We start from the raw sequence: 142183 nt of genomic DNA, 5'->3' as shown, positions 1-142183 counted from the left end.
TCGTTGGTAAGTTGCGCCGGCGTTTTTGAGGCCGAAGGGCATTACCTTGTAGCAATAAGTTCCGCGATCGGTAATGAAGGCAGTTTTCTCGCGATCGTCGGGGTTCATCATAATTTGATTGTAACCTGAGAAGGCATCCATTAAGGATAAAAGTTCGTTTCTTGCTGTTGCTTCGACCAGCCGATCGATGTGCGGCAAGGGGAAACTATCCTTTGGACAGGCTTTGTTAAAGTCAGTAAAGTCCATGCAGACTCCCCACTTCCCATTTTTCTTTTTGACTACTACGGGGTTGGCGAGCCAGTCTGGGTATCTTACTTCTGTTATCGATCCGAATTTAAGCAGTTTTTCGACCTCGTCGTTTACTGCAGAAGCGCATTCGGGTCCTAACTTACGTCTTTTTTGTTTAACCGGTTTGAAAGTTGGATCGATATTCAGTTCGTGACATGTTATGTTAATGTCGATTCCTGGCATATCCTCTACGGCCCACGCGAAAGTATTAAGGTTTTTTTTCAGACAGGTTATGAGTTCTGTCCACAAAGGCTCGCGGAGATTGGCTCCGACCTCGACGCACCCTTCTAGGAATGCTTCGTTGAGACATACCGTCACCACGGGTTCGCAGGTTGGTTCACGTTTTTCTTCCAGGGCCACAATTTTTCGGGATTGCCAGAAGAGTTCCGCTGAATCTTGATTTTGGGTGTTTTCGTCGGAGGCCGTCTTCGTTTTAGTTCTGCGGCGAAACACACCCGCTATACTCTCGGATTTCCCCATATTACCTCGATTCCGTTAGGAGTTGGGAATTTAAGGCAAAGGTGGTATGTTGACGGGATCGCGCGCATGGAATTCAACCACGGCGTACCCATGATAACATTGTAAGACGCTGCGCGGTTTACGACTAAAAACTCTGTGACTTTCGTCACGGTCCCAGCTTTGACCGTGAGATTAATTGATCCGAAAGCTATGGTGGCTTCTCCCGAGAGTCCCACTAGCGGGCTAGGATTTTCCACGATTTCAGAGGGATCGATTTTCATCTTCTCGAGAGTATCTTTGAAGATGATATCAACCGAACTTCCGATATCGATTAATACCCTAGCGATATCGATGTCACGAATTATCAATTCAATAACAAGGAGATCGTTACGAGGTTTGACCTGCTCGACTGTTGCTCCCCCCTTGAATGAGATGACGTTCACGCATATCGAGTGTTGCATATCGTTTCTGATCGTTGAGTGGCTTTTGCGAGTTAGATTGATATGTACCCCCCCCCTCCTTCTAGCGCCAAACTGTGGGAACCGAAATTCACACTGTCGATTTCCGTTTAAATAAGGAAAGTAGGAGAACCCTAATTTCCCAGAGGTCCCGGATATCAGCTAATGCCACACGCCAAGCAATTAGAACACGAAATAAAGACGATAAAAGATAAGAAATCGAAAAGAGAGCAAAGTTGATCTTATTCCGAATTCGCGTTTGAGCGTTACAACAAGGTAAGAGCCTGGGCTACGAGATCTGTCGGCGAGATTCCTAGTTCTAAAACCCTAAGGCTGCTAAACCTAATTGAGTCGCAGCTCGAATAACAAAAATGGAAAATTGCCTAAATTGCTCTAAGTGCTAAGTTTACTGTGTATTGCCTCCTTTTGCCTCTCGCCTAGGACTCCTTATATACTTGCTCCTAGGTCGGTTTGCGCCTTTCCCCTTCTGCCCTTAAGCCGTCATAGCTCAATAATGGAGATACTCCAATTTTCCCGATCTTCGTGATTATCTTTGGAAACTTTACATTTATCCGCGGAAACTTGACATTTTTCTTGCCTTACGAACCAAGCATAAACCATCATAAGGCTTATGGGTCTTTGGTTAAGGAATCGTAAGTGGGCTTCGAGCTACGTTTTATGTCTCTTTGGGCCGTCTTTGACTCGAAACGTTTATTACGGGTTTTTCGATAAAAACAAACTTCCCACGGTTTTTATCGTAAAGTTTGACTGATGACTTCAAGTGATGAGAAACAAAGAATGATTTAGCCATGGCTCACAGGAGATAGCATTTAAAGAGTAGACGAGAATGCATGGATTCGTGTCGTATCGACGTTCTGGGAGAGTTTGGTCGTTACGTAACGACCGAGCCGTGTGCGCGCTCGGTCGCTACGCAGCGACCGAGCATAGTGACCGAGCCGTGTGCATGCTCGGTCGCTACGTAGCGACCGACCCGTGTGCATTTTGAGTTCGAGCTCGGTCGTTTTGAGTTCGGGCCAAGCTCGGTCACTACATAGCGACCGAGCACGCACACGGCTCTAGCGACCGAGTTCGACCAAGCTCGGTCGCTATGTAGCGACCGAGCACGCGCACGGCTCGGTTGTTTCGTAGCGACCGGACTCTCCCAAAACGTCGATACGACACGAATCCATGCGTTCTCGTCTACTCTTTAATGCTATCTCCCGTGAGCCATGGCTAAACCATTCTTTGTTTCTCATCATTCGAAGTCATCAGTCAAACTTTACGATAAAAACCGCAGGAAGTTCATTTTTACGAAAGAAACCGTAATATACGTTTTGAGTCAAAGAGCGGCCCAAAGAGACTTAAAACGCAGCTCGAAGCCCACCTACAATTTCTTAACCGAAAACCCATAAGTCTTATGACGGTTTATGCTTGGTTCATAAGGCAAGATAAATATCAAGTTTCCGGGGATAAATGTAAAGTTTCCGAAGATAATCACGAAGATCGGAAAAAACAGAATATCTCCATTTTTGAGCTATGACGGCTTAAGAGTAGAAAGGGAAAGGCGCAAACCGACCTAAGAGCAAGTATATAAGGAGTCCTAGGCGAGAGGCAGAAGGAGACGCAATACAAATCAAACTTAGCACTTAGAGCAATTTAGACAATTTTCCGTTTTTGTTATTTGAGCTGCGACTCAATTAGGTTTAGCAGCCTTAGGGTTTTAGAACTAGGAATCTCGCCGACAGCTCTCGTAGCCCAGGCTCTTACCTTGTTGTAACGCTCAAACGCGAATTCGGAATAAGATCAACTTTGCTCTCTTTTCGATTTCTTATCTTTTATCGTCTTTATTTCGTGTTCTGGTTGCTTGGCGTGTGGCATTAGCAGATATTCGGGACCTTTGGGAAATTAGGATTCTCCTACTTTCCTTACTTAAACGGGAATCGACAGTGTGAATTTCGGTTCCCACAGTTTGGCGCTAGAAGAAGGGGGATACGGATCAATCTAACTTTCAGCCACAACACGCTCAACCAGACATGTCGACTGACGACGTGGATAACATGCAAACTCCTCTCAACGGAGGAAGCTACACCAATCTCCACACTCCAGCAGCGGATGTCTCCGCGGCCAACGCCGCAACGCTCGAGGAGTTTTAAAACATGTTCGCCACCTATGAAAAAAGGTCGGAGGAACAGGATAAGCTCGTGAACACCTTGACCAAACAGGTCGAAACCTTAACGGCAAGGACTCGAGCAATCCGTCCCCGCGAAAACATGAAGGTTCGTGGGAAAAGACTCGACTTCACAATTCCACACGACAGGCCCGAAACATCGCGGGAACTTCCTTCGGGACAGAACCCCAGCGAAACATCCCCTGCCGAAAAACAGAAGTCAGAGAGTCCTCCACCTCCTGCTAAGGACACGGAGGCCAATGAAGTCGAGCATGTCGACTTGGATCCCAGCGACGTCTCCAATGATACTGAGGAGGACGCTGACAAAAATCCAAGAAGAATCAAAAGCCGATCGGCTCGGGAAAGCTCCTCGTTCGATAAACCAATGACAGAAGAGGAGGAAAACCTCTACTGGATCGAACAAGAGGAGCTGGCCGAAAAACAGGCCGATATTACTCGCAGCAAACGCCGACAAGCTCGGAACTCTGCTAGAGAGAAATCAGACATACGCGACCTGCGCAATTAAATAACCAAAACTGCTGCGGAAGTAAGGGCCGTGAAATCCCAGATCCATCACGCTACCAGTGCTGCCCCAGAGATCGATAGACTACTCGAGGGAGCTCGGAAAACGCCTTACACCGCTCGCATCTCTGATACGAGGGTATCTGACCCGGGAATTGTACAACCGATCCTAAAGCTCATCTTCAGGCTTTCCACATCACGATGGGAAGGGCCAGACTGAAGGATAGCAAAAAAGACGTCGGCTACTGCCGTCTGTTCGTCAAAAACCTGGAAGGAGCAGCTCTCGAATGGTTCGCACGCCTCTGGAGAAACTCCATCGGAAGTTTCCGCCAGCTCGCATCGGAATTTCTCCAACAATACTTTGGAGCATGTCCCAGGGGGAAGACGAACCCCTCCGTGAGTTTATAAGCATTTTCAAGCTGGTTATGTCAAGGGTTAGCTGGATAAGCGACAAGGTGGCCATAGACGCGCTCAGAAAAACGCTCTGGTACAAGTCAAAATTCAGAAAGTGGATAGCCCTCGACAAACCGTGAACGATCCAAGACGCCCTCCACAAGGCAACAGACTACATCTTAATCGAAGGGGAAACAAAAGTTTTGTCGTAAAAGCATAAACCGACAAAGCCGCCCTTGAAGGATGTAGACCAAAAGACAAAAAAAAAGCTCTCGTAACGGCAAGTACGTCCATCACGAGGGGGAAGAATTCCAGGGGGGAGCATAACTACGCGATCAATTCGGATCAAAGCCGAACCACGGGCAATACATGGACTCGCAATCAAGGATATAACGAAAACACGTTCTGCGAGTTCCACCAGACCCGAGGACACTCCACGACTAACTGTAAAGTCCTGGGAGCGAGATTGGCCGCGAAGCTACTAGCTGGAGAGCTTCTGAAGTAACCAGCGTAAAAGATCTCATCCTCGAAACCGATCGCCCTCCAAAGACGGACAGGAATCCGCCCGCGGAGAATTCCCCTCAAAGAAACCAATCAGGGGATAAACGCGGAGGAAGACTGGACGACAAAGGAAACGATAACAATCGTCGCAGAGTCAACATGATCATCGGAGGATCGCAGTATTGCAACGACACGGTCTCGGCCATCAAGGCTTACCAGCGAAAGACCGAATCAAGTACAAACTGGCCTATGTGGTCTCCTCACGAGAGACGAAGCCGGTGGAATCGATCAACCTCACTGCGATCCACTCGTCATAGATCTTGTCATATGAGATCTGGAAGTTGCGAGAGTCCTCATCGACACGGGAAGCACGGTTAACGTTATCTTCTGTGACACTCTCAAACGGATGAACATCAAACTCGGGGAAGTTACCCCAACGCCAAAACCGCTGACGGGTTTTTCAGACGAAGTATCGATGACTCTCTGATCGATCCAGCTACCAGTCATGGCCAAAGAAATCATAAAAATCGTCGATTTCGCGGTGGTTGATCATCCTGCCATCTACAACGTGATCATGGGAACCCATGGCTAAACGCCATGAAAGCCGTTCCATCTACATATCACCTCGGCGTCAAATTCCCGACCCAGAGCGGGATCGTAGCCATCTGGGGTTGTCAGAAACAGTCGTGACTTTTCTTTCTCGCAGAGCATAAGTTAAGACAAATCACGACCACCGCGATGGCAACACGCAAACGCGCGAAGTTAACTCAGCCTTCGGCCGAAAACACTTCAAAGAGAGACGATTCGACATCGTCTACCGAAGCGAACGCTTCTGACATCGAAACTCAGCACGATTCTGAAATCAACGCTATGACTCAACCGGAAAACCCGAACAAAAATGACGACCCTGCCACAGTCTCCACGATTAAGGCGGTCAGCACGACAACAACCGCCGAGTAAGAACACTCGCGGCATAAAACATAACTACGAGATGGCTTGATCCTCGAAAGAGGTACGTAGGCAGCTCGTCGAAAGACAAGTTCAGCTATCCCCCTCTCTAAAATTGGGGGGGGGGGGGGGGGGAGGGTGTACGTATACTCGTATACTCCCACGTTTACTCCCACGTTTTAAAAGATGCATCATTGTAATCGAGCTTTTTTAAAAAATTTACTACAATACGCATTTTTTTCGAATTCTTACGCTTCACCTATGCAAAAAGTCTCAGGACACGCTTAAAAATAAAAATCCTAGACTCTCGTCAAACGGCCTTATCTGGCCCAAATCGCAAAGCCTTCCTCCTTCAAAACATATGTACAGTCTTCGAAATAACAGCGAGACGTCGCCAAGTTAAAATTCGAAACTCTGCAAACAAATGTCCGAACGCGACCATAAAATCCCAACAAATATTTACACTATGTTCGTCGATTGGCCCCGACGAACACACCAGCCGTCTTAAACAAACGCAACCTGATCATTCTTCTGATCCTCAAACATCCAACACAAGGATAATAGCGCACTATATAAAAAAAAAATCTGAAATTTTGGTCCAGCACTTCCAGTTGCCTTAAAAAATTTCTCTGGAGAGATGTTCGATTCGTGCCATACAAGTCATATAAACCGAGAACCTATTGCGGGCTTTAAACCGGTACGAGTCAGGTTAAAATCGCAAACAGGAAAATCGATAGCCGGCTAGTCACCGCATTAAACCTTAAAACCGAAAGTAAACCTAGGTCTTGCCCTAAACCCAGCACACTGGTCTCTAACATCTCGAGACATGATATCTAAAAATGATACGAGATCCTAAATCATGTCTCTCCGTCCATATCTTAACGTTCGCGAAAACTTCGTGAAAGTAAACAAGCATCTTTTACGAAAATTCATCTCAAGTGAACCATCAGATTGAACGTCTCGTTAGAAGTAAATATGAGACGACAACTCATATTTACCTCACATACTCAGAACAAGGTACTTCGATAAATATTCATCATATAAAACTGCATAACGGTAGGGATTCAAAGCCACCAACGGCCAGTCCCGATAAAGATAAAAGCGGCCAAACAGGCCCACACAAACTCTCGAAATAAAGGCCACACTCGGCCAGACATAGATAAACAAAAGCCACACTCGGCCACAAATACAACATAAGGGAAAAACCTCTTATGCTCACTTCACCTCTCACAGATCAAAAGTTAAAATTCCCGAACAAGGAAGCTCCGAATGCATCCGCGGGGTATTTCACCTCCTCATCATCACCAGCAACCTCAGTCGCGACCTCCTCTGTATCGGGAGAAACCGGGATGGGATCCCAGAATCCCTGGATCCTTCTGTTGATCGGGGGAATGAGCGCCTCAGCATGGGCATGGTCTTTCATGCCATCTTTCATGTCCCTCATCTCCTCCTCGAAAACGAAGTCGTCCGCCTGCGTCTTCCAAAGGGTGCCAACCGAGCCGCGGCACTCGCGAAAATCGCCCACCAAAGAATAAGCGTCCTTGAGATTTTCGTACTCAATCTCGAACTGGGAAGCACGACTTCTCATTACTTCGACGATCTCTCTCCTACCCTTCCTTTCCGCTCGACGAACAGCCTTCTCATGGTCCCAACACGCACAAGGCGCAAAGTCTCTTATTTTTAAAGACCCCAAAATTTCTGATAGGTCCAAAATTTAAATGATAAGATTAGAGATTAAATATAACAAGACTTTCTAAGAATATGTCAATTAGATCCATTTTAAAAAAAAAAATCACACATGAATCAAAGTTGTAAATCAAAGATATATTAACAGAACCGAAATTAGTTAACTAAATTTTTAAAAACCTACCAGAACCGTTTAAGAAAGCCAATAGAGAAAAGATCACTAACTAAATCATCAACCAAAGTAGAAACTATATCTCCTTCTATATCAATGCCTTCCTCAAACACCTCTCTCTCATAACCAACCCATCTCCCTTCAAAACAGCTCATGTCATGATCCACAAGCTCGTCTATCATCATCTCTCTCATCTTCTTCAACCCTTTGACTTCCCTGTTCACTTCTTCAGCCAACAAATCTCTATGTTCCAACAACAACAACATCATCCCTTTGCAGGTTCCAACTAACATCCTTTCAAACTTCACTGCTAACCATTGGTTCACACAGTCGAAAAGCGCCTTTCTGTCCATCTTCATTGACGTTACAGCTCCCCGAGAGCGTTCCATTTCATCAAAGAGGCCTGAGGGTAATAATACTTCACTAGTAGTTGTCCCTGAGGCCAAGTCTTGAAACATGAGCTGGCTAGAGTTGAGAATCTCGGTTATGTACTCAAACTCCCAATTCACTGTTGATGAAACCCAAGTGACTTCTTGATCTGGTGAACTCTCTCTCATGCCTGAAAAAAATACAACAACACTTAGCTTAAGCCATTGAAAAGGGAAAAAATCAAGACATAAACTGACAAAGACATACCATTTTCACTGTCTTGTCTGCAGTCTGAGAAACTCTTATTGCAGGAGAGTGTGACATCATTAGCTTCTGTAAGAGTGCTGATGCTGCTAACGTCATGTTCATCTTCTTCTTTAAGGAACAAAAAACAAGATTTTGTCAGAGATTGGTAAGATTAAAAACCATTAGAAATATAATTGAATATTGAAGCAACATTTTATGGACACTAACCTGACATATCTGGTTGTTATAGAATGAAGTGCAGTCAGAAACAGATTCACTCTCTTCTTGGATCAAGCTAGAGCTAGAAATGGATTTTAAAGACTCTTCTTGGATTAGGCTAGATGATTCAATCTTCGAGGTCAGTCCCCTGAGCTTTTGCTCCAGAAGCGCATTTAATGAATCACCACCTATTACATTGAACTTAACAGCAGAGTCTGCATCTTGTTCGGTTCCTTGTGACTGAGATGATAAACCTTTCATTGAAGAAGAGAAAGTGAAAGAAATCCCATCCTTTTCGCTTTTCTGATCATCAATGGAAACGTTGCATTTCATCAACTTCTCACCCCTTTTGATTCCAGCTTCTTGCACCCCATTTCGCGGTTTCTTGCTTCGAGGAAGACTCTTGTTTGCAACTTTGTTCATTGCTTTCTTACTTTGCTGATGATTGTCTTTGCAGTTTTGCTTCTGGTGATTCTGCTTAAGCACATTCTTCTTCCCTGCGCTTAAGGAAGATCCTTTGAGACCATTCTGGCTTTTCACTGCACGGCTCTTAGCTTCTCCTTTCTCCTTTTGGCTCCTTTTGTTTCCACTTGAGGATGTTGTTAAACTGTTTTTCCCCAAAGCTTTAGTTTTCTTATTATCATTAAAAATTTGAGGGCCTGAAGCTGAAGCTTTCTGTGCAGCAGCTTCTAGTTTCTCCTTCAAGTCTCTGATCCTTAAAGGAACTGGAGAAGAAGAATCAGATGACGGAACCACACGTGTCCTTGCCATCATCCGGGGACTTGGCTCTATCATCCTTGAAGCAGCTTCCATTACACATGCAGGGTTCCTAGATGGAACAAACCCAGGGTTCCTTATAGGAGACAAGAGCTTACTGTGAGTGACAGAGATCGGTTTAGCGGTTCTTGGAGGTATGGTTTCAGTTTGAAACCTCTCAATCATCCTCTTACGTGGCCCTTTACTGGTTCTTGAATCCAAATGGTCCAACGAAACGTCACTCTGATGATCAGAAGTGTTTGTTTGCCGTGAGGATCTGAGAAAGTATGGATCAGTACCAGGACGTTCCATAACGTTTGGTAGTGGTAAACACTCTAAACCCATGAGCCGTGCTACCACACTCGGTGCTCTAGCTACATTTCCATCATCACTAGTTACAGAAGATGCACAACAGCTGGAGTCGCTTCTTGGATTGAAAGTTGAGTTCTTTACTGTCTGATCAACCTCAAACTGTTGAAACAGATCACACAATCAGTTCATGTCATTCACTAAAAACATGGAGAGTAGTATTGAGAGCAAAAGGCTTACAACTGTTGTCACACAATCTGTTCATGTCATTCACTAGACTAATACACCACACACACAAAACATTGCATAAAACAAGGAAAATAGTATTGAGAGCAAAAGGCTTGCAACTATTGAAACAGAAAACAGAATTAGTTCATGTCATTGACTAAACTTACACAACCACAAAAACATTGCAGAGAACAAGGAAGATAGTATAGAGATTTGAGAGCAAAAGGCTTACAAGAGAATGTTGTGTAATTGATTGGTTTGGAACATTCTCCTTTGCTTGCTTTGAATCTTCTGTTTTAAAACAAGAAACTTTAGATTACAAAATGAGTTCTGTATACAGAAAACAAAAGGGTGAAGTGTCATACCAGAGATTTGAGATGTGTTGGATGAGAAAAGCTTCTTCCTTGATTTGCCAGGCCAATCAAACAGATTTAGAAACGCTCCTCTTGGTCGTTTCCTCTCAACAATGTCCATTTTGTTTTTCACCTATAAAGGTAACAACAACTGAATCTTAGAGGAATTCATGCAATTACAAAAAGCTGGATCCCGTAACAAACACGAAAAAGGACCAGACTTTGTGAAGCAATAATGTAATGAAACCACCCATTGAATTAGCTGAATGATAGTGATAAAAGAATCAACTGAAATCTGTTTACCTCTCAGTTACTCACGAAGCTAAAGTCCTCGCCTTTTACTTATGAATCCCCATTAAGTGTAAAGTTCAAATCAGAGAAGATCTGAGATTTTTGCGAAGTGGATCAGATCATGAGATAAGATCATACAGATTTGAGATTAAGGGTTTTGGGCATTTGAGTTTGGTAGAGAGCTAAAACAAGTATAGAGAAGCAGCAAAAGAAGTACACAGGAGTATGAATTGAACTGACGAGAGAGAGTGATAGCCGTTGCAAAGATATATAGACAGAGATAGTTTTGAAAAGTTTAGCTTTTTTTCTCTACACACAAAAGGCAAATCTTTTCTCTATTTTAACGACTTGGCTTCTGTGTTTATAGAGAGTGGCATCATCTATGGAGCTATAACGACTTGGCTTTCGTGTTTTAATAATGTTCGTAGCATCCAATGAAGTCAACATTGTTATATGACTCCAATAAGTCAATGTGTATACGTTGTTGCAATTTGAACTTTCTAGTTTCAAACATAAATGCATTTTGAACACACAAATTTTTTAAAAAGGTCATAACGTTTGATTTTTCTGTGAAGAACATGAAATAAAGGCAAACAGCTTTATAGTAAACAGTGCAGTGTCTACCAAATACTATAATGTCGTTTTATAGTATTTTATTTTATTGATTTTGAATCCCTTTTGAATGTTTGTTATATGCTCATTTGGTTACCTTATATATCTATCCTTCTATACTTGTAAATTTTTAATTACTTGAAAGTTAAAACTTTACAAACTAATACGAAAATCAAATCAAAATACTAAGAATTTTAACCTTTTAATCATATCATTATAATAATCCCATCTCAAACTGTTAATTATCATTACATATAATCTCATATCAAATCGAATTATCAATCTGCCAGACATATCTCTACCATCAATGTTCCAAAACGAAATGTTTTAATAATTCAAATGATTAAAATACTGATCATTTTCAAAAAGAGAGAGAGAAAAGAGATTTTGACCACTAATAAAAGAGAAAAAGACAAAAATAGCACTAAATCAAAATTTTGTTCACAAACTAGCACTCAAGGTCAAAAGTCACAAAAATATGTTTTATCAAAAATCACAAACTTATGGTTTAAAGTTAAAGAGTGGGGTTTAGGATTCAGGGTTTAGAGTTTAGGGTTTAGAGTTTAGGGTTTAGGGTTTATAGTTTAGGGTTTAGGGTTTAGGGTTTAGAGTTGAGAAATGAGGTTTTGGGGATAAGATTTCAAATTTTGAAAAATAAAAAAATTAAAATTTTCAAATGATAAAATGTTATTTTGGTCATTTTAGTTTTTGAGTGCTATTTTTGTGATATAAATTTAGAAATGCGCTATTTTGGAGATTTGTCCACTGATAAAAGAGACAAATCACAAAAATACAACCGTGGTTGAATTTGAGCCCATAAGTTCAAAGAAAATTAAATACGGGCCGAAAAAGTCAGGCCCATTAACTACCAGGGCACAGAATCACCAACGTATAAATCTTTAAATCACACCCTTCTTCCCTCTCTCCCTCTTCCTTAAACCCTAATCTAAATGACAACCACCGCCGCATCCCCGCCGCACCCAGATGAGCAACTCGCTCCACCTTCACAAACCTCAAGAGTGAGCCCCAAGACGGTAAACGGCGCCGTCTCCGCTCTACTGAAATGGAGAAGCGAGAAATCAAAAACAGAGAAGCCACAGCTCCTCGAGCAAGACGAGTTCATCTACCTAATCGTAACCCTAAAGAAGATCCCCCAAACGAACCGCACGAAGCCTCACCGCATCCCCCTCCCTCACCCTCTCATCAACACCGACGAAGACTCCTCCTCCCCCGAGCTCTGCCTCATCATCGACGACAGACCTAAAAGCGGTTTAACGAAAGAAGACGCGAAGAAGAAGATCGAATCCGATAACGTCCCGATCACGAAGATCCTCAAGCTCTCGAAGCTCAGGACCGATTACAAGGCCTTCGAGTCGAAGCGCAAGCTCTGCGACTCGTACGACATGTTCTTCGCGGACCGGAGGGTGATCCCCCTCCTCCCGAGGCTGATCGGGAAGAAGTTTTTCACTTCCAAGAAGTTACCAGCAGCTGTTGATTTGAAGCATAGGAACTGGAAGGAGCAGGTGGAGAGGGCTTGCGGATCTGCGATGTTCTTTGTGAGGACCGGGACTTGTAGCGTTGTGAAGGTTGGGAAGTTGTCTATGGAAGGGGGTGAGATTGTTGAGAATGTGATGGAGACGTTGAGTGGGGTTGTTGAGGTGTTGCCGGGTCAGTGGAAGTATGTTAGGTCTTTGCATTTGAAGCTGTCTGAGAGCGTGGCGTTGCCTGTGTATCAGAGTGTTCCTGATTTGAAGCTGAAGATTGATGCTTTTGGTGCTGGGAATGGGAAGAGTCTTGTTGTTAAGGAAGAGGATGAGAGTGGTGAGAAGAGTGATGTGGTGAAGGGGAAGAAGAAGAAGAAGGGGAGGATTCATGAGGTTAGGTATATGGATAGTAATGTGTCTGAGGTGCTTGATGATGATGAGATTGGTGATGTTGAAGTGAGTAATGAGGTTGTTGAGTCTGCTAGTGATAAGAAGAAAAAGAAGAGAAAGAAGGTAAGTGAGGTTGCAGAGGCTGAGAAACCGAAGAAGAAAGTGGCCAAGGGGAAGCTTAAAGAGAAGAGTATGGATGATAAGGAGGTGAGTGAGGTTGTAGAGGCTGAGAAACCGAAGAAGATAGTGTCTGGAGGTGGTTTGACACCTAAGAGGAAGAAAACTGTCGTTAGAAAGTGAGGCAATGGAAGATCAGAGGATTAGATCTTCATGGTTTTTGCTTTTTTTTTTATTGAATCGTAGTGCTGATTACATTTTGTTGTCTTTCATTTCTTGTACTGATGCATGTGGAGGAAACATACGTCTGTTATCAGTTTTGAACCTTTCTTATTTAACTTTCATTATAAACAAGTGTTTATCTACTACTATCAGGTTTCTCATGGCTAATTTCATCTACAAGAGGAAATATCAACTTTCTATGTTTTTGATATATAAAGATGAAATAGTGAAAGGCAAAAGGTTAGGTGAAACTAAAAATTTATGAAACTAAAACATTGTTTGTGAGCAATTGTTCTGACAAAAAATCTTATCATATTGAACTAGTAAAGTGATAGTAAAGATGTATGTAGTAGTAAAACATTATCATATAATGAAACAGGCTGAAACTCAATGTGGTCACTGAGAACTTCTTGACCACAAACCAGTAGCCCTTCTGATGGTAACCAGTTTTATTCTCCTGATGATAAAGCTTCTTCTTCTTTCTGCTCATTCTTCTATGCTTAAAACCTTGTCATGCTCTCATTTTCTAATCACAGGACCTCTGTAAGGAACTTTCCATATCACAAAGTTATCTGGAGGCTGATACTCTTCAAGCCATGTCACATTTGATATCACTTCTCCATTCATCACTTCAATCTCACCTGTGGTTTCACAGACCATCATCAGAATCAACAACATTTTCCATAGTTCCAAATGATAACCCTAAACCAGTTATGTTAAGTTATAACTCTAATCAAGAACCTATATAAACCATGATTTCTTGGTTAAGTTTGTGTTTTTTACCAGGCAAGTCACGTAATGGGGATTTCCGGAAGTAGTTGCAGTGCCTTCCATGAGTAGGAGAGTACGGAGGAGATAAAATATCAAAGATTGCACAATGAGTAATGGCTTTGAAACAATGGATGTTGCCACCGGTTGTTGGATAAAGCGTGGTTGCTGGGCAAGGGGCCGTCATGTCAGTATCCTTGACCAGCTTTGCGGGTCTTGCTATGAATAAAATGGAGAAAATATCTTAATCAGAGAAGGTTTATTGAAAAAAATAATTTGGAAAGTTACATTGGACGGCTATCATGTTTTACCTTGTAATGGATCGTCTAGCTCTGATGGATCAGGCTCAACCCAATCATATGACTTCACGTGCATTGAACCGTAGACGAGCTTGCTTACCACTGTCATGCCTGGATGGTTATGGAGAGGTATGATAGACGAAGGTGGCATGCAGAAAATTCCAATCTGAAAGAAGAATAATGAGCAAGTCATAAGCAGACAAGAAAATCAAGAAACCATACCAAATGGCAGCGTTTGGCATGAATCATGCACTTCTTTGAACACACTGATTAAGGCATACTCAAAGGTGAAAAAGTAGCAGCAATCTCAAAGGGAAGTTTGCTTACCGAGAAGCTGTCACACTCATGTAACTGAAGGTATTTAATGGCTGGGAGAGAATTATGGTTTCCGTTACGATCGTTCCCAGGACCAGACCAGTTACGCACCAGTTGAGCTTCCTGTTCGAGACCAACATCAGACGGCTTGATTTTCTCTGAAATAAAAAAAATTACAAAGTGTCACGTACGTCTGCTATTAATAGACACCTGGTAAACAACAGTAGTCTAACGGAACAAGAAACTGAGATACTCAGTATAGCACTGCAATTCAGACACAATGCTCAACAAAAGTTTCCTAAAGAAAACGATGGAGGAATCGAGATGGAAGAAACTTGAGGGAAAACTTGCGAGAGGGATACAAGAGTAGTCTAACGAGATAAGAGAGTGCAAAGACCCTAAAAAATAGCAGTGCAATTCAGACATAAGGAACAAAACAGAGTGCCTAAAGAACATGATGGAGCAAGCTAAGATTGAAGACAAGATGGAAGTAACTTCTATAATGATTTGATTTTTGATTGAAGGAAATGTGCATACAAGTCTAGGAATAGAAGAAACTAAGGAGAAAACTTGCAAGACAGCTACAAGAGTAGTCTAACGAGATAAGAGACTGCAAAGACCCAAAAATAGCAGTGCAGTTCAGACGTCACAAGCAAAACAGAGTGCCTAAAGAACAATAGAAACTAAGATAGAAGTATAAAAAAAAAATAGAAACTTCAAAAAAGAGTAGTCATACCCAACATGTTGCGAACCTTGTCTAAGGCCTCCTCAGACACAGGTCCATTAGTAGACAGAGAGGCCTTGCAAGTATTGAAAAGTCTCTGAATATAATACGGCATGTTACAGTACTCCCAAGTTCTTGAGCGTCTCAAATAAAAGGTTTGGACTTTGATAAAAATGGGCAGCGTCTATTCCCAGTTCCAGATATATTGTTATTACAAAAGGGCAACAGAGACCAATCACCTTCTTCAAATGATTCTCAAGCACTGCCCTGATTAAAAGACAAAAAGACAACAACTTTTAACAGATATCACAAATCCAGAGCCCTCAGGGTCTCTCTCACAAATAATTAAAGTTATATTGCTTTCACTGAATCTCAAATCGAAATGAATGGTGCAAAGCAAAGAGGAACAGCTTAAAATAGAAGCAGGAGGAGAAGACAAGTGGATTTCAATTTCAAATGATTAAAGAGATAGATAGAGACAGAGACAGAGAGACCTTTCGAGCAGATGAGTGAAAATCAGAAGAAGGGCGAACGAAGAAGACGAATTGAATCGGAGGAGGAGGAAGAAGAATCAGAATTTGATCCTTTTTGTCTCTTTTGCTTTCTAGGTCATTAAACAATCTGGAGATTCACTTTCTTCGCCCTTACTTTTCGAAACAGTCAATTTAAACCCTTGCTTTTATCAGCTCGAATCAATTCCCACCGGCGTTCTCTTCTCTCATGACTCTGTCTTTTGTAGTAAGGGGAAGTCAAGAAAGAAGAAGACACAAACAATTACAGCTGTATTTTTTCTAACAGTTACACACACGTTAAGTTACATATACAAATTGATGATGATACATTCCCCCCCCGCCCCTTACTGAGTTATGTAAAGAAGATGTGACAACTTTTTAATGGCATTGATTGTATTTGCTATATATGCAAACCAAAATTGAGAAAAGAATCAAACAAAATCTCGTACTAATCAATAATCCAAGTTGCTGTAAAAAAAAGGTAACCATTTGTGGATCTTACTTTGCAAAGCCCACAGTTTTGTTTTGAGTATTTCTAATCAATCTCTATATTTGTTTCTATAATTAACATTTAAAAATAAAACTACTCCAATTTATTTCTATTTATTCACCTAAAACAGAAATCACTATATTTTTATTTGTATAGGGAAGAAATTTTCTCTAATTTTAGATAAATATATTAAAGTAAATTTCATATTTAATATAAAATTTCTCTATTTTTAAAAATAAAATAAAATACATTACATATGATCTTATAATTGAGTTGATTATGATAAGAAAGTTAACAGTCCGTTTTACTTTTCGGCATCTCTACTACCAGGTCTAAACGGGCTTTAAGAAAGCCTCAGTGTCTCGGCAAATATATTTTGCTGATAATTCGCAGGGACCCATCAATGTTAGCTATTTACTAAACTACCCCCAGAAAATATCATAGGTATAAATGGCAAAACGATAAGGTGTGGCCTGTTTTATCCAGAATCTTTCTCTCTCTATCATTATCGACGAAGAAGAAACCCTAGAAAGGCGGTTGAAGAAGAAGGATTAGAAGGCATGGCAGGAGTAGGACCGATGACTCAGGATTGGGAGCCCGTGGTGATCCGTAAGAAGACTCCCAACGCTGCCGCCAAGCGCGAAGAGAAGACTGTCAACGCTGCTCGGAGAAGCGGCGCCGAAATCGAATCCGTCAGAAAACGTTTGTCTTCTTCTCGATCTTTGTGTTTTCTTTTAGATCTGGTTTAGGTTTGCGATTTCGTGGATGTGATTTGTGTTAGGGGTTTTCGTTTGTTGTGAGCAGAGAGATGTATCTGTTTTGGAATCTAACGTGGATTTGTTTTATGTTGTTGCGATATAGACAATGTTGGAACGAACAAGGCGGCTTCAAGCGGCACCTCCTTGAACACCAAGAGGCTTGATGATGACACTGAGAACTTAGCTCGTCAGTTTCTAAACCTCCTCATTCTCAATTAATATCATTAACTTCATTTCTGTATTGACAATGAAATGCTACTAATATTATGTGAATCAGAGTAGTAATAGTGGCTCAACTAGTTTCTTATTCTAGTAATGGCAATTCTTTTATAGTAAGAGAGGGTCTTTGTTCGTTGATGGGTAATAGTGAAAAGAGCCAAAAGCTTTAGTATGTATATTAGTCAAAGGGTCTCTCGTTCACAATTAATATTAGTAACTTCATTTCTTTATCATTTCTTTATTATTACTAGTGTGTGAACTAGTATCTCATTCCAATAAGGGCTATTCTTTGTTCATGTTTTCTTCTGTCTGGATTTATTGCGAAAGGAAGTCTTTGTTCGTTGATTGGTTATGGTGAAACGAGCCAATAACTTTATGTATTGTTTTCCTATTACAATGTTAGATCAAATAGTATGTTGGTTGTGTTTAACAGCGTGTTTATGGTTTTTGTTTAAAATTCAGATGAACGTGTGCCAACTGAGTTGAAGAAAGCAATCATGCAAACCCGAGGGGAGAAGAAGCTCACCCAGTCCCAACTCGCTCAAGTACACTACTTTCTCTCTTCTTCCTATGTATTGTAATTGGATTCATGATGGTAATATGAATATGGTTTTGGTTGGTGTAGCTGATCAATGAGAAGCCACAAGTGATCCAGGAATACGAGTCTGGGAAAGCAATTCCGAACCAGCAGATCCTTATTAAGCTGGAGAGGGCACTTGGAACTAAACTCCGTGGAAAGAAGTAATAACCAGAGCTCCTCAAAGGTAACAACAAGAAGAGATGTTTCTCTCCAGTTCATATGCGTGGTTTAGTAGAGTTCTGCGAGAAATCTTTTATGGTGTGTAAGAAAACAAAGAAACAAAAGCTGTTTGGAACCTTTTTTCTTTATAAATAATCCGCTCGTTCTCGTTGCATATCATCTTATCACAAATGTAATTCAGAATTCAACAATCTTGATTCAACTCGTACTTAACGATCAAACAAATCAGGAGTAGTAATCTACTACGTAGGCTGATAAATTGTAGTAAACAACTAAACATAATGTATCCGACACTGGTAGGACAATTCTCGACGAAAGAGGTTGTTCAGGTTGTCGCAATAGCAGCAATGTGTGCAAGCAGAAGCTGACTACAGACCTTAAGTGGCAGACGTGGTGCAGTCACCGATTCTATCAGTGAGAAGCTGTAGGTCAGGTTCAAAGCTTAGTGGCTGCTCTGGTACGTTTAGCTTGGTTCAGACTACTACTTCATTCGGTAAAGCACGTGTAGGTTGCAATAATCCAGAGAAATAACAAATCCTAGGCTTTTTGATTAGTTAAACCAATGTTACACGTTTTGAGTAGTCAGAATTGGAACTTGTCATCAAAATCATTTTGGATAATACGGAGAACTGGTTGCTCCAAAAAAAGCAACCGAGCAAATCTCTATAGATTTTGGGGGGTGTATTAAATTGATGATTTTAAAGTGTTTTGGTTTTTCTTTAAAATCTCATGTTATTCAACTAATGATTTCTATTTTTTTCTTCAAATCATGTGTTATTGAATATGACATTTATCTAAAGTCTCTCAAAATCACCTGTAATCCACTGTTATTCAATTAATAATTTACAAAAAGTAAATCAAATCAACTGGTATTCAATGTTAAACAATTTTGAAAGGAAAATTTTATGAAATGGTTTTGAAAGCAACCTTTTTATTATTTTCAGTCAAAACTATCGTTACACAAATCCCACCATTGTACCTGTTATTTGGAAAAACCCAAAATCAAATTAAAAATTGGCCACTTTGAAAAAGATGACAGATAAGAACATAGAGAGAACAAGGAAGAGAGAGATCAGAGACGAAGCTTCCCAAAAAAGTACTAAACTTTCGATTCCCTCTTGTTCCTGAATCAATTCCCAAGTCGACAATTTTGGAAGCCAAAGATTCGATTTTGGAATCTCTCAAACCTGAAGGAAGCCCCTTGATTGTTCGATTCGATTTTTGTCTCGAGCTTTTCATTGGATCCGAGAAAAAGGTTTTGTGCTCTGAAGAATCTTGGGTTGAGTTAAGGCACACGTCCATTGATTTGTTCCTCTGGTGTTCTATTACAAGTCTCTTCTAGTTGAATAATAGTATTTTGGTTCTGTTTTTAAAATTTCATGTTATACACAAGACAAAGAAGATTTTGACAACAGACCTTTTGATCCTGAAGAGTAAGCAAGTCTAGTAAAGTTAGTTGTTCTTTTCATGTTCTACTTAATGGTCAACTAATGTTTGTGAGCTTGAAAACTATGTAAGGTTTTTGATCGTGACTCTCTTTGCTTCTCTATTTTTTTCTACAGCTTTGGTTCACCCAAATAAGCTTTGCTTCAACTCTCAAAACTCAAAAGCTTGAGGAAGTATTCTTCTATGAGACTACTTTCCAAGTATGCAAGCTAAGGTAGTAGATTAGAGCTTTGGTTCTGTCATTCCACCATAAAAGAGAGGAGAGCTCTGAATATAAGGTACGGAATGCTGATTTTTTAATTTTTGTTTTGTGATGCTCAAGAAATAGGTGAAGATGAGAACATGGATGATGATGTTCAGAATTGTACTCAAGAACAACAAAGAGTGAATGCTAATAATTGGAGAGCAGCAAACATATGGACAGATGCTATGCATATGGGGTCTTGTTGCAGCAACAGTTTACTTTGTTTTTAGAAGTTCTCTTTTCTGTTACGTTTTTAAATTTATCTTTCATGTTGTCATTTATGAATTTGATTTTTGATAAACAATTTTGATCTATTATATTTGCTTTTAGTAAGCTCTTGAGCTTTTTTGAATATCGTCAATAGTCCGCTGTTCAAACCGTTGCAACGAGTGAATAAGAAGAAGTAGAAGACAGACTGGAACAAGACAGATAAATAAGTGATCGAATGGTTTGAACTTTCTTGGGAAACACACTCCGTTTTTCTCAAACGAAGGAAGGGAGACAAAATAATGAAACTGCATTAACGTTTTTACTCTATTGGAAAAAGTCACGTTCTTAAATAATTGGACTTTGCAGAGTAAAATCTCTCCGACCAATATTTTTCAAATCAACTCAGAGTTTCAAATCAACCAGTTCATATGCGTGGTTTAGTAGAGTTCTGCGAGAAATCTTTTATGGTGTGTAAGAAAACAAAGAAACAAAAGCTGTTTGGAACCTTTTTTCTTTATAAATAATCCGCTCGTTCTCGTTGCATATCATCTTATCACAAATGTAATTCAGAATTCAACAATCTTGATTCAACTCGTACTTAACGATCAAACAAATCAGGAGTAGTAATCTACTACGTAGGCTGATAAATTGTAGTAAACAACTAAACATAATGTATCCGACACTGGTAGGACAATTCTCGACGAAAGAGGTTGTTCAGGTTGTCGCAATAGCAGCAATGTGTGCAAGCAGAAGCTGACTACAGACCTTAAGTGGCAGACGTGGTGCAGTCACCGATTCTATCAGTGAGAAGCTGTAGGTCAGGTTCAAAGCTTAGTGGCTGCTCTGGTACGTTTAGCTTGGTTCAGACTACTACTTCATTCGGTAAAGCACGTGTAGGTTGCAATAATCCAGAGAAATAACAAATCCTAGGCTTTTTGATTAGTTAAACCAATGTTACACGTTTTGAGTAGTCAGAATTGGAACTTGTCATCAAAATCATTTTGGATAATACGGAGAACTGGTTGCTCCAAAAAAAAGCAACCGAGCAAATCTCTATAGATTTTGGGGGGTGTATTAAATTGATGATTTTAAAGTGTTTTGGTTTTTCTTTAAAATCTCATGTTATTCAACTAATGATTTCTATTTTTTTCTTCAAATCATGTGTTATTGAATATGACATTTATCTAAAGTCTCTCAAAATCACCTGTAATCCACTGTTATTCAATTAATAATTTACAAAAAGTAAATCAAATCAACTGGTATTCAATGTTAAACAATTTTGAAAGGAAAATTTTATGAAATGGTTTTGAAAGCAACCTTTTTATTATTTTCAGTCAAAACTATCGTTACACAAATCCCACCATTGTACCTGTTATTTGGAAAGACCCAAAATCAAATTAAAAATTGGCCACTTTGAAAAAGATGACAGATAAGAACATAGAGAGAACAAGGAAGAGAGAGATCAGAGACGAAGCTTCCCAAAAAAGTACTAAACTTTCGATTCCCTCTTGTTCCTGAATCAATTCCCAAGTCGACAATTTTGGAAGCCAAAGATTCGATTTTGGAATCTCTCAAACCTGAAGGAAGCCCCTTGATTGTTCGATTCGATTTTTGTCTCGAGCTTTTCATTGGATCCGAGAAAAAGGTTTTGTGCTCTGAAGAATCTTGGGTTGAGTTAAGGCACACGTCCATTGATTTGTTCCTCTGGTGTTCTATTACAAGTCTCTTCTAGTTGAATAATAGTATTTTGGTTCTGTTTTTAAAATTTCATGTTATACAAAAGACAAAGAAGATTTTGACAACAGACCTTTTGATCCTGAAGAGTAAGCAAGTCTAGTAAAGTTAGTTGTTCTTTTCATGTTCTACTTAATGGTCAACTAATGTTTGTGAGCTTGAAAACTATGTAAGGTTTTTGATCGTGACTCTCTTTGCTTCTCTATTTTTTTCTACAGCTTTGGTTCACCCAAATAAGCTTTGCTTCAACTCTCAAAACTCAAAAGCTTGAGGAAGTATTCTTCTATGAGACTACTTTCCAAGTATGCAAGCTAAGGTAGTAGATTAGAGCTTTGGTTATGTCATTCCACCATAAAAGAGAGGAGAGCTCTGAATATAAGGTACGGAATGCTGATTTTTTAATTTTTGTTTTGTGATGCTCAAGAAATAGGTGAAGATGAGAACATGGATGATGATGTTCAGAATTGTACTCAAGAACAACAAAGAGTGAATGCTAATAATTGGAGAGCAGCAAACATATGGACAGATGCTATGCATATGGGGTCTTGTTGCAGCAACAGTTTACTTTGTTTTTAGAAGTTCTCTTTTCTGTTACGTTTTTAAATTTATCTTTCATGTTGTCATTTATGAATTTGATTTTTGATAAACAATTTTGATCTATTATATTTGCTTTTAGTAAGCTCTTGAGCTTTTTTGAATATCGTCAATAGTCCGCTGTTCAAACCGTTGCAACGAGTGAATAAGAAGAAGTAGAAGACAGACTGGAACAAGACAGATAAATAAGTGATCGAATGGTTTGAACTTTCTTGGGAAACACACTCCGTTTTTCTCAAACGAAGGAAGGAAGACAAAATAATGAAACTGCATTAACGTTTTTACTCTATTGGAAAAAGTCACGTTCTTAAATAATTGGACTTTGCAGAGTAAAATCTCTCCAACCAATATTTTTCAAATCAACTCAGAGTTTTAAAACCCACAATTCCCCCCCCCCCCCCCCCTACTATCTATGGGACAATCCTCGCCTATTTTGGATGCAAACCGCGAAATAAAATGTTTAAGAACCGCTAGGTCACGTGGGCTTGTTGGAGGGATGAGGGTAAAGTCGTCATTTCCGTAGTCAGATGAGATCTAGGGTTTATATATTTTGCTGCCGCTTCTCCGCTCTCTCTTTCGCTTCCAACTTTAAGCGTCCACCGGAGTTTTATCGCAACCGGAATCCCAAATGGTCCGTCGCAGTCACCTTCTTGTGTTTTAGATGTTTCTAGGTAATACTGTTGTACTGATTCTTCTTTTCGAAATCAGGCGTCGGAGAAGAAGTTATCGAACCCAATGAGGGACATAAAAGTGCAGAAGCTGGTGCTCAACATCTCCGTCGGTGAGAGTGGAGATCGTCTCACCAGAGCCTCCAAGGTCTTGGAACAGTTGAGTGGCCAGACTCCTGTTTTCTCCAAAGGTGAGAGTCTTTATTACTACTAGAATCAGTCTTGGGCAACTTAGTGATGTAGAAGAGAACATTTGCAATAAGTACATGTTGAGCTACTTAGAGTTCTGATTTTGGTTGCAATCTCTTTTGCAGCAAGATACACTGTTCGTTCCTTTGGTATCAGACGTAACGAGAAGATTGCTTGCTACGTTACCGTCAGGGGAGATAAAGCAATGCAGCTCCTTGAAAGTGGACTCAAGGTTAAAGAGTATGAGCTCTTGAGGAGGAACTTTAGCGACACTGGTTGCTTCGGTTTCGGTATTCAGGAGCACATTGATTTGGGTATCAAGTAAGTGTCTCACTCTTTCCAACACTGATGATATAGAAATAGCCTAAAGATGGCTATTTGTGTAATCTGTCATTTGAATGCATTTTTAGGTATGACCCGTCGACTGGAATCTACGGTATGGACTTCTATGTTGTTCTTGAGCGTCCTGGTTACCGTGTGGCACGTCGCAGAAGATGCAAGGCTCGTGTTGGGATCCAGCATAGAGTCACCAAAGATGATGCCATGAAGTGGTTCCAAGTTAAATACGAAGGTGTCATTCTCAATAAGTCTCAGAACATTACTGGTTAGACAACAAAAGAAAAGATGTCTCAAACAGAGATCTTTAATCTGTGTGTTTTGTCCACCTGGTTCGAATCGTATTTCATCAGTTTTGTTTTTGCTTCTTTGTTCTTCAGACATTTGAGTTTTATTTATAGACCTTTCTTATCTTCAGTGATTGCCATCAAAACAGGTATAGAGCTAAAACACATTCCACGATCTAATCATTTATTTTGAAACTAGTTAGATGGATGTTAATTTCTTGACTGAAAGTAGGTAATGAACGTTCTTTAGATGTAGGTTTTTTGGACAACCTTTAGATGTAATTAAGTTAACTCTAAACCATTTTTATAAAACAAGATTCCATAGCTCAACAACTATGAAAGATGATTCTTAAGGGAATGTTTCTTTTAGAAAATCTGCATTAACATTTTTGACGTAATTGTTCACAATGATTTCTGAATTTGTTTTGGCTCTACTCTGATTCAGTTTTTTTTTTAAGAAATAAATATAATGTAGATATACTTCAGCTATTTCACAAGTCCTTTTAATCAAAAACAGTAAACTATTTTTCAAAACATATTATTTATATATTTAGTGTAAAAATCAAATATAATTCAACTAATGATGAAAATAACCTAATTAATTGGTTATACTATATTCAATAAATATTAAAATTAGAGAAATATAAAATAATTTATATCTTAAAACAACAATGTTTATAAAATAATTTATATTAAAACATAGAAAATATGTTATTATGGATCTATATATTTAATATTTTATTTTAGTTTGAATAAAGTTTCTAGTCAAACATACACAGTTTGAATTTTAAACGAAAAAAACAATTCATTTGTTTAAAACAACTCCAGTAGAATTTTCTCGCAAATGTTCTCAAAATGTTATAAAAATATTAATAAATGAGATACTTTGTGATAAAGTTCTCATGATTTTAATATACTTATAATGAAATAAAAATAAATTTATATACATACACTTGATCAGAACCTTAATTTGAGAACCTCTCAATTGTTGTTTTTTTTTTTTGAACACATCAATTGTTGCTTGACGTTCCCCTTTTTCAATTTGGTTATGACACATTCCGGTTATTTCTGTAAGATTAAAGACAAAACTCATCTTAACTGGATTAGAGCTCGGTTTAACTTTCTTACCGGATTTTAAGATTTTGCTTAGCCTCCTGATCCAATTGGGGATATACTGATTACTGAACGCATAAAACAACGTGAAAGTATCGAACAAATGCGAGAAAATACATTTTTACTTTTTTTTTCTGTAAGAATCTTTGACTATGTGATTATATGCATATATATAACAAGACGTGTCGATTACAAATTACCTTGTACTTTGTACACCGTTATAATATAACACAAGAGCAACAACATTATCCAATCATGTTTCCATTGTCAATTCTCAACTGCATCAGATTCGAGCGAATTATTGATTGGTTCCACACTAACTATCATGAAGAGAAATATGACCAAATCAAAACATATACATATATAAATTAATGAATAACTTATACAACCAGAAAATAGAAACTTTGGCTGCATTACGACAGACGTTGGAGACAATAATGGAGTAATTAAACTAATAATTGTGACACAAGCAATTATAACTTTTTATCTATTTATTATTTACAATTTAATAATGACTGGATGGATCTTGACTTGCTCCAACATATTATACTAGAGAGTCATTGACAGCCAACTTTCTGCACACATTTATAAAAATATATAAAGTCATGTTTTTCGTTATATATACATTTTCTCTTTATCACAAATAAGTTGCAGCTTTTATCTGTTGGATCCAGCTTGAAAGTAGCTTGAAGAAGAAGCTACCTAATCCTATCTAGTTATGGATATCTATTAGGATTAGGAAAATATGAATTTGTGTTAATCCTATTAAGATTAGGAGTTAGATAGTCATATATATATTGAGGCATATTGAGATGCATATGTGTGACTTTTGATATTGTGATTTGTGAGTTGTGAGTTTGATTAATAAGAGAAGGACTTCTTATTGAAAGCTTTGATTGTGTGCTTCTATATTTTGGTATCAGAGCCTTATATAAAACCATCCGATTAAATCATCCGACTGTGATACTACGACAGCAACCATGGCAGAAAGCAAAGAAGACGTACCCGGAGTGATCAACAAAGAGAACGGCCCTGCCTCCATTAAATTTCCTATGCTAACTTCTTCAAATTACACTGTATGGGCCATGAGAATGAAGATAGCTCTTAAGGTTAGTGAGGTCTGGGAAACAATAGATCCTGGAGCTAAAGATGAGAAGAAAAATAATATGGCAATCGCGTTTCTGTTCCAATCCATACCAGAAGCTCTAATTTTACAAGTTGGGGAGATTGATACAGCAAAAGGAGTATGGGATGCAATAAAATCAAGACATGTTGGGGCTGAAAGAGTAAGAGAAGCTAGACTACAAACTCTAATGGCTGAATTTGATAGAATTAAGATGAAAGATGATGACACTATCGATATGTTTGCTGGAAAATTATCTGAGATATCATCAAAATCAGCATCATTGGGAGAGATCCTAGAAGAACCAAAACTTGTAAAGAAATTTCTTAAAAGTTTGCCAAGGAATAAATATATCCAGATTGTTGCTTCCCTCGAGCAAGTCCTTGACCTGAACACTACAAGTTTCGAAGACATAGTAGGCAGGTTAAAGGCCTATGAAGAAAGAGTATGCGCGGAGGAAGAAGAAAAACTTGATGATCAAGAAAAATTAATGTATGCGGCTAACTCAGGATCAAACTATGAAGGTTACAACAACAATTATGGAAACAATCGTGGTAGAGGACGTGGTGGACGGTCATCATGGAGAGGACGAGGTCGCGGTCGTTCCAGTAACTTTGAGAGACAGAGAGAGGCGTACAAACAAGGACAGGGACAGAACAGAGACATCTCTCATATTACATGTTTCAAGTGCGATAAACTTGGTCATTACGCATCAGAATGTCCAGACAAGGAGTTGAAACTCCAAGAAGCCATTGAGAAGAAGGAAGATGATACACATGAGGCTGATGAATTGATGATGAATGAAGTAGTATATCTAAATGAAAGGAAAGTAAATCCAAAGAGTTTTGAGACTAACCTGGAGAACACGTGGTATCTCGACAATGGCGCAAGCAATCACATGAGTGGGAACCGACTATTCTTTCAAGACCTTGATGAAAGCATTACTGGCCAAGTAAGATTTGGAGATGACTCGCGGATCAATATAGTAGGAAGAGGCTCCATACGTTTTACATTCCGAGGTGGAGAGAAGAAAATCCTTCACAACGTATATTACATACCAAACTTAAAGAGTAATATCGTTAGTTTAGGACAAGCGACTGAGGCTGGCTGTGAAGTTTGTATGCGAGACAATACTCTCTCGTTGTTTGATCGATCAGGAGAGTTGATGTTGAAGACTACAAGATCAAGCAACCGTCTCTACAAAGTGACCTTACACGCTGAACAGGTCCGTTGTCTGCAAGTAATAACCAGTGTCTCGTCTACGTGGCACGCACGTCTCGGACATGTCAACATAGAGTCGATGAAGCTAATGATCAACAAGGAACTGGTCCTAGGTATTCCCAAGCTGAGCATCGACAAAGAGACCTGTACGACGTGCCTACGCGGGAAACAAGCTCGATCTTCATTCCCAAAATCAACGACATATCGAGCTTCAAAACCTCTAGAACTCGTCCATGGTGATCTATGCGGACCGATCACACCGTCTACACCGGCCAAGAAGCGTTATGTGTTTGTTCTTATCGACGACTACTCACGCTATATGTGGACAGTGCTGCTAAAGGAGAAAAGTGAATCATTTGAGAAATTCAAAAATTTCAGGAAGATTGTTACGCAAGAAACTCAGACAGAAATCAAAACTTTCAGAACGGATAGAGGGGGAGAGTTCACATCACATGAGTTTCAACATTACTGTGATAAACATGGCATCAACAGACATTTAACGGCACCCTATTCACCTCAACAGAATGGAGTGGTTGAAAGGCGAAACCGAACTCTCTTGGAGATGACAAGAAGTATCTTGAAACACATGAATCTACCAAACTATCTATGGGGAGAAGCTGTAAGACATGCTACCTACCTGATCAACAGGGTAGCAACGAGGTCTTTGGACGGAAAAACACCATACGAAGTGCTTAAATCACGGAAGCCAAACCTCAGCCATCTTAGAGTATTCGGATGCGTCTGCTATGCGAGGACTGATACGATAGGAAGAAAGAAACTTGATGACAGGTCGAGAGCACTAGTACACCTCGGAACTGAACCTGGAACCAAGGCTTACCGGCTTCTTGATACCACAAGCAAGCGTATAGTGGTCAGTCGTGACGTTTGTTTCTTGGAAGAGAAAGAATGGAACTGGGATAAGACGGTAAACGATGAAACAGAGGAGTTCTCTGTGATGATAAAGGGATCGAACGATGAGCCGAGTGAAGCTGGTGAAGCTACGAACGAGATCCCAGCTACCGGAGAAGCTTATTCTGATAAAAGTAATGAAGAAGAAGATGGTGAAGACGTGCAGCCACAGTTGCGAAGATCAACGAGATCAACTACAACACCAACCTATCTTAATGACTATATACTACTTGCGGAAACAGAGTGTGAGCAGTTACTAATGATGATCAATGAAGAGCCATGGGATTTTACAGAAGCTAAGGAATTGGAAGTCTGGATCGATGCGTGCAAAGATGAAATAGCTTCTATTGAAGCAAACCACACATGGGACCTGGTTGAAGTGCCGTCTGGAGTAAAACCTATAGGCCTTAAGTGGGTTTTCAAGATAAAACGTAACGCTGATGGAAGTGTCATCAAATACAAGGCACGGTTGGTGGCTAAAGGGTATGTTCAGAAGCATGGTATAGACTATGACGAAGTCTTTGCGCCAGTAGCACGAATTGAAACCATACGTTTGATCATTGCACTTGCAGCTGCAAGGAATTGGGAGGTTCATCATCTTGATGTGAAAACAGCCTTTCTTCATGGAGATTTAAAAGAAGAAGTGTTTGTTACACAACCCGAAGGATTTGTTATTGCAGGAAGGGAGAAGATGGTTTATAAGTTAAAGAAGGCACTTTATGGCCTAAAACAAGCACCAAGGGCATGGAATGCAAAACTCAATACTATCCTGCGCGGTTTGAATTTTCTTAAGTGTTCAAAGGAGCCCTCTCTATACAGGAAGGAAGAAAAGCGAGGATTATTGATTATTGTGGTCTATGTTGATGATTTATTAGTAACAGGGTCATCACTTGCGATGATATTAGAATTTAAAAAGGAGATGTCAAAGAACTTTGAGATGAGTGACCTTGGAAGATTGACATACTATTTGGGAATAGAGGTGAAGCAATGTGAAGGATACATAGTTTTGAGTCAAGAGAAGTATGCAATGAAAATACTTGAGGAAACCAGTATGAGTTCGTGTAACTTGACTCACATACCGATGGATATAAATGTGAGTTTGTCCAAGTCCTCTAAGGAGAAGAATGTCGATGAAAAGAAATACAGAAGGAACATTGGATGCTTGAGATATTTGTTGCATACACGTCCCGATCTTTCTTATTCAGTGGGAGTTCTCAGCAGGTACATGGCAGAGCCCAAGGAGTCTCATGCTGCAGCTCTGAAACAAGTTTTGAGGTACTTGCGTGGAACCTGTTCTCTAGGGCTTCGTTTTAAAGCCAGCAAGAACGTAAAGCTAATAGGCTATAGTGATGCCTCGCATAACCTCGACGCTGATGATGGAAAGAGCACCACTGGTCATGTGTTCTATCTTGGTGAGAGCCCTATAACCTGGTGCTCACAGAAACAAGAGATTGTCGCGTTATCATCGTGTGAAGCTGAGTTTATGGCTGCTACGGAAGCTGCAAAACAAGCAATTTGGCTTCAAGAATTGTTTAGTGAAGTTATGGGTGAAGACTGCAAACGGGTGACAATAAAAGTGGATAATAAATCTGCAATTGCGTTGACAAAAAATCCGGTGTTTCATGGGCGAAGCAAACATATACACAGGAGATTCCACTTCATAAGAGAATGCGTTGAAAATGATCAAGTAGAAGTTGAACATGTTCCAGGAACTGAGCAACGAGCTGACATACTTACCAAGTCGCTTGGTAGAACAAAGTTTGTCGAGATGAGGACTCTAGTTGGCGTTCATGACGTGTGCGAGAGTGAGTTCAAGCTTAGGCGGGAGAATGTTGGATCCAGCTTGAAAGTAGCTTGAAGAAGAAGCTACCTAATCCTATCTAGTTATGGATATCTATTAGGATTAGGAAAATATGAATTTGTGTTAATCCTATTAAGATTAGGAGTTAGATAGTCATATATATATTGAGGCATATTGAGATGCATATGTGTGACTTTTGATATTGTGATTTGTGAGTTGTGAGTTTGATTAATAAGAGAAGGACTTCTTATTGAAAGCTTTGATTGTGTGCTTCTATATTATCTAAAGCCAAATCTCTGCACAAACACAATCAGATGTGTCAATCTTAAACTACATCTATTTGTCATAGAAAGGGTCCATCGCTCTCTGCGAACTTTTTGGTTAAGATCTCATAACCTCTTTCTGTTGGATGGTACGAGCCAAAACACAAAAGCAAACAAATCATTGCATACAACTGATGTAAATTAGTTGTTTGTGGAAGGTTCTTCAGTTTATTATTCCAAGTTTTCAAATGTTAGTATTGGTTTCTTTCATTTTATGATATGAACTTTGATAGTTCTTTGACTCATTTATTCGGACCACATCTCAATGTTTTTTGTAACCGGTATATTCATTTGATATAGTATTATATATTTTCAATTTAAAACTAACTAATAACGAATTTATTTGTTATATAATATTTTGTTTTGTTTTGAGCAATATCGGTAAGAAAAATATTATACACAAAGTTTTGAACTATTATAATTTTTGGATGAAAATTACTTTTTTATAGAATTAACCCAGATAGATTAATTTCTGAGATAAGAGACAAGTGTACATAGATAAATCATATATATATATATATATATATATATATATATATATACATCTCCCAAATTAGTTACTAATTACAAACTAATAAATATGCATTAATGTATACAAAAATATCATGGCAAGTTCTCAACATGATTCATCCCGCGAGATTGAAATAGACCAAATCAATTCATTATTTAAGGGGTCACAAACAGACTAATCGGATTCACTAGACAGCTTAAGATCCCACTTAAAAGTTGATAGTTTCAACTTAACAACATCATGCGTTTATATCATCTTTGATTTGTGAGTTTTTTAAATTAACTAGAGTTAGTTTAATTGTACTTAGCTTCATTTTGGATAGTACAAAAATGAGCATATGTGTGTGTGTGCATATATAATTTTCTTTTCTATTACATGGACAGCAAAAAATTAAAAATCACAGTCTACACTAGATCAGATGCGGATAAATTAAAATAAAGATTTGCATAGACTTAATCAAAATGTCCAGCTAATTTAACAAATCATTTGATCAGCAATAAGCAAGCCTTATAGTATAATACTCTCTATAAGCGTGGTTTTAGGTTTCGGCACACGAATTAAGGAAACAATTAATTTTGTACATTTCCTACAAAAAAACACTATTATCTATATACCTAGCCATATTTCAACCAATAGAAAAATAAATTTTGCATTAAATTAATAAATTTTGCATTGAAAATTGAAAAAAACATTTATTTTGTAACGAAAAAAATTCTCTAAAACGACACTTAATATGAAAAGGACAGAATAAATAATAATTCCCACGAGAGAACCTTTCAAAAGAAATAAACAAATGACTAGAATACAACTGGTCATATTCTATTCAAATAAAATACAAATACCGAATATAATAATAGTATAACACCTTTGATATTTGCCTGCACGTCCCAAAAAACAAGTCGAGAATAATAACCACATCTCATTGATTAAAACCCTCTCACTAATCACCTTCCTAATCATCTCCATCAACTGAAAACAAAAACATTATTCGTTCTCTTGAATCGTACGGTCGAGAGATCAACCATGCACCGTAGAGGAATTCAAGAATCTGACGACGAAGAAGATGAGACTTACAACGACGTCGTTCCTGAATCTCCTTCTTCTTGTGAAGACTCCAAGATCTCAAAACCAACTCCCAAGAAGAGGTTTTGCTCCATGTTATTACGAATTGTTAATGTTTCTTTCTCAAAACAATGGTCTGAAAATGTGATGGCTGTGTATAGTAGGAGGAACATGGAGAAGAGAGTTGTCTCGGTTCCGATTGCTGACGTGGAAGGATCTAAGAGTAGAGGTGAGGTATATCCACCGTCTGATTCCTGGGCTTGGAGAAAGTACGGACAAAAGCCGATCAAAGGTTCGCCTTATCCCAGGTAAATTTACCGTTTTATCCTCAGTGGCGGCTGCGTATGTCAAGTCTAGACGGTGGTTGGACTAACATACGCACATCGTTGAGTTCTTAAAAATAACGGATCGCGTCTGATATTGCGTGGTCTCACGCGCCATCTCCTTCGTTCTTGGTCTGTTTTTTTAATGTTAAAAATTTTAAATTACGAAACAATTTGATGAGTCATTAGCTAAAAGTTATCTAGAGGTTTTCCTTTACTTTGATGATGATAATAACCTTGGGGGAGATGAAATATTAAAGTAGGTCTAGATCTTGATTCTAATCAGACAAAGCTACAGAGGGTAATGCGCACAAAAAGGAAAAGCATTTTACATTTATGTACGTGTTTAACGTGCCAATATTTTATATATTTTTTACTTATTTATTTTGCTATGAGTTTTACTACAAATATTTTCAAATGGTTTTTATTTTACTGCATTTTGTTATTAAAAAAATATCATCAAGTTAACAGTTATGTTTTTTAGTCAACAATTATGTTGTATGTTGTAACAATTTTAAAACGATAACCGTAAATTTTAATTATTTTTAATATTATCATTATTAACTTTATTAATCTTAGTATTATTCAGTTCATTAATTTGATTTTGTTGAAAAGTTAAAGTTAATAAAGAAATCGTTAAAATTAATCACTTTTTTCGTATCTCTCAGGGGTTATTACAGATGCAGCAGCTCAAAAGGCTGTCCGGCGAGGAAGCAGGTGGAGAGAAGTCGTGTGGACCCCTCAAAGCTCATGATAACTTACGCCTGTGAACACAACCACCCTTTCCCCTCCGCCGCTAACAACAAATCCCACCACCACCACAGAACAAGCTCCGTCGTCCTAAAAGCCGCCAAGAAAGAAGAAAACATGGAAGAAGAAGACGACGAAGAAGAGGAGGAAGTAACGGCCGCCGCAGAGGAACCGGTGGGACTAGACCTGAGCCACGTGGATTCTCCGCTACTCTTAGGTGGCTGCTACGGCGAACTCAACGAGTTCGGGTGGTTCTACGACGCGTCCATCTCATCATCCTCTGGTTCATCTTCTTACGGTGGGAGTTTCCTCGACGTGACACTAGAGAGTGGTTTTTCAGTAGGCGGAGAGGAAGATGAATCACTGTACGGTGATCTCGGTGATTTGCCTGATTGTGCCTCCGTGTTCCGCCGTGGAACGGTGGCTACGGAGGAGCAACGACAGAGATGTGACTTTGGCGCCGTTCCTTTCTGTGACAGTTCTAGATGAGTTGTGAGTAGCCAAAGCTATAAAAGGAAACTTTTTTTTGTCCCACTGTAAAGGTGTATCAATGGTGGATTCATATGATTCATTAATAATAATAATTAATAAAATAATATCATGTTTTTGATATAACAAAGATAGATATGTAACGTTTATAGAATTATAGTTGTTAAATTTTTTTTTTGTAACGTATTGATTTTACAATCGACGAGGATAACCAAAAAGGAAAGTTTCCTCATTGCCCGAACCACCGAGATTAGGTCTAAACTCTAAAATGAAGAGATTGTTCATTGTCATGTCTCCGGCAAGATCTGAGCTAACACCCGGTGAATCTATATTGCTCACTGTCATAGTCATGTCTTGTCGGCTTGAGAATGATGAATCTCAAAGTGACTGTCCTTTGAACTATACATTCCTCATGAAACATATGTTTGCATGGGGTGACCGAGCATCACTGTTTCCTTGGGCTCAAAGACTCAAAAGTCTTCTAAACACCCTCTGCATCTCTTCTGGTCTTCTTCACCGGAATAACCTTCAGAGTTTTTCTTGAGTTTTCGCTTCTTGAGTTCTTGTTTCTGTAGTATAAGAATCAAGACATTAATATATATGAGTAAGAAAGAAAGTCTACTGACTAAATCACTCCCGGACCTGATGATGATTTTGTATCCGAGTCATATCTATCGGATTGATTTGGAACATCAGAGTAGTTATTTCTGGTGTTGTTCATAGCGGAATAAATGGCCTATTTTGTTAGAAATAAAGGGATGGGAAGCTTTTGTAATTGTAATGCAAGTTCATATCACTTTTCTTGCTTTGAGTTATTCTTTCTCCACATAAATTAACTCCGTAAAAGCTGATAAGTTAAGCAAGGAAGACGCCCTAGTGTGTTATGATAATGCCATGTCTTCTCTCGTGAACAAGTACCATGCACACATCATGACCTAAATTTAAAGTGGTTGCGATGTTGAGGAAGAATCATACTAGAAAAGTCAACGCATGTACCGTGTACATTTGTGTGTTATATATAGTTGCCATAATGAACTTAAACCTTCATTCAACTAATGCCAAACCGGAAAGGATACATCAAGCTACTACTGTCATCATCAGTGTAACATCTACTAACTGCAGTGTTTTGGTAGATTAGGTTTTATATTAGATTTGAAAAAAAAGACTTGCTATTGTGTGTCCTAGCTAGTGTGCCAAGATAGCTGTTTCTTTATGAAAATGAAGGTATACTAAACCTTAAAGCTTCACAAGTACTTTTTCACATCATGATGTCATTTGTAATAAATCTTCCAACCCACCAATAGTGGATCCCAGTAACAATCACAAATCTTCATAGCAAAGCACAATCCAAATTCCAAAATCCCTTATATATTAAAAGAGAAGCATTGGCTTTAATACGTTCACACAACATTGTCCACGTGTCAGCTTCACAGTCATTTGAAATTAATTATGGTGACGTGTCGACTTGGTAACACTTCTCACGAGAATTCACTTTTGTTTAAGAAAATTAGTTTCCTAATCTGGTTTAAGTACACATAACCACGTCGTATCATTGTAAAACTTACATAAACAAAACGTGAACGTAAGACAATTTCGTCAGTAAAAGCCAACTATTTATAAGCAAATTTGGTGATAACTATCAAGTTTGAATCTTGATATACTTGAAGATAAAACGATAACAGTTTTCACACAAACGATCTATGTACACAAACTATAATAGCTTTTACAACAGTTTCACATTGTCAAGCATTCTATACACGTCACTCTCACGTTGTAGCGTGGGCAATTCTCTACAAGACACTCAGTCATAGCGTACACAATGTTTGGGTCACGGCGAGAACATGTGTCCAGTCCGAGAGTATCATTGCTTTTCTGATGCGGGATAATAGGGAGATCGTTGAAGCCAGTGTAACTCTTTTGCCGAGTGACGAGAGATGATCAATCATCCCTCTCAGTTTCCTACTTTGGATGTTACAATGGCTTAATAACATAAGATATAGAGATCTAACTGAGCTAAAATGTAATCGATCAGCAGTTAGAGAGTGTGAGCCTTGATGATATGCTTACTTTGCAGCGTACTTGGCTGAGACGTTTATTAGGAAAAAAACAGAGCGGAGAAGAGAAGCAGAGGAGAACATTCGAGCATCAACGGTCTATAAGGAAGAAGCAAACTATTGCATTGTTAATAGTAGAAAGATAAGGCAAACCCAAATTTTTTTACACAAACAATGAGAATTATTACTGCAAGCATCATCTATTGTAGTAGCCATGGCATTGTCTATAAGGAAGAATGAAACAATGGCCTGGTTTTTACTATCGCAAAGCTTCATCTACCTTTTTATGCAGTTTTTACATCAGTCTCACACTGTCAACCATTCTCTACAAGACACTCTTCCTTTGTATCGTGGACAGTCTCAAATCAGAATGACATTGTAGCATTTTTTTCACAAACGATAACAGTTTTGACACAAATGAAAACAAGTTGTATACAAACTATAAGAGTTTTTACTACAGTCTCCCATTGTCAAGCATGCTCTACGAGTCACTGTCACGTAGTACACGTGAATTTTAAAGCGAATGAAATACTACAATTTTATTACACGTGAATTTTAATAATATGGTTAAGAATTTTTAACCGATATCAATGAATTGTACCCATCCCGAATTAAACCGGCTAGCATTAAGGTTTGGATACTATTTATATTTTTTGAGTGATTGGCAAGGTAAATTAATGATATTAAATGACATATTTTTCATATTTTTTTGTTATGGCAATTTATATATCTAAGAGTGATTGGCAAGGTAAAAATATTTGCCATTTAATACGATATTATACCGATATATCACGTTTATTGAATCCCTTTTATATTAAAAGAGGAACATTTTTAAGACTAACCTTATACTCATGTGTTATTAACCAAAATGTCATTTCCTATGTGGCAACACTATATTCACTCTCACACTCTCTAATTAAAAATCCTCTCTTTACTAGATTTATTACATTCTTTGCCACTATTTATTAATTATAGCTTAGCATAATGTTTTAATAGTATATCTTGGTAACGTACAATCTCAATGTAGACGAAGGAAGTAACCGGTTATTTGGTAATGTGTTTTATATCATTTTAAAACCGGTTGACATATATTATATTACATATGACTACTATACTCGAATGTTGTTTAAATGTATACTCGAGATCACACTATATCAAATGAGATTATAACTTGAAATCGGTTTAATGTATTTTTCTTAATGAAGATTATAATTTATAATTTGAAATCGGTTTAATGTATCTTTACATGTGATCTTAATGAAGATGATATCAAAACCGAGTGTTGCTTTTGTTGTGTTACTTTTCGATTTTATGTTAATGTGTTTTATATCATTTTAAAACCGGTTACCATATATTATATTACATAAAAATACTAAGGAATCTCATTTTCATGTATCGAATATATCACACTATATATTATATCACATATGAAAATAATCAATGATAATTCAATGTATACTCGAGATCTTTGGCAATGTTGATAACCATCTATCAATGCAATAAATCAGGAAATATGGAAATTATGGTATTGATTGCCATAATATAATTTTCAAAGATCATAAAGACATTGTCAACCACACAATATTTGCGTGACAATGCATGATTGCCGTATGAATATTTCAAATTAGGAAATATGAAGCTAAATATAACACTAATTCCGGTTATATATGTACTCATTAATATTGGCCGAATTTGGTAATGGAAATTCATCGTCGAAACCGAATCATATAATCATATTTTTGATCTTCACTGACTAATTTTGAATTTAATTTAGTTGACTAGAATCTCAGTTTGTTTCCTATACTATTCCAATAAATTCGCATAGCAACGATCAAGGCAAGTTTTCAAAATTCAGTATTTTGAATATAAAGGGGATGTGAATATTTTGCCTTGGACATAATTTTAATTGATTTTACGGAAATAATTATGGCAAATAGCTATAATTGCCCTCGGCCCGCGTCTTGCATATATAAATACAAGGCCGTATGATTACATCTCCTCATCCGTAAAATAGTATCCTATATTATATTTTGTTTCTTTCATATTTTAGTATTATTTTGCTTATGTTTCGTTTTATTTTATATTTATAATTTAATTTATGAAAACAATAATTTTATTGCTTTTGTTTTGTTTTTATCTTTACTTCATAATTTATTTTATATAATTTTTTTGCTTACTCTTATGGATTCATTTCCACGAAATATACTTCAATTAAACAAAACAAATACACAAGTTTTTTTTTTAAAATCCAAGCTTAATTTATATAGACATACCCAATTTCGTTGAATCCCCCTTATTATATGTAATATTTCTTTCTAAGACTATTAACTTTCTAATACTTATTGATTCAAAAATCTCTTTAAATCTTCTCATCCCGCGCAGGGCGCGGGTTATCATCTAGTGTTACAATATTTCATCTCCATGCCATGATGATGGCCAAAAAAAGGAAAGTTTCATCCATTAAATTGTGCCAAAGCGAGTAGCTCTAATGCATAGAGATCAGAGCTAGTAGCTGGAGAAGAATCTCTTTTGCCGGCTTGAGTATGATGGATCTAAAAAGAGGACAATTTTCTTTCCTCTAAAACCATGGAACTGTACATTCTTCATGAAACATATATGTTTGCAAGGAATAAGCATCACTGTTTCCTTGTTACATACAAACAAGGGTTATGACAAGCTTTTTGTATTGTAATGAAATTTATATCCCTTCTTGGTTTGAGTTATTGTTTCTCTACTTATATTGATACCGTTGAAGCTGATACATTAAGCCAAGAACTTGCCATAGTGTGTGATGCCATTTCTTCTCTCCTGAGTAAATTTCATGTACACACATCATGGACCTACATCTTAAACCGGCAATGAACTCAGATACATTCACAACTAGAGGACACATCAGAGTAATACTTCAAACTTATTGAAATAATTCATAAAGTTCATCCATTACAATAATAATCACAAATCTCACGAGGAATATTATGGCAAAAGCACAATCCAAAGATGAGATACAATATCTCATCTACATCAAAATCCATATTATTTCAAGAAACATCAATCTGATAAAAAAAAAAAAATAGAAACCAAGCAATCAGCTCAGAAAATAATGTCTGCATCCTTCTCTCCACCACCAACAAGCAAGCTCCTAGCAGCGTTTATCGATATCCCTCTCTGCATAGAGATCCCTTCAAGAACCATCTCCTCAGCAAACGCCTTCGTATTAGCCGCTTGTCTTTCAACTTCCCTCCTCTTGTACCCCTGAATCTTCTTCAACCTGAAGAAATCTTCCCTCTCAAGCTCATCAAGCTCTCCCTTGATGTAACTAATCGTATTCTCAATCTTCGGTTTCACCACATTCTCCAGAGCGTTCACCCTCCGATTAGTCGTCTTGATAGCTTCATCAAGCGTCAAGAACGAAGTCTGGAGAGAAGCAAGCTCGACAAGCACTTCGATCGCTTTAACGTAAGCCACACGGCACGCTTGTACTTGCTGTCCACCTCTAGCTAAACCGGTTAAGTCGTTCTTGGTCTCGCCTTCTGAGAAGTGATCGAACTTGGGGAGCTTCACGCCGGCGATGTTCTCTTGTCTGGACCGGACTTTGAGCGTGGCTTCTTTGACGTTCTCGAGGACGACGTGTTTGACGTTTTCGCCGGCGACGTACTTGACTTCGGTTAGAGCGAAAGAGGATGTCTTCATCATGTCTCCCATTGATTCTTTGGCTGTTACGATTTTCTTGAGAAGGGCTCTGAACTGAACGGTTAAAGCGTCGCTCTTCTTCTTGAGGAGAGCGTGGCCTCTCGTGGCGCCAACGAGACGAGCTTTCATTACGCCGAGCATTGTAACGGTGGGAACCACATTCAACCGCGCGTTTTGGCCAGCCATGACTCAGAAACTACTGCAAATGAAATCATTATTAGGAGCAGAGAACAAAAACATAAGATCTTTAACAGTAGATCAATCTTTACATCTAGTAAACTCTGTTTCATCAGAAACAGATCAACTCTGTTTCATCAGAAACAGAGCAAAATTGCAAACAGAGCATCTCGAAGTAACGATCCAAAACAGAGATCCATTAACGGTTACCATAATGAATCAAAGTCTAAGACTTTAGATAAATTTTCTAGGATATATCGCTGCCCAGGACAGATCCTCTAAAGATGAAATCTTGATCACAATTGAGAGGAAGAGTAAGATTCAAGATGACATACATACCTGGCTTTCTGAAGGAGACTTCTTTGCGAGTAGATCACTGAGATTATAGACAGAAAATAAGGGAGAGAAAGAGAGGGGCCCTTGGAGAAAATTGATTTTAAGAAGTGTCGACAGGCGTGTCGTCGCTGAACGTGGAGGAAAGAAAGGAAGGAGGAGTAGAGCTGGAAATTTTAATCATTGTCCGCGGGCCCTGCCCTGTTTGATCCGCCGCGGGGCGGGTGCGGATCGAACCATTTGAAATTTTTAAATCGCGGGTACGGGTGCGGGTCGAGATTATTTTGAGCAGGGTGGGTGCGGGTCAGCCGAATTTGAATCGCGGGTACCCGCCAACCCGCAAATTAAAAAAAAAAAAAAATTTGGAAAAAAGAACATTTTTCGTAAAATATATAAAAAACAATAAATATTTGTATAATTTTAATTATAAATATATATTTTTAATAGTATTTTTTAAAAATAACTATTATATAAATAAAAAATAATTATTTTTAAATAAAATAATTATTATATAATTAAAAAATAATCATTTTTAATTAAAATAATTATTTTTAATATAATTAATATTACCCGCGGGTTTGGCGGGTTACCCGCGGGGTTTTGGCGGGGCGGGTGCGGATATAAAAGTTTTTGTTTGCGGGTTATGCGGGTCGAGTTTTTGAATCGAAAAAATGATTCGATCCGCGGCGGGGCGCGGCGGATCGGGGCGGGTTGACCCGCGAACCCAGCACTAAGGAGGAGGGGGGGGTTTGTTATGTAACTAACTATAAATATTAAGGGCTTGTTTTGCTAAATATAATAAATTTAATATACAGCTCATCCCGTATGGTGGGACCCGATCCCGTGTCGGAATCCATTTGGACCCCATCTTCTTATAGACGGTGCACTTGTACCACGTTCTTAAGTGCTACTCTGCTACGGACAAAAACTCAGGCAAACATTAAATAACATTTTATCATCTGTTAAAATTATAAGGGAAAATTGTTCTTTTAGCCTAAAATTGTCCTAATAGGATAATCCTAATCTACAATTGTCTCTTTAGGTTAATAATTTACAAAATGCCAATAGTGTCCTTCAGAAATACAATTAATAAACTAATTATAAATACTAGGGGTATAGCCCCCGCGCAAGCGCGGAGCCGGATAAATTATTGATCGTTGTATAGTTTTGTGTACGGAATTTTGTCGTTTATTTTTTCCCATTTTTGTTTTTCCGTGTTGTATATAATGGTGATGAACATAACATTTGGAAGTCACACAGTTTGATTAAGTTGATATAAGAATGACCGGCGAATTCATATGCATTATTTTCGTAATGATTTGATCGACCATTAGCGTTATTAGCGCTTTCATGTTCAAAAGATAAAGTTTATGAAATTGTTTAGTATTTACTTAGCTAGTTGTTAGTATATAAAACAAATAGTATAAGGAACAAAATATAAAATTTGAATTAAAAAATTAAACAATTTATCGAACAATAAATTAAATTATTTTCTTATTTTACCTAAATTAATTTCAAAAATATAGAATTGTAATAAACTATTTTTTTTAAAAAATTAATAACTATAGAAAAATTTATAAAATTATACGGTTGCAAAATTATTTATTTTTAGAGTTTTACTCGACTTTATTAAAAATAGTTTATGGTGGACAAAAAAATGTCAGAAATAGGTAAACCAAAAAAATACACCACTGACAAATCTTGTATGAGTTAGAACTCGTCGACGTTTCATTAATAATCCAAAATAGAAATAAAATCTCCGAACAGAAAAAACATGCAAGGGAAAAAATATCCAAAGTTTATGATGGAAAACAAAGATAATAGCAGTTTTTAAAAATGCATAGAAAAGACGTTGACGGGCTGATAAGAATATAATAGATATTTCCAATCACTCACGGCAGCGCTTGCGGTTGTTCTGAGCGTCTTAAATATCTGGAGGATCTGCTGCAACACATTCCTCATCGACCTTGTCTCCCAAAACAAACGGGTCCGATGATGCTGCCAATCCTACGTCACCTTCACTGTTTGGAAGAATGTTCTCACTGTGCTCATGAAATACATGAACGTGATGACAAGTAAAATTAGACAACCTTGCCATGGTTCTCTATGATGGTATCTTCAGTGATGGTGGAGATAGTGAAGGTACGGTGATTGCTATTAATGGCTTCCATCAATTTGAGAGCTCTCCATGTTTTGGGCTGGATCTTGGCAAGTAGCTATGAATACATCAAACACTATGTTGCTGGCATGTGATTTGAATCGACCTAGAGAGCCTGCGACAACATAGACGGTGAGGTTCTTGAGTATATTGAGCTCCACCAAGCCAGACACACTCGTTTTCAACACCTTGTTCCCTATCTCTCTTCTAATTACTGTCATGTCCCTCGATGCAGTTCACCACAGCAGGTTTGTTAATGTCGGAGAAGAAGTTATCTGACCAATAAATTTCAAGTTTTTACGTCTCAAGATGACACTAAGCTAAAAGACATTGTTTTAAAATCAAACCAATAACATACAAAAGGAACTCACCAAAGATTCCGATCACATCCATGTCAGGGGAATCATCGATGAGGAACTCAATAACATTATGCACACCTTTGGTTACCATGTCCATCCCCATTGCACCACACCGGTGTTACAACTGAACCATACATAGCCATTTTTTCTCTGCCAATGTACAGTGAACAGTTTGTAGCCTCGTAAATCTAATTGACATGCATCCACAAAATCATTATTTCATCAGCAAAAGTTTCAATCTTGAGTCGAACCACACCACAAACATAAAAAAAATTTACATCGTGGTGGTACCTGTTGAAAATGACAGCCGACGTTTCGAAGTGATTTGGATTCTCCTAGGAAGGCTTAAGTTCCATAGCACGTTGGCACGACAAAAACCGGACAATAGGCGCTCTAGTTGTACCGTCCTTCATCTCCGCCTGAGACGTACCTAGCCTTGCAGCCTCTGTTAGTCCTAGCAACCAAATAACTTTCCGTTATAGCCCATCAGAACAGAGTTTACATCATATTAGTTAATCGGACAACTTCAAAGCGATCAATCAACTTTCACGATCGACCCCCTATCGTAGCGATGGATGGTAGTGATTCACACAAATTGGGATAGAACCGTGGATCTCAGAATTCTGCCCAGAGAAACATACGCTTAAAGTATTAAAACTGATAGCTTGAATATTGATTAAACAAATATGGTATATAGTATTTCATAGAAAGTCAAATTGTCAATACCTTTTCTTGGGTACTATGTTCTAGGCGGAGAAAGGTGGCAGGGACAACGACCGATTAAGCAACAACAACACTGGAGGCCGACATCTTCGAAGGTTGGCTAAAAGCTGCGACAGTTCAATTTAAGAGTAATTTAATAAGAGATATGGGTTTCAAGGTTTGTTTAAGGAATTATATATACTGAGACGGATCGTTTCAGAGGTGAAACGGTATCATAACTGATCGTTGGAGATATAGAGAGGTGAAGATGAAAAGTTTCAGAATTTTTTTTTTATAAGCTAAAAGGGTAACACTTCGGTTTATCGGTGGAGACAGAGTACTAAGTATCATTTAGTTTACTGGTATAAAAGTTGGTGTTTATATTACTAACTCATTATAATGTAGATTAAATTATATATAAATAGTTAAACTAATTAAAATTAAATGAAAACATTAGAATAATTCCCAAATCAGATATTCTAGCCCTAATAAAGACTCGTTGTCTCCGCCTCAGCGATCTCTGTCTCTCGGCGAAGGCGACGGCTATTTACAATCGAAGGTCTTTGGTTTCGTTTCGTGGTGCTCTTGTAATAATTCACACAAGAGAACCAACCCTAACTTTACTTTCTTTCTATTCCCTCCCACCGCATCTCACGATGGAATTCTCTGCCGCCGACTTTGAAAAGCTTGTGATGTTCGAGCACGCTCGCAAAGCTTGTGAGGCTCATTACGTTAAGGGTCATCTTGATTCTTATACCACTTGTCTCCTCCTTATTTATAGTTTAGTTGTATGGAGATCGTTTACTTGATTGTTTGTTGACTCTCTCTATTTTTTTCTATGTGTGATGTGTGTTCTGTATCGATACTAAATCACTATGTTGAATACGATCCTGCAGTAGTTTGGCTACTTGATTGATTAATTATAGGTTTCTTTGATTCTTTTGTTGTGCAGAATTTGCTGCAGTGGGGTGGAGCATTGCTTGAACTTGCCCAGTTCCAGCCTATTCCTGAGGCGAAGCTGATGTTAGATGGTATCAGCTTCTTCTTACAGATTATTGTCCACATCCTTTCTCTTTTTGCTTACATAAAAATATATAATGAATTGATCTTGTTGTAGATGTTGATGCAGCAATCACTAGGTGGAGGTGGTGGAGGAGGTCCCGCAGCTTCCTCAAATGCTACCGTAAGTCATCTCCTTTGTTCTTGGGTGTGCTTGTTTCATACAAATTATTTCTAGTAGCGAATTGCTGAAGAGGTAAGCAGAATCTCTCATACTTTGGTGGGTTGGTCTTTTGGTTTTGCAGGGCGGTAAGAAGAAGAATAAAAGAAGAAGAACAATGGCTTCACATACGATGTATGTGGTTGGATCATTATCGCTTGTGGGATTGTCGCTTGGGTTGGCATAGCTAAATCCCTTGGCCCTTCACCTCCTGCCAGATAAAGCACTAGTAGCAACGGACATTCCATAAGGAAATACTGTTTTTTTAACTTAATTTAGGATGTTTTTTGCCTCCATATTTTCCTCTATCTACGTGGTCAGTTAATTTTTGGTCTTGTGGCACGAACTCAAGGTGTAAACGATTTTTATATGAGAGTATAGACAAGTTATGCTCCAAAGAGTTAAGGATCATCTTCCCATTTGCAATTATGTTTTTCTTAAGACCCACAATTCATGCAATATTGTGTGGATTGTTCTATTTTTGTGTCTTTTGTATTGATCATGGAAGATATGCATCATGTAGAAAACTTGGTGAATTTTTTATGCAATAAAAATGATTTTTCATTTAACTATATAATTAAAAAAAGAGAAAAAATGCTACACTTGGTGTTCAAACTCGTATTGGGGCGTTATCTGCACATAAAATGACCCCTAGACTACCGAATCTTTCAATTAACTTTTGGTAAATGAATCATTATTAAACGTATGTTGTCTAAAAAACAAATTCGAATTTTTCAAAAATAGAAACAAAATATTTCCAAATATTTTTTCTCATATTTTTTGGAACTGATTATGTTTATCCGTAGAATACAGTAAATCTGTAGAACTCGGTTTCTACTAATTTCTTAGATTTATAGTAATGTGTAGATTTTGATTTCTACAGATTTTAAAGGGATATGTTTAGCGCGGAATGTGTATTCTAAAATTTTTTAGAATGCTATTATTTTCGGAGATCACGTATTCTAAACATATTAGATTCAATAAAAAAGTGGAATTCATGTTCTACTTCGTAGAATATGAATTCTACTTTTTGTAGAATATAATCTGAAATTATAATTAAAACATTTTCACAAATGGAAAAAAATACAAGTTAGTTCATTTAGGTATTTTACAAGTAGTTTGTATTTTTAAAATTTTTTTTACTTTATAAAACTATTTATTTAATTTATTTTCCAAAAAAATAAAAGGCATTAGAGGCAAAAATGATACAAAATAGAAATTAGACTAATGGGACATAATTACCATTTTTTTTGCCTAAAAAAACAATTTCCCCTTATAATTAGCTTTCCAACAAATCTTTTTTTTTAAAAAAAAAAATCTTAAAAAGAAGATTATCTTAGGATTCACGAAATAAGTCTATGCTAATTTTTGTGGTCAAATTTTCCAAATGATTGAGGAGGTTCAAGTTTCATATGATCTTAAGATTGGTTTTCTATTACTTAAGAGTTATAAGTATATCACGACATTTTAATTTTAATTTTAATTTTAAACCTAAGCCTCCAAGCTTGTAAACATTTTAATTTTCTTCTGTTTATTATGAAAGCCAAAGTTACAAAAAAAGTATATCACAACATCATTATTTTATTTCGCATATTACAGAAATAAAAAAAAGTTTATATATCACACAAATACAACACTTTATTTTCATAACATATATATTACTTATAATTATATCCGCACCACCATATATTTTTCACATATTATAGGTTGAAGTTTATAAGTTTATATCACACACATACAAATATAGATTGAAGTTCTTTGTCTCACTGGCTGGTAGTCCCCATTTCAATAACCATAACATTCGAATCCAGATCACTTGATAGTTCATTCTCTCACTGGCTCGTAATGCCTTAGCCACACTCCATTATAGGCCTGTGCAGCCACAGGATACAATGAGCCATTAGCCAATAAAAAAGCATCTTGATCGTATAAAAAAGTGCATGTATCTATGCATAATATGTATATATTACCAATGAGCCAAACAACCTTTTTAAGTTATTGATCTATCTGAGAGCATCATTATCCACGGTTTCTTAGGGTGGAGTTCTTAGGAAATATAAAAAACTAAAAAGTTAAGAAACAGTTTCTTAAAGTAACAATTTCTTATATTTTCCTAAGAACCCCGCCCTAAGAAACCGTGATGCTCTCGAAGAATGTATTACCTGCTGGGGCCTCATGATCTTAGTGTCAGGATCATCTAATGACTCACGCCAGTGTGACAAGTATCCAGCAATACGCGAGACTATGATGAAATGTGATGGGACTCCCATTACCCTGTGTTTTTTGCCCATTTCAATTGACAAAAAGAAGTTTCAGGTGGAGAACTTAATGGTTAGCAAGATTTTTAGTCAGATGACTCATCCATGTCTCTTACCTACAGACTAATCCAGAGTAGAAATCAACATTTGGGTAAAGCTTTCTCTTGACAAAATATTCATCAGTGAGCGCCGTCTTCTCAAGAGCAGCTGCTACCTAATTACATCATAAATCAAATCTTTCGTAAACCGTACATTTTCAACAAACCACCAAGCAAGATAGATACAAGAATCTAAAGTACCTCAAAGAGAGGATCCTTTCCAAAGATGGAGAATACTTCATCCGCCAGTTTCTTAAGGACTTTTGCTCTTGGGTCGTAGTTTCTGTAAACGCGGTGCCCAAAACCTGACAGCTTCCTCTTCCTGAGAAAAAAAATTAACATTAATGTAATGCTTCAACACAGTCCAGATACTATCGAGTCTTGAGTATATTTGTATTACTTGTTCTTCACACATTCGATGAACTCTGGAATATTTTCAACACTCCCAATCTCTGATAACATCTTAGGCACAGCCTCAACTGCACCACCATGAAGCGGACCATTAATGGCTCCAGTAGCTCCCCCAATAGCAGTGTACACATCAACACCACTACTCAAATACAGATATACTAATTTTAACTTATATCTCATAGCATACTTAAATGAAAAATCTCTGACCAGTAATATTATTAGAGAAATTCCATCCATGATATGAGGATGGGGTTCTCAAAAAGTGACTAAATCCTAATTATTAGTAAAGTAATAGATAGGGTTCTCAAAAATATCATTTGAGAAACTATTAAATTGGCATCTAAGGTTTTGAGAACTCATTTATTACTTTACTAATAATTAGCATTTGATCACACTCTTTGAGAACCCCATCTTCAAACCATGGATGAAAGTGCTCTTAATACCTAGAGGAAAGATGCCGAGCAGCAGCAGTGGAGCAATTCATTTCATGTTCACAATGCAGTATGAAGATGGTGTCCATCACTCGAGCTAGCCGAGGATTAGGCTTGTAAAACCTATTTCCCCTGTAACCAATGGAAGATGAGAGGAATATATATCATGCTAGGGACACGTTTGAAGCAAGAAAAATATCAACACTGACTGAAGCAGTAAGTTTACTTCCTTCAGATACAAGCGTTTATAACCAATCAAAGATGGGGATATAGAGAGTGGCTTACATTGAGTTCAGCATATAGAGTAAGTTCTCTGTATAAGAAAGGTTGCTCAAAGGAAGAACATGAGGCTTCCCTGCTGTCCTCAAAAAAGCAGCTGCTGCAATTGTAGATGCCTGTATATGAAATACATTATGTTATATATACATTTATGAGGGCACCAAATCAATAGACACAGCAATACCTGTCCAAGAATACGAAATATCTGTTTATCACGAACTTGTGCTGACTTGTAAACATCCTGGCCCTGTATCCAATATGAATTTTCATGAAATCAAGAACATAACCAAATGAAGAACGCTTTCAGAAAAAAAAAGGATAACCATATGAGCAGGGTTTGCATCAGGATGAAAGAGAGAAAGTGCACTCATCGCACTGACAAAGGCACCCGTTGGATATGCATCTTGAGGCATGGACTGAATCATATCCTAAAGAAAACATTCAGAAATGCAATTATTAGAATCGACAGCAAGAATCTTTTACTAAATCATCAGAAATACAAATGCCTCAATATTAAAAAAATGCCCCAATATTTCCAATCATCATTGCTGTCTCTGCTTGTCCATATTAAGTGTTAGGTGGTAAAATGGTTAGACGTCGCCTACACGTGATCATATTCACAATCACCACCAATTCTAGGAACCGTCATATAAGACATTCGCCTTAACTCTCACAAATTTAAAGAGCTATTACATGTTGGATAATTCCAAACTTGTGGAAACTTAACATATTATTAGATGTTTGATATGTTAAGATAAACACAATAAGGAAACCTAGAAATAGGAAAAGGAAGTTTCTATTTAGGTTAGATTTGTGTTTTCCATATCCCACATGTTAAAGGGAATTGTCTTTCATATAAATATAGGTCTAATGGAGAGGTGTTCCATATAATCTAAGTGAAACATATTGAGAGCTTTAGTTTTGAGTAGTTTCTAAAGCTAATAAGAAAAGTTGTTCTTATAACTCCTTGTGTTTCTAAGAGATCTGAATTGGTATCAGAGCCTCAGGTTGGAGACTCGATCTAAGCTTAAGTTGTAGCTTAAGATCCCGGTGCTTGTGAACAAGAGATCGCGACAGCAAGATGGCTGACGTGACTAGGGCTCCACGCACGAATGACTTTGGATCTACATCTATCCAATGTCCGATGTTGTCACCGACAAACTACACAGTTTGGTCGATGAGGATGAAGGTTCTACTACGTGTTCATGAAGTGTGGGACACAATCGAACCCGGTTCAGATGATCAAAAGAAAAACGATGTTGCGATAGCTCTTTTGTTTCAATCTGTTCCAGAGACTTTGATTCTCCAGGTGGGAGAACAAACCGCATCAAAAGAGATCTGGAATGCCATCAAGTCGCGACACCTAGGAGCTGATCGTGTAAGGGAAGCGAGACTTCAGACGTTAATGACGGAGTTTGATAGGTTGAAGATGGATGATGCAGATACGGTCGATGACTTCGCGGGGAAGATATCGGGCCTATCATCCAAAGCAACCTCGTTGGGAGAAAACATAGAAGAATCCAAGATGGTCAAGAATTTCTTGAAGGGTCTTCCAAGACACAAGTATATCCAGATCGTAGCATCACTTGAGCAAGTCCTAGATCTCAACTCGACGGGGTTTGAAGACATAGTTGGAAGGCTTAAGGCGTACGAGGAGCGTGTAGGAGAAGAAACTCAGAAAGAAGACCAAGGGAAACTGATGTTTTCGAACAATGAAGAGCATAGTCAGAGGGGCTATGAGAATTCCCGTGGTAGAGGAAGAGGACGGAACGGTAGAGGCAGAGGTCGAGGTAGGTCACACAACCAAAACCGTGCGTCACACACCGAAGATAACAACTCAAAGAAGAATCGTTCAAAGCTGATATGTTGGAGATGTGACAAGCCTGGTCACTACGCAACTGTCTGTCCCGAAAAGACAGAGAAGAATCAAGAAACCAACCTAAACGAGACAGAAGAGGCTGATGCACTCTATGTACACGAGGTGGTGTTTTTGAACGAAGATAAGGTGATTCCGAAGAATCTTGATATCGACAAAGGCAGTGCAAGTGTCTGGTATTTGGATAATGGAGCGAGCAATCACATGACAGGGAACAAGGAGTTCTTTTCGAGTTTGAATCTCAACACCAAAGGGAAGGTGAAGTTTGGTGATGGATCGTGTGTTGACATTGTAGGAAAGGGTGTGGTTACCTTTGTGTGCAAGACTGGAGAGAAGAAGGCACTCAAGGACATATACTACATACCCGATCTGAAGCACAATATATTGAGTCTTGGGCAAGCAACAGAAAACGGATGTGAGGTTAACATGAAAGATGTCTACTTAACGCTCACAGATTCGCATGGAAGGTTGCTAGTTCGTGTGACAAGATCTCCAAACCGTCTCTACAAAACCCCTATGGAGATAAGCTACCCGAAATGTTTACATGTCAGGGACGTAGATGCTACATGGAGGTGGCATGCTAGGCTAGGACATATAAGCTATGGAGTGATGAACAACATGGTAAGGAAGGAGATGGTCGTAGGAATGCAGAGTGTAACACACGAAGAAGGCGTGTGTGACACATGTCTCGCAGGGAAGCAAATGAGACACTCATTCCCGAGTGTAACACACGAAGAAGGCGTGTGTGACACATGTCTCGCAGGGAAGCAAACCAGAGACTCACTCCTGACTAAGGCCATGGTTCGTACATCAAAGCCATTAAGATTATTGCTTGGAGATTTGAGTGGACAAACCGCACCACCAACGACAGCAGATAATCATGAGGCATTCTATCGGTTCAAAAGATCTCACACCGATAGAGGAGGAGAGCTTGCCTCAGCTATGTTCAATTTAGGTTGCATCGATAGAGGAGGAGAGGTTGCCTCAGATGTGTTCAATCTAGGATGCACCGATAGAGGAGGAGAGATTGCCTCAGATGAGTTCAACTTATCTTGTGAAGAAGATTGGGTTGAAGCTATGGAAGACGAGTTGGAGTCTATCACAAGAAACAAGATATGGGAGCTTGTAGATAGACCAACTGGTTCTGAGAAGAAAGGAGAAGAGGATCGAGTTTGTGTGTTACACAAGACGTTGCATGTGTTACACCAGGCACCCAGAGCATTGAGTGTGAAACTTGATCAGGTTCTCAAGGAGATGAGATTTGAGAAGTGCACGAAGGAACCATCAGTGTACTGCAAGACTGAAGGAGGAGACGTCTTCATCATTGCCATCTACGTTGATGATCTATTTGTGACAGGAACTTCACTTAAGGTGATTAGGCAATTCAAGGAGGAGATGTCTAAGAAGTTCGAGATGTTAGATCTAGGTAAGCTAATGTACTACCTTGGCATAGAGGTGATTCAAGGAGCAGACGGAATCAGAATAAAACAAGAGAGGTATGCTCAAGGAATCCTGCGTGACACAAAGATGGAAGCGTGTAACGCAACTCAAATTCCAATGGAGGCGAATTTGAAGATCTCAAAAGCTGAAGATGAGCGAGAGATAGATGCTACCGAGTTCAGAAGAATCATAGGATGTTTGAGGTATCTGCTTCACACAAGACCCGACCTGTGTTACGCAGTAGGTGTTCTTAGCCGATACATGCACAATCCGAGAGACTCTCACGGACAAGCCATCAAACACATATTACGATATGTGAAAGGAACAACAAACTACGGTCCGTTCTTCAAGAAAAATGGGTCAAGGAGTGTCGTTGGTTATAGTGACAGCAGTCACAACATTGATCTCGATGACGGGAGGAGCACGTCAGGACATGCATTCTACTACGGTTCATCACTGATTACTTGGACGTCGCAGAAGCAGCAGACAGTTGTATTGTCATCATGCGAAGCAGAATTCATGGCAGCAACAAGAAGCAGCGAAGCAAGCTATATGGATCAAGGAATTGTTGAGTGAGATGCTAAGCAAAGAAGGCGAGAGAGTCAAGCTTAGGATCGACAACAAATCAGCCATTGCTCTAACCAAGAATCCAGTTTTCCATGGAAGGAGTAAGCATGTACTCAAGAAGTATCACTTCATTCGTGAGTGTGTGGAGAACGGGCATATCGAAGTGGAGCATGTGCCGGGTGTTGAGCAGAAGGCTGACATCCTTACCAAGCCATTAGCAAGGATTATGTTCAAGCAAATGAGGAGCTTAATCGGAGTTCAAGAAATTGATCTCCCTAATTCAAGTTGGAATTAAGGGGGTAAATGTTGGATAATTCCAAGCTTGTGGAAACTTAACATATTATTAGATGTTTGATATGTTAAGATAAACACAATAAGGAAACCTAGAAATAGGAAAAGGAAGTTTCTATTTAGGTTAGATTTGTGTTTTCCATATCCTACATGTTAAAGGGAATTGTCTTTCATATAAATATAGGTCTAATGGAGAGGTGTTCCATATGATCTAAGTGAAACATATTGAGAGCTTTAGTTTTGAGTAGTTTCTAAAGCTAATAAGAAAAGTTGTTCTTATAACTCTTTGTGTTTCTAAGAGATCTGATTACATATAGATTGCATGTTCCTAAATTGTCAAAAAATTATTTGTTAAGTTTATCTAAAAATATTTATAATCTCTTAAATCACAGATCTGATTTTTTTTCTATATATTAAGATTAACCGAAAAATATTTATAACCTCTTAAATCTCAGATGCAACCCTAAGAGAGGCATGATGCAGCAATCTTTGATGGCCATGACAATTGACAAGCATTATGGTTTACAAGCAAGACTAACCAACTTATATGAGGAAAGAGTAGAAGAAACTCACCAATAATCCTTGTGGGACAGCTGAATGCTGAGAGATCGCTAATTCCCAATCAGCTAGCTGTCTTTGAGAAGGCAGGTTTCCATAAACTGCAAGATAAAAAACAAGAAATACCATGATCAAATGTTTCTTTTGTCCCACAAGCAACATGCAAAGAGAAGCTACTTGATGATGATGATGTTGATGATGATGCAGGACTTACTGAGGAGATAAGCAACCTCGAGAAAAGTACTACTCTCAGCCAACTCTTCAATTGGGTATCCCCTATAACGTAGGATTCCTTCATCTCCATCAGTGTAAGAAATTGAAGATCGAACAGGAGCTGTGTTTAAGTAACCAGGATCGTATAACTTAAGCCCCTTGTCATCCGCCCCCGTCGTTATCTGCACCATCGAACAGGTAAGTCCATCTCTAATCAATATTATACACACACAACATACATTCTTAAATATTCAGACAACCTTTTTAATATTCGTCTTGACCTCCCATTTTTTTAAAAAAACTATTACATACTCCCTCTGTTCGTTGTAGGTTTCGGCACACGAATTAAAGAAAAAATTAATTTTGTACATTTACTATAAAAAAAATACTATTACCTATACACCTAACCATATTTCAACCAATAGAAAAATAAATTTTGCATAAAATTAATAAATTTTGCATTGAAAATCGAAAACGACACTTATTTTCTACGAAAAAAAATCTCTAAAACGACACTTAATATGAAACGGAGGGAGTATAAGTTACATGACTTCTAAATTATCGATTATTTACATTAAGATTATCCTTAAAATGTTTATTATCAAATAAATCTCAGATCCGGTTCTGAATATAATATATACACAACATGCATATCTAATCAACTGCATGCTTGTCAATAACAACTTTTTAAATATATATACCTTCTTAAGATCGATGGATTTAACGGTACCATCCTCTGCGACTGGGACCTGGTACTTCTTTCCCGTGCGCTCATCGACGATGGTCAAGCTTCCTTTAAGGGATCCATGCGGTGCACTAGCACCCGATGTGCACCATGGCTCGATCGGTGGCGGTAACACCTGATCAGACACCTCCAAGTGCGCAGAGAGAACGGCCAAGCGAGCAATCCCCCTCTCCATTTTCACCTCAAAGGAAGAAAGGAAATGAGTGAGTACTAATTGAAACTCACTACGCTTATTCTTATAGTGTCTACTCACACTTGTTATCACTATACTTCTGGCTTTTTAGGCATGGTTGGCGTGAATCTACTCTCACTACACGTTTATGGATTCTCTGACCGTTACCCTTATACATTTCTTCTCACACGAAACATTATTATTAGAAATGAAAAAATGATAGGATAATCATGCAATTTTGTAAAATAGAGTGCTTTATCTGCTCATAAGGGAAAAGCACTAGGGGGTTGAAAACGTTAATCGATTTCTACATGATTCTCGGGCCCGTTATATCATATACGTAACACATTTTATCTGTGACCATCATATGTTCTCAAATGCAAATTATAGTTTGGAAAATATAAAATTATGTTCACTTTACGTACTATTTCAGCAATTATATCCCCACCCAAACTTTTAACGTTTATTCCAAAAAAAAAAACATCTTCCTTTTTTATAACACGATTTATGATAATTAAACGCCTAAGAGACATATATAACATACAAAAACAATGCGTTTGCTTTCTCAAAAAATTATATTTTTATTGGTAAAATATACTTGATCATTTAAAGTGCTTAAGAAATTAATTTCATATAGATCTCTTTTCACATTTTGTATCAATCCTTTTGTTCTATTTGTTATGCATTAATCATATGTTTTGTTTTATTTGTCTTGTTTTCATTATTTTTTCGTTATATTATGAATTTATTACAGAAAAGTAATTAATGTGAATAAAGATGGTGAGGAGATAAATAAACAAATAATCAAATCAATTTAAGTATATAAAACCTAGAGTACAAAACGAGTATAATACTTGACCCGCATTAAGAGGCAAACGTTACTCCAATTGGGATATGCTTTTTCCTTATTTATTCAATTTATTTGGTTGCTGCCGTTACAGTTCCATCTACAGCTCATCTTGCTCTCTCACAACCCCCCCCCCCCCCTCTGCCGAACATGAAGACGATTAAGCCGAAATCTCCGGCGAGATTCAAACTCGGGAGACAATCTTCGCTAGCGCCGGACTCGAGAACCCCGACGGACACCTTTACCGAAGATGAGGACGAGGAGTTCGCCGCGGCGGCGGCTGCTGGGATCGTGGATCCGACGATTCGTCTAATGTATCTAGCCAACGAAGGCGATATCGAAGGGATCAATAAGATGCTGGATTCGGGAACTAACGTTGATTACCGCGATATCGACGGACGTACTGCTCTCCACGTCGCCGCGTGCCAGGGACGCACCGACGTCGTTGAGCTGCTGCTTAGCCGTGGCGCCAAGGTGAATTCGATGGATCGTTGGGGGAGTACGGTATGGATTCGAACTCTGATTTGGTTTGATTTGACTCTGCCTAGACTCATAGTTCAGTATGTGTTCGACGAATTGCCTCACAGTAGCAATCCTTTTGAATTATAGTGTAACGGCTCAGATCTAGTTGATAACTATGTGATTTAAGATTGTGAATGCGATGTAAATGATTGTTGACGATTCGTGATTGATCTTAACAGCCTCTTGCAGATGCAGTGTATTACAAAAATCACGATGTGATTCAGCTTCTGGAGAAGCATGGTGCAAAGCCTACGGTACCTGTTCTACGCTGTTGCTTTGATGGATGTTAAAGGAATGTGATGAATGATTAATTGTTGTTATAATCGTTTTTTGTGGTTTTAGATTCCTCCGATGCATGTTCTAACTGATAGAGAAGTTCCTGAGTATGAGATTCATCCTTCAGAGCTTGATTTTTCTAACTCTGTCAAAATTTCGAAGGTAAGTAGTTCCATTGCCTAATGCTTTCATTTTCATATGTGTTTTAGTAAGAGTGTTAGCTGGTAAAACGAGTATTACGTTCCTAGTTAGCTATAGATATGGCTAATTTACACTCGTTGTTATTGTTTTTGCTCGATAGGGTACCTTTCACAAGGCTTCATGGCGAGGAATTGATGTGGCTGTGAAAACCTTTGGAGAGGAAATGTTCAGTGACGAAGACAAAGTGTGGGTTTACTACACCTATTTCTTTTCTTTTTTTTTTAATTGAACTGATTATCCTTTCAAAGGTTTTAATATATTTTTGGTATCCAGGAATGCATTCAGGGATGAACTTGCACTGCTTCAAAAGATACGCCATCCAAATGTTGTCCAGTTTTTAGGGGCAGTTACTCAAAGTAACCCCATGATGATCGTCACAGAGTATTTACCTAAGGTATTCTTCCTCAACCAAGATGAACACGTAGATCTCTGAATCTACAAGTGAACATTTATGATTTCAAGATCACTAATAAACATCAGTAATTGGAATATACCACAAAATCCTGGCAATATTTTGTTGAGAAGATCTCAAGAAACTTGCAAAATAAAATGTCAAGTCCTTCTTGAGACTAACAACAATTTTCTTTACCAATTCTGATGCTACTTCGACAGTTGGCTTATGACATGAAGGAGATATCTTGATATTTATTCTGAAAATGTTTCACATTCGCAAAATGCTCAGTTATAATATAGGCCGCAATAACTTCCTCTTCTGCATGTCTTATTTGAAGAGAATTTTGCACTACATGAATTTATGCTGTACAATTTTGAGTTATTTTGTGTTTGTTTGTAGGGAGATCTTCGACAATATCTTGACAGGAAAGGGTCTCTAATGCCAGCGCAAGCAGTGAAGTTTGCACTTGAAATTGCTAGGTTAGGTTACTATTGTCTGTGTATTTTTACTCGTAGTTATGCAGGCTCATCTCAATGAATGATCGGTTGCATTAAACATTAAGTTCGATTATGTGGCTTCTGATTATCTGTGTGGTATTCCCTCTTTTTTTGGCAGGGGAATGAATTATTTGCACGAGCACAAACCTGAAGCTATAATCCATTGTGACCTAGAGCCTCCGTAAGTCTTCCTTTGGTTGTATCAGTATAAATAATATCGTTACAAAATGTTTTCATTTGTTCCTATATTGCTTATCCAAAAAGTCGGAAGGGTTCTAATTTGCTCAAGTGAGAGAACAGAAACATACTGCGGGATGATTCGGGACATCTAAAAGTTGCAGACTTTGGAATCAGCAAGCTACTGGTAGTTAAGAAGACAGATAAAAAAGACAGGCCTATTACATCATTGGACAGTTCTTGTAAGTTTTCCTTTCTGATAATTTACATTGTATATGTGTATGACATGTCTTGAGCTGGCTTAGAAATGCTAGGGAACCTTGGTTTAGCTTTAGTATTTTGTTTTCTAAAATTGAAACTCGACAAAATATAATATGGATTAGATCATCGTTGTGTGTTTTGGTATGATGGGTTTATGGTATTGAACTCTTGGTGTCCTTGTGGTACGCAGGGCGATACATGGCTCCAGAAGTGTATAGGAATGAAGAGTATGATACAAAAGTAGATGTATTTTCTTTTGCTTTGATCTTACAAGAGGTAAAGTAACCAAGAGAGAGATTCAGATATATTCACAGAGCATAAAGTTTTGAGGCTAATACAATGTTGTTGGTGGGGTTAACAAACTAAACAGATGATAGAAGGCTTTGTACCATTCCATCTGAAAGAAGAAACTGAAGTTCCTAAAGCATATATCGAAGATGAACGTCCACCATTCAATGCTCCAGCAAAATCATATCCTTTCGGATTAAGAGAGTAAGTTTCCGTTAATAGTATCCCTTTTTTCTTTTAGACAAAACATTCATGAGCCTGTTTTTGAAACATGGATGAATCTATCTACGTTGAGAGATGCTTACGGATGTCTCTGTGTTGCCAGGTTAATCCAGGAATGTTGGGACAGTGAGGCATCAAAAAGACCAACATTTAGAGAAATCATCAGTACTTTGGAGTTGATAAGTGATCGAATTGCAAGGAAAATGAGCTGGAAGGTTTGTCTCGCTCTCTGTCTCTCTCCCTCTTATTCAATGTATAGATATACATCTCTAGTATTAAAGTTTGTGTGATTATGAACAGGTGAGGCTAGGAAAGTGCCTTCCAAGAATCAGATTGTTCACGAAGCGAGATTATGTGAATCCCAGTAGTAGCCGTTCATCCATAACCAGATGACCACTCCAAGAGCTTTGTGTTTTCTTTTTCTTTATTTGACGAAAGAGGATTGGTTTTGCCTTCAAATGGAGGAAAACAATGTTAAATTATATATTATTAGTCCTTTTTGTATTTATGACATGAGTCACTGTTTTATTCTTAACCTAAACGAACATTTGATGTGTATTATTTTTATTATGTTGGTGCTTTTCAGTGTGAGAGGCATGTCAGATTCTCTGATGAAAGTGGACATACTTTCTCAACTGGAGACAAAGATCGTCTCTTTACAACTCTGATGCTTGCAAAGGAAAGTCTATGTTTTGCCGGGAATCAGTCACTTGAGTGGAAAGAAACATTCAAGTAAGACGGCACTTGCCAAACTATGTGCTTAATGAGAAACGCCATAAGTACTTTCCAGCTAGGCTAGGCCTTGATAAGACCTTGACCTAGAAAACGTTTTTCATTTCCACTAATGGTGGAGAGTGCCGCCAAACTGTTCATTCCCCTGTTTCTAAACAATTTGAGGAGCCACACAATCAATCTCTCTGAGTTATAGGACCGAAGTAGTAAAAATATGGCTGCCAACTGTGATGGTTGTGTTTGCATAACACTCAACAGTGCGTCTGATGGGTAAAGATGTTTCTGTTGGCACAAGGCATTCAGATTTGGTTAGAAGGGGCGAGAGGATCATAGCACCAGATGCTTTTTCTGGAAGTGTATATGCACTTAAATAGTCTTCTTCTCGAAGATCCGTATGAAGTAACTATTTACTTTTTGTAAATTTCTTCAAGCTTTGCAAAAGCTTCTACTTAATCATGCTTTATCATGTTACTTCTGGAATTTCTGCAGTTACATTATGATTCTCACCGGATCACAAACCAGCATCAACTCATATTCTCACTGAAGTTTATTATTTCATAATAAGAGTAAATGCAATTAGTAATCAAAAGGAAAATGATGGAGGTGTGGAGCAAAAAGAGTTTCTAATTGTAAACAAATAGTTGATGTGAACAGTGAAAAGGTTTTGTGTGGATGATTATGACAATACGTATGATTAGTCACCATTTGCTGGATTCCTTAATTTCTTGTTCCCTCGTAACATTGTCGTCTCTTTCTTTCTTTCTTTTTTTTGTCTTTCTTATCATTTTTATATGGGAAATTGGACTATATAACCTTTAAACAAATTAAATTCATCAACTATCTAAAATCCCTCATTTATCTATATACCCTGTACATAAGGAATTTTAGATAGTGGATGAATTATAATTTGTTTAAAGGTTATACAGCCCAATTTCCCATATAAAAATGATAAGAAAGACAAAGAGATAACCGGGATAGCGTATGGAAACGCATTGACTCCCGGTATGCTCCTAGAGATGACCACCGTGACAACAATCGACATGCTCCTCGAGACCGTGAGACTCTTCCTCCTAGTAAAGAGACCTACAACAAAAGAAGGTATGATGAATCCTTTGCTGTAAACAGACATCGTGAGGAAGCTAGGAGAGCTGAGAGGAAACATGTACCTTCATCTCAGAGCTCTAAGGGTGAGAGATCATCTGAAGGCTTTCTTGAACATAACTCCCCTCAACCTGCTCACCCCTCTGATCCTCCCAGACCTATTTGGGATATATATCTAAACAATCCCTTAAAAATGTAATCATCTTCATATTTATAAATTTGATAGTTTTCTTCTATATCATTTTGTATAATTGATTGTAATATGAAATTCATACTATATTGGTTTAAGTGTATTAAAACCAATTTTGGATAGGTGACAAATAAACTCTTATATTAGCGTAGTATACTACATTTCTCAACTATAAATAATATTTATATACTATAAATTAATATTACATAATATTATGTATTATTTTAGATTTTGATATTTGGATTTAGAGTTTATATTTGAGTTTAGGGTTTAGTAATTAGTGATTAGGGTTTAGTATTTAGAGTAATAGGGATGAGTTTGAGGCCAGTATTAGATTTTGAGATTTAGGTTTAGAGTTTAGGGTTTATGGTTTATATTTGGGTTTAGGGTTTATACTTGGGTTTAGGGTTTAGGGTTTAGTGATTAGGATTTAGGGTTTAGTATTTAGAAGGGCGGAGTTGGGATTTGGGTTTAGTGAACATGTATTGTTTCATTTGACGATTAATAAAGAGTGTTCTATTTTGTTCACCAATATGTACTATACTATTTATTTTATTCTATTATATTTGAGTTTAGGAGCTATACTTGGGTTTAGGATTTAGTGATTAGAGTTTAAAGTTTAGTATTTGGAAGGTGTGTGGTTAAGGTTTGAGTTTAGTGATAGCAGTTTAGGGTTTAATATTCAAAATGTGCCTTCAAATGTCCAATATTGGAAATTTTTTTTATAGATTGTATTTGGGTTTATAGGTTCCTGACTAGAGTTTAGATTTACTAAGTAGAAGTTTGGGTATAGTAAATCATATTATATATATACTATTTGGGTTTATGCTTCTTTAATTGGGATTTAGCTTTAATAATTAATGGTGTGTCTTGTATTGTTGTATTTTTGCGAGTGAAGAAGATTTACTATTTGCATTTCATACTATTGATACACAATTGAATTTTTTTGATTATTTTAAATATTCGTGTACTATACTACTTAGACTATATGGAATAGAAGATATGTAACATGCTAACTAAGTAAATGTGTCTTCAAGTGTTCAATATTGAAAAATAGTTTATAAATTGTATTTGGGTTTATAGGTTTATGCGTAGGGTTTAGATTTAGTAAGTAGAGGTTTGGGTTTAGGGTCTATACTTGGGTTTAGGGTTTAGTGATTAGGATTTAGGGTTTAGTGATTAGCGTTTAGGGTTTAGTATTTGGAAGGTGGGGATTGAGGTTTGGGTTTAGTGATAACAGTTTAGGGTTTAGTATTCAAAAGTTAGGTATGTTTTAACATTTAAGAGTTGTGTGTCGGGTTAGAGTCATATACTATTTCTCATATGAAATGGAACCATCCTTTTATTTTTCATTATGCACTAAATTCATTTCAGTTTCTACACCATTAATTCATTTATTTATTTCATGGAACTACATCATTAATCTAATTTAAAATTGTATGTGGTAATAAATACAAGTTACGTGGATGTCTTCCATATCTCTCATTTTGAACAGTTAGCTATTAAGGTGTCAACACCTTACGAATCTGACGTTATCTCTTTTTTTTTTCACCGGTCACTTGTAATTAAAGAGGATATAACCTAATAAATTATAGTATAAATGATAGTTTCTTCGTTATGTCAACATCATCTACCTAATTTCTATTATGAATTTGGTTATTGGGCAAATGAACCCTTTTTATATCCCTTCCCCCAAAATATATTAAAAACATGTTCGGATATACGTTTTTCTGTCACAGTCCAGCAGTGTTGTGCCAACAATTTAAACTGCTATAAGCAATTAAAATAAAAATGCTTACACTTAGTTATATATGTTATCGTAATTTTAGGTCATATAGTAGAAACAAATAAAAGCTATATTACTAAGCAAACTAGTTTTTATTTTTCAAAAAAAAATTGAATAAAATAATAAATTTAAAACTTTTAACCAGCTCTATTAAAATAGACAAAACAAGTAGAACACTAATCTTTTATGTGATATGCATCAACAAGTATAAAATAGACAAATCAAACAATTTTATATATAAAACACAGCTGATATTTATTTATTTGATTGTATTTTGATGATTTAAAATGATTATATACTATTTTGGTTGCTTAAGTATGAAAGACGTAAGTTTATAACTAGAAATTGACCCGAGCATCCGCGCATGTATTGGTTTTTACATTTTTCATACACTGATATTTATTTTTCATAAATAGTGTTATATATTTTAGATGAGTCGTAATATAACTAATTGTATTCAAAATACCTGGACCAAATCGGGTAATATGGTTATTTTTGGTACAAATATCTGAATCCGTTTCAGATACATTTTTTAGATATTTTTAGGTTCCTATACATCAGAACCGAACTCATCCACGCCTAGAAGGATCTAACTCAAAAACCACACATAAATATAATATTCAAGCAAGACAATATTTTTTTTAAAATGATGCCCGGAAAAAATAATCCATACCTAAATGGATAGCCAATATTCATTCCTAACTGATTTTATAAATTAATAAAAATGCATCTTTCTATGTGTTTGGCTAAATTAAGTGAAATAAAAAGAGTTTTTTTATTTAGTAAAATAATTATACGGAGTGATAATTAAATGATAATAAATGTAATATATTTTTATTATTTTGATTTAAGTTATTATTTTATTCACAAAAACATGTCTTTGAATTATTTTTTTGTCTACGTAATTTTTCACCGATTAAAACTAAAATAAATAAAAGTTTTACTAAAACAAACTAAACCGAACGTTTAACCATATGCAAAACCCAGTTATTTTACATTTTTGATTTTATAATTGGTACAAAGTTAATGTTGCTTAAAACTAATAAATAAAAATTTACACTATTATTATTATGGTAGTATAATTAATGATGTGATGTATTGTTAAGGTAATATAATTAATGAAATGGTTAAACCGAATGAAATATGAAAAGACAATTAATGTAATTATATTAATAAAATTAGTAAAATGACAATATACTTCTTTTTTATATTGATATCCATGTTTACAAACAATTATCATTTATATTGCAATTCATGTTTCCAAATAGTATAAAAAAGTAATTCAGTTTTAATAATATAGATTTATTCTTGTCTAACTATCATAAAACTGTTAACCTTTAAGCATTTCTTTTATATTTTCATTAATTGAGCTTATATAGATGAAGCTAGAAAAATATGTCCTTAATTGTTTCTAGAAAATTTGATGCCATAAGCCAATGTTTCAAAATCTGACATTGAGGCACGGCTCTACAGTTCAGTTAATAAACTGAACCTGTGAGATCTTCCATACATCAAATTGACAAGGTTTAAGCACAAACCCGGATCAAGACACAATCCAGTAAAACATTGCCATTAATTTCTATTTTTTCAAAAATTATATATATAAATATAATTCTCCAAATTATATTTAAAATAATTTTGATCAAAAGTTTTATTAAATGTTTATGATCTTAAAATTTTGATATCCGGCCCTCTGTAGACAATTAATGCAGGAAAAGCAATGGAAACATAAATAATGGGGATGATTGGTTGGGGCTATAGATGCTTTGGACAGCCAAAATTTAGTCTACAGCTATATATCTCAACCAATCGAGCTTTGCTTTCCTTAAAAAACTCACAGCAAAAGAATCTCTGCAAAATCAAAATATGGTTGTAGAAAGCTTTATTCCCAGAGTAAAAAATTAGTGCTTTTGAAATCTACAGCAAGGAAAGCTACAGCAAATAAATCTACAGATTAAATTCTACAGCAAAAAAAATTTAAAGCTACAGCACTTACCAATCATCCCCAGTATTTTGCCATCCATCGTCTCTCAAATTTGGACTTTTTGAAGATAAATTTCAAATTTCAATAGGAGTGGTCAAAATTTTCAACCGCAACGTATTCATATCGACCTCTCATGGTGAATTTCTTATTTGAACGTTTAACTTCTGCATGTATACATGTCGTTTTTACTGACAAGAAGCAAGTTCACGGTATCTCGACTTAATTGGAATAACTCATAATCTAGATTCAATGTATCTAATATTATATGTGGACAAAACATATAGTCAAAATTAGATGCGTATTTTAGTAGATATAGTCTTCTTTTGAAGGATACGTTCATCAACTACCTCGTAAAATGGTTAATATTTTCTTGCTACATTTAGTTTTAATAGTTTCTAATTTATTCAAGACTCAAATATTTTTTGAGGGTTATGCTCAACAACTTTGAATGATGAACAAAGTCTAGATTCTCAGGATTTAACTTATATTTCCTACTGCAAAACGAGGTCCCACACAAAGAAGGAAAAGACTAGTCTGATGTTCTTGGTCTGGAGTTTTCAGTAGAGCATGTAAGTAAGGGGGTTCAAGAGTAGATATTAAAAAAGTTATAGGGGGTGAAAATCAAAGAGATAACAATTATAAAGGATGAAATCACAATAAATTACTATTTATCCCCTATTTCCCATAAAGGATTCAGGTACTAGGAGAAGTTGATGCCAATTTCACATGCAAGTCTCTTTCCCTACGTCTCTTTGTGTACATTCTTGTCATCGTCTTTTTCATGAATACTTTTTTTGTTGCATTTCTTATATATATGTTCCTAATCTATAATTATCAAATAAATATGCATATATATGGTTATAAACTCACTTGTTATAAACTTCTAATATATAAAGGATCGGCGATGTCTAAACTCTTGAGTTTTTTGTTCTTTCCAAATGATGTTCTCTCAGATTAAAGATCTCTAAGCATCCTAGATTTTGTATTCCTTTGGAAAAGAGGGACTCATGAATTTAACTTGTGAACATAAGTGGTATATTTATCAAAACATCTTACAATTTAAAAAAGAATACAATCAGTCTTTGCAAAATTGACTTCATAAACACAGCAATCTACTAGCGCACTAGTAAGTAGTAACATATTTGATAGAACAAGGATCAAATTAGAACTTCATTTTGGATTTGTTGAACTCCATTTTCAGTTTGTTCTATTTAAGTAAAATGTTGCAAAAGTAAAACCAAAACTTAGTACTTCGAGAGAGAAAACTAAGCTAAAACGATAAAATACAAGTAAACCAACTCGGTTATTGTTTTTTTTGTTGTTGAGAAAACAGGGTTATTGTTATAGACTTGATAAGGTTCATGTGGCATTATACACGTTGGTTTAATGTATCACTTTCTTAAATATGAACATAGATGGATAGAGAGAGGAGCATCTTAGTTAATTGAAAATGCAGAAGGATTTTAAAAAGGAGAGAGAAAGATTACCATTAAAAGAGAATTTGCAAAAGATGGTTCTGATATGAAACAGAGCCCATCCCTCTCCTTTTCTCCTTTTTCATGAAAGATATTGGATGGTCCTCCTTCAATGTCCTCAACTACTTACCACTTATCTTTCTTTTTTTCTTATTATTTATTGATTAATTAGTTTCCAATTTTAATTTCAGTTTCCAGTTCTTTAAAATGAAACAAATACACATCTCACTTATGGATCTATATATATATCAATGTCTATTTACATGCATATGTAAAGAGAATATAAGTGTGAGTTTCTAGGTTTGTTGAGGATGCTTTTTCGACAATATTGCTAGATAATTGGTCTGCTTTTTCGATTTTCTTTTATGTATAAATACAGTTCAGCTAACAAAAACGTGTAACCTTCTGTTTTCTGAAAGTGGGGTCTTATACCTGCACAACAATATTCCTTCAAATGAAACTCAGAAACCAAAACAGAAATAACAAAAATAAAGAGAGATATTTTTACAAGAACAACATAATTTTTAGAAAAGCAGAAGCAGCAATTAAGTGATACTGAGATTAATAATAATATATTATCTCTTCAAAAGAGTTTCTCATTAGTAACTTCCCCTTTGTGCTGATCTATCATATAATCTTCAAAACCCAGGTAAGGTTGTGAATACTATACATTAAAGACTAACCCTAAAATACAAAGTTTATTTGTTTTTAATTCAGTGTCTGATCTTTGAGTTACCAATTCGTGGGTTTGATATGTTTCTTGGTTATTGTTTATTTTTTATCTACAAAGAGATTTGATCATTATACAGCAGAACATTAATTAGTTAACCCTAAAACACCAAGTTTTTTGATGAAAGTTTTTTTCCCTTTGAAGTAACAATCTCTTTTAATTTTTGAATGACCTAATCAACTATGATCTGTTAATTTCTAGGCTATTCTTGATCTGCAAAAATATTTAATCATCAAGCTTACTTAGCCTCGCTCTCTCTAGATCAATCATCTCCCTCCTCTTTTTGTTGTTTTTATTCATTTCTTGATATTACAGAATCAATGGAGGAAGGTGGGAGTAGTCACGACGCAGAGAGTAACAAGAAGCTAGTGAGAGGGAAGATAGAGATAAAGAGGATAGAGAACACGACAAGTCGTCAAGTAACTTTCTGCAAACGACGCAATGGTCTTCTCAAGAAAGCTTATGAGCTCTCTGTCTTGTGTGATGCGGAAGTTGCACTTGTTGTCTTCTCCACTCGTGGCCGTCTCTATGAGTACGCTAACAACAGGTACGAAAAAAAAAAAAAAAAAAAAAAAAAAACAACAGGTACGCTTCTCCTACACCATTGATTGATCTGCTACTACAAATAATATTGGTTATTTTATTAGTGATGATGGACACGAGAGGTTTAGAGCCAAGATTAGGGTTTTTATTAGTTACAATCCTGGATTTTTTTTAAAATTAAATTTTACCATTATCTCTCTAGATTTCTTTATATTTATGTGTATGTGTGTGTATGCAAAATATGAGAAGGAAAAAATTGTCTTGTCTTCTCAATTTCTCGTTAGCCGTTTTTAGTTTCACTCGGTTTATGAAACATTGGAACCTGATGCATGTCTGGTTCTATACAACATTTAATTAGTTTTGACGATCCATAATTTTTATCTATTCAAATTATTGCTAGGATTTTATCAGGAAAATAGTTGGGACAAAGCCTAATGATGAGTTACCAATAGGGATCCTTTTAATAATTTAAACTAACCCCCAACACCAAATGAAAACTGAGAATTAGTTATACTCTGGAGTTGGTCTTGAGAAAATATGTAACTGAAAGCTAGTATTTTACGTTTTTTCTCTCCATTTTTCATATTTATTTTGAAGGATAGTTGAAGAGGTCCTTTAACAATATACGCACATATATGTGACTTAGTCTAGCATTCACTCACTGAATTTTAAAAAATATTGATATTAATATATAGGCCCTTTTGGAATGTATATATGCTTTATATATTTAGTCCATTGATATATAATAATGAGAGGGAGATAACTCAGGGAAGTGTAGGAAATCAATGTGCTACGAACCAGTGGGAATTTCTGGCATTCTGAGCTCCATTTACTTATTCTTAAATTTGAAAAAAAATCTGATCTATAAATAATACTCCTATTTTGTTGACATTGAATCATATAATGTGCGTGAACCTTGTTCTTTATTCCTCCTCAAATCTCTTATATATTAATTGAGAAGCATTACAACATTTTTTTTTGTACCCACGTGTCATCGGAATGATTCTTAGAATCCTTAGAAAAATAGGTTGATCCACCTAAATATATAATAAATTTTTTATTAAACTAACCATAAATACATTATTAATGTGATTCATTATTTTCTTAAATAAAATTACGGAATTTCTTAATGTGGCTAAAGTATATATGACAATTAATGATTTTGAATAATAAAGATTTGATAAAAATAGTTGTATCTTATATTATATTTGTTTAACTATTATAAGACCTGCGCCTTGCGCAAGATAAATTTATATAAAAATTATTTTAAAAATATTATACGGAAAAATAAATTTATATTCTTGATTGAATTAATATTTTGGTCTTTAAACAATTTTTTTAAATTTTTGGTTAATTACATAATTTGTTTACTGATGAGCTGATCTCATTTTTTTAAAAAAAAAGGTAGGTCAAAAAATCACTTACCATATAAAAACCTAACGTTTAGGTAAAAAAATCTCGGGTCTATTTGATTACAATGAAACTATGTCAGCTCGGTATTATATCATGATTTAGTAATCTAAAAACTAATTATGGTTATGAGAAGTTTACGTTCACGTGTCAATCCTATCTATCTTCAATATTTTTCTTTTTTCATTTTGGTTATTGTTGGATATAAATATTGATTTTGAAGTTTATTCTTATTTCGTTTGTTTGTTTTGACCTGAGATTTAGAAAATTCCTATGATTTAAAATAATTAAAGAGATACATACTCAAGTTAAGATCTGCACTTTTTGCAGAATAAATATTTTTACATTTATTATTTATTTTATGTTTTTCTGCATATTATGAAATAATAAAATAATAAATATATATTAAATAACTAAGAAATCAGTTACTATTATGTAATAAATTGTCGTGTGCATATAAATCAAACTATCACTCTTGGTTATTCACAATCATTTTAGGGTAAATAAATCAAAACAATCAATCTTATCTATTGTATATGATATATAATTAAATATAAATGATATTAACATATATATATATATATAGTACACTTTGAATATGAATATTTATTAAATGAAGTTTATACTCATATGATTTTATGATTATTTGCGTATTGTGTAACAAAATTTTACACCAACGATTTTTTTTTAATGTGGGATAATTTCAATAATTTATAATCATTTAAAAAACAATGAAGATTTCAAAATTAAAATATTAACTTTTCGATATATGTTCAATGCAAATATCAAAATATAAGTATACATTTTCATACGATGTATAGTTTAATTCAAACGATATGAAATATATATATATATGTATATATATTAACATAAAAACCTATTAAAATAAAATTATTTCTTCATATGGTCTTATAATCATTGTATCTTAATATAGAAAAAAATTTAAACCTTGATCATAAAAGTTTATGTGAGACTTTTAATAGTTTTAGTAATTTATACTCATTTTGAAAAATTCAAAATACAACATATACAAAAAATCTAGATTTTTATGATATGATTAATGTAATTATGTAATTTATTTTAATAATAAAGAAATAAACTAAAATGATAAAAAGTATACAAATTGTTATCAAATATTTATTGTTTAAAATCATTAATTGCTATATATATATATATTTTAGTCACATTAGATAATTCCGTAGGTTTTATTTAAGGAAAGCCTGCGAAACAATAAATATTTGATATTTGCGACCAACTAAGCCTGCGAAATATTATTTTGCTAGAAAGTATAATTTTTAGACTATAGTTTATATAAGGTGCTCTAAATTTCTTTGAAATTGGATTTATAAGGCATACACAAGTGCCACATAGGATGAATTTTTTTTTTATTTTTACAAAATCCAGGTTATAACTTTTTAAAAGATCCTCAATTAATATATAGGGGATTTTAAACTATTAAAATAAATTAAACAACCATATTAGCCATATAATAAAAATTTAGATTTTTCTGTATATGGTATATTTTGTTATTTTAAAAACGAGTATAAATTAGTAAAACTGTTGAAATTCTGACATTCAAATTTTGTGATCCATGGTTTAAATTTTTTGTTATGACATGATACAAATGATTACAAAATCATATAATTTGAAATTATAATTTAATCAGTATTAAGATTAAAAAATATATAAATATATATCATTTTAAATTTAATTATATGCCATATAAAAATACATAAATATTTTAATTTTGAAATTTACTTTGAATTTTTTTTTTGATAAAAACTTTGAAAAAATATTGACAACTTAACTTTTAAAAATATTATAAATTACCTAAACTATTAATCACACAAGGAAAATTTTGTTATGAGTAATTTAAAGTTTTTGCTATAACAAATACAAATGAACAAAAAAAAACAAATGAGTAGATAACATCATTTAATAAATAATAATATTAAAATATACTATATATATATGTTAATATAATTCAAATTTAAATATTTACCATATTAAGTAGAAAAAAATCTTTTTTTTGGATTAATAAAATATATTTATATGTTCGCACCAATTTAATTATATAAGTAACATTTACTGACTTTTTAATTATTCAATATATATTTATTATTTCATAATTTGTTAAAAAACATTTAATACATAAAATAATTTATATATATATAATGTTCATCGCGGATCTTAACCTAGTCGTAATTAATTACCAATTTGAAACCATAATAAATACCACTAGTAGTATAGTTACTTATATCCTTGCATACTTTAATTAATTGCATTAACAGCCATTTTCATCTTTGTAAATTACCTCGAGAAAATATTATAGTCATGCAAAATGTGTTTGATTAAAAACTTTATCCTCGTACCGTGATGATCAGAAACTGGTCCAAAACTTCAAAGCCATACATTCCTTTCTCGTCGATTTTTAGGTTTTTCGACCGGAAAATAAATTTTCCAAAACCTTACCAAGAATTATAATATATTAAATTCTCTAATTGACAGTTTACATTTATTGAATCTAATCTAATGGTTTTATCTTAAACCTTTTAGTGTGAAGGGTACAATTGAAAGGTACAAGAAAGCTTGTTCCGATGCCGTCAACCCTCCTACTATCACCGAAGCTAATACTCAGGTACATTATTTTCTATTTTATTCTTTACAAAAAAAAACATTACTGAAAAAAAGAGTGGGTTCTTGAAATGTTATGGTGTTTGTATGCATGGAACTCCGAAGTATTATCAGCAAGAAGCCTCTAAGCTTCGGAGGCAGATTCGGGACATTCAAAATTCTAACAGGTAAAGTATCAACACTTCATGAAGTTTCAGATATGGTTTCTAGTTCTGAACACTACATTATAAAGCTGAGCATTTCGATTTGTTCAAGTGGAATGAGTTAAGGTGCACATGTTAGCTTGTAATTTTCTAAAGAAGTTGTTTTGTTTATTAATGTTCATGTTTATAAAATGAAGGCATATTGTTGGAGAATCACTTGGTTCCTTGAACTTCAAGGAACTCAAAAACCTAGAAGGAAGGCTTGAAAAAGGAATAAACCGCGTCCGATCCAAGAAGGTACTTAATACATGCACCTACGTCTATCTGTTTCTTTATAGTTTACATAGTTTTTCTCACACTTACATGGAATATCGCAGAATGAGTTGTTAGTGGCAGAGCTTGAGTATATGCAGAAGAGGGTAAGCAACATTTGTTCCTCTGCAAGTAACGTTTTTTCCATCTATGTCGTGTCTTCTTCTTGGAGGTTGAGTTTTGTCAAAAATCATGTAGGAGATGGAGTTGCAACATGATAACATGTACCTGAGAGCTCAGGTTAGTCACGTTTTCTTTACAATCTTTATTTAAATCTCTACTCTCTACTTCATTCTCTCACAAGTCACAACCAAACTTTTTTCGGTTTTTGCAGATAGGAAACTGCGCTAGGCTGGATCCGGAACAACAGGAATCGAGTGTGATACAAGGAACTGCGGTTTATGAATCTGGTCTGTCTTCTCATGATCAGTCACAGAATTATAACCGGAGCTATATTCCGGTGAACCTTCTTGAACCGAATCAACAATTCTCCGGTCAAGACCAACCTCCTCTTCAGCTTGTTTAAGCTTAACATGATGAAAACTTGATGAAAACTTGTTTCTTCCACTCGAAACGATCTAGAGAGCAGGAGTACATATATTTATGCGACTTCTTATGCATAGTTTAGGTTCCGGTGATAATAAAACATAACTCTTGTTCCTATTGCCTTTTGATCTATCTTATTAATTTAGAATTAATACAAAGTCAATATGAGTCTTTAAGGTTGTTGACAGAAAAAAAGGGAATTAATACCAAGGACTGTCCATTACAAAACATTAGAACGTGCAGCTTAGAGCATCACAAAACCTATTATATTTCTTACTTCTAAATGGGATTTGGAGTGAATCTTCTCTAACACAACTCCAGAATAGAATAAAAAGGAAGTTATTCCAAAAATAAAATAATGAATTTATTTTTATTTATTACTAGGTGATTTTTCCGTGCTCATGCACGGATATAAATATTTACAAAATAAATACATTATAATAATTTTTTTACATTATAATAATTTATCAGTATTTTGTTTTTAATTTTTTAATTATTATGTTATTTTATTTGTAATCAATATGCATGGTTTATTTTAAATAATATTATGTCATTTTAATTAGACGTATAATTTTGGATATATAATATCTTGACTGTTTGGTTATTATTTGGATATATTAGATAACATTATTTTTTAGATTCAACTAAAATATTTTTTAATACATATTAAAATTTTGATTACTTTTGTTATTTTCATGTAGTTTGATTCTTGTCTTAGATTTGTATATATTTTTTTAGTAGGATTATGTATAATTTAATATATGTTGTTTTGAGAATCAAATAGTAAAACTAAACCAAAGTGTTGATCGATTCAAAGTTACATAAATAAATATAACAATAATACTTAATTGTAATAGTTAGTTAAAACATTTATAATATTATTTGAGAATTTCATATTTATTTAGTAATATGTTGAGTCGTTCTATAATTTATATGTATAAAAATATTATTATAAATGATATTATTTTTATTTAATGTTTGACTTTATATAAAAAAATTGGATTGCTAATTACTCATTTTATGGATATATTGTGTTACATATATTCCGTCAAATTCAAGTATAACTATTTCTAATCTAATTCAACCAAATCATATTTATTATATTCGTTGCATTAGTTTGGTTTTCACCTTAGATGTGTATATATATTAATGAATTGGCTAGTTGTAAATAGCCCCATGCCTATGTTAATTTTATACGATTTAGTAATTTAGCATATGTTAATTTTCAAAAATAAAATTATAAAAATAAAGTGATGATAGGTACAAAATTGCATCAAAACATAACCGATACATTCTAAGAGAGAAGATTAATTTTTTACTTTAATATCAAAATTATTCTTCTAAACTTTCCTTTTTATGAGATCACATTATGTATAAAAAATATTTTTGTTTTAAGTTTTATAAATATTTTCTTTATCATATATGTTATTTGAAAAATATAAAAGAGAACATAAAAAGATTAAATTAAATTTTAATCATTAAAAATATCTTAGTTTATGTGATTTAAATTATTTTGTAAGAATTTGAGAAATAGATTTAAATAAAATGTATAATACTTTTAAAATATATATTATGTTGTTTAAGATTTTTTTTAAAGGAAATATTATTTTTTACTTCAAAATCAAGATTATTTTGTGAACTTTCCTTATTATTAATTACACTATATATAAAATATATTTTCCTTTTTTAATTTATGAAAAAAAATATTATATAGGTTATTTGAAAAAAGGAAATCTAAATAAAAAAGGAAAAATAATATAAAATAAATATTTAATAATGATAATTGAATATATTTAATTCATTAAAGATATCATCGTAATCAACCACCGTGAGAGTTAATGTGAACATGACACATAAGAAACTGACTTATCAAATAATATTATAGAGATTTCATTTTTCACTTCAAAATAAAAATGATTTGACAAAACTTAACTTCATTATGGAATTATTCCATTTTATACTATATCGAAGATGCTCTTAGCCGGCATGATAATGTGACTTTCAGTTCTCTTCACTGTGTCTCTACATCTTGCTCCTTTGTATTTTCAGCTATTTGAAACCAAAACTTTGAATTAGTTTGATATGAAGATTTGAAGGGTACAAGAATACAAATGAAGACGGGATGAGTCAGCTCTACTGGTTAGAGCCTTGGGGGCCAATTGTCATGCTTCCGGGTTCGACGCCAGCCGGAGGCGAACTGCTCATCCCTGTCACTAAAGTGGGTACTGGGCCTTCGGGCTCAGGAAAAAACCTTCCGGGTGAAGCTGGCCCGCTGCCTAACCGGGCCCAGGGAATGACCCGCGAAGCGGGGAACCCTGGATTATCAAAAAAAAAAAAAAGAATACAAATGAATAACAAAAATGACATTCTCATAATGTTAATGTGTTTGACCACCCCCAAAAGTAAAAAATTACACACACAAAAAAAAAACAAAGTTGTTGAACAGACTGAGAATCCTTCTTACAAATCTGAAGGATCCTTAATAAATTGTGATACATCTGATACCAAACTACGATCCACAGGCTTCAAACCCTTTTTCAACCAACGTTTCAACTCTAATCTCCTTACCTGCAAAATTTGTTCCATCAAATAAGTGAAATAACTCCATTTAAATTTTATACTATACAACGTTTTCATGCAATTTGAGAAGCTAAACGAAGTGTGATGTAGAGACAAAGTTATGTGCTACCATTATCCAAATCAGCAAATAAAAGTGTAATGTAACACAAGGCACATAAGTGTAAAAGGAAGAGGAGACAAATAAACCAAGGGCCTCTTTGTTTCTCTATCTGGATGGACCATCTAGATGGAAATGAGAGTTTTGTTCGTTTAGGAACTAAAAATGTAACTCATCCAGATGGATCATTCGGATGACTTTCAGAAATTTAGGCTTAATTTTAAAGTTCATTCAGCTGAACCAATTTGGACCATTTGAATGGAGATGGTTCATTCAAAATGGTATAATATCTATTATGCCCCTAATGTAATTCACAAATTACAAACCTATATATCCATTTTGTCACACACAAAAACTTAAAAACTAATTTTTCACACCAAAACAGCAAAAATGCATTTTCCCGCCAAAACCAAGAAATCTCGTTTTCTCACCAGAACCGAGAAATCTCGTTTTCTCGCCAAAACTAAAAAATCTTGTTTTCCCGCTAAAACCGAAAAATCTCGTTTTCGAGCCAAAACCGAAAAATCTCGTTTTCTCGCCAAAACTGCAAAAATCTCATTTCCCCGCCAAAACCGAAAAATTTCGTTTACTCGCGAAAACCGAAAAATCTTGTTTTCTCGCCAAAACCGAAAAATCTCGTTTTCTCACCAAAACCGAAAAATCTCGTTTTCCTGCCAAAACCGAAAAATCTCGTTTTCTCGCCAAAACCGAAAAAATCTCGTTTTCCCGCCAAAACCTAAAAATCTCGTTTTCCCGCCAAAACCGAAAAACCTCATTTTCCCGCCAAAACCGAAAAATCTCGTTTTTTCCGCTGGAACCGAAAAATCTTGTTTTTCCGCAAAAAAAAACCGTGTTTTCCCGCTAAAACCAAAAATCTCGTTTTCCCGCCAAAACCGCAAAAACCTGTTAATTTTGAAACAATTTTAATGTAAATATATAAAACTAAATAATTAAAGATAATACAGCTAAAATTAATATCAAACATATGATTAAAACAACACAAGGGTATTTTGGTAGTTTATTTACTAAACTAATTTGGATGGAAAAGAAAATAAAAAAACAAACATAAGATCCATCTAGATGATTCATCTAGATGGACTATCTGCATGGACAAACAAACAGTCACAAAATCTTAATGAATCATCTGATTAGATCATCTGAATAGATCATGTAAATGAATCATGTAAATGAAGATGACAAATGGTGAAACGAACAGCCCCAAACCTGTCTAACATGAAAGGCTCCTCAGCTCGACTCAAAGGTTCAGTTAATACAGTTAGATTTGACTCTTTGTGTGTCCACACGCTTTGGTTTCCACATGCTTTGATGAATTCAGTTAGATTCGACTCTTTTAACCAAAAAGGATTTGACTCTTTGTGTGTTCACACGCTTTGGTTTCCACATGCTTTGATGAATTCAGTTAGATTCGACTCTTTTAACAAAAATGGATTTGACTCTTTGTGTGTCCACACGCTTTGGTTTCCAAATATATAAACGTGACAGTAACACACAAAACCTTTTGTCTCTAACTGTATGTTGTTGGTTTTTTTGCTAAATCAAACTGTATGTTGGTGAGTTTCATGTTGTCCCTCTTGTCTTAATTTGCTATCTTTCAACACATTTTATGGCATTCCTCACTATGGTAGATACTAAATGGCAGTCTATGAATCTAAAACAAAACTAGAGAAGATTCCAGGTCATAATCTATGATGAGTTGATTCATTTCATGAAAAGAGCACTTTCAAAACCTGTCTTAAATATAGTGGTTGAATGGTTTCTTGTTTATTCACTTGAGGCTGAGGCTGTATACATACGCTACGTCTGATTTCTTACTGTAAGGTCCAATATAAAGTTTGTTCTCATCTAAACTATTAAAATCTTATGCCACTGCATTTAAATTTTAATTGAAAATAAAGGAAATTATTATTACTTACCAAAATCGTAGGATCTATATTTACCTTAAATAAAAATATATATGACCACTTAATGACTGCGTCACATTACGACCAAACAAACAAAGCTGATCAGATCAACCTTCATATATGTTAAAACTTAAATTATACTGCAATATGAAGGACTCTATACGAATTTACCTTCGGTTATTTAAAAATATAGAAACATTAAGGGCCAAATTGGTAACCATTACGTGAACATTGGGAACAAATAAAAAAGGAACGGAAAGAAATAAAATTATAGGAATGATGAGGAATAATAATTCCTTATCATATTTAGCGAAAAACAAATTTATTCAATATTTTTCTACAATAAAAAGAATGAGAAGGAATGGAGGGGAAAAACTCTTCCTTATAAATGGTAAGTTTCTTACGAATGTTAAGGAATGCATTGTTCCTAAGAAAATATTGTTCCTTACCTAACAAGTTATTTTGAGGAGTGCTTTTCAATATAGGGTTTTAAAATAACAATAATTGTTGGTATTTTGTAACAAATATACTATAATATGACGAATCATTATTATGTTCAAATATAAACTATAAACCCTAAAATCATAACTCTAAACATAAAATCTAAACCCTAAAACATCTCCAACCCCTGTATTGATACATAATAGATAGTTATAATTTTTATAATATTTAAGACAACTACTTAGAATAAGATTTTAAAATAACAATATATGTAGTTTCAATATTTTTTTTTCACCTAATACCTAAAACAAAATCTGTTATGTTACTGGTTTACGAGTTTTACTTTTATACTAACCATATTTTGAATAACCATCTTAACAAAATTCTAACAAAACGAACAAACAATTTAAATTTCAGTTATCAAACCAGATTTTTATTTTCAATTCATTTTGAAAAGATATTATAGATAGCAAAAAGGGGAGTATCAAAATTTCTTCCAAATATAGAAACTACACTTATTTGAAAATAAATTGAAAACCTTACATAATCTTCATTATATTTAGTTAGAGATTTTTCATATATAAAATTTTAGCTATAAAATAAATAACTCGTGCTAACAATAAATATCATTAAATTCACTGTTTATAAATATTGTTTATAAATATTGTTAAATCTTCAAAATATAGCATATTATGTGCCCTTTAAATCAGAGGTCCATTAGTAAAAAACACTCCAAAGTACAGTAAAAACTCTATAAATTAATGATGTTAGGATTATGTTATTTTATTAATTTATAGAATTATTAATTTTCAAAACTTTTCTTTTTTAGATTTTACCGTACATACATTAACTGAATTTTAGAAAATTGAATCTTCTATTATTTTATTATATTATTTGGTGTATATGAAATATGTTTCATAAAATTAAAATTTTATTTTAGATATAATTTTACTAAACGTCACCAAAAATATATTAAACTAAAAACAATGATGAATTTTATTGTGAATATAAAGTACAATACAATTTTTTGTACATATATAAACTATATATATAATTATTGATTTATGATTATAATGAGACCATATATTTACATAGGATTTTCTAAAAAATATTACCTTATTATTTTATCGATTTTTATTTCGGGACCGAAGAAATTTATTAATTAACTGTGTTTATTAGTTGACAGAGTTTCTAAGCAATCTAAATAATTTTTTAATTCTTCACATTATTTATATATCAAAATTAAACCAGTTATGTTTTGTATTTGGTTGAAGTTGAACTAGGTGTTATGGTTGACCGGTGTTGGCACAACATTTTTATTTAATTCAAAACCGATTATTAGCTCAACTTGGATTCGGTTAATTAAGAGACACGATTGTTTCGATCTGGCTAATCGACTTCACTTTGATTTCAAAATACTGTTTAAATTAACATCATAATAATATTTTCGGATATGATTTTGATAAAGAACAAATCCCGCACTTTTAAAGCGTGGGTCAAAATCTAGTTTTTTTTTCTTTCCAAACAATATCGGTACTCATGATGACTTGGGAATAAAGAAGCACTGGTCAAGCATATAAATCAAAATCACCTTAGCTTGCAATATCAGACGTACACGGTCGCTGCAATCAAATCAGCTATTTCAACTATACTTCCATGGAAACCTTTGTGCGTTTTTTTCTCTCTGATAGGCTTCATGGTTCTCCCTTTCAACTCAACTATCGATCGTCTCCTTGTTCAACCTTCTTCTTGAATTCTGTTTCCTCTTTCTCATTTCTCAACTTCACTCAGTGTGCCCTTTTTCTCAGACTTGCAACTCCTCCAAGTTAACCAGCCACGTGCTGAATAACAAAAACTCCACTAGGCTCAAATTTAGGATAATCGCTCACAATTTAATTTTCTTTCGTTCCATTATACTCCCTCTTGTTCCAAAATATAAGATTTTTTGGAAAATATTTTGTATGAAAACACTCATACTAAACACTCCTCTCCGGCCTCTCCCCACCATAGAATGCAAGACTCGAGCTCACACCACGACATGACAACCAGGGCTTTCTTGTTTGCACTGCTCTGCTGCTTGTGGATAGGAAACTGAAGCTTAGAGTCGACAAGAAACTCCTCTAAAAGCTTGCTTCAGGCCTTTTTGCTGATTCTCGACCTCATCTATCAGACTATTACAGATTCTACCACAAGAGTGACTCTCAGACAGTCTGATACAACTCACGCAACTTCATCTACTGACAATGGCTTCTCGCAAGTTCACAGCAGAGGAAAAGGGAAAGGGCTTAACATCCCACGCCAATGTACCCCCCAGACGCATCAGAGCACCAAACTTCGACAGATCTGCTCTTATTCGCGACAATGCGCTCACGTTGATAGGTAGAGTAAAAAATCCCAAGGAGCAACCTATAGGATCTCTCATCTCAGCTCTCCCACGCAAATGGACTCTGAAGGGACATGTCTTTGGCTCAGACCTAGGAAAATCTTGCTTCCAGTTTCGCTTCGAACTGGAAGAGGACCTCACCTTCGTGCTAAAAAATATACCTTACAACTACAACAACTGGATGTTGATCCTCCAGCGCTGGGAACCGGTTATCTCCCCCCTCTTCCCCTCTCAGATCCCGTTTTGGATAAAGCTACAGGGACTCCCTCTCCATTTTTGGCACGAGAAGATGATATATAATATTGGACAGGATCTAGGCATGCTTGAAGACTACAAAATCACCAAAACTGCTGCTAGAATCAAGATCTCAGTCGACGGTCTGAAACCCCTCATAAAAGATATAATAATCGACTTTGAATCAGGAGAAGAGCTAACCATCTATCTGGAGTATGAGGACCTAGGCTACCATTGTTCCCTGTGCAACAGTTTGACGCATCTGGCAAGAAACTGCCCCACAGCACCAAGGAGACAACCAACCTCTGGAACGGTTGCCTTGGAGGATTCTTCAGAAAATGGAGCACACTTAGATAAAGATGACCCCTATAAAACTAGGGTCGATCGTCAAGGGTCCAACTACCAGAGAACAGAGCAAGACCGCTGCAGAACAAAATAACACCAGCTCTATCTAATGCCTCAAGAGGTCATGACCCTAAGAACCCGAAATATGGTCAAAGAAGATCTTCCCCCTCGAGGGAGAGTAGAGGTCGCGCTACACCAGAGAGACATAGAGCATGCCTTAGTTACTAAAACTACAAACGACAACGTTCCCCGCAGCAACAATGGCAAGAGAAGACACACAAAACACCCCCATCGCAACACCACAGAGATGCAGTGGTAGAAAGTGAAACCCCACTACTACGTGGTAACAACTCGCATGATCAACGACCCCCGCTGGAAAGAAACTTAGCCATTAGTGATTACCCCAAAGATCCTAGGATGCCAACTACTAAACAAGTGATGAATGAACTTAGAGAGATGTCTTACCAGTATACTAGTGTGGCAGATCCAACTGAATCGGCAGCAAGACGCCAACGAGTACTCCGCAGCGAAGAGGAGGGACTAATGGAAGCTACTGCTGCAGGAATTATTGAGGCAGCTACCAGAAATGTCGAGGCACTAAGAATGGACACACCGCTCCCAATGGACCTCCAATCCAATACCCAACCGGAAAACAATGCACATGAAGTGTGTGTACTCCATGACCAAGTAACGTCTACACCGGTTACCTCCAGAAGACAGCAGAACAGAATGGGGACGTCAAGGAGAACATCTGCTAGCCCACGAATTTTCTCTGGCACAAATCTGAGGAGACAGGACATACCTATGACGCACAATAATGCGAGCAAACATGGATTCCCCCATGCCTCACCCATCCAAACGACGCAGAGAAGGAGAGGCACGCCTTCAGGCTTGAGGCAAACAAGACCACCAGCTCCCGCGGGGACGTCGTCGGGTTTTCACACCCTCCCTCCTCCTCTTCCTTAGTCGTACTGAGCTGGAACTGTTGTGGACTGGGGAACCCACAAACAGTCCAAAGGCTCATCAACATGAATAAGACAAGTTCCCTTGATATCTTGTTCCTCTCTGAAACAAAAAACATAGATGAATTCGTGCTGAAAGAGTTAGAACCACTACAAATGGAATGTCATTTCCTAGTCTCACCTTCTGATACTCGAGGAGGGGGACTAGCGCTACTATGGAAGAGTGATGTTGATCTACAGGTCCTAACATCCACCCCAAACTTCATAGACACTTCAGTCTCTTTTAAAGGGGTGTCTTTCTTCAGTACTTTTGTGTATGGTGCTCCGGAAATCCAACATCGTCAAGGTATCTGGAACCTACTCTCTGACATCTCCCTGAATAGAAATAAGGCATGGTACCTTACTGGAGACTTCAACGAAATTACAGATAATTCAGAAAAATCAGGAGGGAGAGAAAGACCTGAAAGCTCCTTTAGTGCTTTTCGAACCTTCCTATCCTCATGTGATCTTTTTGACATCAAACACACCAGGAATTTTCTGTCATGGAGAGGCAGAAGAAGTACCCACCTAGTGCACTGTAGACTAGACAGAGCAATGGCCAATAGCGCCTGGTCAGATATGTTCCCGAATGGAAGATCCTACTACCTCCAGTTCGAAAGCTCCGACCACATGCCTGTTATATCCACCTTTGATTCAAAAAAGAAGAAACCCTCACGACTGTTCAGATACGATAGACGACTATGCGATAATCCTGAGATCAAACTTCTTGTGGACGCTACTTGGACTTCAAGATCTCACCTCACCGTTGCGGAAAGAATTAGCAGATGCAGACACGCGATAGCATCTTGGAGCAAAATATCGTATGTCAACAGTCAGAAGAAGATCGTGGAACTGAAAGCAGCACTGGATCAAGCAATGGCAGAAACTCTAATTGACGACTCTTCCATCTCTTCACTCAACCGCGACCTCCTCCAGGCCTACAAGGCAGAGGAGGAGTTATGGAAGTAACGTAGTAGACAACTCTGGCTCTCCCTTGGTGATAGGAATACTGGCTTCTTCCACGCTGCAACTAAAGGCCGTAGAGCTAGGAACAGGATCTCAGTGATTGAAGATACCTCAGGAAACCCGATCTTTGAGGAGGATGAGATAGGCAAAGTCATTGCTGAATACTTTAAAAAGATCTTCACCTCCTCTAATCCTACAGCAGTGGACATCGTCAGTAGATCTATAGCACCGTGCATAACCCCTAAGACCAATGAGAAACTCACAACTACTCCCTCGGCATTGGAGATCCGTGAGGCGATGTTTGTAATTCATCCCGACAAGGCGCCAGGGCCAGATGGGTTCTCAGCAAGCTTCTTCCAGTCAAATTGGGACGTAGTGGGCCCTGCAATTACAAAAGAAATTCAAGGTTTCTTTATCTCGGGGGCTTTACCATATTCTATTAATTCTACCCACATCAGACTGATCCCAAAGATACAAAGTCCTAAGCAAGTCTCTGATTACCGGCCCATTGTCCTATGCAATGTCTACTACAAAACCATTTCTAAGATTTTATCTATCAGACTTAAACCGGTTCTACACGACATTGTATCAGCTAATCAATCAGCCTTCGTACCTGATCGTGCAATACAGGACAACTTCCTCATCACGAATGAAATGCTACACTATCTGAAAGCCTCAGGAGCAACCATTCACTGTTCAATGGCAGTCAAAACAGATATTAGTAAGGCATATGACAGGCTTGAATGGTCATTTATAAGAGTTGTATTAGAGAGATTGGGATTCAATGATACCTTCGTAAACTGGATGATGGAATGTATATCTACGGTCTCTTATTCCTTCCTACTGAACAATGAAGTGGTGGGAGAGGTACTTCCACAGAGAGGAATTCGCCAAGGGGATCCTCTATCACCCTATATCATCATCATCTGTGCAGAGGTGCTCTCAGGCCTCTGCAAAACAACACAAGAAAACGGTACATTACCAGGGATCAGAGTATCACGTTATGGTCCAAAGGTTAATCACCTTTTGTTCGCTGATGACACTATGATACTCACCAAGACTGACCCACTTTCCTGCGCAACACTTGTTGAGATCCTCCATAGCTATGAAAAAGCCTCAGGCCAAATGATCAATGCTCAGAAATCTTCTATCTCTTTCTCTAGCAAAACACCAGTTGAGATCAGATCAAGAGTTAAAGAAAAACTGGGAATTGACAAGGAGGGGGGAGTAGGAAAATACCTGGGTCTTCCAGAACACTTCGGTAGAAGGAAAAAAGATCTATTTGCATCCATCGTGGACAGTATGAGACAGAAAGCGGCCAGCTGGTCCACACAGTTTCTCTCCACCGCCGGGAAAGCTACTATGATCCAATCAGTTCTATATGCCAAACCAAACTTCGCTATGTCAAGCTTCCTGCTCCCGGTTAGTCTCTGTAAACAAATCCAATCAATACTTACCCGTTTTTGGTGGGATGATAAAGACGGGGAGAAGAAGATATGCTGGAAGTCCTGGGATACTCTAACACACCCTAAAAGTCTTGGAGGTCTGGGTTTTCGTGATGTCCAAGCATTTAACCAGGTCCTGCTAGCAAAGATCGCATGGAGAATTTTAACTAAACCAGATAGTATGTTAGCAAAAGTTCTACTGAGCAAATACTGTTACAAAACTACCTTCACGAAAGTCGCCGCAGGGTCAGCTATCTCACACGGTTGGAGGGGGATCCTTGTAGGTAGAGACCTACTCCTACGACATCTTGGCAGAGTAATAGGTAATGGAGAGACCACCAATCTCTGGTCAGACTCCTGGATTGACCCGGCGTCAAATCTCAAACCTATAGGACCCGTACCTCTGCAAGAAAAAAACCTTATGGTTGCTGACATCCTCACAAGAGAAACGAAAGAATGGAATACAGATCGAATCAGAAACCTCTTACCGGAGCTAGAAGACCACATTCTCAGTATCAAACCGAGCGTGCTGAGAGCTGAAGACTCGTATTTTTGGCCGCTACAGAAGACGGGAGAATACACTGTCAAGAAGGGTTACTACTCGATCCACAACTTGGATATCCAATCGACACTACTCTTGGAGGAAGATAACACGTGGAGCTGGAAAAAACACATATGGAATCCCCCTCTCCTCCCAAAGCTCAAGTTCTTCCTATGGAAGATAGCCACAAACTCCCTCCCCACTGGTGCAAACCTACAAACTCGAGGTCTCCTAACCAACACGGGATGTCCAAGATGTGGGGAAGTTGAAACTATATACCATATCTTATTCCACTGTGCTTTCGCACAGGAAGTCTGGTCCTTTGGCCTCTGGTCTTCACCCATGAAAGATGGAGATCTAGCGACCTTCAAAGACACCCTTCAAGCCTCATACAAGTGGATCAATCTCCCTCCCCTAGGAGTCACTACCGACCTTTTCCCTTGGATTTGTTGGAATCTTTGGACGGCTAGGAATCTGCTAGCGTTTGAGAATCGAACACTCTCCCCACAAGAAGTTATCTTGAAAGCAACCCGAGCTTCAAAGGAATGGGAGGTGGCTCAGCCGTGTAACCGCCCAAACCCTATCTCGCCGATCACTCAAAGACATGCAGCTGAGACGCCATCGCCGACGACCTTCTGTAACACAGATGCATCGTGGAAATCAGACACAAAAGCATCAGGATTAAGATGGATTTTCATAGACAACGAGAGTCAAGAGATTACCAGAGGATCAAGCGCTCAATCTCACGTTTCATCTGCCTTGATGGCGGAGGCACTAGCAATAAGGGAAGCGTTGATCCATGCCTCCTCTCTCAATCTCACCAAAATCTGTCTTAGAACAGACTCTCAAGCGCTCGTTAGAGCAATCACCATGGGAAGAAGACCTTCGGACCTCTTTGGAGTTCTCTCGGACGTCGACTCTCTGGCTTCTCCTCCGACATCGCCCTTCGCATTTTGTCGTTTTGTTTACATTTTTCGGGCTCTTAATGGATCTGCAGATTCATTAGCGAAAGCCTCTTTATCCTTATACTTGGGCCTTAGGCCATAAACGCTTTTCTAATTATTATTTAATCAGTTGATCAAAACAAAAAACAATTTAATAATGATTTTTTAAAAAACTGAGGATGGAGACTGTAAATGTTGTAGAAATGCATTTTAGTTAACAAATCCTCAAAAAAATCCTAAGAAACTTTGGTACACATGTTACATTTTTATCGGCCTAATTTTCCTTTCTATGTAAAATTTATTTAGATAAAAAAATATAAATTAAATATGAATATTTTATTTAGGTAGATACTATGGAAAGTATTTCACCCTTAATCATGATCTAACAAAATTATTTTTACTTAGAAAGCATCAATAACAATAAAAATTAAAATATTGACCCAAAAATATAAATTAAAATTAAATTAATCAATTATAAAATACACCGTAAAATATAATTGGTTACACAATGTTTAGTAAAATTAAAAAATAAAAATTACTAAAATATTTTATATTTTGAAACACCAAAAATTCTCTTAGACATATTTTGGAACTGAGAAAGAGTCTAACCTTTTTTGTGCCTCCGTTTGATTGATTATATATCTTCTTCCCCCATATTATTGTACATATACATTGGCTATTTTGTCAATATTTTCTCAATATTCGTAATAAAAAAATTCAGAAGAAATTAAATTATGAGCCCCCGGACAAAAGAGCCAGCCACAATCAAAAATAAAATATAAAAGTAAAAATGATTAAATAAAACCGAAAAGAGATTTTTTTTCTTCTTCTTATAAACGATCTGAGAGAATTACAAATGGTTTGTTAAACATTCAACCTCCAAACTTCATATCATCATCCTTCTCACAACTCTCAAGAAATGAAGTAAGAACTTTAATGGCATTGATCTGACATTGCAGAGCCAATATGTAACTTGCTGTCTCTTCAAACAGCGCGTCCACTCCAAGCGCCGCTCCTCCTGGTACTATTGTCTGAAGAGCTTCAATCTTCTCCTCCACTCCTTCTTCATCATCATCTTCTACGCAGCTCTCTCTTACACTCGCCGTTTCATCTGACAATCTTTGTCTGGTTCTGCGCTTGAAACCAGCGGGACGTGCGTTCACGGCGATTGAAGGCGACGGAGAAGAGCGTTTGGTATTGGAAGTCGCTAGGGTTTTCTCCATTGACGGAGGGAGAGAGGGAGAGAGGTTGTGTTGGAATAAAAGGGGTAAAGAGATGTGTGTCATTTATAATACTAGTGATGATGGAATCAGTATATTGAAGGTAGGACCGGTTAAACCGGATCCCGGTTCGAAGTTGCATTGCTTTACTCTAAAAATTTGCCATAGTTTTGAGACCTATTTGTCTATTTGAGTATTTGATGGATTCATAGAGTTGGGTCTTAATGGTTTGGTTTGGTTTTTGTTTTGGTTTTGTATGGTTTATAATTCGGTTCGGTTAGGTAATGGTTTGGCTTTTATGTTTCTAAAATTGGGTAAAGCCATCAAAGCTGGGTCCAGTTGTGATTTTCTTATTTTGGTTCTTGTGTTTTTCGAATTATTATATACGAAGTGTTTTTTGTTTTGTTTTGTTTGGTTGGAGTGATTTGGATCAGTGATTAGCACGCGCTATTTTGAGTGGTTTTGTGGAGACGTCACTTTACTCAAGTGGATCTCCCTGAGGTCCTGACAGATAGATAGATTGGATCTTTATTTGTTTTCTATATATTCAGAAAGTTATATATACTGAAAAACAAATGCTGTGTCACTAACAATTAGTAACATGCTTAGTTTAGTACTAATAGTAGACCTAATGAAAACGCCGTGTCATTAATAAGTAACATGCTTAGTTTAGTAATAATAGACTTAATGACATGTGTTAAACTTTAGTTCAGACTTTGACTTGTGTGGGTCTTTGTTTAGTATTCTTTTCGGAAACAGAAATGATGATTTCGGTGTAATTTTTAACTTATGGTAGAAAACAAAAACTAAATAATATATCTAATCTATAACTAATGCATGCATATGTAGACAAATGCAGTACATGCTAATAATCAATGTGTTTCAGAGTGAAAGTTAACGAAGATGTACTAGAATCAGCTTGATTGTTATCTTATACTCCTCCGTTCTTAAAGGATAGACTTTTTAGTATTTTCATATATATTAAAAAATACATTAAACTACCATAATAAATGTATTGTTTTCTGTAATTTTCAATTTTCAATAATTTTTAGCCAATAGTAATTCAATAAAGTCAATTAATTTTTTTGAAATTTATAATTTTATCATAGAAAACACAAAAATTACATCTTTTTGAAACAAACTTTTTTTCTAAAAAGTCTATCATTAAGAAACGGAGGGAGTATATAATCACTAATCACTTCAACAAACCAATATCAATAGTAAGAAACTCTATCATTTGAAATTTATAAAGTCTTACATTTAGTTATTAGTCATATAATAAGAGACGTTAATTTGGATTTCATTAAGAAAGTTGCAGTATGTATATACCGATGTACATTAAAAGAAAATGTATGTGTGTAGTGGTTTTGTTTCAAGATTCGATAGATAATGTTTATAAGTTTTTTTTGGTGGAACAAAAGACATACAAACGTATTTGGAAATTTAAGATAACGTATGTACAACTTCGACCAAAAAAAAAAAGATAACGCATGTACACCTTCAAACGTAATATAAAACAAGAAAAAGCATTATTAATCTTATGTTTTGGGCTGATGGTGATGTGTCCTCTAATTTAACATATAGATTAGTTTTATTAATAGGTTATGTATGATTATAATCAAAAAAAAAATGTATGATTATAATCATTATTTACACAACTCAACGTGACTTCAATCCAGTTAATGGTGATGATTACAGTATGGTAAGGAAGCAAGAACGAGCTAATACGAAACGAGTTAGAGAGTGGAGGCGCGTGAGAGTAAAAGCGGAGGATGAGGATAGGACTCACCTGCGTCAGGTGCATGGGAGAGAGAGAGATAGGAGGGGACCCAGTAAAGCCCCGTAAAAAAGGAAAAGAGAAAAGGAAAGCACATGTGCTCACATGAGAGTTTTTTTCGATCTATCTCCCATGTGCTTCCTCTCTTTACTTTCATCTACACACACTCTCTTTCTCTATATACACACAGAATGAATAGATATAGTGGTAGATAGTGAAGCTGTGTGTGGTGGTACTAGTACAACTATCATACTATGATGATCTACTAGTTGCACCGAAGATCCCACATGCTTTCTTCTTTCTTTCTTTCATGGCAGCCACGTGACATCCTTTTATTGGAACCTACCTTATGAAATCTCCATAAATCTAGCCCTCATATTGTGTCAACTCTTTTTTCTTTTTCATTTCGTATTGTTTCCAAGAAATGCGAATTAATGGAGTTTTATTAAATAATGTCTATAAATTTTAAAGAAGGAGAAAAGTCGTGCTCATGTCGGCATTAATCTGTGCATAAGTTATTCTAACTCAACGTTTCTTTTTGCACCATAAGACAAAGGTTTTGTTTTATTAACTACTTTATATATTGGTTCAAATTAACAACTAGTTTCAGGTAATTGCACAATTTATTGTACATTTTCTAAACAAAAACATAATTAAATATCTACATAACCACAATTCAACCAATTAAAATAAACAATATAATATAAAGAATTATATAGTATAAAACTTAATAAATTTTACATTAAAATTTGAAAACGTCATCTACTAAAGAGGAAAAGTTTTTATAGGTAAACATGAGATTTGTTTTTATAAGTAAGCACCATGCATGGATAGGAGCACAAAAGTTTAACATTCACGAGCTTTCATCAAACAGACTATATCTAATTTCAACACATGTGCCTCCTAAGACGTTTCTTGTGTAAGCTTTGTTATACATGTTTGGGTTACAAATGAAACTTTGTTAGAGTCTTTTCAATTTATATATCTATATTTTTTAGTCTATGAATATAATGGCAGAGCTATATCTATATGTTTCTTATTATCGTCAATGAATAGAATGGCATAGCAACTTATAGTGAACTCTTAAGCTGCTCCTGAAATTAATTTGCTCGTAATCATTAAGCTGCTCATGATATCTAAATTGTTCTTATGTTTGAGTTCATGCACATAGCTTATAAAAGTATATTATAGCTTTCCTGCCGGTATAATATATCTTTCTATCAACAATACAAAGAATATTTAATGTACTTAAATTTTTTTTTTTTTTTTGTAAACTGGCTTTCATAATATAAATAAGCAAAAGAAACAAAAAACCCATACAAGCCTGATTGGCTTTAGTTTAGAGTGGGCTTGACTCAGTGTTTAAATTTCAGTAACACATATCAATGGAACTAGAGCCCAAACTGGCCCAAGAGTTAGAAGATGAGGGTGAAAAGGCGGAGAACGATGATCAGTTGCGTCTTTCTCGTTTCCTCCGTTTTTCATCACGATCGGAGGAACCATAGTTGAGTCATTGGTGAAGAAGCTCTGGAGTTTGCATGTCGGAAGCTCTGAAGACGATTTCTGATTTGCCTGTCAATAGTGGTGATTAAGGTCTCAGGTGGCTTGAAAACTTGGTGGTGAAGTCTTGCGTTTCTCTCCGACCAGATCCAGTAGATTGTGGCTTGGGTTGCTAGCAGACAGAGACGCTTGGAGTCTTTGTTCTCTCTTAGTGATTGAAGCTGGAGTATTGCACTACAGGAAATGTGGGTATTAATAGCGTCGTAGCATAGCGTTTTTTGCTTCTCTGCTATTGTATATAAACACGGGCCTTTATAATAGCGTTTTTGAAATGTATAAGCTATCTTTGTAGTCGCGGGAAAATAAAATAATTCAGCCGCGTTAATTTGGTAAGTGGAGGCGCCTTACCATTGCAAATCAAAAACTAAATGCTATCGTATATGAAAAAATATATTAAAAATAACTTAAGTATTAATCGAAACCGAGACTTCATTCTCTTCACTTCACTCTCTTCACATTCCTCAAAATCAAAATCGACTCATCGAAGTTCTTCAGAGTTCTCTCGAGTCGAAGCTTCAATTGGTATGAGTTTCGATTTGATTCTGAGTTTAGAATAGAGACTGGTTCTCTCGAGTCGAATCTCTTTGATTTTGGGTTTCTCTTTGATTCAAATCTCTTTTCACATGCATGTCCGCGTTAACACATGATTCGATTTTGATTGTGGGTTTCGATTAGGTTTCGATTAGGTTTTGAATATGATTGTGGGTTTCGATTAGGTTTTGAATATGATTGTGGGTTTCAGTTTGATTTTGAATATGATTGAAGGTTTCGATTTGATTTTGGATTTGTTTATCAGTTTCAGAAATGGCAAAGACAAGAGGACAAGTTGGTTCTCGTCGGAGTAGACGTAATCAAGGCTTGGAGGTAGTAGATCAAGAGGACAAGGCACCGCAACTAAAAGTGAAGAAAAGAACAGCAAAGAAAACGGCTTCCCCTAAAAAGAATTTAGTTTTAACGCCAACGAGAAGAAGTAGTAGAATCAAGAAAGTGGCTGCTGAAGATGATTACATAGAAGATGTAACACCATCTGACGATGATGAGGTAGAAGATGTTACACCTCCTAAGGATGATGAAGTACAAGATGTAACACCTGCTCAGGATGATGAAGTAGAAGATGTAACACCCGAAGATAAGGATGATCAGGCTGAGAAGTCAATGTCTGAAGAAGATAAAGACGATGAAGAGGATGTCAATGGGAAAGAGGATGAAGAAGATGGCGATGTCAATGGGAAAGAGAATGAAGAAGATGGAGATCTCAATGGGAAAGAGAATGAAGAAGAACCGGCCAATATGGAAGATGATGGAGTTCTTAATGAGAAAGGGAACGAAGAGGAAGCTTGCGAAGAAGAAGCTCGCGATATGGAAGAAGATGGCACTGCGCAAGATGATGAGATTCCTAGTACTGAAGGAGTTGAGCTAGCAGGGGAGGAAGTTCAAAAAAAAAAAAAAGAGGACCTACAAAGTTGCGTAGAGTGGCTGAAAATCCCAATGATAAGATTATGGTCACATTCAATGACATTGGTGAGCATGTTGGACCTGGTTCAGTAACACTATCGTCGTTTCTTGGTCCTCTTGTGAGGGAACATGTTCCGGTTACACTTGCCGATTGGAGAAAACTTGATGCAGCGACTAAAGCAACAATGTGGGAAGAAATTCAGGTTTGTATATATATTAGTATGTTTTGTTTAACCGCAAGATGAAATTATAAACATGTTTAACTTGATTATTGTGATGCAGGGGAGGTTTAACTTGCAAGAAGAGTGGCAGAAAGCTGTTATTTTCAAGCAGCTGGGAAATGTGTGGAGGGCTGGGAAGTCGAGGCTGGTGTCACAAGTACGTGTGGCGAAGACTGCAGCTGAGAGAATAGCTTTAAAACCGAGCAACATCCCATCCCTTCAACTGTGGAACACTTGGGTTAAGAGTAAGACTACCAAATCTTTCACAGTGAGTTATCTACAACTAAGTAAGTTTCATCCTTAAAGGTCATGTCTGATGGATATAATCAATGTCATATTTATATTGTAGGAAACGAGTAACAAGTACAGAGCGATGAGAAGAAATCAGATTCCTCACACCACCAGCCGCAAAGGAATGCTTCGTTTAGCTGATGATATGGTAAAAGAGTAGTCAAACATCTACATATTGTACATCAGCTTGTTAGATTAAAATGGTAGTGAGATATGTTTGTTTTCATATAGAAAAAAAAGAGTAAAGACCCAAGTAAGGTGAGTAGATCCAAGGTTTGGATTGCGGGACACACTCATGCTGATGGCAGACCTGTGAAGCCCCAGTTTGCTGAGACTATTGTAAGCATTATGGAAGTTGTATATTGTGTATAGTTAATAGACTATGGCAATGAATGATTTTGTGTTTAAATGATTGTATCAGGAACAAATACAGTCACTTGACAGTCAGATGGACTCCACATCAGCTGCTGATAACATAAGGGAAGATGCTGTGAGCAAGGTTTTGGGAAAAGACAAACCTGGACGAGTAAGGGGCTTTGGTAGAGGGATTACAGCTAATAAGCTAGCATATCTGCAATTTAGAGACGCTAAGATTGCAGAAATGAAAAGTGAGATTGAAGATTTAAGGGGATGGTGCGAGAATTAGCTGAGAAGAAGGTAATCCTTTTCATTACCTTTGGTCAATTAGTTTTAAGACATTTACGATTTCCGTTGCCTTTTCTCAGAAAAGTAATGTTGATGCTGAAACATCTGAGAGTAGTGGTGGATTCAAAGAAGGAGTCAGAGTACAAATACTGGATTGGATTGAATCAGAGGATGTTGTTGTTGGTGAAGGAGAATTCTGCTCTGCTGAACCGAAGTACAAAATTGGTCGTATACCAATTGGTCCTAATGCAGTGGCTATCGTAGTTAAGTATGCACTAAGCGCATCAGCTTCACTCTGGAGGCCTACTACGGATGTGTTAACTCTTGATGAAGCTGTGGGATACAAGATATCTTGGCCAATGGATAAAGTGATTTTGGATAAGGATCCAAACTGTTCTGAAGATTTATCTATGGTAAATTTTCAAATCTTGTTTTCTTCTTACAACAATTGAGTCATCTCTAATCATTACTAAAATTTCTAATTTCAAATCTTGTTTTAGCAAAGCAAGGAAGGTGAATATCGAAGATGCAAGATATATGATTGGACCAATGATGAGGACGAGGTCATTGCTGAAGGTCTCGTGTGCTCTTCAAAATCCAAAGACATGGTTAACAACATACCTCTGGGTCCCAATGCTGTTAGTGTCGAAGTAGTGAAGGTGTTCAATGATCAAGCATATTTGTGGAGGCCAACCGCTGATATGTTCTTGATTGGTGATGCACTTAGCGAGAAAATAGCATGGCCAGTCCTAAAGGTTGAAGTCATGCCTACACCCGCTACAGAAGTAACACCAACTAAATGTGCAGGGAAGAAAATAGCATCACCTTCGAAGCCAGCCAAGAAAAAAGCAGTGGTATGTAATTGACATGAAGTTAAATTTTTTTATTTGCCTGATGATTGATGTTGCGTCCTTGATTGATGTTGGAACTTGCTTCTGTCATCTTGTTTGAGTTGTAGAGTCCAGGCAGCACTAGTTCGACCAGAAGTCCGAAGCAGAAGTGCACTCTCTTGGATTGCAACAACTCTGGACGTAAGGTAGCTGAAGGAAGGGTAGCTTCAACGGATCCGAATGAGTTGTGCCACTTTGTACCCCTAGGTCCAAATGCAAGCAAGGTGTGGATTGATGTGGCTAAGATCGGTGATGCAAAAGTCTGGAGGCCAAATTCAGAGATTGAATACATATCTGATGCAATGGGTTCGGTTGTGGCATGGCCAAATGACAAAATCAAGTTTGTCTAAAATTGTCGTCTGAAACATTTTTCAAGTTGGTTCTCATCGGCTATGTATTTCTAGTGTGTGATCGAATGTTTAGGTACTTTTTTACTCGGTTGAAATCATGTATGATATTATGTAACAGTTAGCAGACAAAAAAACAAAAATTATGTGTTATATTATGATATAAGGTTATGTGTGAAAATGTTTAGCTTGTTAACCCCTATACCCTTAAGTGCATAATTTTACATTAAACCATAAGCTTTAAAAATTAAATCCACAGACGGGAAGACCAAAAATTAAAATCCTATACCCTAAGTGAAATCCCTAAACCCTAAAGTACAAACCTATACCCTATACCCTAATTGTACTTGATTTCACAATTTTGTTCATTCTTAAAAGGATATTGTAATCTTAATTTCACAAAACTGATTAGTTATAAATTTTATAAACACTCATTTGTTCAAACCCTATACCCTAAAGCCTTTGTACATACAAATAAGTAGTAGTGTTTATGAACATATGAGCTAGATTGATCAATCTTATAAAAGCTCACATAAAAAATTTATATTCATACAATTTTTTTTTTGTAAAATTGGAAAACTGAATATTTGATTTTTAAGATTTAATTTATTTTTTTTTTGCTTCAAAATCATATTTATATATTAATTTCCAGATTTCAAACGAAATTAATACCTTGAGCCAATAAGGAGTAACCTCCAAGATTGCAGACGTGGCAAACCATATGCCGATGGATGTGTCTTCCCAACTTCAATCTTAGCCATTCTTTTTATTTTTTGAGCCAATGAGGAGCAACTACTAAGATTGCACTCGGAAATTTCAGAACCAACATCTCTCTTTCTGTCGAAACTCCTTTCTGTCTCGCGATCTAAAATCGAAAAAACCTAAAGAAACACATGTATCTCTCGAGCTAAAATCAAACCAGCTGTTCTGTATCGCCGATTGAAAGTAAGCAAATGGATAAGTCGTGGATTTGGCTCCAAGGTATAACCTAAAATCCCTCGATCTCATTTCTACTTCGCCGATTGAAATAAGCAAATGGATTTGTCTGATTTTGTAGCAAAAACCTAAAATCTGCCATCTCACTCGGAAGAAGAAAGCATAAAAGAAAGCTTTTGTGATTCTTGGGAATAGCTACTTTCTATTCAGATTGAGAAAGCAATTTGTGAATTCGTCCGCAAAAAGATTGGGAAGTCTGTCTGAAATGCTATGCCCTTGTAGAGACTGCCGCAATCTGAGCCATCAGTCACTGGATAAAATTGTGGAGCATTTGGTGATTAGGGGTATGGATAAGAAGTATAAGAGTTCTCGTTGGAGTATTCATGGAGAAAAAAGAGATTCTGCAGAAGACAGTGTTCTTCAATATGAAACAGAGGCGTTTGATTTGTTTAAGACAACATTCTCCATGGACGAAGGTGGTCCAAACCCGACAACTGACAACGAAGACGATGAAGCACCAGAGGAAATTGAGTTTAAGAAAAAGCTCAGAGACGCTCAAACGCCATTATACTCGGATTGTCTCAAGCACACAAAGGTTTCAGCTATCATGGGACTTTACAGATTCAAGGTTAAAAGTGGTGTGTCGGAGAACTACTTTGATCAGCTGTTGGTTTTACTTGAGGATTTGCTACCTGAAGACAATGTTCTTCCCAAGAGTTTAGCTGCAATCAAGAAATTTCTGAAGATCTTTGGGTTCGGCTACGACAGTATTCATGCTTGCAAGAATGATTGCATATTGTATAGGAAGGAGTATGAGAACCTAGAAAGCTGTCCAAGATGCAAAGTTTCAAGATGGGAAATGGATAAGCACAGTAATGAGTTAAAGGTGGGGATTCCGGCAAAGGTCCTTAGATATTTTCCAATCAAGGACAGGTTTAGGAGGATGTTTAGATCACAAAGGATGGCTGAAGATCTGCGTTGGCACTATACCAATGCCACTGAAGATGGTACAATGCGGCACCCTGTTGATTCTATCTCTTGGGCACAAGTGAATGCTAAATGGCCAGACTTTGCTGCTGATCCACGGAATCTTCGACTTGGGATTTCTACAGATGGGATGAACCCTTTCTCCATGCAAAGCACCAATCACAGCACATGGCCAGTGTTGTTAGTGAACTATAACACGCCTCCAACCATGTGTATGAAGGCTGAGAATATAATGCTGACTTTGTTGATCCCTGGTCCTACTGCTCCTGGTAACAACATTGATGTTTACCTAGCACCACTGATAGACGATCTAAAGGATTTGTGGGCTGAGGGTATTGAAGTGTATGACTCATTTGCGAAGGAGAACTTTAATCTCAGAGCCTTGCTGCTTTGGAGTATCAGTGACTATCCAGCCTTAGGAACACTGTCTGGATGTAAAGTAAAGGGGAAACAAGCCTGCAATGTATGTGGAAAGGATACACCTGCAAGGTGGCTTAAGTTTAGCCGCAAGTTTGTCTACATGAGTAACAGAAGGAGACTACCGCCTGGCCATCGTTACAGATATAAAAAAGCTTGGTTTGACAACACTGTGGAGGAAGGGAATGCTAATAGGATACAAACAGGCGCTGAGATATATGAGACACTACAAGCTTTTACGAATGATTTTGGTAGACCTCTAGAGAAGAAAAAAAAAGGAAAAGACTAGAGTTGGAAGATGATGAGAGGTTACAAGAAGAAGAGTGTGAAGAATCAAATGAACTATGGCGGTGGAAGAAGAGATCAATATTCTTTGATCTACCTTACTGGAAGGTAAACTATAGTAACTGACCTATATTATCTGATTACTGGAAGAAGAGATCAATATGTCTAACAGTTTCTTGTTTAATGTGTTAGGAGTTGCCTGTTCGTCACAATATTGATGTTATGCACGTAGAAAAGAATGTGTCCGATGCTATATTGTCTCTGTTGATGCAAAGTGCGAAGTCAAAAGATGGGTTGAAAGCAAGAAAAGACTTAGAAGATATTGGAATCAGAAAGCACTTGCACACAGAGGTGAGGGGAAAGAAAACATACTTACCTCCTGCTGCCTACTGGTTATCGAAGAGAGAGAAGACCATTTTCTGCCAAAGGTTAGCTAAGTTTAGAGGCCCTGATGGTTATTGTGGTAATATTGCGAATAGTGTTTCAGTTAACCCTCCAAATATTGGTAGTTTAAAGTCGCATGATCATCATGTCTTAGTACAGAACTTGTTACCAGCTGCATTAAGAGGGTTGTTACATAGGGGTCCTAGGATAGCCATAAATAGATTATGCAGTTACTTCAACAGGTTGTGTCAGCGCATCATTGACCCAGAGAAACTTATATCCATGGAGACAGAGTTTGTGGAGACAATGTGTCAGCTGGAGCGCTTCTTCCCTCCAGCCCTTTTTGATATCATGTTTCACCTTCCACTACATTTATCAAGAGAGGCACGGTTGGGAGGACCAGTTCACTTCCGATGGATGTATCCCTTCGAAAGGTTTGATCAACATCTCTCTTCAATATATCCACTTCCCACAATGATGTTTGACTAATATTCATATTTCCTGAGTTATAGGTACATGAAAACACTAAAGGCTTTTGTTAAGAATTATGCAAGGCCAGAAGCATGTATGGCTGAGGCGTATTTAGCTGGAGAATGTGTTGCATTTTGTTTAGAGTTCCTTAAAGAATCAGTACCAGTTCAAGAAGCAGTTAATCGTAATGAAGATGTTGAGGCTGATAGAATGGTGGTTGAAGGCCGACCTCTGCAGAAGGGTATAGAGGTTACCCTGTCAGATAAAGATAGAGACATTGCACATCGATATGTGCTAATGAACATGGCATCTTTGGATCCCTTTCTTGAGTAAGTAATTCTCTATGTTTCTTCTACTTGTTTTACTCATAATTTCATTTTCATATACTGTTGTTTAATTTTAAATCAGGATGCATTTGGAAGAGTTGCAAGCTAAGGATGCTCGATTGGCTAAAAATGAAACTTTGTTATGGAAAAACCATACTGAACACTTTACAGAATGGCTTAAAAATAAGGTTACAAACTCCAAATTCTTTTCTTGATTATTATTGTAAATACTGGTTAGCTTGTTTGGTGATGACTGGTTAGCTTGTTTGGTGATGACTAGTTAGCTTGTATCATGATGCCTTGTTTTATCTTGAAGAACATGTCCATATTTTAGCGAATTGATGTCTGAGTAGCTTATAGCTTGATGAAACTGTCTGGATTTTTAGTATTTTGATGACTGGTTAGCTTGTAGATTGATGATTGGTTTCGTGGTACATATTATCATGTTTTGATTATAATTTAAGTACCTCGGCTTGATGATAATCCTCTGATTTTCTGCGGCAGATTCATTTAGACTCAAAAGATAGTCATTCTAAGGAGATAAGGTGGTTGGCATTTGGACCAAGAAATGTTGCTTTAGCACATAAAGGATTCATCATCAATGGCCAACGGTTTCATACTGATGCGGTCAAGCTGAAGACACAAAACAGTGGAGTAACTTATGAAGCCTTTAGCATGTGTAGATCAAGTGCAAGAGATATGAGACAGGTCGCGGATATGATTACATACTATGGAGTGATAAAGGAGATTTTGGTCATCGACTATCACATGTTCAAAGTGCCACTCTTTAGATGCAACTGGGCAAACACAGCGAATGGTGTGAAGGAAGAAGATGGCTTCACTCTTGTTAACCTTCATATGAACCAAGCAGCCTATTTGAAAGATCCATTCATTCTACCTTCTCAAGCGAAACAGGTTTTCTACTCTAGGGAGGATGATGCTTCAAATTGGTATGTTGTTATGAGAGCACCACCTAGAGGTTATCATGAGTTGGAAACATAAGAGGATTTAGGTGGTGCTCCTTTACCTATCCAAGAAGTTGATGATATGGGTGATGATATGGATGATGATAGTGTATATGTTAGGGATGATTGTGAAGGTTTATTAGTGGTAGATTGATGATATGTTGTATGCTTGTGTGATGGTTTGTATGAATGTGATAATGTTGTGTTATGAGATTTGAATAATTATATTGATTTTTAGAATTTTAATAATTTATATTGTTTTTATTTCATATTTTCGAATTAATTATTTAAAAATCAATTCAATAATTATTATTAATTAATTTTGGGATAATTATAAAACTAATTAATAACACGAAACATTTGCTATCTTTGCTACTAGGAAAATCAAATTATTTGGTTCTAATAACATTTATTAAACGTTATTATAAATACTAACAATTGCGAACAAAAAAGCGCTATTGTTATAAACTTAGTAATAGCACAGAGGAAAATCACTATTAAAAGGGTTGGACTTTTTATAACGGGTGATGTTAGAGCGTCCAAGGAAACGCTATTAAACTAAAATGATAGCGCTTTTCGTCCGCTATTACTAACCACATTTCCTGTAGTGTTGTGTCTTCCCAGGAGATCGAGAGATGGAGATCACAACGGTTCACAATCCATGTCCAGATGGTGTTGCTGTAGGGACACTCGAAGTAGAGGTGATTTATACTCTCTTGGCCTGTGTTACAATGCAAGCAGTGTGGGACAACATTTAATCCCCAGTTGATTAACCTGTCTCTAGTTGGACACCTATCAAGTAAGACAAGCCAAGTTAAGAAGCTATGGCGAGGAATTCCATAAGAGAACCAAACCAGTTTCGCCCAAGGAACCAGAGGCCGAGGTCCTTTCAGATAAGTGTAGACTTCACCACATTTGTACTTCTGTCTCTGTTTGCCATTTATCACCCACTCATTGCTATCTTCTTCATTTGTCAATACAACCGTTGTCAAGTGCACCTGTAAAGCTAACTGATTCTCTGTTCTTGCTGGCGGCAGAGCCCATCTCCCATCTCTATATCTAAATGCTACAGTCGCAGAAAGGGGGATTCCGAGTCTCGAAGATTCAGCGTTGAGGAGTGTATAGAGCTTCCCCAGATGAGACCAGTTGTCATACCAGAACTGTGTTGATTCACCATTACCTACTCTTCTCTTGATCAACGGGTAAATTATTTCTCTTGCTTTAATCATCTTGTTCACGAGCCACGAGTAGTTGTTGCTCGGCTTGACTGACCAATAGTTAGAGACATCACCCTTTAATATCACTTCTTTAAACCAACAGACCCAGACCGAGGTTGGGCGGAAGAATAACAACCATATAAGTTTCAAGATGCACACTTTGTTCCAAGAGTGAAGATCGTTGACTCTGAGACCACCTTGTTCCTTGGTAAGAGTGACTGTTTCCCAACTCACCTTAGCCGTGTGATGTCCTTCACTGCTACCTTTCCATAAGAATAACCCACACATGGAGTTTATTTTGTTGATACAGGATTTTGGCAAGATGAAACTTGAACACCAGAATGTTGACACCCCCGCAATCACTGTCTTGATTAGGAGTAGTCTCCCAGCAAAAGAAAGAGCTTTCACAGACCAAGATGAGAAACGATGTTTTATTTGCTGCAACAAAGGCTCACAGTTCTGCAAGCTTAGCTTCTTCGTACACAAAGGTACTCCTAAATAACGCATAGGCAGACTCCCACAAGGCATACCAGTAGATACTTGTATAGCAGATATTTCCTGATCCGTAAGACCTGAGGCATAAAAGCTAGATTTATGTAGACTGACCGCTAAACCTGATCTCTTTTCGAATTCATGCAGTATTTGAAGCACCTTTTGCACTGATTCAATCGACCCATCAATAAAGATGAGAAGATCGTCCGCAAAGGAGAGATGGGTCAGCTTAGTTTTGTGGCATTGATGATGGTAATACAGATATCCTGAACGTGCTTCTTTATCCAACATCAGAGACAAGTAGTTCATGGCTATTACAAACAGGTAGGGAGATAGTGGATCTCCCTGCCTTAACCCCCGCCTTCCTTTGAAATAACCACTTACCGTCCATTATAACCAACCATGAATGATGTTGTGCATATGCAGGACCTAAGAAGACGGATGAATGGGCCTGGAAGATCTAAGCTCTGCATTGCCGAGAAGAGGAAGTCCCAAGAAAGCGTGTCAAAGGCCTTGGCTATGTCAACTTTTACGGTAATGTCAAGAAAGCGTGTCAAATTTTTTGGATACAACAATGAAAACATGTACAAATCTAACATGTTATGATCTATGTAGTAGTGAATATCTATGAGACAAAAATAAATCTACTTGGTTTCAGACTTAATAGAACCCGAAGACACCAGTTTTTTTTTTTGCACAACCAAAAAAATATATTTTGAAGGTATAGAAGAAGATTAAAGAATACGAGTCTGTATCAAAAATTATATCCAAAATATAAAAATATCCTCTGATATGGAACTAATTTTAAAATAGTTCGATTTTATTTGACTGTTTTGAAAGTTGTGTATTTACAAGATACACACGCACACATTTCTATGTAAACTACATATTTATTTGGTTAATTGAAAATTTGATATGGGTGGATTTATTGTTGTTTAAAATCTTAACTTAATCAAAAATTTTATTTATTTGATACATATAGCATAATTAGCCCTATGTAATAATCCAATATAAGATTTGGCGTTGGTTCTTTAACTTTTGATAATGCTTAATTATGGACTTGTAGCAGTATGAAATTTCATATTAGTATTATAAAAGAAAAAGAGAGAGTAGGTGATGTTTCCAGTGAGGGGACGGAGAGTGGTAGGTTTATTGGGATTGGGATTTACAGAATAGGTTTCACCATCTACCAAACCTGACAGTTACCTCAATTCTAGTACATTTTAAACATTTGTTGGCCATATATCTACCTAGCCAGCCAGCCAGCTTTCGCATTCGCTCATTTATTCAGGCGCAACCTTTTTTCTACTGGATTTCATAAATGTTTAAATTTCATGTATACTACTATAATAAATAGTCACATCAATAGGGTCAGTTAATGTGCGTTGTTAAAACAAGAAAGGCTTACGCGGAGTTGAGAAAATTGGTCTTTTATGTGGGAAGAAATAAAGAAGAAAAACAAAGATGAAGAGGACAAAAACAAGTGTTTTTTTTTTTTTTTTTTTTTTTGGTCAATACAAAAACAAGTGTTATGTTATGGTTTTATTAGTTGCAAATGACTTTGTCTTCTCTTTTATGTGGTTGAGAGATATGGACCAAACAAGGTAGACCCAATGTGACGGTTTTATCTTTGGGACAATGGTTACATGGGCATGGGTCCCTTTTGTACCATCCTTTGTCTTCTCTAATCTCGTTACTTCTTTCTTTAACATAAATTGTATATTCATTCCTATCCTTAATGAGACACGTTTTGGATGTATTCACTCTTCAAATGTGAAATGTTTTTTTAATTGTATTCTTTCCTTTTTAATGTGAAATGTTGTTCTTTCTCAGTTAGTTCACATAAACAAAACAAAAGCTAATTCTACAAAAGGGTGTACACATGTTTTTGAAATATTTTGCATATCCAAAGATAATTGAATATGGTTTTCTTTGGTATATAATTTGATTTTAAGTGATCAGAGTGGATTTTATTTTTTTAGTGGAGCTCCGAAGAAGAAAACAAAGTGATGCTCGTGACATGGGGCTTCTACTGCCACAAGCCACATGCGTCGGATCTGCTAGCTAGGAGAATATCATCAAGATCATAAGTGAAGTGATGTCATCATAAAGATCATCATGTTAATGTGCATGTGCAGTCATCGCATATATTCTCATATCCATCTGTCACCAGGTAATTAAGTAAGTATGGCTACGAAGTTGTTTGTCCACTGTAGAAATAAAGATGTATCATGTATATTTTTTCTTTCATATACGGTATGTAACAGTTTGTGTCGATGATACTTTTGTCCTAACAGAAATTGAAACATACGATACTTTTGTCCTAGCGGTCAAAGCCGATTTTGGGTATCATTACATCTTTGGCATACTGGAACCTTTGTAGTAAACTGAGAATTTCACAATCCGATTGAAGTTACTAGAGTACAGAGAAATTGTAACCAAAACCAATTCATGTTCAAACAGGCTTAATTAATTATAGAACTAGGAGGCTATGTAGTTTCTTTTCATGCATTACTTAGTTTTCCCACAAAATTTGATCTGCAACTTGCATTTGGACGATCTCGGAACCATTAGAAGATCTTTGGTGATTCCAAAACTCTTTCTTGTCGTTTATTGCACAAGCATTAACTTTGATAAGCTTTAGGCATGAAAGTTTCTCTAGCTCTCTGATTGTTCCTACATTCTCACTTATCTCAAGACTTTCCGAAGACATGACAATAGACAATAGTATCACGACAAACATCCGCAAAGTCATCACAGGGAAATGGACCTAGACCAGAAAAAACCTCTAAAGAAGAATTTTTTAGGAGAAAAAGAAAGCAAATTACTTGCTTCACACCGCAAGGATTGTGAGAAAAGAAAACTTCAAAATTGCATAGAATTAACCATGGTGTATCATCTTGAACATTAATCAAATAGTACTTTAAAAATCTATAAAATAACAAGACAAAAGACATTACGAGAGCAAGTTCTCACACTTGAGGACTCCATTTCCGAGTCAATCTCCGGTACAAGAAAGCATGCATCCAGAATATGACATTGCAACTCGACGTCTCGTTGAAATGCATCAGTGTCTCCCCCACAATATCTAACCATTTAGGAATATCAAACATTGTATCTTCATTCTCTTCGACAACTATCTCCATCTCTTTCAAACTTGGCAAATGATCCAAGAAATGTTTTATCATGTGCACCTCTCTTATTGTTCCTCTAAACCCTAAAATCCTCATCTTCTTCACATGACAAGACATGAGCGACAATCCTTTGTTCCACTTTGAAAGGCAGACACAAACATCCCCACATGCATCCGTTATAGAGTGTAACAGTTCCTGAAAGAAAAAGAAAAAAACAACGAACAAAATAAGCCATTCCAAACTCAAAGCTAATGAAAACTATAAAAGAAGTGTGTGTGGTTTGGTTTTGTACCCCAATATATAGACTCTCTAAACGTGGACAACTCCTTAGAAGAACTGGCATTGCTTGCCATCCTTGAATCATAACACTCTTAATACTCAAAGTTGTAAGGTTTTCGAAAACCGGCATCGTTTCACAGCAAAGAGAAAGTATCTGAGACAAGAAGAGACATTTTTGTTATACTCCAAACAAGCATATACTACAAGAGAGACTAAAAACATTATAAGACTAACCTCGAAAGTTACAGGAGTTAAGTAAAGTATCTTCACGTTTCGAATGCCATGAATAAGCTTCACCAGATTATCCCTTGCTCCACGGACTCTAAATGGAGTTAGTTCAAGATTGATCCCAGCCTCAACTATCTTTGGCATGTTAACCAATGGATAATCCTCAGCAACAAAATCATCGTAGTCCAAGAAGTCAAGATTCGGCGTGTCGAATGAGAAAGTGCCTATACAGCCTTCTGCGAGATATCTTAAGCTTCTTGAGTGATGGACTGGACAAGATCTCGTTTCTATCTCTCCACTTCATATTAAGCAACATTAATCCCTCGAGGACAGGACAAGCAGGAAGAAGTGTCTGAAACTGACCTCTACCAAACTCAACTGAGACAAGGATAAGATTCTTAAGATTTGGTAAGAACATGTCATCGTCCCACGCGTAAAAATCAACTCCATATCCTGTTTTCAGCTCAACCAACGTCTTGCTAACAGATATCTCATAAGGAAGAGAATATTCCTCGTCAAACTCCACGAATAGATCAAGGTGAGTAACACCGCGTCGCAGCACGTTGCATATCCAACGATCGACACGATCAGGATCAACACCGGTTTTAGCATTGAGAGAGAACTCCTTAATGGGAATATCACCTTGTAATGCCAAGACCCTATCCACAAAATCCATGAAAGTCTTGGAATCTCCATCGAGATTGAGGTTAGGGACAAATGCAAAAAGATTACGCCATCTTTTTGCAAGAACAGATGTGGAAGCAGCCTCCTTAGTTGTTGGAAGAAAGGACAAGATGTGAGAAACAACAGGGTCCGGTAACTTGTTGAAGAGATCCATCTTCTTCTCCGGTTGCACTGGTCCACACAAAATCTCCTAAGCATACATATAAGAAACTAAACTGTGAAAAGGAACAGTTTCAAACAAGAAACCATTGAATATGATGCATGATATATTAGAGATTAAATACCTAAATCAAAACAATAATCATAAATCCGTAACAGCTAAATCAAAGGCGATACTGATTCACGGGATATCTAAATCGAAGCAGAGTTATGACTTACCAAAAAAAATATCAGATGATTCAGATGCTGCAGCCTAATATTAGGGTGCGTATATATATAAGATGTGGAAAGAGAATGAAGTGTGAATGGGACGCTCTCTATGGCGGGAATTCAAAAGGTCAAATCTCTCTTGATGAGTAGAAACGGTTTCGGAATAGAGGCATTTATCCTCAACATTAAATTTTGTAATAAATTTCAGAAAATGAATAAACTGGATTTAAATTAATCGATCAACTTTTTATCGGTTACAAATGTTTTTATCTTTATTTTGTGGTGACCATGTATCTAGTTTTTTTTTTGTACTTCTAATTTTTATTATTTTCTTATTTTTCTAATAATATATTTTCTTACACATTTTGTTTTAAAATTGTTTTTAGGCAAAAAAAATGATAACTATGTCTTATTAGGCTAATTTCTTTTTTGTACCATTTTTTCTTCTAATACCCTTTAGTATTTTCAAAAATAAATCAAATAAATAGTTTTACAAACAAAAAAAATTCAAAAAATTAGTAACTACTGATGAAATACCTATATCAACTTATTGGTATTTTTTAATAATTCTATAAATGTTTAAATTGTAATTTTGTTGTAAATAGAGTGTTTAGAGACTGAATATTTCTGTGTTATTATTAATTATCAAGGGGTTCCTTTATATAAGGATTACAAGATGAAGATAAATGAAAAGTATCCAAAACCTAAACTCAGTAGGATTAGGAAAACTACTGATACATAATAATGGAAAGATTACATCTACTAGGAAAAAGGAAAAGGTTTCCTTTTCTCCAAGCTTTGTGGCCGTCTCTCTCTCTCCTGAAGTCGGCTCTCTCTCTCCTCTCTCTAGGGCTTCGGCCATCTCTCCATCTTCTAGGTATTGGGCCGGTCTCGGTTCGGGCCTGGTTAATGGCAATCCACTCCATGATTTATAACACTCCCCCTTGGATGCCATAACCATACATGATTTGTAGTACGCTTCATGTTGCCTCATTAAAACCTTATCAGGAAAACCAAGTGGGACAAAACCATGATGAAGGAAAAAGAGTACAACACGCACTACTCCCCTTGATGTGAACCTCACTGTAGGTTTCTACATTCTACGCATCTGGTGCGTGATCTTTCCTGTATATGTAGGAAGGGAGTAATCGGCCAAGTTCATTACTAAGACGTATCTAGGCCACTTTGACCTCTTAGGTCGTTTCTCATGTCTCTTGACATTGAGTGTCCCGGTAAAGCATGTGTGCTAAACAATGTGAACCATATTGTCCTCGGAGATCACTATTTGGTCTTTGCAAATCGTGTTTGCATGTGTCCATGGTCTAGACGTGTTTGTCTACTGTCAAACTCTTTACTTTGGCCATTATAATTACCATCGACCATGTATCAATCTGGTCGATCTATGTTCGGGTCATAGACCTCGTCCATACGTGTCCACTACTTGTCTCATGAGTGTTCAAGATCAATGATCATTACTGTGAGTTTATAATCTCGTATTAATGCTCTGCGGCCAAATACTCTCATGGATGTGGACATCGATTTCTTTGCCTTAGGTAATGCCATATTCATTATTCTTTGCATTCCTATCTTAATGATGATGATGGCGTCTCATGACCTCAGTTGTTGTGGATCATATCACACGCTAAGTATACATTATTAGGTCATGGACTTCGGCTTTCACGAGCTTATGGACTACAATACTCTATATCCGACAGGTAAGGATAGATTAAACATCTCCTCTTATCCTTACGATAAAACTTTGTGGAGTTTATACAGCAGCAGACTGTTCTGCTATGCCGGATCCTTAAGGGATCTGATTGTCGGATTGCAACCTGATGGTTGATCTTTTCTACTAGCCCGTGATCAAAGGATAAGAGCCGGACGCCTTTTAGCAGAAGGAGCCGGACGCCTTTATCTGAAAGCCGGATGCCTTTTAGCTTAAGGGCTGGACGTCTTTAGTCGAAGGACCGGACGCCTACATATACGTTCAGTATCAGTCTACTAACCTCTTTTAGGTTTAGTACAAACACAAGGGATTTCAAATGTATATGGACTGTTATTGGATTGTCTTTTATACAACTCCAAGATCAATGATTATGCGTGATCAATTTCTATATGCAGCTGCTTTATGTTTCAGTCCATGAATCAGCTTAGGAACGAAGCTGTTCTTTCATCTTATCCAGTGATCCATATGCTGCTTACTACATCATTTGTATCTAATTTATTTCTTATGACCAGACCATTGTCAATTTCGAAATCTATAGCAGCAACCACCACATAGGAGTTTATCTCCTTATAATATGTTCCTTTGATCTATGTGAGTACCTTGTGTAACAAGCTATGATCTAATGCTGTTATTAGGAAACATGAACACTCTAGACCTCGTGATCATGTACCTTTCTCACGGTTTCTTTATCTCACAAGATCCATCTATTTCACTGGTTTTATCAGATGGCGTTTCTGTATATGTATATGGCCAATACGCTCATCTCTCCTTTAGATACTTTGAACCTCCACGTTTATCTTTTAATATAATCTTTTATGATCTTTATGATTGTATGAGTACTCTTTCGTGGGTTCATGATCCTCGCTTATCTCTTTATGTTCAAGTGCTATAACTTTATGTATCTTTATACAAATGTGTGTGTGTGTCGACACTTTCATGTGGTTCCATTATGTTCCAGACATGATCTGATCACTTTGAGATTTCGTTATCTAGGACCTTTGTTACCTAGTAGCTTGGCGTCCCAAGACTACATGGTTTGGTACCTTAGATGTGTAGCTGCGTAGCCTTTTTTCTCAATGTCTGGTATGATTTCTCTTATAATGTATGGTGTATTCTATGCACCATTCTTTTTCTATCTGAGATTCCTTAATCTTATGGAACACTTGGTCTATCTTGTATAGACTATATAGCAACTTGATTATGTCTCTTGTAGGACATTCATTTGGTGCTAAGTTGGTTAGTCATTTCTCGGATCAGTGTCTGGCATTTCGATTAGCTTCTCAATTAGCTAGCTTTATATAATCTTTCTTTGGACGTCTTAAATCATAATCTCTAGTCCGAGGATCTTTGCCAAGACAATGATGGTTAAAACCATTCGTACTTTTAACATTCTTTATCCAGATTATAATCTTTCTCCTTTAATATTCGGATTCATTTGATCATGCAATCCGTACCTGGCCACTATTTTGATCACCCATGTTTTGGCTCTCGGTCCTTTTTATTTCGTGGAGAAGATCTTATTCTTATATATTCCCAATCCTCTTCTGAGGTTCCATCTTAGACGGCACATGTATGTATGTGGTGGTTTATTCAAAATCTCTTAAGATGGTGTATGTCTGGTTTTATGACCCGTATTCAATCTGAGATGAGAATATCTATGCTCACTTATATGGGCTGATGCATATTATCATTCTTTACATGTAAAACATAATGTCTCCAAGCTTATAGACTTTAGAATCTTAGTCTTATAGATAATGGCTTGCATGGCTTGTGTGCGGCCAAGCCTGCACTATGCGTATACAAGTCGTGGCCAAGCCGTGTATAGGTGATGGCCGTGTATAGGTGATGGTACTTTTCAGCCGACCATAACATGGTCTCTTCGGTTTGGCCGTTTGTATCATGGCCTCTACGGTCGAGGAATGGTCCTTTATGGCCGAGTAATGACCGAGCCATATAACATGGTCTTAGACCATAGTGGTACACGAACTTGTAGTATTGATCATGGGTTTATCCTCTCTCCCCCACTGTGAGATCTTTTACGGGATAACTCTGTGCCTTTTCAATCTTTGCATCAAGTTTAGACTTTAGGATGGCTAATCCTATCATGCCATATAGTGTAAAATTTCGTGGTGTTATCTCAATATGGTTACCACATCTCTTGCCTCTTTATCATACTGATCTGTAGCATAGTTTTGATCAGTAGAGATCATCGGTATAGTCTCGACCACTTTCTTTCAAGGTCTTAGGCGTTTTTCTTCTTAAAATCTAAAGGAACTTGTTTCCTTCCTTACCCATTGTTTCTACTTGGAAACCGTACATTATAACTTCAATGGGTCACATGTTCTTTTGGTGTGTATAATGCCTTTTAAGGCAATGCCTTAGCCATAGTTTCTTTACTATGCTTACTATACCCATTCATGATTTCTTACTTGGTTTTATGCTTTTTAGGCAAATCTTTAAAATCATTTATATGTTCAAGTAAGATCAGGCAAGACATAATGAATTCAAAACCAATTCCATTGTATATATAAAATCGTGAATGCCTAATTAGGTTAAAGCAAAACACAAATCAAAGACATAATAAAAATTATCATGTCGAGATCTTTCTTTAGTCAAAAGACATGTCGGCCACTCCTTGAGTTATATTGGACACGGCTCCCTTGGATTTATCCTGATCCATATCAGTTTTATTTGTATCAGGATATCTCATCTCACTGCTCCTCTTTATTACCTTGTCATTCTCAATCACCGTTAGGCAAGAGATCGGTTCATTGTAAGTGGTAGAACCTCTTTCTATGTAGATATGTTTTGACAACAAATCTTCTGGATGGAATGTGAAGTATGTCTTGAATAGACAATCATTATCTGTTACCTCTTCTCCACATAATCTCAGTTAGTACACGACCCTGGACAAGGCAAAGTGAAACTTGGCCACTGTCTCAAAGTCTTAGAATCTGAGACTCATCCATTCATATTTGACCTTTGGTAATAATACCATAGTGTATCTGGACGTTAATTCTGTCCAAAGGTCACGAGGATTCTCAATATGTAGATACTAATTTCTCAGTTCCTTAGTGAGATGATGACGCATTATTGTAATGGCTCTTAACTTTTCACTTCTAGTTATATAATCGTCCTGAATGGTACTCCTTCCGAGTCCTCTTGATTTCAGGGTAACTGAAGTGTTCATTGCCCATTCTAGATAATTATCTCCAGAGAGATTTAGAATGGCATAATCCATGGGGTTAAATCTCGGCATCTGAAATCATATTATCAATCAATTCTTGATTCTTGCAACCAATTCAAATAATCAGTGCATATGATTTCATAAGTCTCTCTATGATACTTTGGACCACACGGTCATGTATCTATTAAGTTTTAGAATCTAGCAACCTAACTCTCATTCAATATGTAAATTCTTTAAATCAATCTTTCAAGCTTTAAGTAATGAGAGATTTAAGGTTTCAAGGCCTTTAGAAATATCAATCAAGATTAAGGGTTTCAAGGCCATTAGGAATTTTAAAATTCGAGATTAGGGTTTTAGTTTAAACAAGATTCAGATTCAAGTTTTAAAACAATCCTAATCATAGCTCTAGGCAATCAATCAAACACTCAAGTTTCAAATCAAAATTAAAAACCGATTTTCCAAAATTAGGGTTTTAGAAGATTTCGAAAACTTTGATCTTTGATCAAGGGGATTTGATTTGAGATTCAAAAACTTTTAAGGTTCTGATTTTAATTGATCAATGGATCAATCTCTTTCTTAGGTTTAGATCGAACTTATAGAGCTTCGATTTACTCATATGGGATTGATCTATTTAACCTATGGCTTTTAGTTTTAGAGATTATCTTTTAGGGTTTCAATCTTTACAAAACAACCAGGTTCGATTCATGTTCTCAGAATTAGGATTACCTTTGTTTTGTAGATTGTAGAAACCGGACCTCCAAGATCAGAGACGAGCTGAGACGAACGGACGCGGGCCGGCTCCTATCGGGTCGCGTTCCCGAGGGCTATCGCGAGCTTGTTTCTTCTCGCGGACGGTTGCGTCTGGTCGGGGATTTGGTCTGAGCTGGACGCAAGCTGAGCTGAGGCTGAGGACGTTGATCACGGACAGGGAACATCTGAAGCTGACCTTGATCGGAGTTGATCTTGATCGGAGTTTGCAAGCCGAAACGCAAGCAAGAACAATTTAGGGTTCTTCGGGATTAGGGTTCCAAAAGATCAAGACGGCGCCGCGTATTATTTCTGCGAGTGTGGGCGCGTCTGAGATTGGATCGACGAACGGTTTGCGCTGATAGATTTGTCTCGTCAAGAGCTTCAATTTGATATGTGGCTCGTCATCTGTTTCCTCAGGGTTTGAGAGATAGATCGATTTTAAGTTGCGCCTGGATTAGGGTTTATGTGTGACGGATTTTAGGTTAGGTTTTGTCTCAGGGTTTTGGAGTCTATCATGCTGATAACGTGTTGTAAATAGAGTGTTTAGAGACTGAATATTTCTGTGTTATTATTAATTATCAAGGGGTTCCTTTATATAAGGATTACAAGATGAAGATAAATGGAAAGTATCCAAAACCTAAACTCACTAGGATTAGGAAAACTACTAATACATAATAATGGAAAGATTACATCTACTAGGAAAAAGGAAAGGGTTTCCTTTTCTCCAAGCTTTGTGGCCGTCTCTCTCTCCTGAAGTTGGCTCTCTCTCTCCTCTCTCTAAGGCTTCGGCCATCTCTCCATCTTCTAGGTATTGGGCCGGTCTCAGTCCGGGCCTGGTTAATGGCAATCCACTCCATGATTTATAACAAATTTAATATTTTGTTCTACAAAAAATAGAATTGACATTCTACACATTAGAAAATATAATACACTTTTTCGTTGAATCTAATATGTTTAGATCGTGATCTACGTAAATAATAGTAATCTAAAAATATTTGGAAAACACATTCCGCGCTTAACTTATCGTTCTAAAATTTGTAGAATCTGGAATCTACAGATTACTATAAATCTAAAACCTGTAGAAATCAAAATCTACACATTACTATAAATCTAAAACTAGTAGAAATCGATTTCAAACATGTTTATGTGTTCATATAGTAGAATACAAATTCTACGGATAAAGATAACCAGTTCCAAAAAAATAGGAAGAGAATATTTGGAAATATTCAGTTTCTTTATATTTATTAAATTGATTTTAAAAAAAAAAGAAAATGGTGATTTATAAAATCAATTTTAAAATTGAAAAAATTAAAACATCGATTTGGAAACCGTTTGGTCTGAACCGGTCGATCTTGATCTGAACCGGAAAAAGACTTTTATACCCTTGTTCTCTCTATATATAATAAATCGTTATTTAAATAAAAAAAAATAATTTTTTTTATGTTTTCGAATTATATTTTTTCAAATTCGAACTTTTTTATAAAAAAAAATTGATTTTTGCAATTTTTTTATATATTTTTAAGTATTTATTTATATATTTATTAGAATCTTAAATTCCACATTCCAAAAATCCTAATCCACCCCTCAACTATAAACTATAAGTCTAGATTAATTAACCCTATGGGTATAAGTGTCTTTTAACCTTCGTTAAAAGTGAGGGTAAAAGTGGTTAGTGTAAACATGAAAAGTGGTACTAGGAAAGTGGTACTTGTGTCAATTTTCTTTTTTTTTTTGGGGATTTTTAATATTTTTTTAAATTATTTTATTTAAAAAATTATATTTTAATATTTAATATTTTTTTATTAATTGTAATTTCGAATTTTTAATTGAAATTAAGAACAATATTGCCATTTTGAAAATATTTAGACTAATAGGATATAAAGTATATGAGATTAACCTAATAGGACATAGTTATCATTTTTTTGGCCCGAAAAAAAAACAATTTTCCCTTGCTTTTTTTACTCTCATTCTCATTAGTTTAACAATAACTATTGGAGTACATGACAAACGGATAGAAATATTTCAAAACTAGTGGTTGGCCCGTCATACGGGCGTGACGGGCGGGTGAGTTTACAATTAAATTATTTTATAGTAAAATATATTTAAATTTTATAAATAGTTGAAATTTTACTTTAAATTAAAAATAATAATTATAATTTTCATGAGATTATATTTATTCTTTTAATTTTCAATTCGCTTTGATATAGTTGAACAAATCTAAAGCAAAATTACCTTATTCATTTTTTCTAAGAGATTCAAGTTATAATATTATGGGAAAATTGTAACAAAAAAACAGTCTTGTTGTCCCAATGGTATAAAATCAATTTTGGCCATTTTTTCTCTTTTTTCTCCTTTTTATTTCTGAAAATTAATGAAATAAATAGTTTTGTGAATAAAAAAAAATATTAAAAATATAAACAATGAATAGAACACCCATATACACAAGCATGTAATTGTTTTTGGTTCAAAAACTTGATAAATAAACTTTTTAAAATACGTTCTACTAATAATAGATTGCGTCTTCTACGAAAAATGAGTTAGTAGAAAACGAATTACAGAATAAACATGTTCATCTACTTTTTGTAGAACGCACTTTCTACCTTTTGTTTAATTTCTAAATTAGAGGAATGTGAATTCTACTAATCAAAAAGATAGCTATTTTTCTTCCGAATGCATGTTCTACTTTCATTAAGTATTCTAATGTTTCGGGAATGCAAAATCTAAACTGCATTCACGATTTTTATCATTGTTATAAATTTTTAGAAGGCACCTTCTACGGATAAGCTTACCTGATTTTCTTGCAGAAAATAATGAATTTTCCGTTAAAGAAATATTCTAAAAATCTCCTAAAAATATTATAATTTCCTAAAACGTGGTTTGCCTTTCTAATGTGTTTTTTTTTTTTTTTCATTAACCTTTTTAAATTCAAATTAAAATTTTAAATTTTGTTTAATTGGATTAATTAAAGGGTTAGTTTTGGGATTATGAGAAATATTATACCATTTGGACAACTTGATGTTGTTTTATACCATTGGGACAACAAAAGTGTTTTTTTGTTCTCTTTTGGCAATTTTCCCTAATATTATTACACAACGCGTCTCCTCCTCTTTGTGAAAGCTTTTTAGCATCCACGAGAGTTGCTTCTCCTTACCAGTTTCTTTGAGCATTGTATCACGTGCCTTTTCCATGTGGATTCGCTCAGAAGCTTCAAGCCCTTCTTTTATGACAGTTTCTTTGAACATGTGTTTTATGACATTTATGACCTAATAGAACGATGTTTCGCTAGCAGTTCTCATTACGTACATAGAATATAAAACCTTTTTAATAAAAACAACATCAACGGAGATGCATAGCAGCTAAATATTTGTATGACAATGCTATCTATCTTCATGGCATAATAATATGTTGGAGAGAAGAGCATGAAGTCGGTCGAGCAACGTTAGATTCTTTGGGATAGAAACTAAACAAAATCACCATCCTGGTCGAGTCTGTGGTGGCAACCACCATCCGGGTTCGATTCCCCCCATGCGAAAACTATCCTGCCTCTTCTGGACACCAAAGCGGTACTGGGTTCGATCCAGCCCAGGTAAAACCCTCCCGGATAAAGTGGACCGCTGCCTGACCGGGCCCAGGGGAATGACCCGCGAAGCGGAGAACCCCTGGATTATAAAAAAAAAAAAAAAAGGAAACTAAACAAAATCTAGATCCCCAATTCTGGGAAGCGCATCAAAAAATAAATTAATAAAATAAATCACCACCGACCAGACTTGATTGTTACTTCACAAATTACCGAAGCATAAGAACAATAATAACATGTCACCAGTACAAACCTAGACAATTGGTATGTTTTTATAACAAGAAAATGGCCAAATACTTTTTTTTTATAATTTGAGCACAATATTTATTTTCATGGTCTCCATTTTTTATCTCAGCTTCCATAATAACTAAAATTAAACTACATCTTCTTTTTCAAAAATTACGAAAATGAGAATTCGAGCTTTGGACTATGACAAGCAAACTAAAACAACTACAGACATTAAAAATCATTCTAACAGTACCACATCCGCGACAATTCAATTTTCTAGATCTCCAACAGTATCAAACTAATAGTAAAAAAAATTAAGAAAATAATTTGTATGCAGTTTGGTTCATCTTAATTTACAGATTATTAATGGTTACATTATCTTTAAGTTATTTTGGTTAAATATTGGTTTGGTTCACTCTAACTTATTCGAAGAAATGTAATATTTTATTAATTTATAAAACTTAAATCTGTTAAAATAATTTAAAAAAAGCTTGAGAAAATTTCCTACAAATAATTTGTTGTAAAACAAAATTCAACAAATGCTAAAATAATCTACAAAAAATAATTACTAAAACACTAAAAAAGTTAGATCAAATTTCATTATACATATTGAAAATCTAATATAAAATGAAACAAACATATTATATATATAAATATATATATATATCATTTTTTGTTAAATAAAATATATTAATTATTATCTATGACATTATCAAAACTATTTATATAGTACTTTAAAATATAACTTTCTATGATTTTATCACATTACATTATATTTTCAATTGATTTATTTTGGAGGTGGATTAATTTATTATCGTGAGAAAATCAATTAGTGTAATAATATTAGGGAAAATTGCCAAAAGAGAACAATAAAACACTCTTGCTGTCCCAATGGTATAAAACCAACATGAAATTGTCCCAATGGTATAATATTTCTCATAATCCCAAAACTAACCCTTTAATTAATCAAATTAAACAAATTTTAAAATTTTAATTTGAATTTTAAAAAGGTTAATGAAAAAAGAAAAAAAAAAGAAAACACATTAGAAAGGCAAACCACGTTTTAGGAAATTATAATATTTTTAGGAGATTTTTCGAATATTTCTTTAACGGAAAATTCATTATTTTCTGCAAGAAAATCAGGTAAGCTTATCCGTAGAAGGTGCCTTCTAAAAGTTTATAACAATGATAAAAATCGTGAATGCAGTTTAGATTTTGCATTCCCGAAACATTAGAATACTTAATGAAAGTAGAACATGCATTCGGAAGAAAAATAGCTATCTTTATGATTAGTAGAATTCACATTCCTCTAATTTAGAAATTAAACAAAAGGTAGAAAGTGCGTTCTACAAAAAGTAGATGAACATGTTTATTCTGTAATTCGTTTTCTACTAACTCATTTTTCGTAGAAGACGCAATCTATTATTAGTAGAACGTATTTTAAAAAGTTTATTTATCAAGTTTTTGAACCAAAAACAATTACCGGCTTGTGTATATGGGTGTTCTATTCATTATTTATATTTTTAATATTTTTTTTTTATTCACAAAACTATTTATTTCATTAATTTTCAGAAATAAAAAGGAGAAAAAAGAGAAAAAATGGCCAAAATTGATTTTATACCATTGGGACAACAAGACTGTTTTTTTTGTTACAATTTTCCCATAATATTATAACTTGAATCTCTTAGAAAAAATGAATAAGGTATTTTTGCTTTAGATTTGTTCAACTATATCAAAGCGAATTGAAAATTAAAAGAATAAATATAATCTCATGAAAATTATAATTATTATTTTTAATTTAAAGTAAAATTTCAACTGTTTTATAAAATTTAAATATATTTTACTATAAAATAATTTAATTGTAAACTCACCCGCCCGTCACGCCCGTATGACGGGCCAACCACTATTTTGAAATATTTCTATCTGTTTGTCATGTACTCCAATAGTTATTGTTAAACTAATGAGAATGAGAGTAAAAAAAGCAAGGGAAAATTGTTTTTTTTTTCGGGCCAAAAAAATGATAACTATGTCCTATTCGGTTAATCTCATATACTTTATATCCTATTAGTCTAAATATTTTCAAAATGGCAATATTGTCCTTAATTTCAATTAAAAATTCGAAATTACAATTAATAAATAAATATTAAATATTAAAATATAATTTTTTAAATAAAATAATTTAAAAAAATGTTAAAAATCCCCAAAAAAAAAAGAAAATTGACACAAGTACCACTTTCCTAGTACCACTTTTCATGTTTACACTAACCACTTTTACCCTCACTTTTAACGAAGGTTGAAAGACACTTATACCCATAGAGTTAATTAATCTAGACTTTTAATTTATAGTTGAGGGGTGGATTATGATTTTTGGAATGTGGAATTTAAGATGAGAAAAAGACAAAAATAGCACTAAATCAAGTTTTTGTTCCCAAACTAGCACTCAAGGTCAAAAGTCACAAAAATAGCACTTAATGTTTTATCAAAAGTCACAAATTTAGGGTTTAGAATTAAAGGGTGGGGTTTAGGATTTAGGGTATAGGGTTTAGAGTTTAGAGTTTAGGATTTAGAGTTTAGGGTTTAGGGTTTAGAGTTTAGGGTTTAGAGTTTAGGGTTTAGGGTTTAGGTTTTAGAGTTTAGGGTTTAGGGTTTAGAGTTTAGGGTTTAGGGTTTAGAGTTGAGAAATAAGGTTTTGGGGATAAGATATCAAATTTTGAAAAATAAAAAAAATTAAAATTTTCAAAAGATAAAATGCTATTTTGGTCATTTTAGTTTTTGAGTGCTATTTTTGTGATATAAACTTAGGAAGATGCTATTTTGGAGATTTGCCCATTTAAGATTCTAATAAATATATAAATAAATACTTAAAAATATATAAAAAATTGAAAAAAATCAATTTTTTTTTTATAAAAAAGTTCGAATTTGAAAAAATATAATTCGAAAACATAAAAAAAAATTATTAATTTTTATTTAAATAACGATTTATTATATGTAGAGAGAACAAGAGTATAAAAGTCTTTTGCCGGTTCAGATCAGGATCGACCGGTTCAGACCAAACGGTTTCCAAATCGATGTTTTAATTTTTTTAATTTTAAAATTGATTTTATAAATCACGATTTTCTTTTTTTTTTAAATAATCAATTTAATAAATATAAAGAAACTGAATATTTCCAAATATTCTCTTCCTATTTTTTTGGAACTTGTTATCTTTATCCGTAGAATTTGTATTCTACTATATGTAGAACACGGTAAACATGTTTGAAATCGATTTCTACTAGTTTTAGATTTATAGTAATGTGTAGATTTTGATTTCTACAGGTTTTAGATTTATAGTAATCTGTAGATTCCAGATTCTACAAATTTTAGAACGATAAGTTAAGCGCGGAATGTGTTTTTCAAATATTTTTAGATTACTATTATTTACGTAGATCACGATCTAAACATATTAGATTCAACGAAAAAGTGTATTATATTTTCTAATGTGTAGAATGTCAATTCTATTTTTTGTAGAACAAAATATTAAATTTGTTATAAATCATGGAGTGGATTGCCATTAACCAGGCCCGGACCGAGACCGGCCCAATACCTAGAAGATGGAGAGATGGCCGAAGCCCTAGAGAGAGGAGAGAGAGAGCCGACTTCAGGAGAGAGAGACGGCCACAAAGCTTGGAGAAAAGGAAACTCTTTCCTTTTTCCTAGTAGATGTAATGTTTCCATTATTATGTATTAGTAGTTTTTCTAATCCTAGTGAGTTTAGGTTTTGGATACTTTCCATTTATCTTCATCTTGTAATCCTTATATAAAGGAACCCCTTGATAATTAATAATAACACAGAAATATTCAGTCTCTAAACCCCATAGCTGTCGAATCTCTTGTACCATTGTCTGGGAGACTGCTTAAGTCCATAAAGGGACTTACGAAGCTTACACACATAGTCTTCTTTTCCAGGAACTTGGAAACCATCCGGCTGAGTCATGTATATCTCCTTCTCAAGCTCTCCATGAAGAAACACAGTCTTCACATCGAGTTGCTCAAGCTCCAAGTCCTGACGTGCTACCAGCGCTAGCAACACTCTGATGGAAGTATGTCTGACCACTGGTGAAAATATCTCATTGTAGTCTACTCCCTCTCTCTGACTAAAACCTATTGCAACAACCCGAGATTTATACTTAACTCCTTCTGTCGGCGATGCTCCATCCTTAATCTTGTAGATCCACTTGCATGTAACAACTCTTCTCCCTGGTGGTAATGTGACCAAATCCCATGTATGATTCTTCTCATGAGACTCCATTTTGTCTCCCATTGCTGCATGCCATTTCTCATCCTCGGGACAGGAAACAACTTCCATGTAAGTGGATGGTTCATACGTATCCACTTCCTCTGCAACCTGAAGTGCATAACCCACCATATCATCAAAACGATATCTCTCTGGTGGCCTGACATCAACCCTTCTTGGTCGATCCTTCACGATGCTACGCTTCGTAGCATCAGGCGGTTGAGTCTCCGTAGACTCCAACTGAACTTCTTCTACACGCTCCTCTTGATTTTCTGTGTGTTCCTGCACATTGATCACGTCATGATCATCTTGCAGCTCCACCTGTTTATCAGTGCTACCTTTCTCTGCTTCAGAACTGGACCATGAGCTTCTAACCATAGATGCTTCATCGAAAACAACATTCCTGCTTAGAATCACTCGGTTTTCTGATGGAGACCAGACCCTGTATCCCTTGACTCCATCGCCGTAGCCCATAAAAACTCCCTTCCTTGCTCTCGGCTCTAGTTTACGTTCACTTACAAGATAGTAAACAGTGCAACCGAACACTCTTAGAAGTGAATAATCAGCAGATCTACCTGACCACACTTCAGAAGGTATCCTGCACTCGATGTCTGTGTGGGGACCAAAATTTATCAAGTAGCAAGCCGTGTTGACAGCTTCAGCCCAAAACCGCTTCTCCAAACCAGCACTCGAGAGCATGCACATCGCTCTCTTAGCATTATCTGTTTTATCCATTTTGTAACACCATCCCGCTGTGGTGTTCCCATGTCTGTAAGATGCTTGGCAGATGTTGCATCCTTACAAAACTGTTTGAACTCTTCCGAGCAGAGTTCCAAACCAATATCAGAATGAAGCATATCTTGCTTCGACAGATGTTGCATCCCACGCTCACCCATATGACCAAGCCTCATATTACATAGCTTAGTCATATATTTCTCTGGGATCTCTGGCGATGCAACATTTGCTGAACCGGTAAACTATTGTACCCTTCAGCAAATACAGAGTACCGTTCATGAAACCCTTAAGAATCACATCAGAACCCCTGTAGACATTCAGAACTCCATCGCCGCCCGAATATTTGAACTCTCTGCTGTCCAGAAGACTCACGGATATCAAATCTTCGTCATTGATGGAACATGCCTAGCCTTGTTCAATGTGCAGAATCTACCATCATGTGTCCTGAGCTTGATTGAGCCGATCCCAACAATCTTGCAGGTAAAGTCGTTTGCCATCTTAATCTTGTTGTCAAGTACCTCTGTGTACTCTGAAAACCACTCTCTCCTCGGTGTCATATGGTAGGATGCTCCCGTATCAAGAACCCACACATCAGAAGAGTGTGTGTGTCCGTGCACAACAAGAGCGATGTCGTCGTCAGACTTGGTTTCATCCTCGGCTACTGCAACAGACCCAAACCGTTGCTTCTTCATCTTGGGACAGTATGACTTCCAATGTCCCTTCTCATTGTAATAGTTGCAAATATCAGATGCTTTAGGACCCCTTGGAAACGACTTCCTATCTTTTGAAGTCCTTCTGTTCCCATGTCTCTTCACACCACTAACAAACAACCCCGATGCTTGATTGTATGTCCCTGAGCTGGATGCCTTATGGCGCAATTCCCGACTATGAAACGCGGACCTAACTTCTTCCAGTTTCACTGTATCTTTTCCAACAAGGAACAATTGCACGAAGTTCTCGAAGGAGTTCGGCAGAGATACCAACATGATTAGTGTCGCGTCTTCATCCTCCACCTTAACATCGATGTTACGCAGCTCCAGTAATATCGAATTTAGCTTGTCAAGATGGTCGCGAAGCTCAATACCTTCTTGCATACGCAAGGCAAAGAGGCGTTGCTTCAGAAGTAGCTTCTTCGTCAGAGATTTTGTCATGTACAAACTCTCCAACTTCTGCCACAAACTAGCAACCATTTTCTCATCCGATACTTCGATGATAATCTCGTCTGCTAGACACAACAAAATTGTTGAGAACGCCTTCTCTTCCAGAGCCTCCAAATCAGCTGCTTCAGATTTCTTCTCTGACAATGGTCCCCAGATGCCTTGTTGCTTCAGCAACGCCTGCATCTTGATCTGCTAAAGACTGAAGCTATTTCTCCATTCAAACTTGTCGATCTTCGCGATTATTCCAGACATCTTCTCACCAGATCACAAACCCCGAGCTCTGATACCAGTTTGTTGTAACGAACATGAGAAGGAACAGATGCGGAAACAGATGAATAAAAGCGATGTAACTACGACATATATATTTAACGTGGTTCACCCCTAGGGCTACGTCTACGGGCAAAGAAAGATCTTATTATTGGAGGCGATATTGAGCTTACAAAGTGCAAGTTCAGGGTTACTTCGAATACAAGATATATATAGTAATATCTCGCATCTAAAACCCTAGACTAAACGGACTCATGAGCTTAAGTCCACGATCAGATGTAACATCCATAATAACTTGATGCAATGCTTTTGATGCAACCGAGTCGGTATGATGTACGTGATGTAACATCCATCGCTTAGATGTAACACCCAGATTTAAGGCATATCAACATTTTATCTATTGTCGTCAAAAAAATTTTACACAGTTACAATCCAAATGGCTACATTATAAACCTTATTGAGTTTTTTTAATTCGAGGACGACAAGTACGTACTTCTCTTTCAGTATTAGCTGCGGCATTCAATTGTTCCCGGCAGGTCCAAGTCAGTGAATAGCAGTGACGAGTACGAATGACGTGTGCAGCACCATTAAATATTATGAGTGTTCGGATCATCTTCGACCCAATTTTAGCGTAGTTTTTACTAGTTTTTACGCTAAAACCACTCCAACCCAAATACAAAAATCATACCATTTTAATGTAAAGTTACAGTACCACACAATATTTGGTGTATCATTGTTCACAGCGCCAAACAATGTTCACGCTTTACTTTTCATAATATTAAACACTATTTACTTGCTTTTATTAATAAAATATTAGTTTAATAATTATTAATGACAAAATAATACAATATAAAATAGTAAATTCAATATATAAAATCAATATATTACATATATTGAAATAATTTATTTTAATTTATTATTTTAATATTATTATATGTTAAAATTGTAAATATTTATTTGTTTAAATAACAATCCTATGTGATATATATTTGTTCAATATAATTACATAACAAATTTTGTTTATTATATATATTAAGTAGTAGTAAATTTTTAATTTATTAATATAAAATAAAAATATTGTTTTGATGTAAATTTTGGTGTTATAGTTGGAAAAGAAAAAAGTTTAAGTGCTAAAATTATATTAAAATAGTGTTATAAGTTAGAAATGCTCCAAGAGATCCCAGAAAATAATACCCATCTCATTAATTCCGAATTAATTTTTCCATGTGCGTTAGCCGTTAGGTGGAATGATTTATCGATGAATAAATTGCTCAGATATATACTCCTAGGCCGATTTTTTTAATCATATACTCTCACTAGTTAGGGCTTGACTGATTTTTCCGCTACCACCCGCAAACGCAGCTTTTGCGGTTGGTAACGGTTGACAACGTTTCGAAACAATCATACAAACCGCTACAAATCGCTTTAAACCGCTTCGAACCTCTTAAAATCAAAATCTGGTTCCAGCTAGCGTTTGCGATTGCGAGAGGATAGTTTCTTTTTCTTTTTTTTCAAAAACTATATAAATACATAAATAAAAATATTCAATAAAAATTTTAAATTGGAATTATAAAAATACTAAAATATATCTATTATATTTAATTAATATTAAAAAATAAAATAAAAAATTTCTATAATTTTCAAAATTTTAAACTATAACTTTCTAAATATAATTTTCATATTTATTATAATATTATGATTTGATATTTTTATAATTATATAAAATTTAAATATTATTAATTTATTATTTAACCGTTGTTGTATTTGGTAGTTAATCAGTCATAAGTATCCCGCAAACGCATATATTTTTTGGTATGTTGCATCAATAACTTTAATGAAGTCAAGTACTTTTGGCAAAACATGAACATATTTACCGTTCTTTTGATTAACATCTCTTAAAGTTTAGATATAATGCGTGAACATAACATTAAGTTACGAATGTAACTCCCGACTACTCTTCTAAATATACAAAGGCGGGGAACTCTTGTTCATTGGAGCGCCGTAGTACGAAAGATGACTCGACCGTAGGAAAAAGCCTCTGCGGATAAGCAAGAGACAGTGGCATGTTTCTTAGATCGCCAAGTGATCAAAGAGGAACCAAGAAACATAGCAAAACCAGTAGTGGACCTCTGACTATCCTGACACACAACTAAAATATTACACATACAAATAATAAAAAGACCATAAACAAAATTATTACACAGCTAGATATTATTCCTCAACATAGATAAGTTTGGACTCTACTTCACATCATCTCTTTGTACCACTTTGGGCAGAAGATTTTGGAAGACTTTCTGAAGATTTCGTGGGAAGTCTTCTAGCATAAAATACATTAGAAGATTTCTCAAGAAGATTTCTCAAGAAGTCTTCCGAGAGTCTTCTAAGAATTATCCCAGAAGTCTTCCAAAATTTGTCTCAGATCTGAAAAAATCTGCATATTCAAAAGCATTCAAATGACTTTAAAATAGAGAAGACTTCAAAAATAATTTTTTAGATAATAAACAAAACAGTCACATTAGGTTGGATCTAAAAAAATTTGGAATCTAATATATAAAACACACAAAATACATATCCAAAATTTATACCACTTTAGGCAGAAGACTTCCTGAAGATTTCGTGGGAAGTCTTCTAGCATAAAATGCATTAGAAGACTTTCTAAGAAGGCTTCTGAGAAGTCTTCCGAGAGTCTTCTGAGAAGTCTTCCGAGAGTCTTCTGAGAAGTCTTCCGAGAGTCTTCTGAGAAGTTTTTCAAAGTCTCTCAGATCTGGAAAAACCTGCAAATTCAAAAACATTCAAATGACTTCAAAACCGAAAAAAACTTCAAAATGAAAATTTTATGCTTACAAAATAAACAAAACAGTCACACTATGTTGAATCTATAGCTTTTTAGAATCTAACATATAAACACACACATAAATTCATATCCAAAATTTAGAGATCTACCTTTAAAAGAGTGAAAGATGAGAATCATGTAATGAAAAACCTGCAAAAAGAAGATAAATTTGTGATAAGACATAAGAACAAGTGAGAAATGAATATAAAGTTTGGTGTTTTGATGTTCAAAGAGATTGGAGAGAGGTTGGAGAGTTTTAGAGTGAGAAACATTACATTTTTGTTGCAGTCATTTGAGAGGAAGAAAGATAATATGTAAATTTTCTTTATATATGGAGACAAAAATTCAAATTAAGTTAAATATTTTTGACCAAGAAGACTTCTTGAAGACTTATGGAAGATTTATGTAAGACTCATAGAAGACTTATGGAAGACTTTGATTTAGGTGGGAAGTCTAAATTATTCCAAAATTTAGGCGGGAACCCTTAATTTAACTTAAATTTAGGCGTGAGGTGTCAGAAGACTTCTTTTTATCTTTTCTGTGAGTCTTCTAGACCCTAAATTCAAATAACTATGCAAAGAAACCTTTTTAAACTTAAAAAAACTTAGAAAGTGTTTAACTCAAATTATTAGATAGTTACTAAACATATATAGGTCAATTTGAAAACGGAAAAAAATGAAGATAAGATTTCAAATCTAACCCTAAAGATATCAACAATACTATAACATATGTTACTAAACCCTAAACTAATGACTCATGAACCAATCTACATTCACTCATCTATGTTGAAAATAATTCAATTTCTGATAAACTAAATTTACATCATTGAAAAATGTTTATTATTACATGATTTCAAATTTTAACCCATGAAAATATTTTTTTATAAAAAAATTAAATTATTATTAAGATCTAATACATGAGAAGACTTTCTCTTGAAAACTTCTGGAAGACTCCTGAAAGACTTATGGAAGACTCCTGGAAGACTTATGGAAGACTTGATTTAGGCGGGAAACCTAAATTATTCCAAAATTTAGGGGGAAACCATAAATTCTACTAAAATTTAGGCGGAATGTGTCTTAAGACTTCTTTTTAAGTCTTATGTGAGTCTTCCAGACCCTAAAATCAATTAACTATGCAAAAAATATTTTCTTAAACTTAAAAAAAAAACTTAGAACGTGTTTAAATCAAGTTATTAGATAGTTACTAAACATATATGAGTCAATTTGAAAAAGAAAAAAATGAAAGTAAAATTTCAGAATCTAACCCTAAAGATACATACAATACTATAACATATGTTACCAAACCCTAAACCAATTACTCATGAGCCAATATACATTCACTCATCTATGTTGAAAATAATTCAATTTCAGATGAACTAAATTTACATCATTGTGAAATGTTTATTATCACATGATTTTAATTTTTAACCCATCAAAATATTTTTTATAAAATTATAAAGTTATTTTTAAGATCTACTGAACGAGAAGACTTACAAAAAAGTCATCATAGAGAAGACTTACAAAGAAGTCTTCTCTAACGGAGGGTTATAATGGTAAAATTGAATACAAGTTTTTTGTTTGTTCATAAGAGGGCTATTGTAATTTCACTAGGATTTTGGGTTACTTTTGCTTTTGATTGAATTTGGGGTACACTTTTGTATTCAAAATCAAGTTTTGAGTCATTTTTGGCAAATCACCAATTTTTTAATCCTTAAATTTTTTATATCTCATAAATATTTCATATTTATTTTGATAAAAGCAAATTTTAAAGATAAAATAATATAATATAAAAATTTTAAAATAAGATTATAGCTATACACAGCCTTCTGAGTCGGAGGAGTATGGTTTAGGCTCAGCAGACAGTGGCTACAGCCAAACAGAAGCTGATATTCTGCTGGACCAAGCTGAGATTAGCTACAATAATGCCCAGCGTCTTCAGTACCCTCCGCAACCTGAGGTTGAGTTTGGATTCCCGAAGACATGCTATTGTGGTGGTGACCCTCTTGTAGCAACATCGTACACAAGAAATGATCCAGGCAGAAGATACTACACCTGTGAGAATGCTGACGATGGAGAGTGCCATGTTTGGAAATGGTGGGATGTGGCGGTTATGGAGGAGATGAGAGCGATGCAAACACAGACCGGGCAGCTGGCTGAAAAGGTAGATTTCCTAACCTTCTTGAGTTACTATGAGACACAACTTACCCACTTTAAGGAACTCCATAATGACACTGAGCAGAAGCTGGTTAAACTTGAGCAGATAGTGTGTGATTTAGCTAAGAAGAAATCAAGGTTTACGCATGGCTTTGAATTCGTTGTTGGTGTAGTGGTTATTGTGTTTGTTGTAATAGGTTTGGTCCTCATTTTTAAGTAAACTGATCAAGGTGTATGTTATGTAATGATTCGGATTTTATGAAACTCGGTATTGTATCATGTTTAAACTGATCAAGTTGTATTTTTCTTATGATTAGGATTGTATGAAACTCGGGATTGTATGAAACTTATGTAATGACTCGGGATTGTATTTTGGCAACTTTGTTATTTCCTTATGTTTTCAATTTTAATGTTATATGTTTTATTTTAAACTTATCTTTTATAGGTCATTACTTATTAAAAATAAACAATTAATTTACTAAGGAACAACAAAAAGTCCTACCAATAATCTACACTTTTGAGATTGTTTCTTAGCTTTGTTTCTTACCATACAAATAATAATAAATTAACCTAAGGACTCAAAAATTAGTCCTACCAATAATGTTGCTCTTAGTTCTCTTTAGAGAAGAACAGTTGAGATTCTTGGTTGTCTTTAGAGTAAGTCTAGAACTCTTGTTGGTTATTGTTTTGTACTTTGTGTTGATTTTCGGTTTCAGACTTTGTGTGTTTATGTCAGGAGAGAGTGATTGGGAGATAGAGAGGAAAACAAATAATGTGAGGATATGATTATTTAACTATTCATGTTCGGTCAGAGAGATTGATTGGTAGAGAAGATGCTCAGTCTGTGAAAATGAGTGTTAAGCATTTTTCAGAGAGCCTACAGTGTAACTTAACCGAACCAGATTCAGCTTCCTATGGGATTGCTTCTCTAGGTGTTTCCTTGACTGTGATCTTCCCGTTCATGGTTCTTGGGACTCGCCAATCCGACAAATGAATCAGTTTGCAATGCCGCTTTCCCGTGGTTGATTTAACTTCCAACTGAATCTTGCAAGTTTACAAAACTCAAGGCTGTATGATTAAATGCTGTAGTGTTTTTATCAGGAAAAAAAAGATTTTTATTTTCATAAAGACCAAGTATGTACTCCATTACACTCCTTTACAACTATTAAGGTTCAATCATGAATGATTAAAATCAAATGTTGAAACTGAAGAAAACCAAAACCAGATTCTTGCAAAAGACAGATTAAAAAAACTGCGTGAATCTCTGAGCTTAAAAAAACAAAAGAATGAGACAGATATAAACTTGCAAAAGACAGAATTGAAGAAAACCAAAACCAGATTATTGTCAATTCTTGTTTTTTTTTAATGATATTTATCTTCGGAAAGAAAATCTGAGCTTTCATCTATAGCTTCAACCTCCATTGTATTTTTAATGAGTGGTAGCCATTTTCTCCTTAAGATTATTCATCAGCATCTCCACAACCTCAGAGATTGTTGGTCTACTCTCGGTCTCACTCTGAGCACACATAAGTCGTACAAAAATTACCTTTTCCAGCTCCTCATCCACATACTTCTCATTTAGCTTTTGATCCACAATTTCACCATATTTCTTATCGTAAACCAGAGGTGAAAACCATTTGGTATACCTCGTTTGGTTGAGCCTTTCTATAGGTCTCTTACCAGTCACCTACTCCAGCAAAAGAACACCAACACTATTTGTATAAAACAACAATTTGAGAAACAAATAGTCAGTCAAATGGAAGATAATTGGCAATAAATATATAAACCGTCTTGATCCTGAAGACTTACGCTATAGCATGAGCCGAGGTTACTGCAATTTTCATCTGCCTGGTTCAATCAAAGAGCGGCTGAGATGAATGAAGAAGCAAAACCAAGCTCAAATTTGGCATGTACTCATACACAATGAGTCTTTCTTGTCCTTCTGCACAGTAACCTCTTGCACTCAATAGATTTTTGTGGCGAACACAGCCTAGAATGTCGACTTCTACAGCAAAAATTATCTCTTGACTGCAATCTACAGAACACCAATAACAACAATAAGAACTAACTATTACAAATGAAGATCAAAGAGACCAAGCAGTACAATGCTGCCACGGCAAGAAAGGCTTCTCTACAGATCAGGGAAGTTCTAGATAAAGAACATGGATATTGTAACCGAACATCATTTGTGTGAGCAGTTGAGAATAAGAGGATAAATGTGAGGCAAGATCAGGAGGCGTACTTACCTTTTCATCAGTGTGGGGCATGTCAACACCCGTTAGCTCTCCCCTTTCTTTACGTTGTGTGCCTTCCAAAAAGGAAGGAAACGCGTCACCACCGTCTGAGAAGCACGACCAGTCTTCAAATCGGAAATCTTGATTGGACAGGTCACCATCGTCTAAAGAATATGGTGAAGCAATGAGATTTGGAGGTCTTCATCCAAAGTAATAAATATCAGTGTAATGGGAGAGATGGCAACAAAGATATAATTAAGACTAAGAGAGTTCTAAATATAAATACGTGTTCATGTATATATTAATATATATATGTGTATGTAGTTGTGTAGTCCACTACACTGAATAGTGTAGAACCTATATCCACAACTACATACACATATACAATATATACATACACACATATTCATATTTAGAACTTCAATGGATAGAATTCCCATTAAAAGTGCTCTAAGAATATGTTTATTGGAAGCTCTTAAGGGTGGTTCTTAGTATAAATAAATGGGTAATTAAAATAAATAAAAAATGGCAATTAAATTAAGACGCGGTTCTTAATTAAGCACTTGAAGGAACAGTTCTTCTGGACGCGTGTTGAATTGGCATTGGGAGAAAAACAAAAGTTCAAATCGACATCAGATTTGGGTTGTATCTTCCCCGAAGATTTGTCAGAGGTAGCCTCGACTAAGGCTTTGATGATGGCGGGATCGGCGCCATAGAGTCTTACCTTCTGGATTGAAGTGGATTGGAGGAGCTTGGCGGTTTCAGAAGGCGGAGGGAGGTTGTCGGCGACTTGACCGTAGTTAACTCCGATGAAGGGCTCTGCATCTGAACAGAAACAGAGTGAGACAGGTTTGTAGTTGATAATATGAAAGAGTTTGCATCTGATCTTGAAAGGGATTTAGACGAGCTGTGCAAGAATGAGAAGCACCGCACTCAGCTGAAAGAAGAGACTTTGTCTCATCGAGAAGGATGGTAGAGAACCAAGAGGAAGCAAAAGTGGTCAAAGTCTCGGCGATTCAAGTTCAAAATAAATCCAGAGGAACAGCTTGGAAGTTGTTTGACGTTCTCAGGACATAGCCTTAAAGATGATTGCACAGAGAATGAAGTCTGGTTCAGATATATAAAAACAACTTTGGGAAGAGGAGTTCCTTTCCAGATTCTGTTGGAAGACTTTTATGGAAAGAAATTACATGGTTGTATGGTTCTAATGGTGTTGGAACAAGTCACGGACATAGATACTCTTGTTCCGCAACACACTCCATTCAAAGGATTCAAGTTTCAACATGTTAAGAATGTGGATTGGCTGATTACTGTTTTTGTGTTAAGCTGGTTGCTTACAACTTCAAAGAAGGGAAAAGCTGAGATAATACAAAGAGATTCTACGGGGAGCAAACCTGAGAAACTACATAGAGCTTCAAAACATAGGATGTGCGTTAGCAAATGCTATATCAATGGCTCTAGCAAATCCATTGACCACTTTATTTTAAGTTACTTACTTGTCTCTGTTTCTCTGTCTTTAGGTACCTCTGCCATCAGGAGGCATCCTCACTCCCAATGGTCTTCAAAGTCTTGGTCTTTCTGGTTTAGGATCAAATACTGGTTTTGAGCGCCTGCATTACAGGTAAGAGTTCAGCTTTGTTAGTATTTATTTATCAATCATCTCACATGTTCTGTCTAAACCTTGCCTTCTTGTTTGATCATAGGTTGGAGAGAGTATGGGAGCCTATTTTAGTTCCTAGATCACCAAAGCGTATTAGTCACTTCTTCTTAAACGTTGTAAGAGAATTGTTAGTCTCAATGTATTATCTATTCTAAAAATGGAATCAATAGTCTGATATGCTTGGATATGTTTTGCAGTTTGAGACTTGGCATTCTTTTGATACAAACCCACTCTTGGCATTTTTTTTAAAGAATCTTTAACTTAAGAAACTACTAATGGAGGACTAATTTTAGATGTTTTTTAACATAATCTCAACTTAATTTTAATACTAAAATATTGCCTAAGAACCCATTTAAGGGTTATTGCAATGAACATGCTCTAATGAAAACTTTCAATGAGGAATAGAAACGTTACACTTACGTTACACAGCTGCTCTGCAAAAAGGGAATGGAGAAGACAACAGCTTAAGAAAGAGAAGTGGGCCGGAAGTAGGCTTCAAAGATCATTATAGTGTTTCGTTATGTGAAGAAAAGCGTCAACTTTAAAAGAACACACGTGTCACGTTTTGAAAGTACCTACGCTGACGTGGCGCGCTGAGAAGTGAGAATGTCCAACTTTGTTGTAATAGATAGATACTTCATCTGTTAAAATTTTCTAGAGTATGCACGCTTATTAAGAATTTAATAAATGTTTATAATTTAATTTATTTTTTACTTTATTATATACTTTCCAATAACTTTCCACCAATGAAATTTAATCAATTCAAATATTCTCAATTAATGTTCCTCAAAAGTATAAAAAAGTACTTTAACAATATAGAAAATCTATCTTTGTGGAACAAGAAAAAAATCTAAAACATCTTACTTTCGAGAACGGAGGTAGTAGATTACAACCAAACAAAAACGTTAAGAGCATGAAAGAAGAAGCCTTCTCAGGACCCTTACCCTAGTGATAGCAAACTCTATTCCTATATTCAGCTTAACCATTGTCTTGCAAGAGAAGACCTCTGTAAATAAATTGAAGATGAATATCCATGACACCTCAAAATATATGCTCTCAGTGTTTTTGAAACTTTAAGTGTGTTAGAACTTACTAATAGTCTTGTAGTCTGTCAACCGATATTACAAAAATTATAGTATATATACAATACCAATCTTTTAACAAGATAAATTACAAATGCGAGAGTGTGGACCAAACACGAAACATTTAATATATATAAAAGCGTAGTAGATCACAATTTCTTTTCTACCATATCACTGAGTAATTAATAACAGGTTTGAAGCATTATATACTGAGAATAAAATTATAAAAGACCAGAGTCGAAAACGACGCCGGTTGATGGTAACCACGAAGTCCCGCCAATGAACCCTGAAACAGTAAACCCTTGAGCTTCAGTCAACGTCAACGCCGGGTGGTACCCAGGCCAACTAACCCGACCCGAAATCGATGACCCAGGACCCGAGTTTCCAAACTCTCCGTAGTACAGAGTCTTCAAAGCGAAGCTACTTGACCAAGGAGACCAACCCGAAGGATGAATCGAACCGTCCAAAAACGATTGCATCACAACGGTTCTCGAATACTCTTTCCACGGTCGACCCAAATAAGTCCCGGTCGAACCGGTTATTCTGCAATTATGAATCGCGATCCCGGTATTCTGGTTCGGGTCGGATCGTCCTTGGGCCGTGACGTAGTTCTGATCCGATGAGCCTTTTCGGGACGCGATGTTGCAGCTCTGGAAAACGACGGCGGAGTTTCCGAAGATGAAGTCGACGGTGCCGGTTATGTCGGTTTCACGGTAGAATTGGCGTTTGGAGAGAGTGTAGAGCGTGTCTTGGTAAGCGTCGATGGAGCATCGGTATACAACGGATCTGTCTGACCCGACCCGTAAGGCTACCGCTTGCTCCGCGTTGGGTCCGGCGCTGTTCACGAAAGTTATGTCCCGAGCTATGAATCCGTCTCCCATAGCGGCTTTCATAAATTAACAAAATAAATAGTAACAATTAATTTTAGTAATTACAGTATAACCTAAAGTACAACAATCAGCAGTTATATATATATATAGATCAATATATAATTATTAATTTAAATATATAAAGTTGATTAACAAATACTTCAAAATAGTAGTAAAATAGATTTTATCCTACAATAGTAGGTGAAATTTACAAAAAATAATAATTCACTAATCTTATAAGATTAACTAAAGATAAATATATATATTAAAATTTGAAAATGATATAAAAAGATGGGCGGCGTCTAGTCGGCAAATCAGGTCGAGTGAAAATAATTTTCAAAAAAAGTGAAAAAAAAATTCTATAAATTTAAAATATTGGTCTAGATGTCCAACCAAACAATAATCTTCTAAAATAATGAAGTTTAAAAATTCAAGATAGCCATTGCTCAAAAAAAAAACTCAAGATAACCATGAAACAAAGTAGTTAAAAACATGAATTTGAATTATATACAAAATACATATATGTATTTGAATTTGTTTCAACCATGAAACAAAGTAGTTAAAAACATGAATTTAAATTATATACAAAATACATATATTTATTTGAATTTATTTTTAGATTGCAATAGTAAGCATTATGGTTTAGAATTTAGGATAATTTAGTTTTTCTGTTTGATAAATGATATTTTGTTTATTTTTATGTATGCTATTTTTGATTAAAAAAAATTAATGTTTTTTCCTTTGAAAAAAATAGTATTAACGAGATTTGTCCAAATTAATTTATTTTCTGATTTTTATGATAAATGGTAAGGAAAACCCACCGACGGTAGCGGTTTGGTAAGTATTGTAGCCGCCTTTGTTACTTCTGCTACCGACAATAACTGTTTTGCCTTTACCGTCACCAACCAACATAACGTTCTTCTGTTTGGTCGGAATATTCAGATTCTCTTTATAGGTTCCAGCTGTTAAGTGAATGACGCTTCTGCCACCAGTCCCCTTCTCCAAAGACGCCAACGCTTCCCCTACGCTAATGTGTGTCCCACTTCCATCGGCAGCCACCACAGCGTGAGGTCTCAGCTCTGAAACCGAAGCTTCTAAAAGCCTCCGGTCCGACAAAGAAACCCACGTCGGAAAGTCCTGATCGGACAATAGTTTCCGGCCACCAGTTTCACCACGTGTCGGCTTAGCGGAAACGAACATGTCTAGTGAACTTGTCAGTAAACCGGTGAGGTTACTCACAACTGAATCCATCGTGAACCCGCCTTTATTGAAGCTTGTTTTCTCATTGAGGCTTTGCTTACAAGTCTCTTGATTGGTCAACGCAGCGCTTAGCCACGTATGGACATCATCATTGGCGTGACCTTTAGGGTTGACGACGATGCGAGACAACATGTCGAGTGTGTCGTCTAGCAGCTCAAGACAGTCGTTGACAGGATCGAGCATGAGGGTTTGAGAAGTACGGTGCGAGAGCGTGAGTCTGAAGGCGAGAGAGTGGGCTACGAGAGCCTGGTCCAAGCTGTGTTGGACTGAGTTGAGAAACCCATCGTTTGAGTATTTGGTTCTTCTTGATGATGATGACTCGGATTTTGGGTGTCTTGAGAATTTTGAGAACTTAGAGTTTGATGAATTGGCAAACACTAAAGTGTGAAGATGGAAGAGGTTTAAGATCATGAAGAACAATAGTTTGATCCGGAACTTATGATTTGGTAACGAGGATGATGTAGAAGAAGCCATGTTGTGACTTATCTGCAACTTTTGATGGTTTGCATGCAGTAGAGAAGAAGTGGTTATGCTTGGTAATAATAATCTACTATATATATAGATATTGTTTCATAAACAACTAGTACACTAGGTGTACTAAAAGTTCTTGTTAAAGATGAGGGGGACCAATTTCGTAAACTCTAGTTTCAAGCTAGGGAAGCCACTTATTAGTATATTATCCTATAAATGATTTCTCGTGCACAATTCCTTCTCCTTGGTACACTTTTTATAAGTCGGGTTATCGAGTGGACCGAGGTCCAACCGACTAATTTCATGGAAGCATATCTACCAACGCCAGACAAACTTGGTTGGTTGCAATGAAAATTAGATACTATTTCGACTGGTTACGCAAACACATAAATTTGAGTTTGGTACATTTTTCTTTGATACACTGCTTTTAAAAATTACTTATAAGTTTATGCTAACTCAGAAAATCTCCAAAAGACACTCTATAACTTCAAATATGAAGTTTTTCGCTCTCCAAAAAAGAATTTCAAAACTTCAATTTGAAGTTTTGAAGAGTGAAATTCTATATTTGAAGTTTCACTACTCAAAACTTCAAATTTAAAGTTTCATATTTTTATTTGTATTTTGGTCTCTACAATTACACATCACATTTATAATTCATAAATATTTTCTTGTTTTTATTTTAATACTTATAAAATTATATCTCGTAAATATTTTAAGTTTTGTTTACAAAATTTAAGTTTACACATAAAATTAAATAAAACTTTAAAAGAAGATTTAAAATATTTAAAACTAGATTTAGATAACAAAAATATACAAAAGAAACTTAACAAAACAACTTTTAAGAAATTACATGAAGACATAACTATTACACATATTTAAATATTACATCAACATTAATAGTCAGGTAAGTTTGATCCGGAACCTTAAAAATTTTCAAATATTTTCCAATTTGCTTGAAGTTTAATATTAATTAAGTTATTTTGTTTAAAATTTTATATTTTAATATAATATTTTATTAATTAATATTGTTGTAATATGTTTATATATGTGCTAGTTATTTATAAAAGTTTTATTAATTCAAATTAGTTATGACAAATATAAGGACCATAATATAAAATACAAATTGTTTTGAAGTTACGTTTGAAGTTTTGTTTTTAGAGAAGAACACTTTTGAACTTCAAATATAGAGTTTTGGAAACTTCGAAATAAAGTTTTTTTTTTGAGATACTCTCAGTAAAACAAATTACTGTTTTGTTGCAACAAAATTAACCATTAATTATCAGTATATTAAATGATCGTTTTATTGTCTGTCAGATTCATTCTGATAATGTTTCTTTTCTCCTTCTTTTTTCGTTGATCTTAAAGCTATATTTTTGATTAAAATGTTTATAAACTAGTGTTGCACTACCGAAATTGACGGTAATATGTTGATTTTACAAATGGTTGTATGTTTAAACGCATCAGTCAGAATAAGTTAAATAGCCTTGTGTGTGTAATCGTTGGTATATGTTACAAAAAAAAATATGCATAATCAGGGGCAGACGGAAGTTACGGGGTCACGGATCTCCTACTGTTTTTTGAAAAACAACTTCTCAAATATTTAAATTGATTTGATTAAAATCTTGATTGTTTAGTGGAGGAATAGTAAAAAACCCCCTAGTAAAATTTAGGCTCTGAATGTTTCAAGCAGGACGGGAAGAAGCATATAGCGGTCTAAAAATGTCACCATTCACCAAACCTCTTTTGTTATTACATTTAATAGAAAAATAATAATAAAATAAAAATAGAAAGTGGTGCGGGAGAAATTTGTGATAAACTACACTTGTGTCTGAGAAGAAGGTGAAAGGGTGCGGTTTGAAGGTGTGATTCCTTATGATTATTATTTTTAACTATGCATTTTATTTTTGTTATTCACAATAATTAGCTTTGCTACAATTTAAATATTTTTTGCATCTTTTGGTTTATCTTACGTGTTCTACAAATAATTATCTTTGTTCTTGACAATAAGAATACATTTTTTGAGGATTCTAGATATATCATAACAAATCTTTGTTCTCGACAATAAGAATACATTTTTCGAGGATTCTAGATATATCATATTTATAAATTAAATAGAATACTTGCTAAATTATATTAGTGTCATTGTTTTTTTTTTATAATTTGTAAATATAAATATATTTTATGTATCATGTTGTGTTTATTATACATGTCACTCTTAAAACATTGAATCCTACCAACTATCCGGACAGATCCTATCTCTAAAACTAAAGAACCATAAACGAACCGGAACAAAATTTTATTTAGTTTTAAAATAATCAAATAATTTAAAAATACTATTTCTAAACCTAAATTCCCTACCGAAAAAAACAAATACACAAAAATGCTGAATTACTATAACCAAAAATATTTAGAATTATCTGAATTATCTAATATTTAATCAAAATATAATATTTAATTAAAAACTCAAATTTTCTTACTTTTAACTTTAATTAACCCAAAAACTGGAACCGAATCGGAACTGAATGAGATCTAAAATTATCTCGGATTTTAGTCGGTTGCTAATTATATTATCTGAACCGAAATGAAAAACAAAATAAAAACGAATTAAAACCTAAACGAATTTTCTAAATGCCTGAACAGATCCAAAACCTGAACAACCAAAGAACCCAACTGGAACCAAAAATAGAATGCCCAGAGCTAATGTGTGGTTTGTTGTCGTAACAAGGTGTGGTTTGTTTCAATTGTTTACGTAAATTTTCTTAAAATTAAGATTTTTTTTTTGTATTCTGCAGTTTCACGAGTTTAATGTTTCTACTAAAACGAATAAAATTATAACCGCATTGGAGATGAATATTTCTACATGTGTTTTTGGTTCATAACTTATTTATAATTCATATGTTTAAGAAAAACTCTCTCAAAATTACTTAAAATTTTGGTATATTAATTAAAAATAATCGATTGTTATATCATTATAAAATTACATAATAAATATTCAATAATAACATCTTGATAGTGACTTTTTTTAAATAACACACTTATATTAATTTTATTTAAAAACAATTAGGGAAATTATAATTTAAAATAAAATATGATATTAGCTATACAATTTCAATAATACCAAATTCACATTCTTAACTATATATTTTCATTTTACTTCTTTCATTTTATTCAAAATATTTATATTGATGTTGTACATATATCAAAATCACATAATATACATATAGTTGCGGACAAAGTAATTTGTTATTCACTTAAAATACATGTCAAGCTTCTTATTTCACGCATTTACAAAAATTGCATCCAGATCCTCAAAACAAAAACTAAATTAATATTTTTCTGTTTTCAATTCTTTTTCCTAACTTATTATCGCTTAACCTATTAAAAATTAAAAATTAGTTAAGCTAATTGAAAATTTTGAAATATAAAAACCTTGAGCAATGAAGAATTTTATTTTTTTTAAAAATTAAAAATTAAAATTAAAATTAATTTTATTTATAAGCAACTAGCACAATTATAATTTTTAAAAATGAAATAAAATAGTATCTATAAAATATTTCAAAATTTTCAGATACAGATTTTGCTGAAGTAATGGCAAAGACATGAGGATTTAACACACAATGGAAAACTCATTTTCGTACCGATTTGGATGATGTAGAAACATTTGAGATAACAGATGGAGGACATATAACGTAAATGAGAGATAATATTTCAAATCTATTATGGGAAAATCAATAAAATAAATTTATCTTCTGATTGTAATTTATTTGTATTTTATAAAAATATGTAAAATATATTTATGGTATCAAGTTAAATATTTTATATTTTACCTGAACTTTTTAGTTTATAATCATCATTCAAACATTTGTCCCACACTATCTATTATATTGGTCACCATTCACATATTGTTTTGAACCGCTTCTTTTAGACAAACCGCAATTGTCCCGCCATATGCGTTTTCTAATGTAAACCGCATTTAAACCGCACCGCACTAACTAATCCGCTTGTCCGCACCACCCAACCCACTGTTACCATCAAATCCTTATTCTCATTTTATTTTTAGCGTTGTGTCTCCAACTTAAAATGTTTCTAAATTCACCCATGTGTCTAATAAGAGTTTGTCAGTTTTTGGTAAAAGTGTCAGAAACTGTCAGAGACAGCCTTAAGACCATCTTTAACGCATGAGATAGTTGGCACGGTTTCATAGGTAGTTTTTTTGATTATTTTATTATTTTTTTGATTTTGTCTGATTAAAAAAATAATAATTAAAAGACGAAACAATCGCGGACCGCCACGTGTCGGTGAGCTCCGCGAACAGTGCAAGAAACACTCCAAAATAGATCCTTATTTCACAGCTCTAAGAGCCGGTTTTTATAAAAATAATGGGACCCACCCGTTGGAAACCCGCTAAAGACCCCCCCCCCCTAGGCCTGGGTTCGCGGGTCAACCCGCCCCGCACGACCCGCCAACCCGCGGATCGTTTCTTTTTTTTTAGTTAAAATTTCGACCCGCTCAATCCGCAAAGAAATAAACTAATACCCGCACCCGCCCCGTTTTATTTTGCGGGTAACCCGCGGGACCCGCGGGTTATATTTTTAATTTAAAAATAATTATTTAATTAATTTTTCTATAAAATAATATATTTATAAGTAATTTTTTATATTATTTTTTAAAAATTTAATTATTTTTTAAAAAAATTAATTATTTTTCTAAAAAAAATTGGATTTTTCAAAAAAAAGAAGATTTTTTTTATTTTTTATTTTATTTTGCGGGTTGGCGGGTATCCGCAAATAAAAATTCACCAACCCGCACCCGCATCCGCGACTTGGTTTTTTCAAAACGCTCGACCCGCACCCGCCCCGCGGCGGGTCAAATAGGGCGTGCCCCGCGGGCTTTGATTTAAATTCCCACTTTTCGATTGTGGTCCTAAGCGAATATATATGTAAATCTAGGACCGGGTCCGGATACCGTAGCATATCAGTTGCTCTGGACACTGTATCAGATCACTGATTCAAATATGTTAGAATGCGTGAGTTGTAGATGACAAACATTATTTTTGTACGTACGTTTTAAATTTGACTTTTTTTGTATGGACTGCGTCTGCATGGCTCTTAAGTTTTTTTTTTTTTTGTGTAGAACATGGCTCTTAAGTTTCAACCAATTATAATATAACATACAAAACAATAAAATCCAATTTTAAACCTTTTTTGCATATAAGACAGCCACCATCCCTTCATGTCTGGTAATTATTGGCTTTTTGAAAGGTTGATTTGTTCTGTTTCTTAGCATTTTAATGGTTTACATTGATTCGTTACCTCATTCTCTTTTGGGGGCTGGTAACAAAGTTCAACTGGTTGCTTAGTTGACATCTAAACATATATTGTATAGTAATGCAAACCTAATTAATGTGATTTGCAATTCTCTTTTCGTACACAGTTTTTCTTTGGAAAATATGTAATTATATATGCTTAAAACCGAACCCGGTTCATAAGGACCAGTTGAAGGTAGCTCTTTGCGACCAGTTAAAATGGCTATATATGACTGGGTATAACGAGGACCAGATATGGAATCTCTTCAGCCATTCCATATGATAAAGTGCTTTAAGCTTTGTTTGTCTCATTGGCACACCGATTTATTTTAGTTAACACCTTAACATTATAGCGAATATTGAAATTTATCTAGCATGCATGAGATGTTAATGTGACACCAGCTTGCCTAATAAATGTTTCTCCAATTAAATTATTTTATGAATGGACCCCGATAGTGTTCCATGTATGTAATGATTTAATGTAGACCTTTAGACAAAATCAAAATAAAAAACTTTAATCGGGTTTAGATGTTGCCAGAAATCATAGTCTATGTACTGACAATTCAGCACTAGTTTCCTGTTTTTAGAGGTAAATCTAGGGGTGTTCAATCCGGATATTGGTTCGGTTTCGGTTTGGTTTTTGTGGTTTTTTGGTATTTCGGTTAGTAAAATATAACTACCATTCTAAATCCATATTTATTTTGGTTCGGTTCGGTTTATATACCATCGATTTTCGGTTTATTCGGTTTTATACCAAAACATAATTATTTAGTTTGAGATCATATTATATAAATTTTAGAGTCATATTGTCATCGCAGTCATTTATTAAAAAAATATTATATTTTCAAATAAAAGAACAAAAAAAAACGCTTATACTTTCAGATGAAATAATCAAATCTAGAATTAAAATCAAAGCTCGAAATTTTGAAAAAAAAGAAGTATGAAAGAAAAGTTTTTCCTCTTCCATATTTAATGTTCATCGAAGTCATGCTTCTTCGAGTGAAACTATGTTCGTTTATAAAAGAAAAAAGTTGTGAAGAATTTTTTCAAGTTATTATCCATCAAATTTATAACCTTCACTTCAATTTAATCAATGCAAAAAGAAAACTTCAATTTAATCAATGCTAAAAGAAAGCAAAATGATTAAAATAAAAAGACTAAGAAAATAAGAAGCCTCAATTGCAATGAATTATTATTTAATTATATTTTGAAGTGTTTTTCAAATCAGGATTCTTTATTACTATAAGAAATATGGTAATACTTATTAACAAAAGAATATAACAAATAGATTTCATGTGACGTTATAAAATATGTACATATTTACATGTTTATACTTTTGATCGGTTTTGTTCGGTTTATTCGGTTTAATCGGTTATAAACCAAACCATATCCATATTCTACGGTTTTTATAAAATCATATCCTTTCGGTTTTATGGTATATACCAAAACCACACCATATTGTCTATTTCGGTTTGGTTCGGTTTGGTACGGTTCGATTTTACCATATTGGACAGGCCTAGGTAAACCTTCTAAAATGTGTTTTGAGGATTTATACCAATTGTAATTGGCTATTGTTTGTGGGTTCCCACGTCTGCTTTTGGCTCATGAATTCTCTTTTCGTCTGATGGTCGATACATCGTTCTCAGAGCATCTCCCCGAAAAAAAATCTATAATTTCTAATATAGATTTTTGTTCTCTAAAAATAAACTTCGAAACTTCAAATTTAAAGTTTTAAGAGCATCTCCAAAAAAACTCTCAATTTTAAAGTTTGCAAAACTCTATATTTTAAGTTTTAAGGGATTCTTCTCTAAAAGTAAAACTTCAAACTTAACTTCAATATTATTTGTATTTTACTCTATGGTTCTTATATTTTACTCCATCTGTTTCATATTAAGTATCATTTTGACCTTGTGCACACAGATTAAGGAAACAATTAATTTTGTATATTTCCTATATAAAAACACAATTACCTACAAACCTAACCATATTTCAACCAATAGAAAAATAAATTACTGCATAAAATTAATAAATTTTGCATTGAAAATCAAAAACGACACTTATTTTGTAACGAAAAAATTTCTCTACAACGACACTTAATATGAAACGGAGGGAGTACATAATTAATGTAAATCCATAAAACTTTTATAAATAACTAGTACATATAAAAATTATTACAACAATATTAATTAATAAAATCTTATACTAAAAATTATAAACATAAATACATAATTAAATATTAAATTACAAGTAAAATACCATATTATTCTATAAAACTATTTTCGTAGTATTCCATCTTCATGTACTTTTTAAGAAAGTTCTTTTTATTAAGTTTTTTTTATAAAGTTTTTTTATAATATTCTTGTTGTCTAATTCTAATTTAAAATAGTATAAATCTTATTTTAAAATTTTTATATTATTTTATCTGTAAATTTTGCTTTTATTAAATAAATATGAAATATTTATGAGATATAAAAAATTTAAGGATTAAAAAAAGGTGATTTGCCAAAAATTACTCAAAACTTGATTTGAATACAAAAGTGTACCCCAAATTCAATCAAATGCAAAAGTAACCCAAAAGCCTAGTGAAATTACAACAGCCCCCTTATGAACAAACAAAAAATTTGTATTCAATTTTACCATTATAACTCTCTGTTAGAGAAGACTTCTTTGTAAGTCTTCTCGTTCAGTAGATCTTAAAAAGAACTTTATAATTTTATAAAAAATATTCTGATGGTAAAAAATTGAAATCAAGTAATAATAAACATTTCTCAATGATGTAAATTTAGTTCATCTGAAATTGAATTATTTTCAACATAGATGAGTGAATGTATATTGGCTCATGAGTCATTGGTTTAGGGTTTGGTAACATATGTTATAGTATTGTATGTATCTTTATGGTTAGATTATGAAATTTTACCTTCATTTTTTTCTTTTTCAAATTGACCCATATATGTTTAGTAACTATCTAATAACTTGATTTAAACACGTTCTAAGTTTTTTTTTTAAGTTTAAGAAAATATTTTTTGCGTAGTTAATTAATTTTAGGGTCTGGAAGACTCACAGAAGACTTAAAAAGAAGTCTTAAGACACATCTCGCCTAAATTTTAGTAGAATTTATGGTTCCCCCTAAATTTTGGAATAATTTAGGTTTTCCGCCTAAATCAAGTCTTCCATAAGTTTTCCAGGAGTCTTCCATAAGTCTTTCAGGAGTCTTCCATAAGTCTTCCAGAAGTCTTCAAGAGAAAGTCTTCTCATGTATTAGATCTTAATAATAATTTAATTTTTTTATAAAAAAATATTTTCATGGCTTAAAATTTGAAATCATGTAATAATAAACATTTTTCAATGATGTAAATTTAGTTTATCAGAAGTTGAATTATTTTCAACATAGATGAGTGAATGTAGATTGGTTCATGAGTCACTGGTTTAGGGTTTGGTAACATATATTATAGTATTGTTGGTATCTTTAGGGTTAGATTTGAAATCTTATCTTCATTTTTTTCCTTTTTCAAATTGACCTATATGTTTAGTAACTATCTAATAATTTGATTTAAACACTTTCTAAGTTTTTTTAAGTTTAAAAAGGTTTTTTTACATAGTTATTTGAATTTAGGGTCTAGAAGACTCACAGAAAACTTAAAAAGAAGTCTTCTGACACATCCCGCCTAAATTTAAGTAAAATTTAGGGTTCCCGCCTAAATTTTGGAATAATTTAGGTTTCCCACCTAAATCAAAGTCTTCCATAAGTCTTCTATGAGTCTTACATAAATCTTCCATAAGTCTTCCAGAAGTCTTCTGGGTCGAAAATATTTAACCTAATTTGAATTTTTGTCTCCATATATAGAGAAAATTTACATATTATCTTTCTTCCTCTCAAATGACTGCAACAAAAATGTAATGTTTCTCACTCTAAAACTCTTCAACCGCTCTCTAATCTCTTTGAACATCAAAACACCAAACTTTATATCAATTTCTCACTTGTTCTTATGTCTTCTCACTAATTTATCTTCTTTTTGCAGGTTTTTCATTACATAATTCTCATCTTTCACTCTTTCAAAGGTAGATCTCTAAATTTTGGATATGAATTTATGTGTGTGTTTATATGTAAGATTCTAAAAAGCTATAGATTCAACATAGTGTGACTGTTTTGTTTATTTTGTAAGCATAAAATTTTCATTTTTGAAGTTTTTCTCTGTTTTGAAGTCATTTGAATGTTTTTGAATTTGCAGATTTTTCCAGATCTGAGAGACTTTGAAAGACTTCTCAGAAGACTCTCGGAAGACTTCTCAGAAGCCTTCTTAGAAAGTCTTCTAATGCATTTTATGCTAGAAGACTTCCACGAAATCTTCAGGAAGTCTTCTGCCTAAAGTGGTATAAATTTTGGATATGTATTTTGTGTGTTTTAAATATTAGATTCCAAAAAATTATAGATCCAACCTAATGTGACTGTTTTGTTTATTATCTAAAAAATTATTTTTGAAGTCTTCTCTATTTTAAAGTCATTTGAATGCTTTTGAATATGCAAATTTTTTTCAGATCTGAGACAAATTTTGGAAGACTCTCGGAAGACTTCTTGAGAAATCTTCTTGATGTATCTTCTAATGTATTTTATGCTAGAAGACTTCCCACGAAGTCTTCAGAAAGTCTTCTGCCCAAAGTGGTACAAAGAGATGATGTGAAGTGGAGTCCAAGCTTATCTATGTTGAGGAATAATATCTTTTTTTTTTTGTCGACAACAAACACAGACTCAACTAAGACTCTGCAAACCACACCGGTTACTCGGCATCCATATGAACGACAAACGGCGATTGCTGCCTAGCACTCCGTGCAAGACTGTCCGTCCTTGTATTAAGCGTCCGGGGTATATGAATGAATTCTGAGTGATTGAAACTTTCCTTCAGTATCTTGATGTCTTCCAGATAACTTGCATATGCCGGCCATTCTTCTGGTTCTGAAACAATCTTCACCAGTTGAGAGCAATCCGTTGCAAACGTAATCTGATACTGCCTTAAGTTCTTCATGCATTCCATTGCCCAGATAAGGGCTTCGACTTCCGAGTGAAGTGGTGTTAAACTTGCCCTTGTGTTTCTTGCTCCCATTAATCCTGCAAAACCTTCAAGAGTACTATACCATCCTTGTCCGGAAAGAATATCATTCTCCTTCCATGAGCCATCTGTAAAACACCATCTCCCTGGTATATTAGGTAAGACTTGTAACTCCACCTCCCTAGTTTGTATAACCCTCTCAGTTATCGATGCTTGGGC

At 35.5% G+C, this 142183-nt stretch overlaps 16 protein-coding genes and 3 pseudogenes across 22 annotated transcripts; 11 read left to right on the top strand and 8 right to left on the bottom strand.

The window, feature by feature from the left end:
• Positions 1-7561: 7561 nt before the first annotated feature.
• BNAC04G23470D lies at positions 7562-10898 on the bottom strand. The gene is made up of 6 exons (XM_013853929.3): positions 10378-10898; positions 10087-10207; positions 9954-10012; positions 8434-9655; positions 8231-8338; positions 7562-8153 (listed from the first exon to the last, which is right to left on the bottom strand). The coding sequence occupies exons 2-6, from the start codon at positions 10193-10195 to the stop codon at positions 7603-7605; spliced, it is 2049 nt and encodes a 682-aa protein (XP_013709383.1). The 5' UTR covers positions 10196-10207; positions 10378-10898; the 3' UTR covers positions 7562-7602.
• Positions 10899-11889: 991 nt separating this feature from the next.
• Positions 11890-13336, top strand: LOC106411651 (ribosomal L1 domain-containing protein 1). Its single transcript, XM_013852452.3, has one exon. The coding sequence runs from the start codon at positions 11928-11930 to the stop codon at positions 13149-13151; it is 1224 nt and encodes a 407-aa protein (XP_013707906.1). The 5' UTR covers positions 11890-11927; the 3' UTR covers positions 13152-13336.
• A 95-nt stretch (positions 13337-13431) lies between these two features.
• On the bottom strand, positions 13432-16129 carry LOC106416346 (plant cysteine oxidase 5). 2 transcript variants are annotated; one of them, XM_013857208.3, is made up of 6 exons: positions 15791-16129; positions 15309-15563; positions 14585-14730; positions 14270-14423; positions 13974-14177; positions 13432-13831 (listed from the first exon to the last, which is right to left on the bottom strand). In XM_013857208.3, exons 2-6 carry the CDS (start codon positions 15409-15411, stop codon positions 13710-13712), a joined length of 729 nt encoding a protein of 242 aa, XP_013712662.1. In that variant the 5' UTR covers positions 15412-15563; positions 15791-16129; the 3' UTR covers positions 13432-13709. The 2 variants fall into 2 exon arrangements, with proteins under 2 accessions (XP_013712662.1, XP_013712663.1); XM_013857209.3 differs by having other exon boundaries at positions 15309-15558; positions 15791-16114.
• Positions 16130-16761: 632 nt separating this feature from the next.
• On the top strand, positions 16762-18189 carry LOC106414352 (multiprotein-bridging factor 1b). Its single transcript, XM_013855020.3, has 4 exons — positions 16762-17000; positions 17160-17243; positions 17738-17820; positions 17901-18189. The coding sequence occupies exons 1-4, from the start codon at positions 16859-16861 to the stop codon at positions 18018-18020; spliced, it is 429 nt and encodes a 142-aa protein (XP_013710474.1). The 5' UTR covers positions 16762-16858; the 3' UTR covers positions 18021-18189.
• A 4586-nt stretch (positions 18190-22775) lies between these two features.
• LOC106411762 lies at positions 22776-23869 on the top strand (annotated as a pseudogene).
• Positions 23870-31509: 7640 nt separating this feature from the next.
• On the top strand, positions 31510-33498 carry LOC106412230 (probable WRKY transcription factor 69). Of its 2 annotated transcripts, none has more exons than XM_048753290.1 (3): positions 31510-31889; positions 31971-32114; positions 32798-33498. In XM_048753290.1, exons 1-3 carry the CDS (start codon positions 31768-31770, stop codon positions 33366-33368), a joined length of 837 nt encoding a protein of 278 aa, XP_048609247.1. In that variant the 5' UTR covers positions 31510-31767; the 3' UTR covers positions 33369-33498.
• Positions 33499-38320: 4822 nt separating this feature from the next.
• LOC106416212 (V-type proton ATPase subunit D) lies at positions 38321-39807 on the bottom strand. 5 transcript variants are annotated; one of them, XM_013857055.3, is made up of 2 exons: positions 39629-39807; positions 38321-39311 (listed from the first exon to the last, which is right to left on the bottom strand). In XM_013857055.3, the coding sequence occupies exon 2, from the start codon at positions 39296-39298 to the stop codon at positions 38513-38515; it is 786 nt and encodes a 261-aa protein (XP_013712509.1). In that variant the 5' UTR covers positions 39299-39311; positions 39629-39807; the 3' UTR covers positions 38321-38512. The 5 variants fall into 5 exon arrangements, with proteins under 5 accessions (XP_013712509.1, XP_013712510.1, XP_013712511.1 ...); XM_013857056.3 differs by having other exon boundaries at positions 38321-39308; positions 39629-39799; XM_013857057.3 differs by having other exon boundaries at positions 39625-39760.
• A 1972-nt stretch (positions 39808-41779) lies between these two features.
• Positions 41780-42242, bottom strand: LOC106413095 (3-hydroxy-3-methylglutaryl-coenzyme A reductase 1). The gene is made up of 3 exons (XM_048755775.1): positions 42152-42242; positions 41996-42055; positions 41780-41895 (listed from the first exon to the last, which is right to left on the bottom strand). The coding sequence occupies exons 1-3, from the start codon at positions 42240-42242 to the stop codon at positions 41780-41782; spliced, it is 267 nt and encodes an 88-aa protein (XP_048611732.1).
• A 1038-nt stretch (positions 42243-43280) lies between these two features.
• On the top strand, positions 43281-44629 carry LOC106413850 (mitochondrial import receptor subunit TOM20-2). The gene is made up of 4 exons (XM_013854590.3): positions 43281-43572; positions 43794-43872; positions 43959-44024; positions 44146-44629. The coding sequence occupies exons 1-4, from the start codon at positions 43498-43500 to the stop codon at positions 44151-44153; spliced, it is 228 nt and encodes a 75-aa protein (XP_013710044.1). The 5' UTR covers positions 43281-43497; the 3' UTR covers positions 44154-44629.
• Positions 44630-45623: 994 nt separating this feature from the next.
• On the bottom strand, positions 45624-53447 carry LOC106413977 (citrate synthase 2, peroxisomal). The gene is made up of 12 exons (XM_048753721.1): positions 53184-53447; positions 52484-52664; positions 52285-52370; positions 47861-47965; positions 47722-47784; positions 47544-47653; positions 47271-47390; positions 46817-46966; positions 46618-46738; positions 46435-46532; positions 46223-46334; positions 45624-45932 (listed from the first exon to the last, which is right to left on the bottom strand). Exons 1-12 carry the CDS (start codon positions 53400-53402, stop codon positions 45885-45887), a joined length of 1413 nt encoding a protein of 470 aa, XP_048609678.1. The 5' UTR covers positions 53403-53447; the 3' UTR covers positions 45624-45884.
• An 835-nt stretch (positions 53448-54282) lies between these two features.
• LOC106411772 (integrin-linked protein kinase 1) lies at positions 54283-57645 on the top strand. Its single transcript, XM_013852592.3, has 12 exons — positions 54283-54750; positions 54948-55022; positions 55111-55206; positions 55346-55431; positions 55519-55639; positions 56039-56118; positions 56255-56317; positions 56437-56555; positions 56765-56850; positions 56945-57066; positions 57188-57299; positions 57385-57645. The coding sequence occupies exons 1-12, from the start codon at positions 54397-54399 to the stop codon at positions 57475-57477; spliced, it is 1407 nt and encodes a 468-aa protein (XP_013708046.2). The 5' UTR covers positions 54283-54396; the 3' UTR covers positions 57478-57645.
• A 7001-nt stretch (positions 57646-64646) lies between these two features.
• LOC106414128 (agamous-like MADS-box protein AGL1) lies at positions 64647-70828 on the top strand. Its single transcript, XM_013854837.3, has 8 exons — positions 64647-65001; positions 65398-65629; positions 69592-69673; positions 69775-69836; positions 70010-70109; positions 70190-70231; positions 70323-70364; positions 70459-70828. The coding sequence occupies exons 2-8, from the start codon at positions 65403-65405 to the stop codon at positions 70648-70650; spliced, it is 747 nt and encodes a 248-aa protein (XP_013710291.1). The 5' UTR covers positions 64647-65001; positions 65398-65402; the 3' UTR covers positions 70651-70828.
• A 9400-nt stretch (positions 70829-80228) lies between these two features.
• Positions 80229-83672, top strand: LOC106413090. Its single transcript, XM_013853922.2, has 2 exons — positions 80229-80629; positions 80678-83672. Exons 1-2 carry the CDS (start codon positions 80229-80231, stop codon positions 83670-83672), a joined length of 3396 nt encoding a protein of 1131 aa, XP_013709376.2.
• Positions 83673-84368: 696 nt separating this feature from the next.
• On the bottom strand, positions 84369-84972 carry LOC106411613 (transcription factor PAR2). The gene has a single exon (XM_013852407.3). It carries the CDS (start codon positions 84853-84855, stop codon positions 84442-84444), a length of 414 nt encoding a protein of 137 aa, XP_013707861.1. The 5' UTR covers positions 84856-84972; the 3' UTR covers positions 84369-84441.
• Positions 84973-90724: 5752 nt separating this feature from the next.
• LOC106414738 lies at positions 90725-92258 on the top strand. The gene is made up of 3 exons (XM_013855337.3): positions 90725-91151; positions 91239-91592; positions 91697-92258. The coding sequence occupies exons 1-3, from the start codon at positions 91098-91100 to the stop codon at positions 91976-91978; spliced, it is 690 nt and encodes a 229-aa protein (XP_013710791.2). The 5' UTR covers positions 90725-91097; the 3' UTR covers positions 91979-92258.
• An 888-nt stretch (positions 92259-93146) lies between these two features.
• LOC106413088 lies at positions 93147-96954 on the top strand. The gene is made up of 2 exons (XM_048753720.1): positions 93147-95969; positions 96286-96954. Exon 1 carries the CDS (start codon positions 93177-93179, stop codon positions 94602-94604), a length of 1428 nt encoding a protein of 475 aa, XP_048609677.1. The 5' UTR covers positions 93147-93176; the 3' UTR covers positions 94605-95969; positions 96286-96954.
• A 4328-nt stretch (positions 96955-101282) lies between these two features.
• On the bottom strand, positions 101283-103893 carry LOC106413087 (annotated as a pseudogene).
• Positions 103894-123685: 19792 nt separating this feature from the next.
• On the top strand, positions 123686-128670 carry LOC106413999 (annotated as a pseudogene).
• A 383-nt stretch (positions 128671-129053) lies between these two features.
• Positions 129054-131837, bottom strand: LOC106415373 (probable pectinesterase/pectinesterase inhibitor 35). The gene is made up of 2 exons (XM_013856054.3): positions 130705-131837; positions 129054-129900 (listed from the first exon to the last, which is right to left on the bottom strand). The coding sequence occupies exons 1-2, from the start codon at positions 131615-131617 to the stop codon at positions 129236-129238; spliced, it is 1578 nt and encodes a 525-aa protein (XP_013711508.1). The 5' UTR covers positions 131618-131837; the 3' UTR covers positions 129054-129235.
• Between the last annotated feature and the right edge of the window lie 10346 nt (positions 131838-142183).

Source organism: Brassica napus, chromosome C4 (genome assembly GCF_020379485.1).
Source record: "Brassica napus cultivar Da-Ae chromosome C4, Da-Ae, whole genome shotgun sequence".
Classification (NCBI taxonomy): domain Eukaryota; kingdom Viridiplantae; phylum Streptophyta; class Magnoliopsida; order Brassicales; family Brassicaceae; genus Brassica; species Brassica napus.
This window is presented reverse-complemented; position numbering and strand designations above follow the sequence as displayed.

Bases quoted from the DNA above. Each gene is read 5' to 3' on its own strand.
- LOC106414738 (XM_013855337.3), top strand. From the start codon at position 91,098: ATGGATAAAGTGATTTTGGATAAGGATCCAAACTGTTCTGAAGATTTA. The intron at 91,152-91,238 runs GTAAATTTTCAA...ATCTTGTTTTAG, and splicing joins GTTCTGAAGATTTATCTATG to CAAAGCAAGGAAGGTGAATA. The intron at 91,593-91,696 runs GTATGTAATTGA...TTTGAGTTGTAG, and splicing joins CAGCCAAGAAAAAAGCAGTG to AGTCCAGGCAGCACTAGTTC.
- LOC106414128 (XM_013854837.3), top strand. From the start codon at position 65,403: ATGGAGGAAGGTGGGAGTAGTCACGACGCAGAGAGTAACAAGAAGCTA. The intron at 69,674-69,774 runs GTACATTATTTT...GGAACTCCGAAG, and splicing joins TCACCGAAGCTAATACTCAG to TATTATCAGCAAGAAGCCTC. The intron at 69,837-70,009 runs GTAAAGTATCAA...TATAAAATGAAG, and splicing joins GACATTCAAAATTCTAACAG to GCATATTGTTGGAGAATCAC.
- LOC106413088 (XM_048753720.1), top strand. From the start codon at position 93,177: ATGCTATGCCCTTGTAGAGACTGCCGCAATCTGAGCCATCAGTCACTG.
- BNAC04G23470D (XM_013853929.3), bottom strand. From the start codon at position 10,195: ATGGACATTGTTGAGAGGAAACGACCAAGAGGAGCGTTTCTAAATCTG. The intron at 10,013-10,086 runs GTATGACACTTC...GTTTTAAAACAG, and splicing joins CAACACATCTCAAATCTCTG to AAGATTCAAAGCAAGCAAAG. The intron at 8,154-8,230 runs GTATGTCTTTGT...TATTTTTTTCAG, and splicing joins CAGACAAGACAGTGAAAATG to GCATGAGAGAGAGTTCACCA.
- LOC106411613 (XM_013852407.3), bottom strand. From the start codon at position 84,855: ATGACACACATCTCTTTACCCCTTTTATTCCAACACAACCTCTCTCCC.
- LOC106413977 (XM_048753721.1), bottom strand. From the start codon at position 53,402: ATGGAGAGGGGGATTGCTCGCTTGGCCGTTCTCTCTGCGCACTTGGAG. The intron at 47,966-52,284 runs GTGAGTTTCTTC...TGTTTTCTTTAG, and splicing joins CTGTCCCACAAGGATTATTG to GATATGATTCAGTCCATGCC. The intron at 47,391-47,543 runs GTAAGCCACTCT...CATTGGTTACAG, and splicing joins CTCTATATGCTGAACTCAAT to GGGAAATAGGTTTTACAAGC.
- LOC106413090 (XM_013853922.2), top strand. From the start codon at position 80,229: ATGGCCAATAGCGCCTGGTCAGATATGTTCCCGAATGGAAGATCCTAC. The intron at 80,630-80,677 runs GTTATGGAAGTA...CCTTGGTGATAG, and splicing joins GCCTACAAGGCAGAGGAGGA to GAATACTGGCTTCTTCCACG.
- LOC106411651 (XM_013852452.3), top strand. From the start codon at position 11,928: ATGACAACCACCGCCGCATCCCCGCCGCACCCAGATGAGCAACTCGCT.
- LOC106413850 (XM_013854590.3), top strand. From the start codon at position 43,498: ATGGAATTCTCTGCCGCCGACTTTGAAAAGCTTGTGATGTTCGAGCAC. The intron at 43,573-43,793 runs GTTAAGGGTCAT...TTTGTTGTGCAG, and splicing joins AAGCTTGTGAGGCTCATTAC to AATTTGCTGCAGTGGGGTGG. The intron at 43,873-43,958 runs GTATCAGCTTCT...ATCTTGTTGTAG, and splicing joins GGCGAAGCTGATGTTAGATG to ATGTTGATGCAGCAATCACT.
- LOC106412230 (XM_048753290.1), top strand. From the start codon at position 31,768: ATGCACCGTAGAGGAATTCAAGAATCTGACGACGAAGAAGATGAGACT. The intron at 31,890-31,970 runs GTTTTGCTCCAT...TGTGTATAGTAG, and splicing joins AAACCAACTCCCAAGAAGAG to GAGGAACATGGAGAAGAGAG. The intron at 32,115-32,797 runs GTAAATTTACCG...CGTATCTCTCAG, and splicing joins AAAGGTTCGCCTTATCCCAG to GGGTTATTACAGATGCAGCA.
- LOC106416346 (XM_013857208.3), bottom strand. From the start codon at position 15,411: ATGCCGTATTATATTCAGAGACTTTTCAATACTTGCAAGGCCTCTCTG. The intron at 14,731-15,308 runs GTATGACTACTC...TTTTTATTTCAG, and splicing joins CAAGGTTCGCAACATGTTGG to AGAAAATCAAGCCGTCTGAT. The intron at 14,178-14,269 runs GTAAAACATGAT...TTTTATTCATAG, and splicing joins GCTAGACGATCCATTACAAG to CAAGACCCGCAAAGCTGGTC.
- LOC106411772 (XM_013852592.3), top strand. From the start codon at position 54,397: ATGAAGACGATTAAGCCGAAATCTCCGGCGAGATTCAAACTCGGGAGA. The intron at 55,207-55,345 runs GTAAGTAGTTCC...TTTGCTCGATAG, and splicing joins ACTCTGTCAAAATTTCGAAG to GGTACCTTTCACAAGGCTTC. The intron at 56,556-56,764 runs GTAAGTTTTCCT...TGTGGTACGCAG, and splicing joins TACATCATTGGACAGTTCTT to GGCGATACATGGCTCCAGAA.
- LOC106416212 (XM_013857055.3), bottom strand. From the start codon at position 39,298: ATGGCTGGCCAAAACGCGCGGTTGAATGTGGTTCCCACCGTTACAATG.
- LOC106415373 (XM_013856054.3), bottom strand. From the start codon at position 131,617: ATGGCTTCTTCTACATCATCCTCGTTACCAAATCATAAGTTCCGGATC. The intron at 129,901-130,704 runs GTGGGTTTTCCT...AATTTATGAAAG, and splicing joins TTACCAAACCGCTACCGTCG to CCGCTATGGGAGACGGATTC.
- LOC106414352 (XM_013855020.3), top strand. From the start codon at position 16,859: ATGGCAGGAGTAGGACCGATGACTCAGGATTGGGAGCCCGTGGTGATC. The intron at 17,244-17,737 runs GTCAGTTTCTAA...TTTAAAATTCAG, and splicing joins TGACACTGAGAACTTAGCTC to ATGAACGTGTGCCAACTGAG. The intron at 17,821-17,900 runs GTACACTACTTT...TGGTTGGTGTAG, and splicing joins CCCAGTCCCAACTCGCTCAA to CTGATCAATGAGAAGCCACA.
- LOC106413095 (XM_048755775.1), bottom strand. From the start codon at position 42,242: ATGGGGATGGACATGGTAACCAAAGGTGTGCATAATGTTATTGAGTTC. The intron at 42,056-42,151 runs GTGAGTTCCTTT...TTTATTGGTCAG, and splicing joins GGATGTGATCGGAATCTTTG to ATAACTTCTTCTCCGACATT. The intron at 41,896-41,995 runs GTAATTAGAAGA...ATGTTGTCGCAG, and splicing joins CTGCATCGAGGGACATGACA to GCTCTCTAGGTCGATTCAAA.